This window comes from Arachis hypogaea, chromosome 8, assembly GCF_003086295.3.
Source record: "Arachis hypogaea cultivar Tifrunner chromosome 8, arahy.Tifrunner.gnm2.J5K5, whole genome shotgun sequence".
Taxonomy (NCBI): domain Eukaryota; kingdom Viridiplantae; phylum Streptophyta; class Magnoliopsida; order Fabales; family Fabaceae; genus Arachis; species Arachis hypogaea.
This window is the reverse complement of record NC_092043.1, coordinates 26,038,849-26,179,933: the sequence shown is the minus strand read 5'-3', so window position 1 is coordinate 26,179,933 and position 141,085 is coordinate 26,038,849. Positions and strand designations below refer to the sequence as shown.

Sequence of the window (141,085 nt, the reverse complement as noted above, 5' to 3'; positions counted from 1 at the left end):
ACTTCATACTTGCAGTGATATTTAACCTCACAATCCACTAACTACGCTACAGTACAGAGTTCTTACCTTCGGTGACGAAGCCAGCAACTCAGACAACAATGGACGCCGCTTCGACAGCCACTCCACACGGCGAACGTCTCAGCTCTAGGTTGTGATCTTTTTGGAGGGAGAAACAGAGTATGATGAACGTTGGTATTCCTTAGGGTTAATTGTAATTCAGAAGGGGAGATGTGGGTGTAAAAGGTATTGTAACAGACTTTGTATTGTAAGGGTAGAGTGGCAAAACGACGTAGTTTAGTGGTGGAGGGACTTCATTGTCCAATTTTCGAAGGGAGCTTTCTACTCAGCAGTCCAACTGTCAACCATGCATGCCACGTCATCCTCAGGGGAGCCAGATCAGACTTATCCGATGGGTCCGACGGAGGCAAATCCACGGAGGGACTCATCCGTCCAAAATTTGCTAAGGTCGGGGATTTAAAAGTATTTTCAAATGCTCAGGGACGAAAATGTCCACGGGCTAAAAGTTCAGGGACCTATTTGTCCTTTTGTCTATATTTAAATATAAATGGATAAGACTAAGGCTTCGGTCGCTGGATGCAATGTATCCAACGCCACTTATATTGTTATAATTTATAAAAGGGGAGTTCTATGGTGTGGATGGTCCATACCTGTCGATATTATGTGGATATCTTGTTTGATGAATACGTTTTGGTTTTGGTTGTCCATGCTCACAAGTTCAGCTGATGGGACAGCATGTCAGGGAGAAGTAGTGGTTTTGCATATGTACTGCACAATGTAAAAAAATTAATAAGTATAATGAGATGCTAATTATTTTTGGTAAGTTGGGACTATTGGATAAATTGTATTTTTTTGTGTGTATGTGGCCATAACTGGATTTTGGGTTTGGGTCACCATTTTTTATGCAACGGTGCAGAAACAAGTTTTTTTGTGGATAAAAAAAAAGAGTCAAAGATAGCATTAAAAAGGAAATGGGCCAATGTGTTTTCGGATTTGTCTGGATAATCTGGTTTTTTAATTTTCAGAGAATGTAGCTAAGTTTCTCTAACTTTTTTTTTTGTGATGGTGTTTTCATAAAATGAAAGGGATTATATATTGTTAAATGGATAAAGAAAACAAAAGGATATAGTGCATTGTTTTGATATTTAATCTAAATAAATAAATAAATAAATATGTGATGTATGTTACTAATAAAACAGAAAAATAATATTTTTATGATTTTTTGAATGTTATCCTTTATTGTGTTGTTATTAGTAATTATTTATATAGCATAAATTTGCATAAGAAAGAGATTAAAACTAGAAATGATAACATTAAAAAATTTGTGCAAATTTTTCTAGTTTTAATAAGAGGTTATTTGTGCAAATTTTTGAATGTTATCCTTTCTAGTTTTAATCATGGTTCTAAAAATCGAATCGGACCGGTCGGTTCAACCGGAATAATCGGGAACTGGTCACCTAGCCGATCCGGTAACGTCGAAAACCGACTGACAAAAAATCGGTAAAAAAAACCGGTCGAACCGGTGATTATCCTTTCAGTTTTTTGGCAGTTTTTTGGTTTGAAAACTGAGATGCTAAACGGCATCGTTTTGGGTTTTTTAAAAAAAAAAGAAAAAGGAGAAAACGCGTAACCCTAATCACAATAAGTTTCCAGGAACCATTCACCCACCAAGCTCCAGAAATCACCCAAGCAAGTAGTTCACCACCGAGCCACCCACAGCCATCAGTGAAGCCCACCGCCATCGCCATCGCCACCGCATCCCGCAGCCAGCCATCCACAGCAGCAACGACGTTGAGGGCCGCAACCACCACCGCGTCTTGCTTCTTGTCGGGCCCGCCTCCTCATTCGCCGTCGTCGAACGTCACCGAGCTCGCCGAGTCCGCCTCCTCATTCTCCGTCGTCGAACGTCGCCAAGCTTGCCTACTCGTTGGGGCGTCGCCGACACCACGTCCTCACTCGCCGCCGGTAAGACTCTGTTCTTGATTTATTTGTTGCCTTCTGATTATGATTTATGAGCTCGCCTGCTTCTGAGGTTCTGTGCTTGAATTTGTTTGCGATTTTGTTGCCTTCTGATTTTTGTTTTTTTTACTGATTTCGATTTATTTACTGCCTTCTTGATTTTGATTTTCTGATCTTGCCTCCTTCTGAATTAGAGGTTCTGTACTTGATTTTTTACTGATGAGAAACCTTCTCTAGGTATCGTGTATGAGGGCATGCAAAGAGCCAAAATTGCTATCAAGACAATGTTTAGAAATAAGAAATCTGCATACACACCTTTATACAAGTATCTTGAAAATGCGGTGGGATAAACATTTGAAGCGTGACCTCTATGCAGCAGCATACTTTTTGAATCCAGATTTCTTCTATAGTGAGGGGTTTGTTGAGAAGGCAAATATCTTGAGGTCTTTGCTTGATTTATTTGATATTGAAACTCTTTGCGATGACTCAGTTGCCGCAATGCAAGAGATACAGTTGTATCGAGATCGAAAAGGAAGTTTTGGAAGGGAAAGTGCGTTCAAAGCAATTAAGAGACTTGAACCTGGTAAGTTATTATATTTCTATGTTTAATTTACTTTGAAGATTTTTTAAATATTGAATGAGAATTGATGGTTGACTTTCATATCCTGGTAGGTGAATGGTGGAGGCTACACGGTGGGAGTGCTCCTAACTTGCAAAAAATGACAATTCGTCTTTTTCATCAAACATCTTCATCATTCGACTGTGAGAGGAATTAGAGCCTCTTTGAACAAATCCATTCAAAGAGGAGGAACCGAATAGAGCATCAAAAGCTAAGTGAAATTGTTTATGTCACTTATAATATACGCCTTCAATCTAAAATGCATCGCAAGAAGAAGAATTATGATCCAATTGACATTCAAAGCATTGACACAGTAGATTTTTGGGTAATGCCGGATGAAGATGATCCTAAATTTACTAATGGAGACATCAAATGCATTGAAAATTTAATTTACACGGATAATGCTATGCCTTCATATCCTAAAGGTGATTGAAATAGCAAAACTTGTTTCATTTACTAAAGATATCTGATGTAAAATTATAACTTTAATTTTTTCTTGGTTTTCTATTTTATTTTATTAGATGGAGGAGACGTGGAAGTTGATGTGGATTTGCTTAATGTTGCTGAATCTTCAAATACAGCTTCTTTTGGTGGTACTTCTAATGATGGTGACTTTGGACTACCTGTTTATGATGGAGACGTTGGAATACTTAATGATAATTATGATTTTTGATGAGTTGCACCTTTGATTAGTTGAAAACTTGCTAGTAATTGTTTCTTTTGAATGTAGAACATTATGGGTCTGTCATTATATGCATTCTTTTGTTTAGTTATAAATTTTGATGTTGAATAAATGACCAAATGTACCCATGAAAGATGAAAACGCTGACAATTGTACCCATAGAAGACCGAAACTAACTTCGTACCCATTGAAGATGTGGTCCGTGTGATAGAAATACCCTGCCTTGGTTTGACACCAGCTTCGTGCTTATACGAACCTAGGTGGCCCTCCAAACCCCTATCTACGTGGATTTGAACGTTATTATAAGGATTAACCCATGAAGTGGAAACCCTAGGGAGTCATCTTCCCCAATTTGAACCACACCCCAGTAAATGCAATTGACTTCAACCTCATCCAGTTTGAAGTGCACATAAGGAGAGAAGGAATTTTCTCGTGAGCCCTAGCATGTCGTTGCGAAGATATAACTCTCCTGCAAGTGATGGAACTTGCAGCAGTTCATCGAGTTCGAAGAGGATGAAGGGAAAGATGCTCGACGGGAAATGCTTGTGTGGGAGGGATGTTGTGTTGATAGAGTCTGGCACCATGACAAACCCTAATAGATGGTTCATCAGATGTCCTGGGTGGGCGGTAATGTACACGCTGTGTTCTTGTTCAGGTTAGAAATCTATTTTTGACATTGTAGTTGACACTTCGGTTGGTTTATTTTTTCCAGACAAGAGATTGCAAATACTTTGTGTGGGTGGATGAAATTGAAGAAGGATGGGAGGGCCTAGCAAGAGCTTTAGCAAAAAGAAATTCCGATCAGTCTTATTCAAGGCATGAGGATGGCGTGACTGTAACGACTGGTCTGGAAAATCAGCCAGCATCGTCGATGATGTCCAGGAAATTGAAAAAATTTAGGGGTGAAGTTAGGGGGGAACTTAGGGGAATGAGACTGTTGCTCTCAACCATTGCGTTGGGGGTTGCCTTCTGTTTAATTTTTGAGTTGTATTTGGTTATGAAAGTGTAAGATGTGTATGAGTTGGGAACTTTGGTATGACATGCTGCTTAAGTGATTGTATAACTTTGATCTGGTTTTTATTAATTCTGATGCATTAACATAAGCACGAAGATTTCGATCTCTGGTAGTGTTATGTTTAGTTGTAGTTGATGCACGCATGTAAATTGACACAAAGTTTATGTTGACACAATGCCATTGTAAACTGATCTGAATCTGTCTATTCCTCTTAAAGAAGCAAGTATTAGTAGAACAAGAAACATAGCATCAATATGCTTTCGGTTTCTATTCCAAGGACTCATCCAAAATAAAAAAAAGGTGCTGTCAAAAGACTGATAAAATAACCATTGTAAATAGTGGATTCTGATTCACAAAATAATAACAGTTATGTCATAAGCAGAACCAAACCATGTTTAGTTTCACAAAAAACACACTGAAATCAAGTTTAACTACCTTATCCTAAACCAGACCATGATAATTACACAATACAAGAGTCTTGAGTTGCTCTTTATAACAAAACATAACATTAATGAACCATGAAATTCCTATGTTGATTGAGTCTCCAAACCCATGAGTTTCTATCAAAGTGGAGTTGAGTTACTGCTCCCACTTGAAACACCTGTTTTTGATCCACTGAATGCGCCTTTCCTTCCACGTCCCCTGCTATGAAGTCCACCCCGAGCAGCTGTTCCTCGGCCTGTAGCACCCGTAGTCACTCCCGGCGTTGGCATGAATTGCACAAACCGTCTGGATGTCCCAGCACTTGCACCTTGCAGTGGATGCGCTGTAGTTTCAGAGTTGTGTGTGGATGGGGTCGTAGTTGGTTTGTTGGCAGATGGGGTATGTGTTTGATGTGTTTTTGCAGTTGGAGGGGGCCGCTTAACACTTCTCCTTTTAACCTGTTTCCTGATTGTTGCATTGTTGGTTGGAGGTTGGTGTTGTGTGGTTGTTGGCGGCGGTATTCCCTGTGGTGTGCCATGTTGCAGATAAGAAACAGATCTTAGAACAATTTGTATTATTGCAGCAATAACAATAGAATTATAACTAATGTAATGCACTTACTTGAGCAGGGTGTGGTGTTGTGGAATCATTTCCATCCTCAGTGGCTGCTGCTTCAGCCTCTACAGCCTCTACTGTCTCCTCCCAGAACATTTCAGCCATCATGTCATCATCATTATCCCCTTCAGGCACTTGCGAAGGTGCACTCCCTTCACCCATTGCCACTTTTCTCTTTTTATAGGTCCTTTTATTATGACCAGCCTAAAGCAAAGAATAGTTAATGTAAGTTGAACATACATCATAATTACATAGTTATTGCATCCTGAACTGATATGAATAAATAACACATATGAGCAATACTACCTGGAGGCAGAATTTGCAGACAATAGTTCCAATCCTCCTCTTTGTTTTATGAGGGTCACTTTTATCGGCAGAGGTATCATTTCTCTTGTCTCTCTTGTATGAAGGTCTCCCAATTGGTTTTCTGTACCGTGGTGGCAGAATAGGTAGGGTGTCTAGGTGCTCCCAAAACTCCTGGCTTGGAACTGGACGCATAGAACACTGATAGGCCACATTATATGCACCCATGGTCAGCCAGTTATGGGCATACTCTTCTGGTCGCCTGTTTTGGTAAGCTAACGCAGCACATGCATGTCTACACGGGAGTCCAGTTAGTTGCCAAAGCCTACAACTGCAGGTAGCCTTGCCCAAATCCACACTGACCTTCACGGGCAAACATTGGACTTCGTAAATATTGCCCGCATCATCTCCGGTTGGTAGAGGCCTCCACTTGTTGCTCTCTCTCTTCTCCCTTTCTAACCTGCTCTGCTGGGTTGGGGCCAACCTTTCACTATACCCAACCAAGGCCTTCTTATTCCTAGCCATAATCCTCATTACATAGCACCTCACTTCCTCTAACATTGTAATTATTGGTTTGCCTCTCATTTTCTTCACCTTGGCATTAAACACCTCGCAATTATTGTTTTTGTAATTGTCTGCTTTCGGATATTCACTAAAATGTGCCCTGCTCGATTGTTTTGGACTGATCTTATCCAAGTATTCCCATGCTCCAACATTGATCTTCTTTAACTTATCCATGGCAGCATTGAAGTCCTGTGTTGTGGTTGACTTAGCACATGACCACAAACACATTTTCAACTCTAAATCACTCCATCTCTTGCGAAAGTTTTGCCATATATGCATGGCACAGAATCTATGGTTTGCATTTGGATAAATTTCCTGCACCGCAGGTATTAACCCCTGCATGCAGACATAAAAATCAATGAGACACCAACACAACAATTATAGGAGGGGATAATATTAGTGAACACACCTCACACTAATTTAGAAATAGGCTGAATTTAACCAGGTCTAAAATAATTAACACTTTCAGCAAGCATGCATACATTTAACATATTCAGCAAGTAACATATCAGCCATGAACATATTCAACAAGTAACACATCAGCAAGTAACATATGTTCAGAATTACTAACAATTTGGCCACTTAACTATATACATAAGCAATTAACTCTAATTCGCACCATACATCAACTGTATACATCAACTACACTAAACAGGCATAATGAAAAAGAAGAAGATTCTCTACAGAATACACCAGAATTCATTGCACTAAATTAGTCAAAAAAAGGTACCTTCTGCATATCTGACATAAAATTAAAGCCATTCGCATGAAAATCTCCGACGTCCTCTTGTAGTATCTCTAGGAACCACTTCCAACTTTCTTTATTTTCTGACTCCACAATTGTATAGACAATAGGATATATATGATTATTTGTATCCTGTCCTATTGCTGTCAATAACTGCCCCCCATAGTACCCTCTAAGAAAGGTTCCATCCAAACCTATTAAAAGTCTACAACCTCCCACAAATCCCTTCTTGCATGCATCAAAGCATACATATATCCTCAGAAACAAAGGATTCGAATCAGGTATAGGATTCGTATGTATCCTTACTGTCGAGCCAGGGTTAGTCTTTAGTATTTCATTACCATAATCACGAAGTCTTGCATACTGTGCAATCTTTGAACCCTCAATCCTCTCCTTCGCCTTCTTCATAGATCTGTAAATTTTCCTCTCATTGATGAGTACATCATATTCAGACCTGAAGTATTGGTCAGCCTCCCTCACTGTCAAGTTTGGTTGAACTCTAATCCTCTCCTCTAGCTTATCTATTACCCATTTCCCATCTGCTGACTTACAGTGATTATCTCTGCTACAAGTGTGTTCATTGACAAATGTCTTTACCTGATAACTTGCGGGAAACGTTCTCTTGGCACAGTAGATTTGCCAAGGACATTCCTCATCGTAGCATATAGCCTTGGATCTTGTTGAGTCACAACGAGCAAAGAATATGCTCCTGCCAATGTGGATATTAAACTTTCGGACAGCCTTCCTGAACTGGTTGAGAGTCTCAAACTCCATCCCCAATTCCAACCTCACCTGGCTAACCGGGGCATCAGCATTGCTCTGAGGAAAAACTGGAGTCTTAGTATCATCGTCACTTGCTATGCTATGCAAGTCCTCTGAAGAATATCAATGATGTCCAGGGTTTTCATCAGAAAATTCATCCTCCTCAACTGGCACATAAAAGGTTGGTGGCTTCTCCGGATCGGGGTTCGGGATAAAGGATTGTCCTGTAGGGGGAGGCCTCCTGGTTGATCTCCTCTTGTTCCCCTTTTGCCCTCCATCAACCTCAAATGAAGGATTGCTTTGATTAGTTTGGGGGATCCTATTGGAATCAGAGGATCGGCCTGAATCAGGGATCGATTGGGAAAGTGGATTCCTACACGGCTGTGGGGTGTATTGGGTAAGTTGTTCGGGTTCAGCAGGTTCAGAAACATTGGCTTCAGGCTGCTGGGAGGGTTGTGACTGACTTGATGGTGGCTGATCTGGTAGGACAGGGGTTGGAGGAGGCTAAGAAAAATGTCCTGCTTCATGGGATGATGCTGGTGGTGGATTTGCTGTCTCCTGAGACATACTGTGACTGTCCTCTTTTTGGGCCACAACTTCAGCCTGTTTATTTTCTTCATGGGCCTCTACCATGTTCTGGGCCTCACCCCTTCTTTGGTCCTCTTTCACAACTTGCACATTACCTACAATTTCAGCATCATCATGATATTCCACTACTACCAATCTTCTCTTTGGATTCTTCGTTGGTGTTGGCGTCCATTTGGCACATGTCTTTACTCTCCTCTTTGACAGAGTCATATTGTTCTCCTCAACAATCACAGCCTGGTCCACCGGATGCTCTGTATACACATTGATTTTGTTCCCATTCTTTACGGCTGCCTCATACATTCTAACTACATCCATATCAACCCTTAGGTCCCTCAACCCATCATCAAGCTCCATCCCCGATTCTTGCCAGTAAAAATTAGAAACGGACGTATATCCAATGTCCTTCAACAAATCAGTTATAAAAAAACCGTTCAGTGTATCAACGTTCACCCTATTGATTTCTGTGACTTCACCACCAGTATAACTAATTGTCCCACCAGGCCCTCTCTTAAACCGTCCTCTATGATTAATACACAGTGTTATATGGATGGTGGCCATTCCTGGAAATGAAAATACCCAACACAAGCTAAGAAAACATTGTATCTAACCACAGGTAACACAAACCCTAACCCAACTTTTCTACCAATCTTCAGCAATCACATGATTTCTAACTAATGGGAATGACATGAAATTAATCAAAAATGGCTATGAGATACCTCTGTTCGCTAAGCAGCAAAGGTAGTGACCTCTGCGCCGTCCACCACGACACCCTTAGGCTACGTATTGGCTTCGTACTAGCTTCTTCGACTTGGGGACGACGATGACGAAACCCCTTGATTCACCTTCTTCGCGTGGGAGTTATTCACAACACGTCTCCGATTGGGAAAGCATTCGATCGCGACCAAAATTCCTCTGCTAGGGCACACCTTTCCTCTCCCGCGCAATGTTCCTCAAAAACCAAACAGTTAGCAACAAAAAAAGGTTTAATCCACGTAGATAGGGGTTTGGGGGGTTTGGAGTGTCACGTAAGTTCGTATAAGCACGAAGCTGGTGTCAAACCAAGGCAGGGTATTTCTGTCACACGGACCACATCTTCAATGGGTACAAAGTTAGTTTCGGTCTTCTATGGGTACAATTGTCAGCGTTTTTATCTTTATGGGTACATTTGGTCATTTATTCTTTTGATGTTTGAAGTTGTTTGTGAACCTCTAATATTAAGTAATGGATAATTTATTATGTGAAATTTTAAATTTTATTAACTTAGAAATTATTGAATTTATATACTTAAGATTATTTTAGGTTTTTTAATAATTTTATTTAATATTTAATTAAACTGGTTGAACTCCGGTTGAACTCCGGTCGAACCAATAAACTATTAAACCAGTAACCTCATTGGTTTATTGACCGATTTAGTTCTCGCAACCTTAGTTTTAATCTCTTCTTATGCAAATTTATGCTATATAAATAATTATTAATAACACCATAAAGGATAACATTTAAAAAATCATAAAAATATTATTTTTCTATCTTAAATATTATTTTTCTGTCTTATTAGTAACATACATCACATATTTATTTATTTATTTATTTAATTTTTTAGGTTAAATATCAAACAATCCAGCATCCTTTTGTTTTCTTTATCCGTTTAACAATATATAACCCCTTTCATTTTATGAGAACACCATCACAAAAAAAGCTTAGTCACATTCCTTGAAAATTAAAAAATCAGATACCCGAACAAATCCGAAAACACATTAGTCCGTTTCCTTTTTAATGTTATCTTTGACTTGTTTTTATCCACAAGAAAACTTATTTTTGCACAGTTGCATAAAAAATGGTGACTCAAGTCTAAAACCCAGTCATGATTACATACACAAAAATATTTGTCCAATAGTTCCAACTTGTCAAAAATAATTAACATCTCATTACACTTATTAATTTTTTTAGATTGTGCACTACATCTGCAAAATTACTGTTTCTCCCTGACATGTTGTCCCATCAGCTGAACTTGTAAGCATGAACAACCAAAATATGTTCATCGAACAAAATATTCACATAATATCCATAAGTGTAAATGCTTACTACCATCCACACCATAGAACTTCTCTTTATAAAAATGAGAAATGAAGTTTGGAATATACTTGATGAATAATCAGAAAATGGCCGAACCTGGTAAAGCTAATACTAATAGTACCAAAACCGAATCACTAATTGTTGCCAATGGTTATGATTAGGCAGCCTAACCAATCAATCACAAATTCTCTATTATTCATTTTGTGACATTGCTGAGAGCTCAACTGGGCCGAATCAGACCCATCCGAAAATGTGTATCGAGTCCGAATAGTTTGAAGCCCAAATAGAGCCCAAACGCAAAAACGAAAAAAAAAAAAAGTGAACATGATTACTTGATTAGCATTTAGCAGAAAAAGCGAGCTAAGGCAAGTGAAGAAGATTCGAGGGTAATGGCTTCTGGATCGAGCGAAGTGGAAGAGGAGGAGCAGGAGCGCGTGATGCTGAGGGACAGGCCGGAGTGGGCTGACGTCACTCCGGTGCCGCAGGACGACGGTCCCTGCCCGGTGGTTCCGATCAATTACACGGAGGAGTTCGCCGAAGTCATGGACTACTTCCGCGCCGTTTACCTTGCCGACGAGCGCTCACCACGCGCCCTTTCCCTCACCGCCGAAGCCATCCACTTCAACGCCGGAAACTACACCGTATTTAAATCATTCTCGCTGCATTATTTCTTTAATTTCTAATTTTGATTTCTACGGAACGGAGTAACTTAATTTTTGTTAATATTTTTGCAGGTGTGGCATTTTCGGCGGTTGTTGCTGGAGTTGCTGAAGGTTGACTTGCATGAAGAACTGGAATTCATTGAGCGTATAGCCGCCAAAAACTCCAAAAACTATCAGATATGGTGAGCTTCAGCTTCTACTCTCCAATTTTCCATTTGCACTCGAGATGCTTGCATAAATGTGTGTGTGCTCCATGAGCATGAACAACTACGTATTCTTGATTTTATATATATAGCTTCTAGATTCTAGGTTGATAATATAAGAATGGTTTGAATGTGTCTGGATCTCTCATTGCTCCAAGGATCTCTCATTGCTCCAAGGATATACAAGAATTGATGTTGATGGCAGATGTTTGTAGGCATCATAGACGAAGGGTTGCTGAGAAACTAGGGCCTGATGCTAGAAACGCTGAACTTCAATTCACCAAGAAGGTACTCTCTGTTGACGCCAAGCACTATCACGCATGGTCTCATCGCCAGGTTTTGCATCTCTCTCCCTCACTCTGTCAAATGTGTTAAGTTGAGAACTATATTTACTGTAATTCATTACTCAAATGTGAAATGAAAATTTAGCTTATGTTTGTTTTGTGTGGACAGTGGGCTCTCCAGGCACTAGGAGGATGGGAAGATGAACTCGATTATTGTAGCGAACTTCTTGAACAAGACATTTTCAACAACTCTGCCTGGAATCAGGTATGTCCCTTGCATTGACACATTTTGAAATGAATATAGGTTGTGTCTTGCTTAGATAATTAAATAATTTGATATCTTTACAGGTATGCTTCTTATGTTTTGAGTTCCATGGTAATTAGATTGATTTGTTGTTCATTCAGTGTAGTTTGATGAGCTGAATCAGCTTGAATTTTTGCGAACTTACTTGCTTCCAAATATTGTGACATGAGAGAGAAAACGGGGAAAAAGGATTTTTTTTTTTTTGGGGGGGGGGGGGGGGTGGTGGTGGTGTTGGAATCCACTAGATATGGCTTGATTCGCATTTTCTTATAGAAGTTTACTTTGTTTGGAATAATTTTATATGTTTCTTTTCTTAATATTTTCATTTCTTCTCTTTACAAATTTAGATGGTATTATTAACATGCATTTTTTAACAGAGATATTTTGTCATAACAAGGTCTCCCTTCGTGGGTGGCCTTAAGGCCATGAGAGAGTCTGAAGTGCTCTACACTATCAAAGCCATCGAAGCTTACCCTGAAAACGAAAGCTCATGGAAATATCTTCGAGGACTTTACAAAGGTGAAACCACATCATGGGTAAACGACCCTCAAGTTTCATCGATTTGTTTAAAGATTTTGAGTTCCAAGAGTAACTATTTGTTTGCTCTTAGCACTCTTTTGGATCTTATCTGTCATGGTTATCAACCAAATCAAGACTTCAGAGATGCCATTGAAGCTTTGAAGATTCCAGATTTAGATTCACAAGATCTAGATATAGCAAGCATGATTTGTTCGATTCTGGAAAAGATTGATCCGATTAGAGTTAACTATTGGATCTGGCGTAAGAGTAGGCTTCCTCATGTAGCCCAGTGAATAGAAAACTCGCAAGGAGAAGGACAGCTTATATGCCTTCTGTGTAATTTTCCCATAAACCGTAGAAATTAGATATTTGGTCATTGCTTCAATGTGGTGTTTATATTTCTGTGTGCATGAAACTGCATTTTTTCCCAACAAAATTACAGGCATTCGAGTTCAATCAAAGTATTGCCAGCACAGAACTAGCTTAACTCTTGCAAAGCAATTCCTAAACAACTGTTAGTGACATGGCAAAACCTACTTAAGGCGACTAAACAAATACCAATTTGATTGCTTATCTGCTTTTTAAAAGCATATATCTCTAGATACATATATATTGTGTTGGTTATGTGAACCTTGAAATGATTTTATCAAACCTTATTCTCAACGACCATGTATGATATTCAAGATATTGATTCAACATTTCAAATTGGTGAGCTTTCACATGTTCATGTGAAGATAATAATTGAAAACCGTTAAGACACTAATTTAGTCAAATCATATCAAATCATCTAACTGTTTTCACTTGTCTGTTTTCACTTGTCGTCTTCATATGAAGTCTACTTCGTTTGAGTGATCACCTTTCAAACTTGAAATGCAAGAATCAGTTTTTGATTAAAGCCTCTTTTTCAGTTCGGACTTATTGGATTTGGAAGATGGCTTTGAAGTCTCTGTGAATGCTGATGGGCACAGACTACTTATGCAACACTTTCCACAATGAGGTCGTAAAGGAGTGCAAATTGTTCGACCAAAATCTACCTGTTCATATTCAAGCCATACATAGCAAACACTAGTTAAATCTGATACCTAAAGAGCCTTTAGTAGTGCAGCAATAACACCTGCATATTTCTTGTTACTCATTCAAAAGGAAATGTGCTGGGCATACCATAAGGGGATTTATTGGAACCCATTCTTCTCTTGGGAGCCAACGCTGCAACGCCTTTCTTGTTTCTTCCGGTGTTGATGTTTTCTGCAGTGGGAAGAGAATTTAGCAACTTCCAATTGTGACATTAGTTGGATACATAGGATATGATGCGACCAAACTCAAAAGAAACCTGCTTTGTGCCTGCTCTGGAAACCCATCCAAGGCGATTGCAAATGCGGTGGACATGAGTATCGACGCATATCCCTTGAACGTTGTTCCATCCAAGAATCATAACCTGGATTATCACTAACAAAATGAACTAAAATACTAACAAACCACGGTTTGAATTAGAAAAGCTATTATTGCACATACCAAATAAGCTATCTTAGGACCTACACCTGGAAGTAAGAGCAGTTCCTCAACTGAATTAGGTATGTCTCCATCATATTTCATGAGACAAATATCTGCAATCTTTTTCAAGTTGCTGGCTTTTCTCTTATAAAATCCAACCTGGGCAAACAAAAAGTGTATATATGCTCAATGAATAATGAGAATGATAAAAGCAAAACTATGAACTTCAGAAGTAGCATCCGTAATTTACAACCAAATCCAAATCTTTTGAATCTCAAAAACTACCAAGTAGGAAAGTAGCATACAGGGTAAATCAACTTTCTGATGGTTTCTTCATCAGCTTTGTTGATTGTATCAGCAGTAAGCAGACCATTTAGCCGAAGACGTTTAGTTGCTCCTATTCTTGAGAAAAAACACATTTTTAAGTAGTGTTCACATAAACCAAGAGAAATTATGAGCAAACTTGTGGACCAAAGTTGAATGAGTCTACAAGTAAAAATATTTAACTTTTTATGTGCTTACCTTGAGAAACATGCCCCTTAGTTTGGCTTGATAAAACAGTAGATGCCAAGACAGCAAATCTTCTTTCCTAGTTGTATATGTAAGATTAAGATAAGGGTTACATTCATCCATATCATGCTTCACATAATGTCGAACCGAAAAGTTGCTATAACATCCAATCAATTCAAGATTCGAAGCAAAAGATATAAAAGTTACATCTCTAAAAATCTTTGTATTTTTGTCTTGAGAACAGAATCATATTAGTCCAATTTTTTGACGATACAAACAAATAGTTAAGTCAGCACTAGTCACTACACCTTAGGAGGTACAGTATCAGCAGCTTCTTCAGATTCCATTGAGTCAACTGGTCCATCTTTAGAAAAACTCATCATTTTGCGAATCCCTTCAAGCACCTTTTCCCAATGGGGTGGTGGTTCACCTATATCATATATGAACTTCACAATTTGAGCTTCCTAAGATAATCACGTTGCAATGGTATCAGCTGAAATCAGCACAATGAAGCAAAAATAGAAACTTACTGCGTTGAACCAATTCATTTGCTCCTTTGTACGGATATCCATCAATATCAGTTATTCCAAACTTCTGTATAGTGAATTAAAAGATTCTTACAACAATTGTTCACTAATTTTTGTCTCAAAGTGGAAAATAGCAACGTTAACAAAAAAAAAAAAAATCTGAAGTTCTCACCGTGCGTTGTTCAATTTTAACTGAACGTTGCACAGTTTTTTTGGCTGTTGATGAGGTAGGTATGCTGGTTTTTGAGGAAAAGGGGGATCTTGAAGTTGTTGAAGCCGTAAAGTTGAAGATTTTGGTTCGGCCAAAAGAGAAGCATGAAATCACCGACATGTTTGTGGGAGTTTCAATTTGGAGGGAGGAACCAACTACTATACCTAACTCCAAATTATATTTTATTAGTTGATTTGATTTTATTTCACTAATCCGTCCAAAGTATAATAGATTAATTTTGATAAGCACATGAAATTTTAAGTTGTTACCAACTTTTATCAAGGAATAGGATAATTTTTATTTGAGTAAAATTTTTCTCTCGTTTCTAACTATTTATGAAAAGGGTCTAGTGTTCTCTAACAACGTAATTCTTATTCATTTTCTGCGTGTGGTCGAAAAAATTTTCTTGTCGATTTTCGAGTAAAAAGTAACCGAAAGAGCCTATCTATACCGGTCACTATTATACATGGACTGACTATTGTTAATAGAACAAAAATTCTGTACACAGTCATAAAAAACATTGCAGTTTTGATTCCAATTCTTAATAAGAACAATCCCAAATATTAATGTGAACCCTAGATATCAAATCTCACCTTACCTTTAGTGATGAACACATAAAAACATTCATCAGGTTCAATTCTTCGTTCATAGAAAGAGAAGTCAATGAGCTGTTCAAACAATAACTCTGGCAATGTTGGCATGACAAGAAAGACATTCACACATCCAAGCTGCTATTGTGGAGCTTATGCAATTCTTTTTAAATCCACTATATCAAATAACCCAAATAAATTGTTCTTTGGTTGCAGTTATTTCAAGGTACATTAAGGATTACTCTGTCTTACAATCTTCTCTGTAATTAGGTTGATTAAAAAATAATTGTTCATAATTGTAGACTCCTTTAACACATTGCAAATATTTTAAGTGGCTAAATGAGCTCATAACTGAGTCTGGCTATACGGTGGTGGAAGTCAAGAAGATGAAAGTTCATAGTAGTTTGAAGGAGTTGGAGGACAAAATTAAAGAAATTGAGATTAAGCTATATGATGAAGTCCAAGAAAGAAGTTACACAAGACAAAATAGATGTATCATCATGGCATTTTTCATTGCCGTTGTTGTTGGATTTTTCTTTACTGCACTTCAACCTAATAGGATGTAAAAAATTGTAACTTATTTTGGATGTTAATGTTATGAACTAGATGCATATTAAGGATGGTGAGTGAAATATAAAATTGTTAGATTTTAATAATGGAAAGATTGTTGTGAGTTAAATTGTAAGTAACTTTGTGATATATGGTCTTGTAGTATTTTTTATTGTTTTGAGTTGAAATGACAATTTTTCAGTGTTTTGTTATTTGAAGTATATTTTCATACAATTTCATTGAATCAAAAATAAACCAAATTCAGTAAACAATGAAACTCTTTAGCCAGAAACACAAAATATTATAATATATAAAAAGTTACAAAACACCTACATGCCATTACATACCATGCCTTAGTAACTAAACAAAACAGATAATCTAAAGTGTTCAAGTACTAGAAGTTCCAAAATACTAAACTAATGCTAGGAATAGTTTGCATCTAAATATAAGTTACAAAATACTACCCAAAATACTAGTCATAACTATCTAGTCCTCATTTTTTTCGTAGAGCTTTAAAAGGTAGTGCAGTAGAGCCAAATTCTTTAAAGTTTGGTAGTGCGCCGAAGCTTGTGTCTTGATTCCTTGTTAGAGTCCTGGTGTTGGGATGAATTGGAACATCCTAGCTGCTGTGCCAGCACTAGTTGCTACCTGTGTCTCGAGAGAAATGCCAATAGACTTAGTTGATCTTGTAGCCATCTTTGGTTGGGTTAATGAGACTTGGTTTGTGGGCACAGTGGGTGGAAGTAACGGCCTATGAACTCGAGGTATCAATGGCTTACGAATTGGCTGCTTCTTCCTTAATGGTGCAGAAATCTATGGACCGTTGATCATATTTTACAAGACATAGTTAGTTGCAGTTGTGGTTGGGCCTAGGGCAGTTGGACTAGGTACGACTGGGTTTGGTGCAAGTCATTCATTACCATTTTCACCACTTTGTCCATTGATGTCTTGAGCCTGCTTTTTCGACCAAAGATAATGTAAATCAGAATCTGAACATGACACTAAAATTTCGATCACAATGTTATATTTTTCACTACTATTACCTCATTCGTTAGAGCAAACTGTGACACTGGAATTTCTTCTCCTATTTGTGGAAGTGTCGCTGGAGTAACATTTCTTGGTAACTTCTTCTTATGCTTCTTTGCTTTGGCCTATAATTTTTGCACAATGTTAGGTATCCTATTTTAAGTTACACCATAATTTGATAACATAAATTAGTCATAAACTTACCACAGGATCTAAAACCGCAGAGGGAGCAACACCAGATTTAGGTGCGACATTAGCTTGGTTATCACCCTATAATCAATAGTAAGACATTTATAAGACATATAAACCTCTCATTATTAAATCATTTCTAAGACACATAAACTTCTCATTAAACCATTTGTAAGACACATAAATCCCTTCGATACTCACATTATGAGACAATTAAATTCATGTAACTTCTAATACTAGTCTAAATATTGTACCTTTGGTTGTCTTGCCTTCTTCTTTGGTTGTCAATTGGGATCCCTTGGAGTTCCCTTACATGTCCTATAATAGTGACCCTTTTCCCCGTATTTGCTATATGTCACCTCGAAGGCCTTCTTTACCTTGTTCCCTGTTAGTTGGCTCTCAGACACAGAATCAGTAGTTCTTCTCTTCCTAGGACGACTAAGGGGTCTCTTAATGGAAGGTGCCACTGGCCTAAGAGCATCTGATGTCTCCCAAAATTTCTCACTATTTACAGGTTGAATTGTTATACCATAAGTGGCATGCATGGCATCTATGGTAAGCCACTCATCCACAAAATCTTCAAGCTTCAAGTTAACCTTCCGCAGCCTTGAGATTGCAGCAACTGCATGTTTACATGACATGCCTGCAAAAAATTACATTATTACATGTACATAATAGAAACTACAAATTATTATTACTAGAGAATTACCAGTAAGTTGCCATAGATTATAAGTGCAGGTCTTTTTCTTTAGATTCACCCCAAGCTTGCTTTAGCGTCTTTGAACCTCAAAGATAACTCTTTCATTGTCTCCAGTCCACTAAATTGTCCACTTAGTGCTTTCATGCTTAATGAATTCACCCAATCTTTGCTGTTGCACAAGAACTAATTTTTTATGATAATTACTTAACCTCTTCTTATGTCCAGCCATTTTTCTCATTATATAACACCTCAAATTCTCACACATTGTCAAAATTAGCTTACTCCTATACTCCATAATCTTCGCATTCCAAATCTCATATATATTGTTGGTGATGTTACCAATCTTCGGATAGTGAGAGAATTGACTTTTAGTCCATATAAATTCACAAAATCTGGAGAGATACTCCCAAGCAGGCTGGTTCACTAATTTCAACTTGTCCATATTTGCACAAAATTCTAAAATTGTTGTACTCCTTACACATTGCCATACTAAACCCTTAGATTGTTTGTCTTTCCATTGCTTAATAAATTTTTTTCAAATGTGGAGGACACAGTTTCTGTGGTGTGCCCATGGCATAACTTCTTGAAGAGTAACCTCCAATCCCTTTCTCACAATAGGCACACAATCATTAGATTAATAATTCAGATGGGCATCAACTCAATAATTAACACAAAATTAAGTATCAACACAAAATTAATTAACACATTAATAATTAACATACCTTCTGCTGATCAGAAATAAAATTCCAGCCAAATTCAGTGTGTGAGCCTAGGTCCTCCTGGTGGAGAGTTAGGAACCACCTCTATGTTTCAGGACATTCACTATCAACCACAACGTAAGCAATAACGAAGAAGTGGTTGTTAGTGTCTTCAGCAACCTCCACCAAAATAACCCTTCAGGCGACAGCCATCTAGCTTGATTAAAGGATGACATCCTACCTTGAATCCACGCTTGCATGCATCCAATGATATGTTGGTGCGGTATTTTACAACCCACACTACTTATCGGCAAGTGCACCGGGTCGTACCAAGTAATACCTTATGTGAGTAAGGGTCGATCCCACGAGGATTGATGGATCAAGCAACAATGATTGATTGATTGGCTTAGTTAGGCAAGCAGAAATTGGTTTTGAGATATTCAAAAGGCTTAAGTTCGAATTCAAAATATCAATAGTATAGACAATTAATAAATTGGGAATAAAATATGGAAAAACAGTTAAGGCTTCAGAGTTATTTATTTTTCCAGATTAACTTTTCTTATTAACTATTTTAATTATGTAGGATTTAATTTATGGCAAACTATATGTGACTAGACCCTAATTCCTTAGACCTTTCTAGTCTCCTCTAAAATTCATCAACTGCCAATTTCTTTGTCAATTAATTCCAATTAGAGGGCAAAAATCAATTTTCAGTTTATATACCACAAAAATTCTAATTACCCAAAAATAAGGGGATTAAATGTCACGTATCCCATTAAATCCAAATAATTAAAATTTAGGAGAATATGTTTTCAAGCTGTTGTTCAAGTAAAGAGTTTTTCCAAGTTTTACAAGAACTCAAATAGAAAGAGAGTCATACTTCCGTTCCACCCAAATTCATAAGATAAAGAGCAAAAATAATTCTTAAATATAAATCCAAAACATAAATTAAAATAGAAAAAGTAATAAAATCAATCCATACAAATAGACAGAACTCCTAACCTTAACAATGGATGATTAGTTGCTCATGGAATGTGAGATGTAAAATTTTTATAGAATTCCGTAATGGAATCCCCCTAATGCAATCTGATGTCTCTAATAGAAGAGAAGTCTCCCCTTTTATAACTAATCCTAATTAATTTAAAATCTAATTATCTAATAATATCTTTTCCCAAAAGATAATATTTGAATTTAAATTCGAATTAATTAACAGATTTTCAGTTGATGGGTGGGGACCACTTGCTTTGTCCATTCTGCAGCTTCTAATCTGTGTTTTTTGGGCTGGAAACTGGGTCAAAAACAGCCCAGAAATCGTAACCAGCGTTTTTTGAATTATTGCAGATCACATATGTGACGCGTCCGCGTCGTGCAGATTCCAGTCCACGCGTTCGCGTCAGGCACGCGATCGCGTCATTGTGATTTCTCCATTTCACGCGGTCACGTGAGCCATGCGTCCGCGTCGGTCTTTTGCTGGTCATCCCTTTGGTTTCTTCTTTTTCTTTGCAGAAACTTCATCAAATCCCTCTGAATGCTACCTAAAATAAATAAAATTGCACAAAACTCAAAATAGCATCCATAGTGGCTAAAATATAATTAATTCTAAATTAAACTCAACAATTTAGATGCAAATTTACTAGGAAAAGATAGATAAGATGCTCACGCATCACAACACCAAATTTAAACTGTTGCTTGTCCTCAAGCAACCAAAACTAATATAGGGTTAGGATGTGAATTTGCATGAGAATGAGAGTTTGATTAAGCTCATGTCTCTTTTTTTAGTGGGGTTTATAACTGTAATCCTGAATAAGTTTGGCATCTCACTCTCCTTTGGATCAAGAATGTTATTGGCATTCAGAATTAGAATCCGGATGATATTATGAATTCTCTGATCTTTACATTTCAGTTTAATCCTTGAACACAACAACATTTACTTTAATTTATTTTTCTTTGGTGTTTTGCACCTTGAGCCTAGCCGTGACTTTAAATGTTTTGTCTCAAGCTTTACTTGTCACAGAAACACCACAAGCACTTAACTGGGGAACTCTTTGAGTTCTGATTTTTCTTTCAATTACTTCTAGACAGTGGTGCTCAAAGCCTTTGGCATACTCTGTTAAACGCACTTGGTCTCGACTCTAAGTGTTCTGTCTCAAGGATTACTTGACACAATCACACCACAAGCATATGACTAGGGAAACAACTCTTTGAGCTTTTAATCATGTCTGACCTCCCTAGTCATTGATGCTCAGAGCCTTGGACCTTGCTTTTATTATTTTATTTTTTTCACTGTTTCTTTTGCTTCAAGGATTAAATTTTTATTTATTTCAGAGAAGGCATAATAATTCTCTAAATTCCTGTTCCTTATACATCAACATCCCTTGATTCAAGTTCAAATATGCACTGTTCATATCATGCATTCAAAAATCACAGAAAATACCACCACATTTAAGTAAATAAGACTATTCTTAGAATTAAACTCAATTTCTCATGCAATACATCACTTCTTTTTCTTTTCTTTTTATATTCAAATTCAGTGAGTGGTACATGAAACATCTTTTCAGAATTAAAGCAATTAAAAGAAAACTAATCCTATGATTCTAACTAATAAAAGATCATGCAACAAACAAAATAAAATAGCAGAAAACCGGAACATAACAGAAAAAGAAGGGAGGAATAAAAAATATGAAAGGAACTCAACCACCTTAGTTATCCTAGTGGTCGTTTTATTCTTCAGGTTGTGCTCCTCATTGAAGATGATTCACCTCCCTCTTTGGTGCCATAGGAATAAATAGAAAAACCCTTAAGCGAAGCGTCAACACCAAACTTAAAGGTTTGCTTGTCCTTAAGCAAAGAAGTACTGAAAATAGAAAGAGATAAATATTATGAGGAAAGAAAAAGAATAAAAGGATAAAAGAACAAGAGAGGATTAGGATTGGGAGAGAGGAGAAAGAAAACTGGGCGGCGAACTAGTGTGGCGCAAGCGATGCGAACGCGTGCAGCACGCGTTCGCGTGGGTCGCGAAATTTCCATAATGACGCGTAAGCGTCAAGCACGCGTCCGCGTGCCCTGGGCTTTGTGCGATTCGCGCGAAGCCAGCCGCGCGCTCACGCGACTCTCTGTTCACATGGCTTGGGAGCCAATTATTCATACGACGCGTTCGCGTCATGCACGCGAACGTGTGGATGGCCATATGTGCAATTGACGCGGCCGCGTCAGGGACGCGGCCGCGTCAGGGACGCGGCCACGTGACCAAATTTGTGCTTTTAGCACACTTCCTGCCCCAAGCCAGCACAACTCTCTGACCAAACACTCTTTTACGTCGAATTTGCAGATCACTCGTCCGCGTCAGTGACGCGTCCGCTGAATGGCGAAAATCACAAACGACGCGAACGCGTGGGGTACGCGATCGCGTGGGCTTGTTTGTACGAAAGGCTCCATTCTTGCGCCACTCCCGCGCAACTTTCTTTTAAATTTATTTTTTCACTCACACATGCTCGACGCGTTCGCGTCAGTGACGCGTCCGTGTCGTATGCGCTTCCTCTTTTTTTTTATAGCTTGAGGTGTTCGGTTCCTGAGATAAAATAGCTGCATAATTAGAAAATTAGTAAGAACTCAATAAAAACCAAATAAGTAAGAAAATTACTACTACAAAAAATAACTAAAAATGAAAAGAAATGATCATACCACAGTGGGTTGTCTCCCACCAAGCACTTTTAGTTAAAGTCCTTAAGTTGGACATGTGGTGATTTCCTTGTCATGGTGGCTTATGCTTGTACTGATCTAGGAATCTCCACCAATATTTGTAATTTCAATGGCTACCGGGATCCCAAACCAGGCGTATAACGCCTTTGAACAAATTAAAGCAAGTGACAAGGCCCCAAGAGAGTTGATTGTGGGAATGAATTCCAGGGTCCCAAATCTTGCTTTTACGTCCGTCTTCTTGTGGATCACCATTATTTTCACCTGGTGGCAAGCAATCTGAATTCTCACAGAGACATCCAAACAACCTTCTAGACCCTTTTAAGTGAGCTCTACACCAACCCTTGCACTTTGATTTGGAGCATGCAACTATATTGGACCTTGTTTGACAACTCTTGCCACTAACCATCTTCCTCTTACTCTCAATGCCACAAAGAGCTCTAAGTTGACCATCCGTCTCTAGTAGCCCATATTCAAGTGGGAAAGTACATGTTAAGGATAGGAATTTTACCCATTTGAATGTTGTATTGGATGGTGATGGCTTTGGGAGAGGTCTTGCAAGTTCCACTCCCTTGTCTTCTTCCTTGAATTCTTCTATCTCTTTGCAAGCTTCCTCAATTTCAACCTCTTCCTCTTGGTAGCTTTCTTCTAATGCAATCTATTCTTTATTACTTACCAAGGGCATTGGAGGTTGTGCATCTTCCTCTTCTTCTAATTGCTTGCTTATTTGGCTCATTTGCACTTCCAAGTTTCTAATGGAGGCTCTGGTTTCTTGCATAAAACTTGCCAAGATTACTTCCAAATCATTATTCTGTTGGGGCTGAGAAGACTGAAACTGGTGGTTATTAGAATTAATCTGTTGAAAAACACCCTGAGAACTATGATTAAAATTTTGTGGTCTCTGAGGTTGCTCTCCCCACCCAAAATTTGGGTGATTTCTCCACCCTTGATTGTAGGTGTTAGAATAGGGATTATTATTGAAATTTCTAGGAGCACTCCCCATGTAATTGACCTCTTGAAAAGGGTTTTGGGTGTTGATAGTTGGTACTTGCATGCCACCCATCTGTTGAGTAAGTAGACTTAATTGCTGAGTCATAAGCTTGTTCTGGGTAAGAATAACATTAAGAGTTTCTATTTCTATAATACTCTTCTTCTGAGAAGTCTCAATATCTGATGGTGGCTCTTGACATGGGTAGAAAGATGATGGTTCTTGGTAGTTGGAACATGGAGCATTGAAGTTTCTTTGGTTTTGTCTTTGCCAACCAAAATTTTGATAGTTCTTCCATCCACCATAGTATGAATCACTACTTGGGTGTAAGTAGTAACCCACGTGATCTTTCTCTATTATTTTTTTCTCAGCACAAAACACCAAATAGGATTAAACGCACCATGTGGTAACCAAGAAAGTAAAGAAAAAAGAACAAAAATATTTTTTTTGGAAAAGAAATAAAAATAAAAGAAGAATTTAAAAATAAATAAAAAGAGATCAACTAAAAATTAAAAAGTTAAAAAAAATACTAGTATTTAAAAAAAATTAATTTTTTTAAGAAAATTTACTATGAAGATACCAAACTTAATTTCAGAAATAAAAAATATTAGTATTAATTTTTTTTTATTTTTTTTTAATTTTATTTTACTTTATTTTTACGAAAACTAAATAATAAAAGAAAAAAAAATTCAAACGAAACAGGAGGGAGGGGGACGAACGAAAAGGAAAATAACGTAAAGGAAAAAAAAAGAAAAAAATTAACGTAAAAAAAAGGAAAAAATTGAAAGAAAAAATAATAAAAAAATGAAAGAAAAACGAAACAAGGAGGGCTTGCTAACGAAAAAAAAAAGGAAAACAAGGAAAAAATTTTTAAATTTTTTTTTTGAAAAATAATAAAACAATATTTAAATAAAATTAAAATTAAAACGCCTAATCTAAACAATCAAACAATTAATATTTGTTAATCACAATCAATTCCCGGCAACGGCGCCAAAAATTTGGTACGGTATTTTACAACCCACATTACTTACCGGCAAGTGCACCGGGTCGTACCAAGTAATACCTTACGTGAATAAGGGTCGATCCCACGAGAATTGATGGATCAAGCAACAATAATTGATTGATTGGCTTAGTTAGGTAAGCAGAAATTGGTTTTGAAATGTTCAAAAGGTTTAAGTTCGAATTCAAAATATCAAAAGTATAGACAATTAATAAATTGGGAATAAAATATGGAAAAATAGTTAAGGCTTCAGATTTATCTATTTTTCCAAATTAACTTTTCTTATTAACTATTTTAATTATGTAGGATTTAATTTATGGCAAACTATATGTGACTAAACCCTAATTCCTTAGACTTTTCTAGTCTCCTCTAAAATTCATCAACCGCCAATTCCTTGGTCAATTAATTCCAATTAGAGGGTGAAAATCAATTTTCAGTTTATATGCCACAAAAGTTCTAATTACCCAAAAATAAGGGATTATATGTCACGTATCCCACTAAATCCAAATAATTAAAATTTAGGAGAATATGTTTTCAAACTGTTGTTCAAGTAAAGAGTTTTTCCAAGTTTTACAAGAACTCAAATAGAAAGAGGGTCATACTTTCGTTCCACCCAAATTCATAAGATAAAGAGCGAAAACAATTCTTAAATATAAATCCAAAACATAAATTAAAATAGAAAAAGTAATAAAATCAATCCATACAAATAGACAGAGCTCCTAACCTTAACAATGGAGGATTAGTTGCTCATGGAATGTGAGATGTAAATTTTTTATAGAATTCCCTAATGGAATCCCCCTAATGCAATCTGATGTCTCTAATAGAAGAGAAGTCTCCCCTTTTATAACTAATCATAATTAATTTAAAATCTAATTATCTAATAATATCTTTTCCCAAAAGATAATATTTGAATTCAAATTCGAATTAATTAACAGATTTTCAGTTGATGGGTGGGGACCACTTGCTTTGTCCATTCTGCAGCTTCTAATTTGTGTTTTTTGGGTTGGAAACTGGGTCAAAAACAGCCCAGAAATCGTAACAAGCGTTTTTTGAATTATTGCAGATCGCGTATGTGACGCGTCCGCGTCATCCACGCGCTCGCGTCATTTGTGCAGATTCCAGTCCACGCGTTCGTGTCAGGCACGCGATCGCATCATTGTGATTTCTCCATTTTGCACGGTCGCGTGAGCCATGCATCCGCATCGGTCTTTCGCTGGTCATCCCTTTGTTTTCTTCTTTTTCTCTGCAGAAACTTCATCAAATCCCTCCGAATGCTACCTAAAATAAATAAAATTGCACAAAACTCAAAATAGCATCCATAGTGGCTAAAATATAATTAATTCTAAATTAAACTCAACAATTTAGATGCAAATTCACTAGGAAAAGATAGATAAGATGCTCACGCATCATATGTATAGCTTATCAAACACAGGTGGTAATTCAAATTGGGGGATCACATCCATTATAGCTGTTGAGCCTGGATTACTCCTATGAAGCTCAGACAAGTAATCTCTAACCTTCCTAAATTGCTCCTTTTTATTTTCTATAACCTCCTCTCTAGCTGTCTTCAAAGCTCTGCTGATTATTTTATAGTGGATATGCACATTATAGTCCTCTTTCACGTGCTTTAAAGCTTTCTTAGGTGATAGTTGCAGCTGCGTGACCAACCTCTTCACTAGCTTGCTTGTAATCCATGATCTACTTGCCATGTTACTTGTAAGATTTCTACCACAAGTGTGCTCCTTAACATATGTTTTGACTTGAAAACACAGTTCTTGGATGTTCCAGCAAGTTAGGATTAGCCAAGGACAGCCCTCTTACGTACACTTTGCTCTCACTCTATGCTTTTCATTTTTTATATACTCTAACTCTTTCCTTTCAAAAACGAATATGCCCTTCAATGCTTGCTTGAATTGTACCATAGTGTCAAATATTTCTCTAATTTAGAAATCCACCTCACCATAAGTAGTGTCATCATCAAATTCATGAAATTTAGGCTTTCTGCCTTCATCATCAGAAGAAATTGGAAAGTTGAATGCTTTTGACTCATACTGATATGGCTTAGCAATATCAGAATCTACCTCCTCTACAATGGGCTCATCATTGGCCCCTGCTCTAGGCACTTCATTTGGGTTTTCATTCTCACCCATAGTGTTACAATTCGGACCCTTGTCTCCAGCATGTTGTCCTTGCTTTGGCCCATTTATAGTCTCATCCCTATCCAAGATATGCCTTTTTGTCCTTCCCACATATCTCTTATTTTTCTTCTTGATTTTAGGAGATAGGCCATCATCATCATTAACTTTTTTCTTCACAGGTGTCACAGTTTTCTTCTTAGGTGTTGCTCTCTTCTTCTTAAGTGTCATTGTCTTCTTTTTAGGTGTGTCCTTCTTACTCTTATTTCTAGGCATGTTTCTTGACCTTAACTCCTTACTACTACTGCTACTTAGTGTCTCATAACCAGGTGGAGAAGGCTTATAAGCCTCATCTTCAATGTTCTCATAGCCATCATCAGTGGAAGAATCATTCAACTTTACAGGAACATCTCCTGCTTCATTCACAACTGGCTGGCTCACAAGATGATCAAAATACACATGCAACTCATCAGTTCCAAATTTGGCATCTTGTTATCACACATCTGGTTAATTTCTTTGTCACCTTTCAAAATGTGAAGGCTAGCCTCTAGGTAAGGGACAGTGGGGTCTTGCCAATACATAGTCTTGTACTCGGCATACCCTAAACCTTTGAACATCTCCTCTAAATCCTTAAAATTAACAAAGTCAATGTCTAACTTGGAAAATCTCTCCACCTTACCATCAAGGTAGTAGATCATTCCATTTTTGTCTCTTTCAAACCACCCCCCATGGTGAAATACTGGTATAATCTCAACAGACATCTGCAATATATAAACTTTACTCAGTAAGCCACAAATAAATTATAATTAACAGACATTAATATACCTAAAATAGACAAAAAAGTTTTACTTGAAGTAATAATCCAATCCTAGTGAAAGTGACTCTTCTTCACAAATGTAAAACAATACAAATATCATACTTTATGGTGGTCTATGGAAAGAATACTTGCTTCAAATATACAAATGAAGGACCACAATGATGTGGTTTACAAACGGTTGAAGAAACTAACCTCTAAAAACGAAAGTGCGGCTCCGTCAACAACACGTCACCACCTCCGTCAGCAAATGCCACGTTACTGCGTAGTTACCTCGCCCTCGCCGGCTCTTCTTCGTGTCGTTTTTGGCGGAAAGTTTGCTAGTCTCTAGGGTTATGATAATTCTATGTGTGAGATGAGGGCAAAGAGTGAGAGTGTGTGATATGTCAGGAAGAGAATGAGGAATGTATGTTAGAATCTGATTCCATCGTGCATCAAAACGGCAACGTTTTTTATGATTGTGCAAGGACCTAGTTGTCTCATCAAATCGTTTGAATCCACGTCAGAGAGTTACCATTACACGTAGCATTTTTCGGTTACATTTCACGAAAAAATTGTTATAGGGTCTTTTCGGTCACACGGAGAGAATGGATAAGGGTCGCATTATTATTTTTTAATGGTCAGGAAATACCAAATCCTTTTTATAAATGGTTAGGAATCGGGGAGAGATTTTACTTTTCTAATTTTAAAAATTAACATATATATTAAAATTAGTTATTAAATTTAACATTCGTATTTAGTATATATTATAATATAAATACATAACGTGTGATTTAGTAGCTGATTTGTTACGTGAACAGTATATCTAATTAAGACAAAATATCTAAAATATGATATTAAAAATTAAATTTTAACACAAAATTGGTAAACAATTATTTAAATGGATCATGATATTTGTCAGAAAATTAGTAAACATTTGTCATATATGGTAGAGTATCTGATATATTATTAGATTTCGTTTAGTATTGAATCATGTATATACTATAAAAGATGGGTCCATCTCCATCAGATGTAATAACAGCATTCCTTGAATAATTGGTTGATCCATTGCTGCCAACAATTTTACCTTTGCTCTAAAACAATTTTATATTTACATTATAAACAATAACATGGTAGTTATTTTTAATTACTTTGTTTTACCCTGTGCTTAGAAGATTAAGAGATGTCAGCTGAATTAAAGAATTATGGTACATGCTGTTAAAACTTTTATTATGTAATCTATGAATTGCAAGTATCAGAACTTTTCTAGTATGCCTAAGCTTCAACCGAGGTATAGCTTGTCAATTTGCTTGAGTACTATGCAATTCCTCGGATTTCCTTCAACACAATATAGTGTGGGTACTTGTCAAATATACTTCATTGTTCAAGTCATTGTTTATTCGAATATTGGTTACGAGTTTTGTAAGAGATTCTCCTTTCGTTGTCTTTTTCATGTGATCTTATAACAATTTGGATGAATGTTTATTTCTACTATGTAATTATTACATTATAACTTGACTTTAAGGAGCATATAATGTTTTGTCGAGTAACCGAGCTAGAAAATAATAACCATGTTATAACTTATTTTTAAATGTTAGTTTGAACTATAAGAGACGGACAAAAAACTATATATCATATCATATAAGAAAATATATTTGATGGTATTCCTAATTAATAATAAAATATATGATTATCCGATACATTCTGCAGTGTTGCTATATAACTACTATTACAGAAGAGATAATAAAGAGGTTGAATTTTTGGACTATGATAAATTCTGTAAGGTTCTTGTAGTCCTAAGGCCAAGTCTCTTAACACATGGAATTCAAACCCACTATAGCTAAAGAAAACATTATTAAGTTAAGAAATTAACTAATATAATTAATAATGATAAATATTATTTTATTGAGCTAATCACCCAATCAGATTTGATCACTTTTGTTTGAAGTGACGCAGGCAAAAAAAAAAAAAAATATTGTAACAACCCAATAGAATGGAGATCAAACCAAAAACAAAAATGGGCTATATCACTTAAAGTCCAAAATTGATTGAGCAAAGAAATCAAATGAGCTGAACTAGAAAAGAACCAACCCAAACTCGAATTCATCTCTCAAGCTAATACCTCCAAATTGCTTCCAGTAAAGCAACATTCACCCTTTTCTTCTTCGATCAGAATTCAGAAAAATGAGAGAGAGTTTCATTCCTAAGTCTTTCATCAAAGAAGAAAAGAAAGAGAAAAGTTAAGCAAAAGGTTGAGGTCTAATCACCAAAATTAACCCATCTTAGGCTAAGACAGAGGTTAAAGGTAACTTATTTCCTCTTGCATGCATATTGCTTTCTTCTTCTCTTTTCTAACTCTCTGCCACTCCAAATTGGGATAAATGAAGAAAGTGATCTCTGTTAAGCTCTGCTGTAAATCTATGGTCAAATTTGTGTCTTGGGGATCATGTAGTATCTCAAGGGTTTATATTTGAGTTTACCATTGGAAATAATTTTTTCTTGCTGCTCTGTTCGGTCAAGAAAAAGGGATTTGTTTCAGTATTCCAATTTGAGGATTAATGGAAGAAAGTGAATGGCTAAGATGGTAGTACACAACTCGAGAAGTTGACTTGGAAGAGGAGCAACTCAGTAACATGCAAAGATATACAAAACAAAGTTCTTCAACTTCAGGAGACAAGGAGAGAGAACAACGTATTGAGGTTTATGTTCTGAGAAGAGTTCTCTGAAAAAGTTTATCAACTTGGACAATGCTTCCTAGTCAAAGGAGCATTCCGTCAGAATGAGAAACTAAATCAGAGGAAAGCAAATCTGGTTCATCACATAGCAAAGAGGCTGTTGAAGTATCAATCTTCTTCATGTTTTACAGATTGTAATTTTCTTTTTAATGTTTATCTCTCTGTAATTTTTTGAGGTAAAAGGCAGAATGAAAGAGCTTAAGTAAAAGCCTAAGAGTGAATAGAGGCTAGGTGATACACTTGAGAAAAAAGGCTAGAGTGATTTCAATTTTCTTTAGGTTGATTTTGTGTTTTGTATCTTGTACCTGTGAGGTACCCCTTTCTTAGTAGGGTTAGCACTAAGAGTGAAGTATTAGCATAGCCAAGTCAAATTAGGTTAGAACTTGAGAGTGAAAGGATTGGGTCAATCTTGTGGAATTGGTGTATGTAATACTTTAACTATAGTGAAAATTTCACCACTGTTGTGGTGGAGACTGGATATAGGTTGCATTGCACAAGGCAACTGAACCAGGATACATGATGGTGTCAGCTTCTCTCTTTCCATCTCTGTTCTGTTTTCTGATAGACAAAATAAAATGGTCTCATAAATTCTCCGCTGCTGAGTTCAAACAGATTCAGACAGAAAGTGTGTTTTAAAAGAGTTATTTAATTATAGTAAAAGGTCATATATTCAACCCCCTTCTCTAAGCCTTCTACAACCTTAAAACATCATGGATGCTTGTCACATATGCACATCCTTATTATGTTCCGAGGGAGGATGGCCAATTTCAAAAGTTGGTGTTCTTCTAATTGACAATGATACAGAGAATTGTTTCTTCTTGTTTGGTGTCGTCACTAGAGAAAAGAGTGTCACGCATTAGCAATTTCATTTTTTAGGATGGCAAAATCGACACAATATTTTAGTTTTTATCTTGTGTAATTACAACTAAAAAGGTACTTTTATTTTTTCGTGTTGTATCGTCAATCTTAACTAAAGACTTATAATGTCGAAACGCTCTAATACCTGGATTAAAATTTCAGAATATCCAATGCAATATCCTTACATTCTTCACCTCTTTGGTCCCGTTATATAGGGGTCGTATTTTTATTTGGACAACTGAGTCCGACATCTACTGAACATTACAGTGCACCACATTGGCAGAGTTTGGTAAGATTCGTCTCAATCATTGAAATTTTTTTCAATGGAATTTTTCTTAGCTTACCAACTCTCACGATAAATAATAGTGTAGTTGAACCTAAATTGAACTTTGCAATTATAAATTTCATCTTTAGAGATGTGTCAGATTCAAACAATGACTTTATAGCCTCCACAACTATATTTAGTCCAACTTGAAATGATCTTGTGAAATCGTTCCCATGGTGCACGTGTGCCTCCTATTATATATATCTTTTTTATCTCCCAACAACCTTTTTCTAAATCAAGCTAATTCGAATAAAGCAATCATACCCACGACCATACGTCTTGCATTTTGCATAGAACGTCTATGTCTCGGACTCATACACAATGTAATCTACTCCTCTAGAGATATTATAACTCCTAATTGTCGTGACCACTAACTGTCTAGAACTGTATTCCATCCCAATCATGAATTCACTGTCCTAAAAAGCAACATCTACAGAAAAAACAAATGGTCACTCATCAATCCATCCAAACTATAAACTAAGAAAATACATTACTCACTCGTGTTCACATATTTAGGGAATTCCGGTGCATGTATGACGTTAATATCCAAACTATGCATAAAAGGTGGAACATCGATGGGTTGACTGACTGTACGTGAAACTACTACATTTTACACCACTGCCTCACCTACCTCGTGACCATCTTCGTTGTCGTCACTGATTTCGTAGTTGATGGTTTCAGTGGCTAAGAGAAGGGGGGTTGAATCTTAGCCCCTTTTTCGCTTGATTACACTTTCTGGTCTTTGAGGAGACTTTTCTGTTTTTGTCTCGTCCCTAGCCACGAGACTTTTATTTTTGTCTCGTCACTTGGCACGAGATATTTTTGGTTTTAGCTCCTGTGCAGTAGAAATAGAAATGGAGTAGTAGAGAGAGAAAATTACACCCAGATATATCCTGGTTTAGCTGCTAAGTGCAATGCAGCCTACATCCAGTCTCTATCACAACAATGATGGAATTTCACTATAATCATCCAGATTACAAAATGTAAAGTGCTAACCCAACTTACAAGGAAATTCCCACAGAATCATGAAACACAACATAGATGAACAAAGGAACTTTAAGGACATCTATGTCTTTTTCTTTTAATTTTGCACTCTCTGCCTTTTTTCGCTCTATGCCTTTTTCATACAAACCTCACTGTTTGTCTTTTTCCATGAGACTCAAGACATGACAAAATTAAACAGAAAATACAAAACAGAATATATTGAAGGAGAAGAAAATCTGTAAGGTTAGGTAGCTATGAGACTTCTGTGCTCACTCTCACTACTTACTTCTAACTCCTTGAATCAAACCGTGACTGTTCACCCTTTTTATAGAAGAGGAGAAGCCTTCACAGTTGAAACAAAAACCAAGCTTAACTTCTTTTACTTCACACAAAACTGGTTCGGCCAAAGAGAGAGAGGAGGTAACCCATGCAAAACTCAACATGCAAATACCTCTAGTTCTTCCTTGGTCATCACTCTTCATCAATCCGAGCTCTCCATTCTTGGCTTGCTCTCCAAGATAGATTTCTGGCCCTTGATGCTTCATGATGATGATGACTTCATCTGCTCCAATCTCTGCCTCTTCCATCACTTCGCCACTCTAGCTACTTCCTGTGGTGGTTGAGCAGAATCAGAGACAAGTCATGCCTCCAAGGATCTCTTCCTTGCTGGCCGAATCTTCTTCTTTCTTTTTGGGTATGAAGAGCTCGAGATTACCTCACCAAATCTTACCATTTTTTGTGAAAATATCAGCCACATCATACTTTTATTTTGTTATGTTTTCTTGCCATCATCATGATGGTCTTGAGACGTGCTTTTCTTTCCTTTTGGTAGCTTAAAGTAGCTTCCATGGCTTCCTGGATATTGACCGAAGGAAAGAAAGAAATGAGAGAGAAGAAAGAAGATATTCAATGGATATGATTAATAATTAATGTAGCAAAGTGAAAGAATAAAAGTATACTCAAGTTTCCTACTTTCTTTTACTGAGTGGCGTGTAGGGTCATTAAAGCAATCAAATCAATTTCTCTCTCTCACTTATGTTTCCAATGCTTAGCAAATTAAAATTTGAAATCCATCCCAAAGTGAGAAATGGAATCTGTTGGAGGCATGCAGCAATTTTGCTTCCTTTTTCAAATGGTTTTCAGACCAAGCATTGGATCTTTAGCAATAATTTTAAATTGGGCTTGTAGCAATGATAGAGTAAACTGGCCCAAGTGACATATCAACCAATTCAGCCATATGGATAAAAGGATATATTAATGTTGAATGTCAACTTTAGTTTGGGCTTGCATCAACTTTCCTTTTTATTTTCGGCCCAGTAAAAAACACCTACATAGCAAAATTATTAATCAACACATGTTATATGAAAATCATAATTAATAATTTTGCAATCAATCATTTCAATAATGTTTGTTCATCATCAAAATAAATCTGAGTTTTTCAAACTCATCAGTAGTTAGCTTCGAAATCCTCTTCACTCTTACTATTCATTCTTTCGTACATTTCAACTCTATAATTTTTCATATCTAAGTCATGTTGAATCTTCTCCGCAACTATATGTTCAAACTTAACATGCAACTCAATCTTTGACTCTTGCACATGAGTTTGCTTATGAATATGAAACATATGCTACATACTTGTTTCGTCAATAATGAGCATAGTATCAAATTGTATTAGTCCGCCAAATATGATAACGGGAGTCTTGTACTTGCTCACTCTCTTTAAGATATCACTTTCTATACTTTGACATAAATTATACTTTAGTTATGCAAATGTCACGATGCATGGAATAATAATAATAAAAAAACAGATTCTCACATGTAAAGTATACACACCCTCACATATATTTCGTATAATTTCACCATTGTAATATATTGGTGTATTTACACTACTCTCTATTAAACTATTAATACACTAAAATAGCTCCCTCGTAAGGAAATAAAATGATAACAAATTTCATATTTATAAATAGAATTTTCAAATAACATAAAAAGTATTCAATACGCAGATTATGTGTTGCATTAACATCCAACTCCACGTGACATGGGGCCAACATGCAACCTACATGTTACAACACGCCTCTTATTTGCTAAAACACGTGTCCTCCATGCCGGTGGCAGGCCTCTTTGCAGTGTCTACTCATGTGCAATTACACATTATTAGTTAATTTTAAACAAAAATACACCATCTTTTCCATTTTTAGACAAAAGAGCCAAATTAATGTTTCTCGAAAATAATGCGCATAAACATTTTGGTTCAAATTTTATTTAAATATAATAAAAAATTAAAATAATAAAATGACTAGATTCTATGTAATGATGTAATAGGAGATAAAATTCCTTTTTATCTGCCGCATATTTTGTTTTTATTGATTGTGTAGATTTCAGACTTATCTGTAAGCTTTTATATATAGAGGCATCCATTCTTGTAATAGATCAACTCAGTTTTCAATAAAAATTTCATGGTGAAATATTCATCATGAATACTTGTCAAAATTCTCTCCCTCTCTAAAAACTTGATTCTTTAATATGTCTATCTTTTCTTTTTAGTTTTATGTATGCTTTAGACTTGCCTCTTATCTGAAGATCATGCCTATCAGAAATAAAATTGATCAGATCCATGAGATTTTCTAGTGTTGAAAAGAAAAAAGAGTATCAGATCTCCAGATTGTTTTGTTCCATTGACGACCTTTGTATTAAGATTATTATAGGTATGTCGGAAAATAGTTACAAAACTTCCTTTGAATCTTACTCGCCTTTTTTGAATAAATTTTATTTAAATATAATAAAAAATTAAAATAATAAAATGACTAAATTATTTTATAATAATTAATTAATGATTTAACATAGAAAAAGAATAATTTTTAATCTGCAGTATATATAGAAATATTAATATTTTTTTAAGTAGTAGTCTTATTAATTCATTTAAGAAAATCGTAAATTAAAAAAAAAAACAAAGATTTAAAAAACATATATAAAAAACCTTCACTTGTGTTATCTTTTCTTTTTTTGAGCCAAAATAACTGTTCCGGAAAAAGCTGACAGAGTGAGAGTGTGTCAATTGCTATTTCAAGTGTTTTGCTGTCACACTCTTCACTCTTCATTCTTCACACAACATTTCAGAGTTTCTCTTGCACATTTCACAAACAGAATTCAGAATTGAGATTTGAGAACTGATAACTGAGAACCTTAAACAGTGAGTCTGTGAGTAATAGTGAGTAATGCTTCTACTGTCTGCATTTCAATTTTCAAGTTCTCTCCTTTCTCTAACTCTTCTTCTATTAAATCTTTATTTGTGTATTCCGGGTAAAAAGGCGTAATCTTAATTTCTAAACGGTTTGTTTGGGTACTTTTTTTCATGGGATAGGTAAAGGGGTCAAGTTTCTATTCGGAATATTCAAATACTTTATGTGTGGTGAACTTGGGATTTTGAGAGTGTATAGCATGCATGTCCAGCCAAATATTCTCTGTTATCCCGAGTTGTTGCAAAAATGTGATTTTTCTTTTAGTTTGTTGAGATTAAAAATGTTGCCTTTTAGAAATGGTGACAATTTGTTTTGTTCTCTTTGCAGTCATACTTATTTTTGTGACAGCTGAAATCTTTGGGTGATTGGAAGGATATATCAGTGGATTGAAGATGGAACCATCAAATGTAGTTTCGGTGTTGCTTGAATTATTGGTTGACCCAGTTCTTGCTGCAAATGCTTCTAGCCAAGATAGTCCTCCACTATCTCAACAGCAATCAATAGCAAAACAGGTATTCTTTTTTTCATCTCTATAATCTATGCACAATAATCATAGCAATCCAAAGATTAACCTATGTGACTTGTTTTGACCATCGTTGAAGTGTGTGACATAGAACAAGGTATAATAGTCTTCTTTTGAAACAGGGTTTCTCAATAATACTTTTCCAGTTTAGTCAATTACAATTAGGAAATGCAAGCATCAAAGGTTCACAAGTATGCTTTTTATTGAAATGTATGCAGAAATGATTGTCTTCCTAGTTATTTATTAATGACTCTGGTTGTTGGCATTAGGTGCATTCTGTTGTGCTGCTGTATAACTATTACTACAGAAAGCAGCACCCGGAGCTAGATTTTCTACCATTTGATGAATTTTGCAAGTTGGCCGTGTCTCTGAGGCCAAGTCTGTTAGCACATATGAAATGGACACGTAAGTCTGATGAAACTGAGCTTGTCGATGCGGTGAATCAGCTATCATTAACAGAAGAAAAGATCATGGAGGCTTGTAATATAAGTAGATCTCTTGATCCATCGAAAAGTGTTCCTAATGTAGAGGGATGGCCTATTTCAAAAGTTGCTGTTCTTTTAGTTGACTGTAAGATGGAAAATTGCTTCTTGTTGTCTAGTTCCATCACTAAGGGGGTGTGGTCACTGATTGAAAAAGATGTGGATGCCTCCAGCTTAAGCTCTATTGTTTCAAGCGAAAGTGGAAATAGGTGCTACAAAAAGCGAAAAGTCATTGATGAACTTCAAAATACAAAGTTTATGCAAATTGGGTACTCTGCTGTAAAGGAAGCTGCAGGTAATTATCCTTGTACAAAAATGATTGCCATGTCTATTGTGAGCCGCCGTTGCACTTAGTTGTAAATTAGCATACTATTTTTCCATATCCAATCTATATAACGTAGTGAAGTTCTCGATGCAGCTGGTTACAACATTTTGCGGCATGTTTTTGTTTATGCTTTCCATCTATTCTGAGGCTGTTATTGAATCATATATTGTTCTCTCTTTTACTTTTTTTGTAATGGAAAGTTGAATATGATTTTTGTATGCAATACAGGTGTCAATGAGACTGATATTACAGTTTTGGGAAGCTACACTGTTTATTCTGAGAGCAAAGAGAAAGAAGCTTCACGCTTTTTTATAATGAAGTGCTCCCAGTTGATCAATCAAGAGGCTAACCGAGTTCATATCCGAGATTTAATTCAAAGGTTTGCTTCACTTGCCCTTTTTTGGCTGTTGGCTAATGAATTAGTCCTAAGGGTGAATGACATCACTTTCACCAGCTTTTCCATTGATAGTGTACTGGTGTCTGCAACAGGCTGACCTGAATCTTCTCATTGTACTTGAAGTGGTACTTGTGTTCAGGATTTATAATGCTTGAATATTTGTTGCAGACTTCGTTTTGATAAAGAATTCTGACTTGAGACAAACTTTGTTTATTTTTCTGCATAATGATTTGTCTTCTCTTGGGTATAGGTTGCAGGGTCCTCTGGTCAAAATGAGTTCTAGCAGTTGGAGTATCACTCCAGTTGTTGAGTTCTTCCATTTGCTTCCTTATTCTGAAGTAATATCAGAATGGTTTTCTAGGTTGGTGAAGTTCTCCTTTCCCATTTTGTAGCTCATGATTTAGGTTGATTTTACAATATTTTCAACTTTTTACATCCTCTTTCTGTATTTGATGCCAGTTCATGCTTTATCGAGTTTACCTCTTGAACTTGTGTGAATATGTCAGGCAGTAAAAGTTCTTCACGCTTATGACATTTACAACCAATATAGTTGGATGATTAGAATATCGCAGAAATAGATTCTGTGCACATCATCAGAAGTCCCAGAGCCTTGATGTTCCTCTGATCATCAATCATTGCCATTTATGTTTCCTTTTGACATATTTTTTGGTGCAATATATTTGTGTTTGTAGAGAAACCGACTCCAACAGTTTGCAAGAACCAACCCTAGGAGAGAAAAATGCAAATGCAGACGGTGCCGAGGGGACAGAATCACATATAAGCAAGGGCATGAATGTTGGCCTTGCTAGCAAGCCAAGCAGTGATAATATAGAATCACTGCAGCAAAAAGAGAACAACAAAAGATGTACCATTGCAGAGTGTGGTTCTGTCAAGGAGGCCCAGGATATGGATTTGAACAACTCTTCTGTTGTTCCATCTCAAAATAAGGAATGCCAGCTTAATGTCAATACTTTACATGTTAGTGAAGATCAGAATATGGAAAATAAGTCCACGCAACACGACTCCAATGGATTTACACACCCTATTAAGGTTTCAAATGTTACTTTCTCACTAACTCTTTTTTTAATTATCATTTTGACTCAGTTGGTGTACTACCTTGGAACTAAGAATTGAGCTAGCAGGGATTAAATTCAATTCTTTTATGTAGTTTAGTTTTGTTACCCCTTGTCTGTTTAGTAATGACAGAATGTGCAGATATTGGCATCCACAATGAATGATTATTAGTTCACCAGTCTGTGTTCACTTTTTAAGTTTTGTTTTAAGATAATATTTTTCTATTGAAAGTTTGTAATGTGCCTTGGTGTTTGAGGTTAGTAAGTTAACCAATTTTACACCTATATTCTCCAAATTACAAAGAAGTATTTTTGTTCCCCTACTTAGTAGTTTTCCTCCATAAGAAGATTTTTCAAAGATGTATTTCAATATTTGTTATTTCTCTCATCCATCTGCATGGTAATGGTGTCTGGCAGGTTGTGAAGGTTGATCCAACAATGAGTCCTATTACTGAGGGCGGGACTAACAATCAACCTGCTTGTAATAAGATTTGGGGCTCTAAAGATTCTGAAAAAGGCATCCATGAAGAATCTGCTCCAGTTGCAAATAATTCTCATTCAAATATTGAGAAGCTCCAAAATCTTTTATTAGATTCAAAAGGGGAGACACTGTCACAAACATCTCTCGCTGTTCTTAATCGAGAGAAGAATGAGCTGGTAAAAACCTTTTTACTGCTTTCCTTAGTGACATTAATGTTTAATTCACTCTAAGTAGCTGGCTATGGACACCTACACATGGTTATTTATCATTAACCTGATAAAATAGTGAAAGAAACTTTTTTGCTTGTTACTGCCATTTATTGGCTTACTTGAGATCAACTTTCATATAATTCGAATGGTGAAAAGCCCTGCATTTGCACTCATCTTATACTTGGTTTTTGTTTGCAGACTCTTCAGCGTCGAATGATAGAAGAGGATATTGCTCTATGTGATGAAAAAATTAAGAGAATTTTAGCTGGTATGTTCCTATAATGTTGCTTGTCCCTTTTTTTTTTGTGTCTGCTTCTCTCAGTATTTATTTTAAAGGAAAAACATTCTTTCAGTTACTACCCTTTTATAATTAATTTTCTCAAATATCAAGCAAATTCTCAAAAAAGATGCCTGTTATTTCCTTATTGGCATTTTCCCTATTTCATGACCACATCAAATTTTGTTTGCATTAGAGGCATGGTATTTGAGAGCATAATTGACTTAAGCAAACTGATATTTTCACCTATCATTTAAACTTTGTCAATGTGTGGGTTGAAAAGATGTTAATTGGTTTTGCTTGCTTGACAGATGTGGAAGATAGTTTGGAAACAAAGATAGATGCCATTATAGAGGGTTGTAATTATTCATGGGAAGGAAATCATGGAGGGATAAGAAAAAATCTCGAGGATCCATGCTTTGCTCCATCCAATGAGACGAAAAGTTGGAGAGAGTCTGTACTCATTGCACAAAGTCCTTGCCAGGCAAGACAATTACCAACCTAATACTAAAATATGCATGTTGTCATTGGTGTTTGTGGTGCATTCACATGCTTAAGTTATGAGTTTGAGTAAAACAAGAGGAACCGGTTTAACGAATCTATGATGCCTTGTTAAATCTGTTTCTGCAGAGGGTCCCATGATCCATGAATGTTGCTTTGTCTGTGGGAGACTGTTAGATAATACTGATAATAATGCTTATGTTCATGACCTGTTAGTTAGCAGTCAATGGCAACTGTTCCTTTGATCTCCATACAAGTACTCAGATCTCTGTTTAATCTTGCAGGAACTAGACAGTATATGTAATGAAAATATTTGGACCATACCGATGTATCGAGTATCTCCATCAGACAGTAAGTTGTCCAATTTAGGTTTAGAAGCCAAGATTCTTGTGATACACAGTTCTGTTGCTTGTATACCTATGTTGAAGAATTATCATGTATTTGACATGCACTATATATATACATTGCTTAATGAAGGTGGATTCCGAGCTTTGGTGACCTTTAAAGGACCCGACTTTGAGTGTTCATTGGGGGGTGACACTTGTTCCAATCCTCGCGAAGCAAGAGAGTCGGTTGCTGCAAGGGTGTTGGCTAACTTAAGAAGCAAGCAAAAATGGGCTACTGATTTTGACTCCAAGGCATAGAATCAACAAACTTTCTAGATTTTTCTCTACCTTTAATTTCTGTTTAGTGTAAGGAAAACAAAAGTTTTTATTTTACTGATTTGACAATCGATGTGTGTTATATTAAGTATAGCAGCTGAGTTTGTTGCTTAGTCCCCAGTTCTTCTGTTATCTCGGTTTACTTTTATCTTTAGTTATGATCATTAATGTTTTGGTGAACAGAAATGTTTTCTTTTTGAAAGTGAATTTCCAATAACTGTTGCATGGATGGATAATATTGTTTTTGTGAAACGGCCATGAACATATATGAGGTTTTCTTCGTTGTTTTTGCCTGTTCTTGAAAAACTTAGAATTTAAAATTAGTTGTAAAGATATATATAGGTTTTTGTGATATAAATTCCAAAACAGCTTAATCATTTTCAAAATGTTTTTATTTTTCTTTTTTTAGAAAAAGCTGTTTGGTATCTACCAAATTATCAAATAAAGGAGTACTTAATCATTATATTTTTTTTTAAATTTCAATCATGCTAGATGTACATTAAAATTAGCCACTAATATAAAATATATATTGAAATACAAATACACATTAAAAATAAATTAAACAACACATGTATTTATATATAAATATATTAGTGACCAATTTTGATGGCTGATTTTGGTATACAAATAGTATTTTTAGACTCTAAATATAAATATTTTACCATGTAAATGAAACACAATCCAAATAAAGAATTATCTTAAAACTACTTTTCAACAAAAAATATCTAAACATCAATTTCAATATCTAAACAACAAAAATATCTTAAAAAATGCCAACTTGTAAAATTTATCCATGCCAGCAGAGTTTGGTATGTGATTACCATAGACATTTAATCCTGGCTTCTTCCTATAGCTATGCTACTTTGGATTTGAGGAAAAGAATGCCTGTAAATAAATTTATTTAGTTTGATTTGTGTATACGATCTTCGACTTAGAACCTTTCCCTTCTTCACAGTAATTTAAAAATTTGCACCATCCTCAACAAAGTTTAATAAAAAACTCACAGCTGAGGTCTTGCAATCAAGTTTGGTTTGGGAAACCCTCTTCATGATTCTTGAGTAGAGCTGTTCGAGCTGTGGAATGCTGTAACCGTCGCTGCGCTCGACAAAAATCTGCTTAATAGACTGCAATCTTGTTGAAAGTTCAGTATCTGATATCGTGGCGTCTTCAAGACTGCTACCATGAACACTTTCATTTGTACCCGTTCCATGCAAATTCTCATCAGTTGATTGGGTTTGACTCTTGGATGGTAAAGGCTCTTGTCCTGACTTATCTTTTGCTATTTAAACCCAATTTTGAAAACTTCATATAATCAGTATTTGATTAAAGGAAAACAGTGAACAATCAATTGATAATTTGCAACCAAGCAACACGGAACCCAGCGTATTTATACGCATGCATACAGAAGTGGTAACCAAATACTAAAAGGGAGTAAATGGAATCCAGAAGTTCTACAGATTCGTCACTGATGTAACATTCATGATTATCATGCCTCAGGTCCACTCATGATAGCTAAAACACCATTAATATTAGGTACAATTCGAATGAGTTCCAAATATTATAATTTATTAATTTTACATTGGAACATAAATAACAAGCATATTGTAAATGAATCTATCCATACCTCCACGTGCAACATCAGAACTCTTCTTAGTGTGCTTCAATGCTTCATAGCTCTGATCCACACTAACCTCTGGTTCGACATTATGAAGTCGAGCACTCAATCTAGTGGCAGTTCCCAGTTGTACAACGGGAGTAGCAGGGAATGTAGACCCCCTTAATTCATTAGACAAATGAACCGGGCCACCTTGGGCAGCAATCTTGTCACAGTATGCAACTAATGCTGGATCCATCTGTGAGATCATCCCATGCACCTGACAAATGTAAAGAGAAGAAAAAAAGAAGCAAGGTGAGTGCACAACTTAACATTTATAGACACTAGTCGTCAGCACAAAAGCTCCAGATCAAAACTAATCATAAAAGGAAGTTCATTTATACCACATCACGGAGCTGACAAGCTCTACTCACAATCCGAGCACCGTTGTAATCCTCTCCATTGTAAACCTGTGGGAAAAATAAAAAGGATCAAATTCAGATAATAAAGCACTCTCAATCATTTTCAACTATGTCACATCACAAGAATGGACAGTGGATAGGACCCAGCCAAGTTAAAGGCCACAGGATGCATACCTTTGCATTGGAAACAATAAGATCGATGTCCTGCAGGAATGCAGAACGTGTAATATACCAGCCATTATCAACACGCTGTAACATGGTTACCATGTCCATCGGGTTCTGGATAATTGAGTGATAATTAGGAGAATCTTTGTCTGAGACTGGATAATGGAAGAGATTATATCGCTTGTCATATAATATCCTGCCACAGGAACAGAAGAGACAAAATCAGAGAACCAGAGAGAGAAGCTTTATGTGTTCAATTAAAGATGACAATGTCCCAAGTGAAGCCAAGAAATCATGAATTTAGAACATATTAGTTGCACTTGTCTTACTTGCAATGCTTATTCGTCACATACTCACATCAGTTATATCAATTTAAAACAATTTATAGATATTTTGGTTGGTGTATTTTAGATAGCATTCAGAGCTTGGTTAATAAAACAAAACCCATTAAGGACTTTAGGATCATTCTGCAACAATGTCATTAGAAGTTTCAGACATCAATCAGACCAAGAATAGGCCAAAAGGTTAAGAAAAAAATGTTTTGAGAATTGCATAGACCTAGTAACAAATCTGGCATACTGAAGCATCCACAAGTATGTTAACCTAAGAATCGTTTAGGAGTCATGTAATTTGTTTAGCCAAGGAATCACACAAGCTCTACATATCCATCCGGATAAATGTTTGGCAATAACATATTATGCAACCATCATTTCAAACGGCAGAAATCACACTAAATAGATCTCCCAAGCTGTTGACATACTTGTTACAAACATCTCTAAGGCACATCCGCAATCTGCGGAGTGCATGTTGCTCAGCTTCCACCTTTGCTTTAAGTTCGGATGCCTTTGGACCACTTGCTAGTTTAGGTGCCTTGGGAAGTTCAGAAAAGCATCCTGTGTCCAGGGGTTTCTTGTTCATTATCCCAGAAAAGACCGACAAAACAGCTTCCACTAAATCATTAAAAAACAGCATCCTATCTTCGGCTGATGGTATGTTCAGTTGATAACTGTTCACAAGGGTAAAATACCATAAGTATACCAGAAATAAAATTCCAGCGAGGAGGAATATTACTAAAACAGCCAATGTGTTGATCAAAAGAAAAAAACACCCACTTCAGAACTCAAATTGATGTTGGCTGTAAAATAGAATTCACTTTTAACATACACTGAATCATGAGGGAAAACTGAAATAGGCACTTCTTTAACTTCAGCAAGCTGGACTGATGATGTTCCAAACAGTAATATAGGCAAGTCAGATGGCAATTCTTCTAGTAAGGTTCGGAGAACAGCCCGGAGCTGTTCATGTGCCTGAAAGATTATTGAATCAGTCAATTAAGGCAGCACTAAAGCAGCTATACAATTAGAAAACCTGTCCAAATGAGATTAAATTTGGAAATGCAGATTCTGTTCCTTAAGCATACATAATTACAGAACTAGGATATATATACTCACAGTTTCCCACCACACATCAAACTGTGGTAAATAGAGAATTGATGGTATTGTTCGTCTAGCTTCATTAAATATATGAATCAATGCCTCCTCTGGTGTTATTGCACTTGAATCTGATACAAGAACTGAAATACCTAATGAAAAAACAGGAAACTTTTCCAGTTCATGTAAAACTGCAGGCCCAAGATGATCCTGTTATAGTAAATAGTACGTATATTCAGTCTTTGACTACTGCAACAACAAACTTTTAATTAACATTAAAAGGTTACAGGATAATTACCAGCCCAGTACCTTCACTTCCACAAAGTAGAAGTCTAGGTCGATACACAAGTGGAATTGCGCGCCCAAAGGAATGCGTTGATTGTTTAATAAATTCTGATGCAACTGAAACTGGAAGGAAAATATCAGATACAATACCCATGGCTGCCTCTAGATGCCTGCGAAGACATGGTCGAACAACTAGAGACAATGGCCTAGAGTGCACAATTGCACCCCTATGAGCAGCAGGAGTAATTGTTGACATAGCTTCAGTAAAGTGATACTTTTCAACCTTGACTGAATCAACATCTATGAGAAATTGGTCATCACTAGTATAGACTTGTGGATATTTTTCACGAAATGCACAAATAGCAGCTTCAGTACAGAGGGTCTTTAGGTCGGCACCACAATATCCTACACAACTAGATGCAAGTTCCATTCTCAGTTCATTTGAAGGAGCATGTTTCCACTTGCGTGTGTGGATGTCTAATATTTCAGAACGTGCCTTACAACCAGGCAATGGAAACTTAAATTCCCGATCAAATCTACCAGGGCGCCGCAAGGCTCCATCAACGGCATCAATCCTGTTGGTGGCTCCAATCAGAACAACTTGTCCACGAGAATCAAGACCGTCCATCAAAGCTAGCAAGGTGGAAACAATGGAATTATGAATCTGCTCTTGCTTGCTAGACCTCACAGGTGCAAGTCCATCTATTTCATCAAAGAATATGATAGAAGGTTGGTTCTTTTGAGCTTCTTCAAAAAGTAGTTTCAGTTGTCTTTCAGCCTCACCAACCCATTTGCTTAGCACATCTGCTCCTTTGCGCATGTAAAAGCTGACCTTCTGGCCAGCTTTTGAAGCAGCACAAGCCAGAGCTCTTGCAATCAAAGTTTTGCCTGTGCCAGGGGGGCCACATAACAACACCCCCCTAGGTGGTGTGATATGATAACTTGCAAAGAATTCGGGATACAACAAGGGAAAGAAAATCATTTCCTTCAAAGCATCAATGTACTCAGAGAGCCCCCCTATGTCATCAAAACTGGCACTATCGACGACCTGCAAAGGTTGGATATCTGCCCCACCCTTAGAGCTTGGTCCAGCAGTTTGAACCCCAGTTACCGAGGTGGAAAAAGCATCTTCTTCATGAACCCAACCTGAGGCAGCAACATTTAATCCCCAAGTTGTTATCCCATGCATGTCTAATCCTCCAAAAAGCCATGGTTGGCAAGGTCTGCTGTCCCCATGACCCCATGGAATAGCAGGATATTGGTTCAGCTCATCCACAATACGGGAATCATCAGAATATGCAGGCCTTAACCAACAACGCTTCTGCACTCGTGATCCACCCTTCTTTACACCCTTTTTAACCTTAGTGCCCATGCCTTGATGTAGCACTCTTTGTGGAGATCTTGGTTGGATCTTACATTCTGCCATGGAGGACCTGCGGACATCTGGACGATTCCGAAGATCGTAACGTCTTCTCCCAACCTGCTCTTCTTTGCCACCTTCATCATCACCATCTTCATTTCCTACATCCTCAACATCTTCATCAATCTCATTCTCACCATCAACATTTCCATTTTCTGTTTCATCTTTCCCAATCTTCTTCTCTTCTGCAAGTTCCTGTTTATCATCTGATTCCGAAATCAATTGTTGCCCTACAGTAGCCCTTGTCAAATGGCTAGGTCTTAGACCTTCACGTCCAGGGGTCGATGTAGTCTTCAGAGCTCTTTTGCGCTTATAACACATCATCTTGTGCTGATTGAAACTATTGTTCATCTGGTTTCTCTATGATTTATATGCAGGTCTCTGAAACAAAACCACAAATCTTCAGCTCCAATAACATTGAACCACAGCTTAGCACCCAGAATTTTACACTAGATAGAGTACAAAACCTCACCACTATGGCTTTGACCTTGGCCTCAGAACTATCAATGTAATCTACACAATTCACAGTCCTTCTCTCCCTTGTTGAACATCGAAGACTGGCAAAGCCAGACTGTGAATAAAGAAAAGATGGCACAGAGCCGGAATTTAAAACATCTCGTTTCATAATCGAGGAATGAATACAATTATTCGACCAAACATTAAATGGCAGGTTATAATAAATGATTAAATGAAATAAGTATACAAGATTACAAAATAATATCTTCTTTCCAGTGTAAGCACATATTAATTTAGGTCTCTGCTGCCTTTCAATTATTACATCAATTCATCAAAGACAATCAGTTGCTTCCAGCGAAAACGTCATTCAAGGACAAAGATTCAATCAAAAGGGGAACACAAAAGTTTTCATAAAAGCACATCCACTGAATCAGATGTTGATGATTGTCCTGCATATATCAAACAACATTCACAGCTAAAGCAATAAAAGTAGGTGCAATATACACAAATAACTATTATATACAAACCATACTTTCAAGCAGACTACTTAGGCCTTCTTATACACAAGAATCAATGGCTTCATGTGTTGGTGTTCGGAAAGAGCAGATATACGCAGCCTTACTCTTGCACGCGGAGAGGTCGTTTCCAGAATTTTAAACCAAGAGTCTCCAAGTCGATGTAGAATATTTACGATTGCGCCGATACTCACCCTAACACAACAATACTATACAACAACTAAATAATATTATTCAATGCCATGGTTTCCTTTAAAAAGAGTAAAATTAAACAATGAAGCCTAAAAAGGAAAGATATTTCTCTTTAGATGTAATTTGACCTATTAAAAAAAGTACAAGAAAGGAAAGAGGTATAAAGAAGGATACTATTTCGGCGCAGCATTTCCTAGCAATGCCACAACTCACAAATGAAAGAAAATATGTTATTTGTATCAAAGCATCATAAGAAAGAAACTTGTGAGTTGACAAATCTAGCAGACTATTTTGGTTAATTCTATTAAGTATCACATTCCAAACAAAAGACCCCTCAATAGAGTTGTGGGGAAGCTTTCAAATTCCCAAAACAAGAGGATAGAGAAAATTTGTTCAACCGGAGGGCTGCAAATGTTGAGCTGGGTCCTGGGTGAAGGATTCACAAATATATGTACATCAGAACCAAATGGACATAAGGATCAAATACAGTGTCAGGAAAAGAAGAATAATTTTCAGTCCAACAGTCCAAAATAATAAAGCGATTTCAGCAGTTCTATCATTAGGGTTCCAAAGAGCTAATGTAGTAAGCAATACACAGACCTAACAAAATATAACAATCAGATTTTGAATGTCACTGCAAAACAAAAAGACAGTAAAGAAACAGGAAAAGATCAGCAATAAATACACCTTAATTTATACTCTAATCATAAATGGCTTAACCTGCCAGGTATCTTTTACTTCATAACTTCACTTGGAGTCAAGAACCAAGTTTTGACAAATAATGATTTCCATGAGTCATTGCAATGATATAATTTACATAATTCAAGAATTGACACACAATAAAAATTTCATGTGGCACCCACTTTTCATCAGAATGATTATGATACAGAACCTTGAAACTTATATGACTGTAAAGCCTTCCCAATAACATCGATGATTCTCAACCCTATTTAGATTGCGGATACATACGTTAGAATCCAAATCTTGCAGGTGCCGATTCCCAGGACACAAGATTTTGGTAATTCGCAAAGCTGTCGTCCTTCTCCTGTTCTTGCTTTTCTTGTTGCCCATAAGATTTGAGCTGCAATCCAATCTTGGTCGTACACAAAGTTTAGTCCTTGACTTGATCCTATCGCTTGTTCGGGTCATTCCCTTGTCTCGATCGTGTTGGATACATCAGAAGAACACTAACTCCAGTAATACATCTATCTCAGTAAGCTGCACCTGCAAATCCCTATTCAGCATGACGCATTCCTCTATCTGATTTACAAATTCTAGAGAGAGAGACCTATGCAGCATGAAAACAAATTACGACCCAAAAATAGAAAGAAATTTGTTTTTCTTTCTAATTTTACATTACAAAGCGTTTGCATGTATCAAAACACATTATTGATGCTTATAATAAAGGCGAGGAATCAAAGAGCAACGTAGAAAAAAAAAACGGAAAAATTAAAAACGAACAGAGCAAAAAGAGGTTGCATGAGTACTATTCACATGGATCATAAAAGAAATATAATTTTTTTATTTAAAAAAAAAAAGAAAAATAGGAAGTGCATGAGTGCAAAACAAGCGAAGTATAGCATCCCGCAGAATCAAAAGAAAAAAAAGGAAGGAACCTGATCGATGCTGCATGAATAGAGAGAGAGAGAGAAAGAGAATTGAGTTGCCTCTGTTTCTGTTTCTAGGCCAAGCAGAGTACAGAAGAATCCAAACCCAAATCACATTCAGAAATACGGGTCCCCTTTACTATATTTACCTTTTCGATTTTATTTTTTAAGAAAAGTATAAATAAAATGATTATTTCTTTGATTCGACTTACTCATTGATATTTAATTCACTAGATATGATATGATGTTAAGGTTTAGGAAGTAATTTGGAATGGAATATTTTTTTATTTAAGTTAATTTCAAAATCTATTATTCACATTATTTACAAAAATTATTGTGTACCTAACAAAACCGTATTTTTTAATTTCGCCAAAATCAAGTATATTTTTTACTCTACTCTTATAGAACTAAAATAAAAACATGTGAAAATTTGAATTGATGTTAAATTCACTTATAGAAAATTCAAATCTTGTTTTAAATAATTCCAAACTCTTAAATATATATCACTTAGTGATCACTAATCACTAGAGAAGAGAAGGAAAACGATATTCTTCCGGTTTGACTAAAATTTCAGTTTTCTTACCCACCAAAGGCTTTATAATAGTAAAAGATAAATGGGAAATACACAAAGCTTAAACAGTAATAAAAGTGGCAACCTATAACCATAACCATTTTTATTCCTAAAAATCTCTTTAAATATTGACAATTATAATGAAATTTATCGACATAATTATACATTTGCTGGAAAGAAACACCCCCCTCCCCTCTCTCCCCACCCATCTCAACATAAAGATAAAAAAAAAGGCAGTATATCTTTTAAATTTCCCACACTTTGGGCAAGAATGGTAAAAACCATCTCAATAATCAGCATTTAGTTTATCATCGATGCAAATAATGAAAAAATGGCTTCTATGTTTTGCAACATAGTTTGCATTAGCATCCCGCAGCTCTCAGGAATTTATCATAAGGGCTTGAAGGTGGTAGTCTCAGAGAATTTTGCTGCACTAGAACTTGATCCTGTGAAATAGATTGCTCCTGGCTCACTAACTTCAAATCATCTTGTAAAAGTTTCTGCACCTGCAGAATTGCACGGTACAAACATATAATTTCTCAGTAATTAACTTCATTTGTTTAAATCCTATCTAGAACCTAGATACTGTAGAAAAAAATTCATCCATAACTTTTGTTTACAGAAAAATCAACTCCTTTTTGTAAACACACTAACCTTAGTTGGTAGAGGGGGAACTTCTACTCCCCGTTCACTTGGAAGAACTATGGCCTTGACATCTGATCGATGCTTGAAACTCTGAAGAACAGACATCTTCTCTTGTTTCCCATTTACAAGCGCTTCGCACTGGTCCTTCATTTGGTCATAGGGTAAAGGATTTGAGGAAATGGAAAAACTGGCAACTTGCCGTGCGGTTTCGGTAACCTGTCCATGCAAAATAATCCACGTGTTTGAGAGAAGAAGAAGAAACACAGTCCCCAATCAACTATAGTGTGAATGTTTACCGATTCTAATAGTTGGTTAACACTTAGAACATCAGTAGTATTGGTTGAGAGTGATGTTCTGCGATCAGACTGACTTCCGCTTGGTTCAGGCCCAGACTCTTCACCAATCGAAAACTTTGAAGTCTCTATCTGGAAAATGACCCAAACAATATTAGGCACACAACTTTTCAAAAGCCAATAAACAGAAGCAATTTTGGATAAATTATTAAATTTACCTCGTCAAAATCGGGGAACTCAATCTGATCACGTGGAGAAAATTGCCCTGGTGTCTCCATAAACAGTGAAGGTCCTGAAGGATATGCCTCATCAACGGAAAATCCCTGTAGAATTTGTGTCTTTATGTTGGACAACTCATCCTGTTAAACAAAAATAAAAATCATATTTCAGCAAATGTGCTTATAAAACATCCTCAACAAGCCACTAGACTGCAACTTTAGCTTATCAGCACATATTGTGAACATACCTTGCATAAGATGTGCATAAATTCATAATACCAATGGGTTAATTAGGCCTAAGTAACACTTATTACGAATGTGTTTGTAAAAACTAAAAGAAATTGATCAATTTTAAGATAATGTCAGCCCAAGCATATTACTCATATTACCTTGGACAATTTTGAGAATTTAATCATAAAGTATGATATCACAGTCTCTTTCAACTGCTCGTCATCCGATTCTACAGCTGAAAGTGAGTTTATAGCGGCAATTTCATCTTCTTGTGACCCATAAATGGTCTTTTCTGATTCTATACAAACAGCTTGCAGTCTGATATCATCAACCAATTTGAGAAAAGGATCTACCTGTTGATTTATGACTTAACTTGTTAACCTCATTATTTAAAAAAAAATACAAATATATTGAAAGGAAGCTGAAGAACAAGGCCATAGAATGAGGATAAGTCAAGAGATTCGGAGAAGAAATTTACTGTAGCCTCTGTCAGGGATGATTTAACTTTCGGAATTAAATCAGGGAAATTGCCTGCCCTGGCAGAGAACATAAGCATGTATGAAGCCAAGGTAAAAAGGGACCTCCTGCGAGTTGGTTGCAAGCCTCCTTTAACAGACATGCAAGGAAGGAATCAGAATTTTCACCAGAGAAATTATTATTCTCAGGGTCAGTTAGGAATGAGAGTAAAAACAGTATAGAATTTTATGCAGGGGTTTATGGGTTAAATTACATGAAAATTTGATCCTTATAGTTTTACCTCCTTTTTTCACTCTCATACCAAACTCACCCTCAATAGGACAATTCATCTAAAGGTAAACATTTGAAAACACTGAAATTGTGATTCCATTATTGCCTCTGTTCCAAAGGAAATAATAACATTTATCTCTTTTGTATAAAAATAAGTCATTCAACGATGACTCTGTTCCCAGCCCTGAATCCATGGAGACGGAAGTACTCTTATGTCATTCCTTCCTACAGATAAGAAAATCACCCGTACATCCAACTTACCTTCTTGGTCCAAAGAGATGCTTCGAAGGGAGAACGCTAATTGGAAACATCTAGCCAAAACCCTGTAATTGGATGCCTGACAAAGCAATTCATATCACCATTAAATTATAAAAATTAATTAAAATATGAAAACAGATTTGGATAAATAAATTTTAAAGCTAACGGGATTAGTTAAAAGGCTATGAATAGCTTTTTTTTTTTTTTTCATTTCTGTAAAGATAAAGTTTGCTGTCAAAATTATTGCCACTGCCACTAAATGCAGGCTCCATTCTGACACCAACTTGAAATATTCTTTTTAAGTTGCTGAAATAGCTAATTGCATTTCATAATAAATTGGAACTTGGAGGCTTTTATGGTAACCAATGTATCTGCAAAATAAATTAAAAAAAAAAAGCAACCCAGCTACTAGAAAACATATAATTCAAAATTTAGACAATATATGAATGATGAACAAAATGGCAAAGTCATTTTTTTGTTGTTTTCACAGATCACAGATATTTAAAAACAATCATGACACTTGATATACATCAATCTCACCTTAGAACGAGTAAACAATAAAGAGATGCTAAAAGTGTGTGCCATTGCCTCAAAATTTGCAGGGCCATTTTCTACAGAGGTTGCCTGAACCCAGATGGAAGAAAGCAACAGACTCACTTGGTGACTGCTCAATCTAAGAGAACCTAAATCCTGAAAAGAATAACCCATGGTTAGGAACAACCAAGGGTCTCCATTGTTGGACAAGAAAAAATAAATGACCAAACCAACTGATAGATGTATGTAATAAAATTGAATCCAAGAAGAATCATTAAAATTTAAATAGGATCGACACAAACTCCATCATATCATGCGCTCCCGCTATGGCACTATTAAGATAATACAATTAATACTGATAAGTAGAAAATGTCATACCTCTTTTCCATCAGTTAGTGCACGAGTAAAGCTATAACCACGATATGGATGAACAGCATTTTTATCCCCAGTAACTCCTGCAACCGTGTTTCCTTCTAGCAGTTTCCCATTTAAGTGTTCTGCTTCAGAGAAACTATCATGCTGAATGTGGAAGCTATTACTCTGTACCTTCATAGCCATCTTTGTTTTCTGGTCCAACCAAGGAGAAACCATTGATGGCATAAGCACCATAGAGAAGACACTATGTGCTCCAATTTGTGTTTCACGGTCCGGATGAGCCATGGCCACAAGCAATTGATGGAACAAGGCATCAGGGAAAGCCTGGAATAAGTCCAGGAAACACCCTATGTCTTTAGATAAATGAATAAAGCTGAATAGGTAGAAATGTTATTTCCAGTCTAAGTAGGAATGCTTGCCTTCTTCTGATATGACACATTAGGGACAGAACTGATTAATTTTGCGGTTTGATAGACAGCAGAGATTGTTGTTCTGGCTATGAGGGTAGAAGTAGAAATATTCTCTAAAACCACAGCCATCAAATCAAGAATGGGTCCTACATCCCCAACCTGTTAAAAGGAGAAGCATTCTGATAAGACTGCTACAACAAAGTCAATTTCAATAATCTAATAATTATATCAACACTCATTCTAACAATCCCCAAGACCATTTTAATGGTATAATAAGATGCAAGTAGAGGAGGAGCCAAGAACTTCTCTCCCCCCCCCCCCCCCCCCTTCTTTTCCTTTTATCTTCTAGAAAAGAGGTTACTGGTAGCTTTTTAACGTTTACATTAACAAACAACAGAAAGGATCTGTACACATCTAGAGTCCAAGAAACTTCACTCAATAAAACCATAGCCCTAGAATAATGCCAGGTGTCATATAACAAATATAAAAAGAAAAACAAGTTTTCATACATACCTTGTTTGAAAGTTGTAATATACACCTTTCTATAGCAGACTGAAGTTCAATATTTAACTTATATGCATCACTCCCAACGCTCGAAGACTCAGCTGAACTTTGCAGGCATTTCCTTAAATGTTTAATGAGGTCAGATATTGCACCAATGATTGCAACTGAGGACTGCGGCTTCACATTTTGTGCGAGGTGAGTGGTGGTGTTAATTATATCAATTTGTAGGATAGGTTGCTTGGCAACATTCTTATGATCCAAGTGCTTGACCAAGATGGACAACAAAAGATGAGAGTTATCGCCTGATATTCAAAATGCAATAATTAATTACATGAAAAAAGAAAGTATCAAAATCAGAGAACATCATGTATAACTCGGCCTATGTTTACATAGCCGGTTCATGAGAAGGGTTGTGTTAGGTTTGCAACAGCCGGCGTAAAACTTTGCCACATCCCTATGCATGACCACGACGCAATGACGTCTTTGGATCCATCTAGCCAACCCCATCTAGCGGGAAAAGGCTTTGTTAAGTAAGTCGAGACAATATATAGCACTGAATGTTCCAAGGCTACCTGATTCTGCTAGAAGGGTTTGTAAATACGTCAAAACAGAAGATGCAACACCCTTTTGGGAAGACCAGTGATTTTCAATATCAAAATTATGAAAAAGTGGTTCAAGGACACGCCGCACAGTTGTAGCTTCCTTTGCCAATTTGGCCATATTATACAAGCAAAGCTTTGACCAATACGTAGGATCCTTAGTGGTGTCCCTGTAAAAGTGGTGAGGCTCTCAGGTGTCAACAGTGTCAGCTTCATAATAAAGTGGGGACAAAAATAACAATAAGACATACAACTTAGACTCCATCTCAGTTCTTGTCAACGAGGAAGAATTCTTTGTAGAGATATCTGGTAAAGAATGTCCACCATCTGCTTCTTTAGGAAATCCTTGAGCCAACTGATTCTGAGATTGTAAATCAAGTTTCTCTACGGCAGCAACATTGGACGTAGATTGGAGATCCATGTAATTCTCCAAAACCACTGATATAATCTATCTCAGAATCCAAATAATGAACAAGAAATAAAAAAAGAAAAACAATGAGATTACCAAAAAAATAGTTTTGGTTCAAGTGCAAACTAACCACAAAATTCACCCAAGTTTCAGTGCAAAAGTTAGAGGACAAAAAAAAAAAACCAGACACACTAAAATAATCCAACCCAGCTATATGTCACTGCTTGCATGAATCAACAATAATTGAAAAAATAGTGTAAAATAATACTCACTTTGTCAAGATCCATGGAAAGATGTGAGTGCTCACCCATGAACTGCACCTGGTGAAGAAAAGAAAAAGGGGTGAGAACAAAAGGCATCAGTAGAAGGAAAGAATGACCTTTAAAGGAAACTAACAGAAGAATAGTGTGGTAGGAACAACTGAACAAGGAAGCCACTAGCTCATTTAAATGATTTAAAAGTACTATTCTTAAAACTTTGTGCGAACAAAGCTTCTAGCCTTCTTCAGCTCTAATTACTGGGTTTTACCAGTTTGTACTCTATCTCCTCCAGCACATACCCTTTTCACTGTTTAAAAACTATAAAGCAGACAAATTGAAACTTCTAATGACCATGTTTTCAATTGTCTATGTATACCCACGGCACTCCTTTTTGTAGAGAAAATAGGACACGTAGATCCTTGTGTATATTCATCAATAAAGTAAAGTAAAACCCTTTCTTACATGAACACAGAAATGCATAAGCATATTCTGCAGGAGGTAACAAATGAACCAGACCAGAAGCATTACCATGCAGGATAGAGCTTGCAATCCAGCAGAGCGTAGAAGCAGAGCTCGATCATCATCTCCCACTTCTTGAGCCATTTGACATAGTTTTGGGATAAAACCTTCTAAGTTGAACATATATGTACCATCTGTCTACTTTTAACTCAGAAGTGTCAGTACCTCTACACTAAAGCCATTCAAAGAATATGAATATAAGATTACTCTACATTTTCTACAAAGGCAACAGGATCAAGTAGCAAGACTCGGAATGTTGGACTGATATAGATAGAAATAGAAGTTGAAATCAGTGAATATGCCTTAAAGTGGCGGCAAAACTCTTGCATCATAACCTTACTGAATTCAATGCTCAGAAGTCAGAAAGGTTGCCAAATACCTGGCAATCTATAAACCCAACAAGAGTATTGCAGCCTAAGATCCGCAGTTCATCTGCCTGAGTTTGCTCTAGAAGAGTCCGAATGATCCCTAATAAACTATTAGCAAAAAGTGGCCTGCAATGTTAAGAACCATAGTTTGAATATTATTAGTTAATAAAATGAAGTAGCACAGTAGAAAGTTAAATGAACCAAAACCGACACTACTCGACCCACTTCCTAATAGAAAAGAAAATAACATAAAAAAAAAAGTGTTCTTTAACTCTTCTTGGAATCATAATTTAGATAAGGGATTATCATCATATTCTACATCCAGGAGTAACCCCCTCCCCCCCCCCCCCCCCCAAAAAAAAATCTTTTCTCTCTCTCTCTCTCTCTTCCAAAAAAGAAAAACTAACTAAATAAAAAGAACCCCTCATACCAATTAATCGACGGAACGTATGAATTAAAATTACATAAAAAACTTACGTCTGCTCCTTACACGATGATAACAATTTCTTATATATACACAAGACAACGTTCACTGAAGCCAAGTTTTCATTACGTAAATCCTTGTAAAATCTTTGCTCCAAGTTATCAGTAATCTGCCAAGGAAAATACAACAAAAAATTAGTAATGACAATTCAATATTAAAAATAATAACAAAAAAAATCAGAACCTAAATTGATTCATCAGTATTTGTTTATATATAAGATATGCCAAGACTGAAATTAGGTGAGACTGTGCACGTCACTAAATGCAATGAGTAACAACTCTTTCCTGAGTTTAAAATATTAAACGACAAATGTTTCTTTTACCGTGTTCTCATTCAAAATATTAATCTTCTATTTCCAACTGAAAGTGGTGATCACAATGTCCTCAACCACGTCATGATTTTATTGGTTACATGAAACAAATGGACTAAAAAAATAAAAGAAAGGCTTCGAAGAATAATACTAATACCTTGGGAATTCTCAACGGGTTCCTAGAAATATAATCACACAGCTTCCCAATTTTTCTATCATTCGGTTCAGGAACCTGCAAAATATAGGAGTGCATGAGAGAATAATTCTCTTATCTTCAAGTTCAGCCAGAGGAGGGGAGAGGTGAAAAGGTGAAAGCGGCGTCTGAAAGCATTTTAAATCCTTTGTCAACTATTATACTAGTAAGTTTAACATATAACACCCTCCAATGGCACTACCTCTCTTCATAAAACCAAAAATCTCATTACTTATAACATTCCCCAATAAGAGTTTGCTAAGAAAACTATGTGAAAAGTATACCTGTTATGGAGAATAAACACACCAACCCAGAATTGATACTTAGATAAGCATGTTTTAAACAATTCATACCACCATTCTCCCAGAAACTAAACCATCTCATGCATAGTGTCTACATAAGAATATATACATAGAAACATAAGCTGAAATGTTGACCTGATTCCGTGGGAAGATATCAGCAATCAACTTCTTGTAACGCTTGACCGGTTGTCTTGATCTTGGGCGTAGTGAAGGGCAAAAGACACAGAGGTTACCACAGACGGGTAAAACCCGTCTGGACATAACCCCCATCTTCCTAGGAATTCACAAACCCCCTCTGAAAACAAAACACATTCAAATAAGCCTCAAACTTTGCCTCCACCAGTCATGTTCCACTACTCACAAGTCAAAATTCCACACAATTCAGCATAATTGTGTTCATCAACGGTTCCAAATTCAGCTCAATGTATAGCTCATAAAGAGTTTAACGAATTCCAAAACCCAAAAAACAAAAATGTTGCAGGATCAAGTTTTCAGAATCAAAACTAAACTACTATATCAACTTATCATCATTCTTCAAAGTGAGAAATAGGAACCTATCAATTCCAATTACCGAAATTCCAACTCCTTTGCAAAATCAACCTTCTCCGATCGCGATCCAAACCATATACTGAAACCAAAATTTCCACGAACAAAAGAAAAAAATACAAATTACGCTCGGAAAAGAAAACTGAAAGAAGAATAAGCGCACAACAATGACAAAACCACGCTAATAACTAACTGCAGATGGAATCAAATCATAAAAAGAAAAATCCAGCGAATGAAAAAAAAAACAGAACAAAATAGTAAAATTATTTAATTAAAAATAAAAATAAGAAAATAAAGGAAGGAACCTTAGAAAGATGGCAATGGGGGGTCAGAGTCAGAGGGTGCAACTCGCCCCCGCCTATTGACGTTAATACGACGGAATTGGAAATTGGAAATTCGGCGAAGAAATCTGTATCATATTGAATTAAATGGAAAATACTTCAAAAATATTTTGCTAATTAGGACAAAAAATAAATATTGAGAATTTGGTATATTAAATAAAATAAAAAATAAAATGCAGAGGGTGGAAGGTTTGTGCCTTATGGGGGAGTAGTTGACTGATGACCATGTCGCACGTGGGAAATTGGGCTGTCGTGGCAGTAACTGTCAAAGCCACGTGAGTTTCAGATCGTTTTTTCGTTTTTCTTTTCTTTCTTCTGATTTAGTTTTTATAACTGGTGAAACTGTTATCGGTGAATTTACTAAAAATGAATGTAGGATGGTCCAGTACAATTGGAAAAACAGTAACAGTGATGATAATAAGCAATAACTGGTAAGGATTAAGGAACAAATTAAAGCTGCAAGGTTGCAAAACGGTCCCGAAATTTATGATATGGTTTGGTATTGGTGTTGGTGTTGCCTTTTGATTATTCCCAAAGGAAGAAAATGTCCCGCCACTCCCTTCCCTTCTTTTCTTTTCCATTGCTTTTATACATTTGCACGCCATATAATTGAATATGCTTTTCACCAAAAATAGAATTTTATCTTTTTGAATTAGCTTCACATGTGATTTACTCATTGGGTTTACCCCTAAAGCTTTGTATGCATATATTATTGTTACTTATTTGATTTATGACTTCCAAAATAACGAGTGATTAGATCAAATTATTCATGAGGTTCATAGAGTAGCCTAATCTAACTTATCCAACAAGCATTTTTTGAGGAATCAAGATTTTCTAAAGTGAAAAAATTAGTAAAATAATAAAGTGAAAAATTAATTATCTTTAAATTAAGATAGTGGGACATATATTTCATATAAGTTACAAAATCAATAGTAATTAACTTTATTTATCATTTTACCAACTTCTCCATTTTAGATGATCAAAATTTTTTGAGTGAATTGGTTTTTTTTGTGACTTTATGTTGATTATACGATGCCTTGCCCCCCTTGACTGAGTCTAGACCAGTTAGATCGTCTAAATTCGGATCCCTTAACTTGATAACTGACCTGATTTGAAAAGCAAGTCAATTCTTCCAACCAAGATGGAGTAACTTTTTGCATTGCGAGGATAATAACCTCCTATTATCATCTGAAATTATTTCTAAAAGATGGCTAAGTCCTACTCTATACTCTACAAATACTCACACTAGCTATTTTTTTCATTCAACTTATACATAACCTGTTAAAACTCTTACTAACTTGAGGATTTGGAGTTTCTTGCAGGTACCATCAATACCACCATCCAAGCGAGAATGTGGAAGCACTTTGGATTGTGACATTTAGGCCCATTCTTACCTTATCGGTTTCAGATCAACACCTCATACCAGTGATAGTACATTGTCCATGACTGGTTTGTGTATGACCCATTGTCAATAGACAACTAGACATTGTTATATTACTTGGTAACCCTACCTGTTAATTGTCAACAAAATTGAATCACCAACCATTTAAAATAATAATAGTAATAGAAAAAAACCTAGTTGAAAGGAGATACTGCGCCTCCATAAACACACTCATATAGAGACGAATATTTTATATGAAGATGATAATTAAAATATATATATATATATGTATTATGTTAAGTAATTTAAACAAACATACCAAATGGTTTAATGATTTTTAATTATTATCTTCCTATAAAATATAAATAATAATATTTTTTAGTACAATTTAAAAAAAAAAAAAAAAAAAAAAACTTGATTGGATATCTCATATTTCAATGATACTATGAATAAATACTCAATTGGTGGTAAAAAATGTTAAGAGGCCAACACATTTTATCAATATTAATTATTGAGTTAACACCTTATTTTTATATCATTAAAATTTAATATTTAAAATTTAGAATTAATTTAAAATTTAATTTTTAGTATTTAAAATTGACTAAATATTAACAAAAATAATACATTTTATTAGTCATGTAATATTATTTGTGACAATTATTAGGTGTTGACCCTTCTTAAGAAATAATAATAGCGATTTGGTTATCAATTCGAGTTGACGAAGTGATACCATAATGATAAGATTGATGGGTGATTGATAATGGACGAGTGATTACTAATCATGAAAACACTTAGGTAGTTGTTTAGATATAATTAGATGGGAGTTAGGAGGTGGATATTGATTAATGATTTTATTAGAACATGGGTGACCGACAACAGAGGCAGTGGTTCTGGTTCCCACGTGCAGAATCACAGATTAGTTAAGTTATTGGCAAATTAGGCCCCAATGCTCAATGATACACTGAACATGGAGGTAAATTGCATAAACTCCTTTATTAATAGAGTTTGTATTATAGAGAATAGTAACTGTAATGTGTATGTGTATTGAACTAACTCAGTGAAGGTCATTGTATACATTTAGCTATATAAAGAAGAAGAAAGCAACTAACTAGTCTGCCTAGTGATTCTGTTATAACAGAATACAGAATTAGGAAAACAGAATGCGTGTGACTTGAACTCTATGTAACTGCACTACACTTACCTGTATTATCCTCTACTGCCTGATTACTATTATTCTGTGTATATACTCTTGTGAAAGATTAAAAAAAAAAAAAAAAAAAAAAAAAAAAAAAAATAAAAAAAAAGATTTAACTGTTTTTTTTTAGATTAAATTTAATATTATGTTATATAATATCTTGTGAAAGATTTAAGAAGATATAAGAACATGGCTAGCAAACCGATCGTAATCGCCACTGCTATGATTTAGCAGGGAGACTATACATGTAATCGAACTAATTTGTCATATTAGCATTGCAAATTAGTAATTAATAACACCCTTGCTTGGTAAAATTGTGAGAACTGTTTAAATTAAGTTACCATTGAAAATTGAAATGCAATGCTGTTTAAATACTCATCAACTCTTTTACAACTAAGCTATAATAAATATAGTCCAAAAAAAATATCGCCACTTGAACGGGCACAACTTTTATTCTCACTACACAAGGCATGTTTTCGGAATCAATTTGAAATGATAACAACAACAACAACAACTTGGACTCAGATTTTAATTCAATTCGAAGAAATATTGGGGAACAAGAAAAAAATATTAATTCCTCAATCATCACGCTCGAAAATTGAAACTCACCGGTCCACGCAGGAGGAAGGAGGAGGAGGAGGCACCTGGCTGAATTGGTCAACGCCGGAGACCTCGACGCCGGCGCGTTTGATTGAATCGAACAAGGGAGAAACCATGATCCGATAATGGACGGGGCGTGAGTACTCCTCACAGGGATCGATTTGGACGCCAGTGACGCCGATTTCTCGGAGGCGGAGCCCTAGCTTCTCGCCAACGCGGGAAGCCACCTTGCCGTCCCAGAAACGATGCGATCTCGGGTAGCGGTTGAGGTTCGCGCGGTAACGAGCCACGAATTCCTGCTCGGAAGAAGAAGCCATGGCTATGATGGAAGAGGTGGAGGTGTTTTTCACCTGCGCCGTGATGTTCCGGCACGACAGCACCAGCTGCAGCAGGTGGCGGTGGTTGTTACCGTACGTACTCGCCATCTCACACTCACGTATGGATCCTCCTATAATGCTATTTTCTTTATTATGTCTTAGCATTTTTGGGTAACTTTATTGGGCCGGCCCAATTAAGCCCAATAACTATTGGTCAAATTGACTGCCGTTTTAGTGAAAAGACAAGTTTGACCGTAAGGACCTGCAGTGCAGTGCATCGCACCGTAGCTTTGCCCCACCGGGGGTGTGTCCGTACAACAAAGTGAAAGGTGTTCTTGTCGGAGGAACGAACCCTCGTTTCGAATTTCAGCTAAAGAAAGAAGGGGGAATCCGAAAGCTTATAAACCCGACGCGATTCAACTTCTCGATTTTCATCATCGTGTGGGTGAATTAATTATTCACTTTGAATTTGTAATGCAATATGATATAACTAGATGAGGATTACATTGAGTTTACTTGCAATTTTTGTTGTTGCAGGGTTGATCATCACTGTTTTGCTTAGGTTTTGGAATTTGAAGTGCAGATGCATAGTTCTTAAGCTTAACCATTCTCTTTCTTCTTCTTCTTCTTCTTCTTACTTTTTCAAAAATTAAACTATTGCTCAAAAGTCTGAAGTTCAATCAATAATAATAATAGTATATTCTTAAATTTCGTTGCCACTGTATCCTGTTGCTTCATCTTCTCAATTATTTTATTGTCTAGGTTTTTGGAGCTTTGATTTTACCTGCTAGTGTGCTCTCGCTTTGGGGAAGTCATGCTACTTGGTTCAGCATTATTGTGATCTTAGTTGGTACTACAATGATACTTTATCTCATTTTTATGCATTGTTTCCTTTTTCAGCCAATAATGTTGGACTCCTATGATGGTTGATATCCCTGTCCAGCCTATGTATTACTCACTGGAAATGGAAGAATTATTTTACTTTTTTTTTGTTGGATGAACTTTAGTTATCAATACTTGTTGGTATATGTTCCAAACAAGAAGAACAAGAATATAAAATAATGAAGAGAAGAATGAGAAAATTTATTGCCACATGTTTGAGTTGTTTATAATTACTGCTTTTATCAATGTATCAGATTTTCCTCATGTGTTCTGAACTGTGAAGGATAACTCAATCATTTCTACCACTGGAGGGTGATGGATCACCAATCTGGCCAGGGATTTGATTCAGATGATAGTGACCTTGATATACAAGTAGAAATTAGCAGAAGACTTGGTAAAGTGGAAGATGGATTCCCAAAGACATGGAACTTTGTGCAGGTGAAGAGGAGAAGTTTATTGAACAATCTGTAGCAGATATTTCAGCAGATGGAGAAGCTTTAGAACCATTCATAGGCATGGAGTTCAATTCAAGAGAAGAGGCCAGAGAACTATACATTGCCTACGGTAGGCGGATAGGATTTACAGTACGAATACACCATAACCGTCGTTCACGAGTAAATAACCAGGTTATTGGTCAAGATTTTGTCTGCTCAAAAGAAGGCTTTCGTGCAAAAAAGTATGTGCACAGAAAAGACAGAGTGCTTCCTCCTCCACCAGCCACCCGAGAAGGCTGTCAGGCCATGATAAGGTTGGCTTTGCGGGATGGAGGGAAGTGGGTTGTCACAAAATTTGTTAAGGAGCATACTCATAAGCTAATGAGTCCTAGTAAAGTTCCATGGCGAGGATCTGGGAAGCACTTGGTGAGTGAGGTATGCATGTCTCTCGGTAGATATCTGTGTTCCTGCCTTGTAGGAAACAAGTCACAGTCTCATGCCTGCTTTGTTTTACTACCTCAAACTTTTATTGATGGATTCAATGTATCTGTCACAGGATGAGAAAGATAAGAGGATCCGTGAACTATCGCTTGAGTTGTACAACGAAAGGCAAAAATACAAACGACGTTGCGCTGCATATGAAGAACAGTTAAATAATATCCTGAACTATTTGGAAAAGCACACAGAACACATGTCTGAAAAAGTTGCAGATATAGTCCGAAGTATAAGAGAGATTGAGGAGGAAAAAGCAGATTCAGATATCTGATAATTTGTGTCATTTATAGCATGTTCGACAATACTCATACACGCAGGTTGAGCTTGTAAGCCTATTTGCCATTTGAAGGTTTCTAACATAATGCTGTTAACATTTAGATTCTAGACAGTATTTAGCTTGGGGTTGTGTAACATTCAATTTGAACTTCAAGCAGCATATTAGAACAGTAGCCACTTGTTTCAATTATCTTGTTATTTTTATTCTTTTTTTTTTTTTTTTTTTTTCTGTTTTTACTGTATTCTCCAACCTAACAAGTCTGCCGTAGATCTGAACTCTATTGAAAGGTTGGTCACTGGCCAATAGGTTGCTGCATTCATATGGCAGGATTCGAAAACTAAGACAATAACAAGTAAGCTAACTACTCGACTATGGTTTAATTATCTTGTTATTATTCATGCTGAAAAGCTTTAGAACTGAGAACAGTAGCCCATAAAACTCAGAACAGTCACATGGGACTCTAGTCTCTGGCAGACCCAGGAATTTCAATATTCATAACAAAACATGGTCCACATTTCAAATTGTTGCTAATATTCCATTGTTATTTTTGGTTGTTGAATTAGGTAATGTAACCAATTAACCCCGCATCAATCTCTTTTTCTTTCACATATGCGGGGCACTTATATAAATAATTAAGAAAAGCAAAAAATAAATGGAACAGGGTAGGAATATGAGCAAATTCAACTGAAATCACCAAACAAGAGTATTACAAGTTAAAACAGAATCAGGCCTTCTGCCCCTAAAAATGAAAGAAAGAAAACACACTGTCACAATAGCAGTAGCCCACCGTTCCCTTTCCCTCCTTAGAAAAAAAGAAAGTAAGAAATCATTAGTATGTCCATCAATGTGGCATGTCAAGTTCTAAGTGCTAACCACCCAACATTCTGGGATTGGCAAAAAAAGAACAAAAAAGAAGAAACACCAACAACAACAACAAAACAACAGCAACAAGAAGCTTCAACAAGTTCATGTTGGTGGTGGTGATGATCTGCATCCTCCTATGATAATCCACGAACACTTAACTTATTTACAACGTGGGAATCATAGCATACATTAACCTTAAACCGATCAAAAACCGCCACCCCTTTTTTGTTTCTTCCTTTTTATGACTCTCACATATCTGTATACGTGCAATAATGTTGATGAAAGATGATTAACTGAGAGCACTGAATCCACCACCCTTCATCATTTGCTTGAATTCTCCATAGTTAACCATGCCATCACCATCAGCGTCCACCTTCATTATCATCTTCTTGCAATCTTCATCGGTTCTACCTTGCTTGAGCCCCAAGGAAGACAAGACCGCCCTCAACTCCTCCACGCTGATGAACCCATCTCCATTCTGGTCAAACACGTTGAAAGCTTCCTTCATGTCTTCCTCCTCATCACCACGTTCCACCATTATAGACTCGTACAGCTCCCCAAACTCTTCAACATCCACAAATCCATCCCCATTGGCATCAATCTTGTCGATCATCTGAGCTAGTTCCTTGTCCGGAATGAAGATCCCGAGATTCTCCAGGGAGACTGTCAACTCGCTCCTGGAGATTCTCCCGTCTCCATTCCGGTCGAACATCTGGAAGACTCGCCTGAGCTCATTTGGGTCCATTATTCTTGTCTTGGTGATGATAATGGCCCTGCTGGCCCTTCTTGGTGATGAAGAGGAGGAAGAAGAAGAAGAAGAAGTGTTGTTTGTTTGGTGGGGGAACCAAGAGAAGGGAAAGAAGGGTCTTAGCTTCTTTGGAATGAGAGAAATAAGGAATGAATTTAGAATGTTGTATAGAAGCAAAATAGCTGGCATTATATATCTCTGGTTCTTATTGCTTTGTTTTTCGTTCTGTTTTGCTATGCTGTGAAGGAAACTAAATAAGGAAAAAAAGTTTGAAAGGTTAAGAAAAAAGGTTTCAAGTCAAGTAATAAGTAGCTAGATACTCTCTTGTATGGTTTTTACTATGTTTTCTTTTTCTTTTTGTTGGTTTGGTTTGGTTTCATTGCAGTGCGGTTGGTGAAGCTTTTAAGCTGTGTGGTGACTTTGAAGGCATCGTACTGCTTTAACTTTAAACGCGTATTTGGATGGTTAATTATTAATTAATAATCAATTATCATTATTATTGCTATATATATGTTAGGACTTGGTTGTTCAAAGACGCGTTCATGTTAAATAATTGATTGATCTATCTTGCGTTATGCTTTTAATTAACATTTTCGTCTCAATTGGACCAATCCTTATTATATTTATTGTTTAATTAACTAACCAATGATCTAATCCAACACTCGAATAATGTAATATGGTTATGGTAGACACTATTAGTTTATACAATTAATTAAGTCCATAGTGTCTGGCGTAGTGTGGTTGATTTTAGTTTACGAAGGGTTTACTTGTATATTTCTTATGATTAATAAAACATTTTTATATATTCTTATAAAATTTATATCATTTTTTATAAAGATTTTTAATTAATAACTTTATTATGTCTTTAAAAGCACATTAAATAAATAAAAATTTAAATTTAATTATTTTATTAAATAAATAAAAATTAATACAATTTAATTAAATCTATTAATTTATTTAATATTTTTATCTATTAATTTACATAAAATTAACTAACTGAATTTTCCGGTAATTAAACCCATTAAATAAAAGAAAGGGAGTGAGGGCGTTGATGACGGATCTGAAATAAGAGAGAGACGTTGGAGAATGGAGCCCGCCAAAAAGTAAAAGCCGGCAACGACATTATAGTATGGATTAATAATGTTTAATTGTTTGATGTGTTCATGCTACTCACTCTTCCTTTCACTGTCATTGTGATAAACGGTTGGATTTCATCAACGGCCGTTTGCTTAATTGCTCTGCTTGCCTTCTTCCACGTGGCATCACTCTTATGTTGTTCACTTGTTTGTCTCTTCAATCACAATAACTTCTTCCCATTCTTATGTTGTCTCTTCTAATATCTAATAGAAAAAAATTTTGTTAACTATTATTATTTGATTTACAGATTTAGTGTAACATTTTTTTAAATATATTTAGATATAATGTGTTAAATTTAGGCTTATACAATATAAATAACAAAAATATTATATACACACTAAAAATTAATTATCAAATTAGTTACTTCTAAGTTCTAACGTATTAGTAAAAAGAAGATTTGATAAACTTGTGTATGTATATCCTTATATATCCTTAGGAACTTATTAAAAATACTATAGCACTTTCAGCTGGTGTAAGTTGAAATTATATTAAAGAATGAATAGGAGAGTATATATGATTCGTGAACATCATAAATAATCTAGCTAATTTCCAATAACTGAGTCAACTTTAAGGAGTCAAACTTCACTATGAAAAAACTTCCATACGTCATCTACTTTTATTTCCTTATTCATTGACATTTTTTCGGTCCAATTATTACAATAAGTTAGTAAGTTACCACAAGTCCTTTGAACTGGTATTTTCTTTTAAACATTCAACTTAAGAAATTGTATTTTAGTTCACTGAATGTTTGAAGCCTTCTTGATTAGGTATTTGATATTAAAAATGGATCATTTTTAACTATAAATATATACTTAATTAAAAACTGTCATTTTGTCTCATTCAAAAGAGAACATTACATAGACTACTATTCTGCAGAGTAATTTCTTAATTAAGGAGGAGTTGGTGGAAGTAAATTATTCATGATATTAATTAATTTGACAAGAAGGTGGTTGTTTCAGATGTAAGAGACAATAATGGGCATTTTGTAAGTTGTAATAAGGTAATTAAATTATCAAAAAAATATAATAACAAAAAAAACCAAAAATAATTTAAATAAAATTAATAAATATTAAATAAAATAAATTTAAATATTTTCTTTTTTGGTCTCTCTAACCGTTAAATTATAATAAGAGACGCGTCCAGGGAACATAACATTATGTTTATATGTCATGGTGAGTTGCCAGTTCTGTATGTGTAACTGTATATGTGTATCCCATGATGGTTAATAGTTAATACACGTGCATGCAGAATCTTTTATTGTGTTTAAGAGTCTATTATTATCATTATCAGTGTATAAAAAGACATTATTATAAAGAAAATGCATAATGTATTTTAGTTGCATGCATAATGAGATTGAAAATATATGTATAATGTACCAACTATCAAATATATAACTATGAAAAGTGCTCATTTGTTAAGAGTTTTTGTGGCAGCCTTGAGTTACAGTGAAAATGATCAAAAAGTGGGACAAAGTATGATTGTTGACTTTTCTATCTGAAGAAGTCTTTGGTCCTTGTAGGCTGTAGCAAAGAGTTGAAAAAGCAAAACAAAATGATCGTCGCCTGAGAGATTCGAACTCTCGCGGGGAAACCCCATGTACTTAGCAGGCACACGCCTTAACCACTCGGCCAAAGCGACAACCTGGTATTATTCACTTCAAGTTTAATTATTGGATACATTCAGAAATAAAATAAAGAAAAGTTGGGCTCACAAGGTCCAAAGATTGTTTATGGATTTTTCCTTAAGGCCCACGCGCTTTGAAACAAAATGCTTTATTCTATCTTTTGGGTTTTGAGTTTTGACATAATTCTGTTGTATTGAAATTGAAGGCACTTGGAAATGTAGAAAGGAAAGTGTTTGGCATATTGAAAGAACTTCAATTTCTGTGATTGGAACATGTCATGCATAAACATTATTGTTTACCTTGTATATTTGCCTTAACATGTCATGCAATTTAGGAGTAGATGTATGCACATATTAATTGACTGGGATAATATGGACAGTAAATTGCTTACCTTCCACTTACATTACACCTGCTACCAAACATTTATGCACACCAGGTTGATGACAAATGGATACTAAATATTCCATCATTGGTTGATTTTTTCATTTTTTAATTTGTTAGTGGTTGTTAGTGCTGTTGCAAGAAGCAATGCTGAAATTTCCCTTTACCAATGCAAATTCATTTTGGACTTGCTTAAAGAATTTGGTCTAGTTGATTCCAAACTGTCTTCTACTCAATTGACTATTTCAGGAACTTCCTTAATTGATCTCACACCATATCGAAGACTAATATGTCATTAATTTATCTCACCAATACCAGATCCGATATTTGCTTTGCAATAAGCAACTTAGCCAATATCTTGATTGCGCCACTGATTCTCACTTTCAAGCTGGTCTTATGCGACAAATTCCATTATAATATCATATAGATTTAATTAGATGATAAATCATTTAAGTTGAAATGTTTATAGAAGATAATCTTGTTTCGAGAGTGTTCTTTTTTTTTTTGGTATAGTTTGAGAGAGTGTTTTACACAAGAAAAAATGCCTTTTTATGGAATCCAAGTTCTGGACTAATTGATTATCATAATGGACTGGCCAAATCTTCTTTAAACTTGAAGTTGCAGTCCTTTGATATGTGATTCATCAACTCTATGCAGCATCTATAATTCAGATGCAATTGATACTCCATTTATCAAGTCACTATGTTGTTTTATTGGCAGCTCAACATCAGCTAAGTACTTCTTGCTGTATTGGTTCAATTAATCTGCAAATTTCAGAAGTTGCAAGTTGTTATAATAGAATGCATCACTTTCATGGATTCCTTGATACAACTATGCTTCTTTTAGGATGCTTCCATTGGATGAACCACTTAAAGAAGTCCAATCATTTTGTTTATTGAATTTCATTGCAGCATTCAGTGTATCAATGATTTAAAGAAATTAATTAATGAGTAGAAGTGGAAGAATAAGATTTCTTCTAGGTGACTAGGTACATATGAACCATAATTACACCTACATCTGATCATATAAATTCAGTCTATTTAGAAGTGATATAATTTGAAGTAAGATTTAAGACATTTTCTATGATGATTGATTATTTATCATTGAATTTATGTTAACTCTTGTGGCAACACCTATCCTAGCTTTGCTTTCATTTGGATTTTGTTTGGCTGATAAAGTAACTTATGTTGGTTCAATTTAATTCTTTCTCTTGCATTAACATTTTACATAAAAATTCACATAAATGATTACATTGATCATGAAACTTTCTATCCTTATACATTTAGAAGTGATCATTCTTCTTTAACAAGCTAGAGTTATCAATCATCATATTTGTGTGTGCCTGTGCCTCTGTGGCATCATAATCAATTATTCAAGTTGCATTGTTCTTGACCTTGAAAGTAATAGGTTTGTGGGCTCTAGGCAGAAAGGGTAGGGTATAGGGGGGACTATTTTAATTCATGCTTATATAGAGGCCCAAAACAATTAGTCATATAATGATATTTGTTACTTTCTTTGTGGTTATAATTAATAGTGACAAAGGTGCACGTGATATTGGGGATTAGCACGTGAAAGTCACAAGGTTTAAGTACCATATCTCACTACTCACCAGTCACTAGGGACTAGGCTTAGGACTGAGCATTGACCATTGAAGAGAAGAACCTAGAAGCCACTTTTCTATTTCCTATAATCTAGTAGTAAGTTATTAACCAACCCTCAACACATCCTAATTTGTTTATTTATTTATTGACTGCATTGATTTATATAGAAAGTTTGTGTTGAAAAACAGTTACTAATAGAGTAGCATGTTCTCTTCATACTAATGGTGCATGTTGTTACTGCATTACAAATCTTAGTTGACTCACTGTACACACCAACCCAGGTGCAAATACAAACAAATCAATTGGATGAGGACTTTGCATTTGATGCTCTTTAACTATATTTAATGTGCGTTTGGTATTTGCATACTCTTATGTTGTGCATGAAAGTATAAAACTGAAGTCAGCAGTAATAATCAAAGGCAAAACTAAATGGATGAAAATGCAATAAGTTTCTCATTTAATGCTTTCACCTAAACTTCCCCTATTTTCAGAACTAGCAGTTCTGTCTCATTTAATGCTTACCTTTAACTCCTCCTTCTCCTTTTTTATTTCCTCTCTCTCTCTCTTTCTGTTCTAGCTTGCACTGTAACAACACCACTACCTTGCTGACACCTTCAACAATTCATATTTCTCTCTCTTCATTCTTTCTTTTTGAAAATTTTCAAACAGTTCACACTTCAAAGCTCTATATCATCATCAAATCCATACATCAAAATAGTAATGCTGTTTTGAGTAAGAGTTTCTGTCACCTTCTACAACAAGGTAAATGCACCATGGCTTTTGTTCTTGTTAGGTCTAACTCTCTAATCAAACCATCAAACAAGCATTGAATTTTCGTTCCAATCATTGAAAAAAAAAAAATATGGACAAGAGATCCATCTAGCAAAGCTCCTGCATGTCTTCTTTGGCCACCAGAAATATTATGATTTTAAAAACCATATTGCAATGCTAGTTATCCATTAGAATTGTGGAAAAATATTCATGGGGTAATGGTGTTCTTCCAAGGCTATTTCAGCTGGGTTTCTTGCTGTGCAGTCAATAGCTATTTATATTAGTGCAAAAAGATTCCACCTTTATTTTCTGTATAAGATAACTAGTGTCTGGGTTTCATGGGGTTCTCTTCATCACAATTCTTCATTGGATTTCTTCTTGAGTTGTGGTTTTGGCATGCCTATGGTTGCAAGTTTCAAGCTTTGGCTCCATGTCTTCTGTGGCAGCCTCCTTGGTGACAAACATGTTGTTTGTGGACTGAAACCAGATGGGTCTCATACTGTGACCTGTAATGGAACAAACTCAGCCATAATTCATGAAACACCAGCTCAATTCAGTTCCTTGGTCTAACTGGTGGCGATGGCTTTGTGTGTGGGATTCTAATGAGTTCTAAGCAACCTTATTGTTGGGGTAGAAATCTTTTATTACAAAAAAATTGATGTGTCACAACTTTGGTTAAAGGAGCTCAGTACCTAGAAATCAGTGCTGGGGATAACCATCTTTGTGGATTGAGGAAACCGTTGATTTGGGGGAAAACAGAAAGGAAAAATTCAATTGTTGATTGTTGGGGCTTCAACATGAGCCGTACCTATGTGTTTGATGGAATATTCAATCAATCTCAGCTGGCTCTGGTTTCAACTGTGGCTTGTTTTCTCAAAACAGGACTGCATTCTGTTGGGCTATCATTATGCTAATATCTAGCAATTCTTGCGGTTCCTCGTGGCAAAAGATTCCGGAAGCTTGCTGCTGGTGGGAATCATGTGTGTGGAATCCTAGAAGGGGTGAATTCTAGGACTGTTTGTTGGGGAAGGAGCTTGGACGAAATGCCGGTGAAAATGGCGAAAATCACATCGATACATGCAGATGCAGGACAAGGCCTAGGTAATGTTTTATTGCCTCCAAATGAGTCCATGATCTCTATAGTAGGAGGAAGGTTCCATGCCTGCGGCATTAAGACCAATGATCTTGGAGTCATTTGCTGGGGCTATACCGATGGCCAAGGAACACCGCCAAGTGGGACTAAAATAACTGATATTGTTGCTGGTGACTATTTCAATTGTGCAAATCTTGCTGAGAAATCTAATCAGATTCTTTGTTGGGGTGTTGGATTCTCTAACTCTCTTCCAAAGCCAGCTGTGTTGCCAGGGAAGTGCAATTCCAATTCATGTCCTCCAGGTTCCTATGAAATGGAGCAGCATAAGGATAAGGGTGTTTGCAATTCATCAAATGCTCACTTTTGTGTTCCTTGCAGTGGTGCTTGTCCTTACGAAATGTATCAGACAAGTCCTTGCAATTTGACATCTGATAGGATATGTGAATATAACTGCTCTGCTTGTGTCTCACCTCAGTGCTTCTCCAATTGCTCCCCTTCTTCTCTCAGTTCTCCTCCCACCAGGAGTAGCAAAGATGAAAGATTCTGGTCTCTCCAGGTGCCGGTTGTTGTTGCGGAGATAGCTTTCGCAATTTTCATGGTTAGTGTTCTATCTACAACTGCAGTTTTGTATGTAAGGTACAAGCTTAGAGATTGTCAGTGTTCAGCAACAAGGTCATCAAAGGTGAAGAAACATAATGTGAGTTCTTCTTCACTTCAAAAGGAGAATAGTAAGACTCGTCCGGAGATTCGGAAGGCTAAGAAGTTTAACTATGAAGAACTTGAAAGGGCAACTAGTGGATTCAAAGAAGAATATATAGTGGGGAAGGGAAGCTTTTCATGTGTGTTCAAGGGTGTTCTGAAAGATGGAACAGTTGTTGCTGTCAAAAGAGCCATAAGGCACAGAAGAGTTCCAATGAGCTACAAACAGAACTTGACTTGCTCTCAAGGTTGAACCATGCACATTTGCTCAGTCTCCTAGGATATTGTGAAGAAGGAGGAGAGATAATTCTTGTTTATGAGTTATGGCTCATGGTTCTTTGCACCAACACCTCCATGGCCAAAACAAGGAGTTAAAAGAACAGCTTGATTGGATCAGAAGGGTAACAATTGCGGTCCAAGCAGCACGAGGAATAGAGTATCTCCATGGCTATGCTTGCCCTCCTGTGATTCATAGGGACATCAAGTCTTCAAACATTCTCATTGATGAAGAACACAATGCAAGAGTGGCTGATTTTGGTTTATCATTACTTGGCCCTGCAGATAGCAGCACCCCACTTGCTGAGCTACCTGCCGGAACACTCGGCTATCTTGATCCCGAGTACTATAGGCTTCATTATCTCACAACAAAATCAGATGTCTACAGCTTCGGTGTCCTACTTTTGGAACTCCTAAGTGGTAGAAAAGCCATTGACATGCAGTATGATGAAGGGAACATAGTTCAATGGGCAAAGCCTCTAATCAAATCAGGGGATATTGCTGCAATCCTTGACCCGGTTCTGAAACCTCCTCCTGATCTTGCAGCCTTGAAGAAGGTTGCCATTGTGGCTTGCAAGAGTGTGAGAATGAGAGGGAGGGATAGGCCTTCAATGGACAAAATAACAACAACTTTGGAGCATTCTCTTGCAAGGTTAATGGGTAGCCCTTGTACTGAACAACCAATTTTGCCAACTGAGGTGGTTTTGGGAAGTAGCAGATTGCACATGAAATCATCTCAGAGGTCTTCAAACAGGTCAGAAATCGATGTTGGAGAGAACGAGGATCAGAGGTATGAGTTTAGAGCACCTTCATGGATAACATTCCCAAGTGTGACTTCTTCTCAGAGGATAAAGTCATCAAGCTCAGAGGCTGAGGTTGATGTGAAGAATAATAACGGTAATGTTTGTGAAGGGAAGATCATAAACATTGGTAATAACAATGTTGGAAGTGGTGGTGATGTTTTGAAGAGTCTTGAGGAAGAGATTGGTCCTGCTTCTCCCCAAGAAAAGTTGTTCTTGCAGCATAACTTCTAACGTTGATAACATGGGAACTTTTGTGTTTTTAGTTGAGTTTTCATGATATGAATGCAACTCTTAACTTGAGTATTGACATTTTTTTTCTATTTATGGATAGTTGTGGTTCAGAATTTTAGTAGGGATATCATTTTCTTTTCATGGAACTATATTTGGGATGTAGTAGTAGACTAGTACTATCGTGTTAATGCAACTATCATCATAATTTATTTATTGTAAAGGTTGTCATCCGTGTTTAATGAATGACAATTTAACATTTTTGGCGTCATTTCATTTCTTCTATGAAAAACAATTGATAAAATTGAGGTTGCCTTAAATGCAGGTTGACAATCTCTGCATGCTTGAATAATGAAAATATAAAAAAAATGCCCCCACGCAGGATCGAACTACGGACCTTCAGTTTACAAGACTGACGCTCTACCACTGAGCTATAGGGGCAGTTTTGCTTAGCTTTTGGATTCTTTAATATATAAATAAAATTAATACTGAGGAACCACACAAATCAAACACGAGAAAATGCTGAGAAGACAGAAATAATAAGACCCGAAGTAGGTAACGAAACCCAATTGATGAAGGCTTGGCTACAAAAGAAACCATGGATATTTGGTCAGGGCATTCTGTACAGAATAAGCTTATTATTTAAATGCTATACAAAGAAGGTAGGCTTGAATCAAAATTTACAAAATCAACAATGGAGTAAATTCTATCAAGGCATTTGAATGCCTGTTATGGGTCATAATATTGTTAGAACAACTACACAAGAATGGACTCAAAAGGACCTGTACATTGACTGAACTGGTTTCTTCTACCAACTTAAGTATCACACCATATAAAGTTGTCCAATGAATTCCATTGAACTTGAAAAACTAATCTACCAAATGAACCTAATGCTAAATGGAGCATATGCCTTGGTCAGCAAATATACTTCTTGCATGATTTTTCCTAGTAGCACCTTCAACACTGGTCATTGATTGTGTTTCATCCGGTGAAATACCTCAAATACTAGAAATTAATAGTTGAACCTATCTATGACGCTGTTGTTCTTCAGCTTCAATCTCCTTCACATTGCCTACTATGTGCTGTATTTTCTTTGAAAGACTATTATTATGCTCCTCAATGTGTTCAAATAACAATTCAAGTTGCCTTTTATAAGCTGCACACCGTTTTTTCTCTATAGCCAATTGCTGAGATAGTTCTCGAATTTTATCATGTTCATTCTGAAAATTGCAAAAGAAAATAACAGAGGTAAGTAAGTGGAGAAAAACCAAATACGAGTATCAGAGATTATTCAAAAGATCACTTAAGTTTCTTCATAGGACATGGTTTAACGGAGAAAAACAAATGCATAGATAAGAGCCTTTTTCCTTTTTCTTTTTAATAAAAGACAAGTTTAGCTTATTACTAATAGTACTACAAATATGACTATGACTCTGGAACATCTTAATAATTCAGGGATAAGGTGAGTATATATATTCTTAATTTTTGCATCTTTGTAAAACTATATTTTCACTCTGAAAACATGAAGTACTTCAGAAAGAATCAATCTTGTATTTGGGAACGTTCACTCAAAAGTAATTTTGGGTCAATTCTGTAAAGGCATAAGATGGGAACTTCATTAGTATTAGCTGCTGAATTCAAACTCTTGTGAGGGTTGCATAGATAGTTGATAGCACTGTTCCAGTTGCAATCTTTCTATCAGGCATAGACTAAGAACTCACATATTATCATATACATATTTCAGTAAAAGAAGAACATTAACTCACCGGATATTGTTCATAAATGCAATCCCTTCTGCCTTTTCCAGGTGTCAAAGGGTGTGTGTGCTCCTTTACAAACTTTGTGACAACCCATTTACCGGAACTAACTTTCCTCACCAAAATCATTGCCCTGCAACCAACCCTTGTCTCTGCCCTTTGCCTTACAATTTTTTCACGCTTATCGGGCATTCTGTAACCCTCTTTGTTGCAAACAAGAGCACGTCCAATTGCAGAACCATCACGCCTTGACCGTGAGAGCTTACTTACACGTATGACAAATCCAACACGCGTGGCATATGCATTATAAAATGCATGCGCTGTTGCTTCCGAATCAAACTCCTGACCCACGTATGGCTCATCAGCTGACACAACCGATACAGCAGGAATTGCTGAGGGGATTGTGTCCCCTCCAGAAGAATCTTGTGTTATATTACCATCTTGATCTTGTTTGTAAGCTGGATCAAAGGAACAGCTAGCAATTTTATCTTCATCAACAAAGCTACTGCTAACTTCTCCTATGGTAGCATGTGCTATTGTCTCACCATTAATGGAGCCATCAATCCCGAGCTCCACTGCAGCACAAACAAATATGTTATAAGTTGTAGTTCATGCAAAACAGCCATTAATGAAGCTTTGTACCAGAAAATAGTATTGTCCTCAAAACAATGTAGTTCATGCAAAGGGGTTCTAACATATTCTCAGCTCAGGCCACAATCAAGCAAAGCCCAATATCACTAAACACAAGTTAGGCCATTGCGTTAATAATAATTAAATAGTAATTAAAAAATAATCATTACTCGTTCAGCAAAAAATACCACTAACCAGTAACCACAAGTTCAAACGGAATCCAAAACTCTCAGCTTAAGTCAAACGACTCATTAATTGCATAAAACTCAAATGAGAAAAGTATATCGATCACAAATTCATAGATGTACATACTGCAATTCAACACAAAAAAGAAACAAGGATCCAGGTTTCAGCTATTTAGCTCATTCCCAAAAGAACTCTATGATGAGATGGAAAGTAAGGGTGCATGCTACATCGCTTGTAATTCAAAGCCAAATGAACTAGGAAGACAGTTATTTAACGAACCAGAAGAAAGAGGAAAACCCTAAAATTGAAGAATCGAATTGTTCAATTGAGTTGAAGGAGCTGAAAGAGGGAAAAATGGAAATGGAGTTAAGCTTACTGAAAATTGAGAACGACGCGAATTCGATTGTCGTAGGAAGCGTCCTTGATTGTGAGAATTATGCTCTGTGTGTGAGCGCGCGCGTGTGTTCCGTGCAGTTGCAGAGAGAGAGAAAGAGAGAGAGAAGATTCAGAACGGAACAGAAGGGAGGAGAGGGATTCGGTATGGAAAGGCGCATGGAGGTTCAAGCGCACCTCACATGTCATCACCCCATTGGCTACGTTTCTTGCTATGCCAAAAATAAAAGTCAACTTTTCCCTTTGTTAAATTTTAAATTTTATTTTCACCAAAAAAAGAAATTCTTAAATTTTATGATATTTTTTAGATTATTATTATTGGTCTATGGTGATATTTTCGTTGCTATTAGTATATATTAAAATTAATTATTAATATAAAATATAAAATATACATTAAACAACACATATAAATAAACAATTTAGTAGTTAATTTTGTTGTATAATATTTATATTTACACTTTTCTAACCATTTACTTTTCAAATTTTTTGTCATTTACTTGTTTAATTTTTTTTTTTTTGGTACAAAACTTGTTTAATTATTTATCCGAGTCTTTTTAAGTTTTTATTTTAAGTTTTGGTCAATTGTTTTTAACTTTTTGTCCAATCCATTTGACTTGGTCCTCTTCTTTAGAGGCTTTTACAATTGCAATGTTTTTTGGGTCAGACAATTGGAATGTTGGACCATCACAATAATCTTACCAGTGAATTGGGCTTATGTTGTGGCCTAGGTGGGATATTTTTCTACGGTAGACATTTCTATTGGGCCACCAGTGTCTTTGCGCTCTTCACTTTGGAACTGCAATATTAAATACAACTATTGGGCCTGTGACCCTCTGTTAACCCAAAAAAATGCCCTATTCACCTCCAGTTATATATCTAGTCATTTGTTTAGGCAATAAATTTTAACCTGCTTCTTTATTTTTTTTGTTTTTTTTTTTTGGACGCTACTCCAGACAAACCAAACAGACAAATCCGATCTTTAATAAATTTCTAAAAAAGACAACTTAAAAGGAAAACTTCATACATACCGGGTAATATTGAGGAAGCGGACCAGCTCCATCGGAGCAAGAAGAAATTATGAAACGATGAAGGTGAATACGGAGGGGAGACAGCAAAGACAGCTAGAGAGGAGGATTGGATGGTGGAGAAGACCGCTTTGGTTGGAGCCAACGGAAGGACTAGGATTTACGCCGACCTGGTCATGCATGGAAGTGCTGTACCAGACTTCGATTCTGAGGATTCCAGCGAGGATGGAGATTCTTCAGAGAGTGATTCCAATGAAGGGAACCAGGAGGACAGGGTGGAGGAGCTAGAGATGAGTCAGTTTCAAAAGGAGGCTCTAAGGAGATGCAGGAAGGAAGAGAGAGCTATTTTGTCTATATCTGCAAGGGGGCTACAAAATGGCATTATAAGCATCCTTGTCAACAAGGCGAAGAAGAAGAGATTGAAGGGACCTTGGAAGCATGCCCTCATTGTTAAGTTGCAGGGACGCAAAATTTCATATGCAGTGATGAAAACGCAAACTAGACAAAATTTGGGCTAAGATGGGAGGTATGGATCTGATCGACCTAGGGAATGAGTCTTTCGTGGTCAGATTATACAACCAGGAAGATTTCAACCATGTATAGAAGGGGGCCGTGGTTAATGATCATTCACTAGCTCCGATCAAGAGATGGTGCCGTAACACCCAAATTTTTTAGAAGTCGTATTTCGAATGAATCTCAAATTTTATATATATATATATATATATATTTTTAATTTCAGAAATTACTTTTAGTGAAAATAATTAAAGGTAATTAATTAGATTTGAAATAAATTAAAGTTTTTATCCAAACTTTATATTTATAGATTATTTTTCTATTTATGATTAAAGTTTTAGAAATTTGCAAAATAATGAGGTTTGGCTTTTTAAATTAGAATTTTGTCTGATTCTATAGTTATTAAATTATCTTCAATATTTAAATTATAAAATTGGTAGTTATAAAATAAACTGAAATTTTATATAATTTGATTTTAGATAATTTAATTTATATCATTTAATACTTTAAGTTAAAGATAAAAAAAATTAATTATATTACCATGAATTTTCAATTAGAATAATTTATTGAGAATCAATTAGTATTTTTATACTACGAATAATATTTTAAAATAATTTTAGAGATTTAATTAGATTTCAAAATTTATACTTCATGCCTCAATTTTATTAAAATTACTCTACTATAATTAAATCCAAAATCTTAATTTTATACACAAATCCTAATCCCAATTAAATTACAATTTTTCCCCTTACTCCTAATGAAACCCTAGCCGCCATTAGCCTTCACCAACACCTACAGCAACTGAAACCCCCTTTTGTTCAACCAAAATACACACCCGTCAGGAAAAGAAAAAAAAAAGAAAGAAGGGGAAGAAGGATGGGGAACCGAGGAAGGAAGGAGAGGGGGGAGAAGAGTGAGGCGGCGCAGTGGGTGTCACTGTCACCGTCGCCGCCGCTGCTAACAGATGAGAGAAGAGATATGAGAGAGAAGGAGAGTGTCGCAAGGAAGCCGTCGCGTCGCGTCGCGTCGCCGTTTGCACCAGCGCCAAGGAGGACCGCGCGAGAAGGAGGCGCCACCATCGCTGTTTTCATCACGTGTGGAGTCGCCGTTGCTGACAAGCCCAGCCGCCGCCTAGTTGTGTCGCCGCCATGAAGACCTCGCCGACGTCTTTTCCTTAGCAGATCGTCACCGTCTTTGGAGCAGAGAGCGAAAGAGATCTCACGGTGGTGGAAGCAGGGAGGCACCGCCGTACAGCAAGAAACTACCACCGCCGTTGCGCGCTCCGTCACCGCTACTGCTGGAGCTGCGCCGCCGTGACCGAGCTTCTGCCGCTTGAAACTCGCTGCCATTGCCACCAGAAACCGCCACTAAGGCCTAAGTCAGTTTGGTAAGCTCTAATCTTACCTCAGATCTTCTTTTCTGTTAAGTTGCTTCTACCGTGAGTTGTTACTGAGGGTGTTTGCATCGGATTATACAGTCACCGCTGCTGCAGGACCATCAGAGCTTCCGGCCATTATTAGAGCTGTTGTCCGGTCAATTTAGAAGCTGCTACTATGTCGTTCTATTCTGTTTATCATGGTAAGATTATTTGGTTCCATTCTTGTTTATTGCAATACTCTATTATCAATCATGTTCTAATATCGCTCAATATCCGTCCCACGTTAACTCTAAATTATGTCAAATATGTGGTTGTTGCTGTAATCCCTACGGTTGATTGGGAATTTCTGCAGTTGCTGCCTATTAACATGAGAATAAGGATTTAATGGGTTTAATTATGCAACTTACGACCAATTGAGGTAGGAGTTTTTCTTAAAATCTATTTTATATTACAGATTTGTTATAAATAGATATTAACGTGAGAAACATATGTCTGTGATTATGATTGTTTTATAAATGTGATTGTTTGCTGGACTGAATGGCTGATTGCTTGATTGCTTGGGTGGTTTGTGATTGCTGAACAGAAATTAGTTTGAAAGGTTATTTAGTTGATTATTATGAAAAATGGCTTTTTTGGTTTTGAAGCTATTTTTGATAATGTAAACGACTCGGCTTTGGAGATGATTTGGAATATGAAACTAAATTAATTTTGGAAATAGCTTAATTTTGAGTTAGTCTGACTTTATAAATGACTTTATAAATGATTTAGTATTTGAGCTGGTTTGATTTTAAAAAGAGATTTATTATTGGCACTGATTCGTTTTGAAAACAATTTGTTATTGGAACTGGTTGAATTTTGGAAATGAATGAGATTTGAGAAAGGTTTGGATGGGACCCGAAAAGGGTGGCAGTGTCCGAGTTTTAGAGGAGATGCTGTCGAAATTTTATAAAATTGGAAGTTTTATTTGAAGTAATTAATTAAAAAGATTTGTTTTTAAACATTATATGTTTTAAGATGGATTTATTTATCAAAGAAAGAATTATGTTTTGAATTGGAATTGTTAATGGACGAAATGGAAAGAAGGATGATGATGATTCTCTTTGAAATATGGTTTTTGAATGAATTTGGAAATGAGATTTGGATTGGAGAATGATTATGATGTTGAGAATATTGAGAATGTTGAGATATTGATTGAGAATGTTGAGCTATGATCTTTGAATTATTCAAATAGCTTATGAATTTGAATTATCTGAGATACGAGGTTCCTTGGATAAAGTACCATGGCTTGCCACCACGTGTACCAGGTTGAAAACTCGATACTCTTTTGACCCTATGATGTAAGTGTGACCGGGAACTATATAAATTTCTGGGAATGTTACCCGCATTGAGCAATATTGATTATTTAAGAAAAAGCTATGCATAGACTCTTGGGGATGCACGTCGGGGGACAGTCTAAGGACAATTCAGACTTGTCGGGTTGGCTGGATAACCAACAGATGAGCCTCATCAGCCATAGGACAGGCATGCATTATATGCATTTGAATGTTTTGCTTGGGTTTGAACTTGTTTTGGTTTGTCTAATTGCTAAACTGTTCTTAATTGGTACTTGAACTATTTGCTGTAACTGCTACCTACTTGTGCTTTCCTTGTCTGTCTTGCCTGTGTTTGTCCTGGTGTACTACATTTGAGAATGAACTTTGGTGCTGAATTAATGATTGTGTTGTTTGATTGCATGGTTGTTTCTAATTGAGATTTTCTTATGAGAAAGGAAAGGTTTCAGATTTCTGAAAGATTAAACATTGTTTCTTTGAAAAGGTTTTAAACGATTACCTATTGGTCTTTAAAAGATTCATGAGGCAATGATAATCACTGGGCTTGAAAACAGTTTTCTTATTAAATATCTTCCTATGACAACTTTGAAACTCCGTGGTGAGACCATATGGTTAGGTTCTCACCCTCCTACAGCTTTACCTTTTCAGGAACCGGATGAAGGAGCATTAAGAAGCATTAAACTGCGTTTGATATTATATGTTGTTGTATTAATTAGATTATTTTCTTTTCTCGTCTTTGTTATTACAATTTTGTAAGAGGGATAGGAGTTGTATGTTTTATATATATAACATATTACAAGATATTAAGTAAGAAGTTTTGTATATGAATTTATGCCTGCTTGTTTTTTTTTTAGATTTAGTATTTATTTCCGGTTTTTCAAAGAAATTAGTGATACAGTGTTGTGTCATACGCTCCTATTTTAATATTATGTATATAAAGTAGTCGTAATACTTCTTTCTATTAGAGTGGCGCAGCCGGAAGCGTGACATTTTTGTAGTGAGGGTGTTACATTATGGTATCAGAGTGATCGTTCCTATAGAGCCTGAGGAATGGACCGATTATGCTTCAATTGCACACTCTAAGTGTCTGTCATGTTATAGGTCTTGTCCGAATGACGAGAATTGGAGCTTTATGCACATGATTGTCTTTTGATTAACGCTGTTAGCTTACCATTGCATATCTGTTGATATTAAGTCTGGCCAGCTTAATGTTGATGGTTTATCTGTATGGTAAAATTAATGGGTTATCATGGACAAAGTATAATTAATATGCGATGCGGTTCATGGGTTCTGGGAGCGTTAGGAATTAATTTTTGAAATTTGTTCCGTTTCGACGTATAATCTTGTTCGTGTCGTGTAGTTTAGTACACCATTTTCTCTGAATTCCTTGTTTTAGATTTTTCCTTTTAGGATATGGTTCAACTCTGTTCCTAGCGATACTTATTCATTCCTATATATATATATATATATATATATATATATGCTTGATTATAATCCTGATTATTCACATAAAATCATTTGGAACCTTTATGCTTGATGTTTCACATATTACTCTCTACGAATCATGAGTTTTTCTTTTGAGTTAATTTTGATGGTCCTTAATTCTTTAAAAAATGTCAGATGTTATTCCTTGATTAGTTTACACCGAAGGTAGGTGCTTTAATCATGCCACATGATGCGCGTGTTGCTTATTCTTCGATTTATCATCTTTTTCGCTCCTTGTTTCAGTTCTTTTTGTAACCAGATTTGATTATCCATCATTGTTATTATTTATGCATTTCTTCATAAATTCTGTATCCTTTTATTCGATCTTAAATATGTTCTAGCATAACACATAATTCTTAATACTTGAGTAATTTGAAACCGTGAGAGTTACGATTCGTAACAAGTTAATTGTGTGATTTGGTTCTTCTACTTCGCCTTCTACAACTTATGTGTATTTTGCCCAGGTTACAATTTTTGATCCTATTTTCCTCTAAATGAATAAAGTACTCCCCTTAGTAAAAATTTCGAGTTTGTCTTGGTATGAGATAACAATTCTAGTAATATTCTTTCGAAGTTTTTGCTTCGAAATCTTCGTTGAGAAGAGTTTTGATCTTTTTATTTTATTTGATCTTGTCTGTAACCATTCTTTGAATTCTAGATATGACTATCTCTGATCTTACATGTACTTTTCTACAAGAAATAAATAAATCCTTTATGTAGCTAAAAACATACTTGTTTTTAAAGGTACTATCTATACACTTATTAACTATATAGGAACACTTTACATTAAATTTTTTTCTTTGAACATAATTTAATTCTCCTCCAATATCTACTCAAATTTTTATATATGTCTTTACTTGATTATGTATTCTAAGATTCTTGATAAGAAATTTTTGCTTCTATTCTAGTTAATCTCTAATTGACAAACTTCATATAATTTATTTTAAATTGGATTGTTTTGACGCAATATCTTATCAAAACTTCTAGTAATTATTTTGGGAAAGTGAATTCATTCCTTCATAGGGTTAAAACTTGATTTTCCCTTTCGATACATCTTCTTGTTTTTGTACATTCTTGTTTACTTATAATTTCAAATGTTTCTCCAAGTTTTTGTGGAACACCATTTTGGTTGCTTATTCTTTTTTATCAAAATTTGTATTCCTTTGAGTGAACTTCAAAATTATTTTGGTACAACATACTACTTTTTATAATCTTGTTCTAAGGTTTTTGTTTCGGATCCCATTGAAAAAAAACTTCAATTAAGTTCTTTTGCTAGATTCTATCCGTAGCCCTACTTTCAATTTCAATGAAATCGTTTTGGAACTTAGCATATATTCACTGATATGAAGCTCTAAAACTTTCTTATGTAATCAAAACCCATTTGTTTGTAACGTACCAAGTATTCTTTTATTGACTAATTTATCTCGGACTTTCTCTTCTGAATAGAATTTAGTTCTACCTCTAAGTTTGATATAAATTTTTATGCAAATTCTTGTTTGACTACGATCTTTTAAGATTTTTTGACATTTTTGACTCAATTAATTTTCATTATTTTAAGTTTTGCACAAATCTAATTTAACTTGAATTTGTTTTAACATAACCCAATATTTACGCTTCTATTACCTCTCTTGAAGGATATTGTTCATACCCTGGGTCGAGCTGTTCGACCCGGGATGTTCTACAGACAAAGCGACCGACCTCTTCAGGTCAGGACAACCCGACCTCTTTTCAAAGAGCTCGGCCAAGTCACAAGAAAGCCCAAACAAAGGGCCCAAATAGAGGAACACGTCCCAAATCCAAGGGCAGCCCAAGCCCATAGAGATAAAGGCGGTTCCCTTAAAGATGACCTCGCTTAAAGATAAGATAAAGATAAGATAAGATAACTAACTTATCTTATCCGCAGAAGGCCACATCTCACCATTATAAATACATTGGAGCACCCAGGTATAACTCATACTCTGATTCTACTCAATACCTGCTTAATACCCTTGCTAACTTAAGCATCGGAGTCCCTTGCAGGTACCCCCACCCTCCGGGGACGAAGGATCAACACCACTTTCAGATATCACAAGTCGGACACACAAGCTCCGGCGACCACATACCCGCCAGACACATCGGCTCCGACCAACGCAGGAGATCTCGACCGAGATCGACCTATAGTTTCAGGTAACCCTCGGAACATTGGCGCCATTGCCGGGGAGCCTGGAAGTCATCCCAACACCATAGCGGACAACCATGACAACGACCACTACTCGAGTTTGGAAGATAGAACGCCACACAAGAACACGGATGCTGTATTTAAGAATACTCCGGAATCCAATGGAGACAAAAATTCATCAAATCCAGGGGCGATAGAAGCGCTTCAAAATCAATTGGAGCAACTTGAGAAAGAAGCCCAACATCAACGTGAAAAAAAAGAAGATCTGCGTCGGGAGATAAGGCGGCGCCGAGAATTAGAAGATAAGCTTATGAAACTCGAAGCCGATCTCAAAACTAAAGCTACTCGACCATCCATAGAGGATAGCTCTCAGAAAGATCAAGATCCCTTCACCAGGGAAATTATGAAGACCAAAATCCCAAAAGATTTCAAACTTCTGGATATGATTCTATATGACGGCACCTCGGATCCCAAACACCATCGCAGCAACTTCAGAAGTAGAATGTACCTCACTGATGTCTCAGATGCAGTTCGCTGCAAAGCCTTTCCAACAACTCTCACCAAGACAGCCATTAAATGGTTCGACAATCTACCTCCAAAATCCATCTCGAGTTTCGACGACTGGCCAAAAAGTTCCTGGCCCGATTTTCCATACAAAAGGACAAAGTCAAACACGCACCCAGCCTACTAGGGATCAAGCAAGGAGATCGGGAGAGTCTTCGCAGCTACATGGAAAGATTCAACAAAACATGCATGGACATACAAAGTCTACCAACAGAAGTCGCTATCATGGGCCTCATAAACGGCCTACGAGAAGGACCATTCAGACAATCTATATCAAAGAGGTACCCGACATCCCTAGACGAAGTACAAGAACGGGCACAGAAGTACATCAACATGGAGGAAAATTCTCGACTTGGCAAAGCCACGAGGTTCGGTTCTGCCTACCGAGATAAAGAATCCAAGAAAGAGGAAGATTGCTCCGGAGAGAAAATAAAAAAATATCATAACTATACCCTCCTTAGGGTATCCCTGGTAGATGTTTACAAAGAAGTCTGCCATACAGAAAAAATACCCCCAGCTCGGCCACTTAAAGGCAAAAGGGGAGGAGGAAATCGGAATGAATACTGTGAGTATCATCGAGTCCGAGGACATTCCACCAACGAATGCTTTGACTTGAAAAATGTCATAGAGAAATTAGTTAGGGAAGGAAAACTAGATCGGTTCCTGGCTAATCGGGACGAAGAACCAAGGAAAAGAAGAAGGGATGAAGATGTCGGACGATCTGAACGATCACCCCGCACACCGGAAAGACATGTCCATGTGATACACGGCGGATTCGCTGGAGGAGGAATCTCCAAGTCATCTCGCAAGCGACACCTCAAAGAAGTATACCACGTCGAAGGCAAGAAAGAAGTGCCAGACATCCCAGCAATCACGTTTACCAAAGAAGATGCATCTGGAATCATTTCAGAACACGACGACCCCATGGTCATCACAATTATATTGGCAAACGCCAACCTCCACCGTACATTAATTGATCAAGGAAGCTCCGCCGACATTCTATTCAAAACTGCCTTCGACAAGCTTGGCTCAGAAGAGAAAGAGCTAAAAGCATATCCGAACAGCCTGTTCGGACTTGGGGACACCCCAGTACAGCCACTAGGATACGTATTGTTACACACAACCTTTGGAACGGGGAACCAATCCCGAACACTTAAGATAGACTATATCGTGGTCGACGTAAGCTCAGCCTACAATACCTTAATAGGTCGGACGACGTTAAATCAACTCGGAGCAATAGTTTCAACTCCACATCTATGTATGAAATTTCCAACTACAAAAGGGATAGCTACAATAAAAGCAGATCAAAGGATGGCGCGTCACTGTTATAACGAAAGTCTAAATCTCCAAGGCGAAGGAGGAGAGTTCCACACAATCGAACTCGGCGGAGATCAGAGACGAGAAGAACTCCGTCTACGACCCGAAGGAGAAATAGAAAGAGTTCAGATCGGAGATACCTCGGACAAAACAACTAATATTGGCACGGTCTTGAAAGGAGACGCAAAAGAATCACTAATACGGTTTCTACGAGATAATGTTGATCTCTTCGCATGGAAAGCTGCCGACATGCCGGGCATAGATACCGAACTAATGAGCCACAAGCTGGCAGTTTACCCGGGATCTCGGCCGGTACAACAAAGACGAAGAAAACTTGGGCCAGAACGGTCTCAGGCTGTACAAGAACAAGTACAAACACTACTGGAGGCAGGATTCATAAGAGAAGTTAAATGCCCACTATGGCTAGCAAATGTCGTCTTGGTGAAAAAATCAAATGTGAAGTGGCGAATGTGCACTGACTATACCGACCTCAACAAAGCCTGCCCAAAAGACCGTTATCCACTCCCAAGCATCGACGCTCTAGTAGATGCCTCATCAGGATATAAGTATCTCTCGTTCATGGACGCATACTCAGGATACAACCAGATCCCAATGTATCCACCAGATCAAGAAAAAACCTCATTTCTCACACCAAAAGTGAATTATTGCTACATCGTAATGCCTTTCAGCCTTAAAAATGTGGGAGCCACTTATCAAAGGCTAATGAATAAAGTCTTCTCAAACCACATCGGAAAAATCATCGAGGTCTATGTGGACGACATGTTGATAAAGACACAAAGTGAGGAAACATTACTAACCGACTTGGTTCAAGTGTTCGACACCATACGGAAGCACAACATGCGACTCAACCCGGCTAAATGCACCTTCGCAGTAGAGGCAGGAAAATTCCTGGGCTTCATGCTCACCCAAAGAGAAATCGAGGCAAATCCAGATAAATGCCAGGCCATACTCAACATGAAAAGCCCGACCTGCGTAAAAGAAGTCCAACAACTCAATGGGAGACTGGTAGCCCTGTCCAAATTCCTAGCAGGGTCAACAATAAGATCCCTCCTCTTCTACACCACCTTAAGGAAGGGGAAAAACTTCGAGTGGACAACGGAATGTGAACAAGCCTTCCGAGACTTTAAAGAATTTCTGGGACAACCCCTCATTCTATCTCAACCACGAGAGGGAGAACCACTCATATTATACCTGGCCGTAGGAAGTCGGGCAATAGCCTCAGCATTAATTAGAGAAGAGGAAGGGGGACAACAACCCATCTACTTCATTAGTAAAGCACTACAGGGGTCAGAGCTAAACTACCACCAGAAAATAGAGAAGTTCGCCTACGCTTTAATACTCACATCCCGACGACTTCGCCCATACTTCCAAGCGCACACCATCAGAGTTCGGACCAACCAGCCCATAAAAGGGATACTGCAGAAAACATATCTAGCAGAAAGAATCCTACAGTGGGCAATCAAGTTGTCCGAGTTCGACCTTCAATATGAGGCGCGGACAGCCATCAAATCACAATACCTAGCCGACTTCATTGCAGAATTCACAGACACCACAGAAATCCCCATAGAGTGGAACATATACGTGGACGGCTCCTCAAATAAAGCCGGAAGCGGTGCAGGTGTGATAATCGAAAGCAACCAGGGAACCCAACTTGAGCTTTCCCTGAAATTCAGATTCCCGGCTTCAAACAACCAAGCGGAATATGAAGCGTTATTAGCTGGTTTGAAGATGGCTAGGGAGGTTGGAGCTCAGAAACTCAACATCTACAGTGACTCACAAGTTATTACCTCACAAATAACGGAAAGCTACCAAGCCAAAGATCCTACCATGAAAAAATATTTGGATAAAACCAAAGAACAGCTCGGACAACTTGGAGAATATAGGATCTGCCACATACCCCGCGAGCAAAATACCCGAGCTGACGCGCTCTCAAAGCTAGCCAGCACCAAACCAGGGGGCAACAATAGAAGTCTCATCCAAGAAATACTACAAAACCCATCGATATCAGAAGAAGAAAAAATCCTAGCCATAACAGGCCGGGATCAAGGATGGATGACCCCCATAATTAACTACCTCAAAACAGAAGCGCTCCCCACAGATGAAAAGGAGGCAAAGAAGTTAAAAAGGGAGGCACAGTACTACACTATCATAAATAACATTCTATACAAAAGAGGGATCTCAACACCACTGTTAAAATGCGTACCGACCTCCAACACAAAAGAAGTCTTGGAGGAAGTACACAGTGGCATTTGTGGTAATCATCTTGGAGCGCAAGCTCTCACAAAAAAGGTACTCCGAGCAGGATTCTATTGGCCAACTCCACGAAAGGAAGCTACATAATTTGTAAAGACATGTCCACCGTGTCAGAAGCATGCCAACTTTCACATCGCCCCGCCAGAAAAACTCATTAGCATGACCTCACCTTGGCCATTTGCAAAATGGGGACTCGATTTTCTCGGACCCTTCCCACAGGGATCGGGACAAGTAAAATTCCTTATAGTATGGGTAGACTATTTCACAAAATGAATCGAAGCAGAACCCCTAGCCAACGCCACTGCTCAAAGAAGCCAAAAATTCCTATATAGGAACATTGTTACAAGATTTGGGGTTCCATACTTCATCACCACAGATAACGGCACCCAATTCACAGATGCAGGCTTCAAAAAGTTAGTGGCCAACTTGAATATAAAACACCAGTTCACTTCCGTCGAACACCCCCAAGCCAATGGACAGGCCGAAGCAGCCAACAAAGTCATATTGGCCGGACTGAAACGGAGGTTACAAGAAGCAAAGGGAGCTTGGGCCGAGGAACTCCCACAGGTCCTATGGGCGTATCGAACAACTCCACATTCCACTACAAACGAATCCCCATTTCGACTAGCATACGGAGTGGAGGCAATGATTCTAATAGAAGTTGAAGAAGGGTCTCCCCGACTAGTCCACTACAATGAACAAACCAACTCTCAACTTCAAAGAGAAGAGCTCGACCTACTTCCGAAAATCCAAGAAAGAGCTCGGATCAGAGAAGAAGCACTAAAGCGGTGAATGGCTTCCAGGTATAATCAAAAGGTAGTGCCAAGAGACTTCATGGAGAACGATCTCATCTTAATTCGAAATGATATTGGAACAACTCGACCTGGAGAAGGAAAACTGGCAGCTAACTGGAAAGGACCCTACCGAGTCACAAAAGTACTTGGGAAGGGCTACTACAGACTGTCCGAACTCGAGGGACGAGAACTCCCCAGATCATGGCACGCCTGTAACCTGAGAAGGTACTATAGCTAGGAAAGGTAAAAGATCTCAAGATGCACTCTTTTTCCTGAAAAGGTTTTTTAATGAGGTGTCAAAGATTGAGATTTAATCCGACTTAAGGGTATGAAAAATTTCCGCCTGTATATATTTGCACTTTCTTTAAATAAAAATACATTTCAGATATTCTACAAAGTGCTCAAGACGCATTAATCTGAAGTATTCATCGTCCGATTATAAAGCAACGGATCAAACAAGAAGTGAAAAACAGATTCACTATACGATCTTGATAGGAATAATCGACCGACAAAGGTGAAAACGCGATTCACCTAAAGGTCGATTAAACCAGGACAGAAATCACAATCTATAAATCGGCAAAAGATGAACACAGAATAATGCAAGAAGTTATCGAAAGTGATCCCAAAAAAGAACCTGACGAGGTCTTATGGATTGCTATATAATAACTTAAAAAGACTGGTCGACACCCAAAAAGTCAGACCAAGTCAACCCAAGTTATCAGCAAATCCCTGGAAAGAGGTCTGGCCAACCCTATTAAAGAGGAATTGCTATAACTTAGAAGAGATCGACCTAACGAAGTCGGTCTCCTACAAAAACAAGTTGTAAAAGTAATCCCTGAAAGAGACCTGACAAAGGTCCAAGAAAGAGGATTACAAAAACAACTTAGAAGAGATCGACCTAACGAAGTCGGTCTCCTACAAAGACAAGTTGTAAAAGTAATCCCTGAAAGAGACCTGACGAAGGTCCAAGAAAGAGGATTACAAAAACAACCTAGAAGAGATCGACCTAACGAAGTCGGTCTCCTACAAAAACAAGTTGTAAAAGTAATCCCTGAAAGAGACCTGACAAAGGTCCAAGAAAGAGGATTACAAAAACAACTTAGAAGAGATTGACCTAACGAAGTCGGTCTCCTACAAAGACAAGTTGTAAAAGTAATCCCTGAAAGAGACCTGACGAAGGTCCAAGAAAGAGGATTACAAAAACAACTTAAAAGAGATCGATCTAACGAAGTCGGTCTCCTACAAAAGTAATCCCTAAAAGAAGACCTAACAATGGTCCAAAAAGAAGATTACAGAAATAACTTAGAAGGGGACCAACATAAAGAAATCGGTTATGAAGCAAAAAGCGAAGAAACCGAGAAACAAGTCGGGCCCCCCACAGTCACGGCCTCAAAAGGATCCAAGCTACAAACAATAAATACGAAAGCAATTTAAAGAGGCTAAAGCAGCAAGATCTCAACAGATACCATAATAAAAACATAGTATGATAAAGCTCCAAGGGGCCACCACAAACCAACCTCGGAAGCTACTTTTGTTTTTCAAAAAGTTACAAGGCAGACAATTAGGAGCGTCAGCAGTTAAGAAGAACAAATAAAACAAGTTCAAAAGCCCACAAACCGGGCTATTTACACAAAATATTCAGAAAAAGATCAGCTAAAGATCGGGAGCCTTCCCGGCAGCATCAGTACGGGGAGAAGGAGGGCGATTCTAAAGGGGCACCGCATCTACAGTTCCATCATCCCGGTTCAGGATCTGGCAATCCGGATCAGACGTAACGGGAGGAACCGAGGAGGTCGACACCTTAAGAGAAGGCACTGGAGGAGGGTCAGCATCATCATCATCCTGGTCATCAGGGACAATTTTACCATCCCTCACAACATTGTCCAGGCTGACAAGAGTGAAGTCGGCATCAGGGGCAACAATTTGGAACTGCTCCATTAGCTTATCGGAGGCAGCAGTTACGCTGCCCACAAGGTGACCCTGAAGCTCGCCATAATTAGCCCGAGCAGTTTTCAACTCATCCCGGAGATGCATTAATTCCCTATAGGTGGAGACATAGCTATCCTTATGCTTCAGGGCCATGTCCTCAGCCAGCTTCAAAGAAGCAGCAAGGGCAATAGAGCTGGCCTTCTCACCCTCCAGCTCCTTCTCCACCTTTGCCAGCTTCACCTCCAACTCCTCCTTCAGACCCTTGATCCGATCAAATTCCGACTTGGCCTCCTCCATAAAAGATTTGGTGGCATGAATCGGAATCCCTTGAACTGTTCGGAAAATAGCCGCACTCATATGAGCCATCTTTACACTATTTTTAGTGATAAAATCCAAATGCTGAAGAAGAGACACGTCATCCATGGAAAGCCCACCATAAGGGGCAATTTGCTGGTCAACAAATTCGATGGCATCAAATTCCGGGGCATCCAAGTTAAAAGGCTCGGATGTTTTTTGCTTTTTCAAGGGAGGGACACCAGAAGCAGTGGCAGAAGTCTGAGGAGGATCGACCTGATGAAACCGAGGAGTAGGAATTACTTTCCTCGGCCCAAGGGAACTCGGCACAGGAGGCTTCACGGGGACCTGCGAAGATCCCTCGCCGGCCACCTTGGCCAAGATGTTCAGAGCAGCAGTTGCCTTCTTTGCCCTTTTGAAGGCCTTCATGGAGTCGTTGTTCTTTGACATCTCTACAAACAGCCACAACAAAAAGTTACAACAGAGAAAGAAAAAGGAAATAAGTATAGAAACAAATCAGGTAAATAGACAAACAAATACCCAAAGCAGTCCGAACCAAGGATGGATCATTCAAAAATCTTTTTGTATCAAGATGGGTGGTTTCCCCCAGAGCGCGTTCGACATCATCAAGCATCTCCCAAGTGTAGCGAGACACTCTTACATCCTTCTGCCACTCTAGAAGGAAGGAGGGCTCGTCATTTTCATCAAGAAAAAAGGGGCGGGCCCCCTCAACAGCTCGAACTTTAAAGAAGTAGTTCTTGAAGTCCTTAAAGGACTCATCATACATCGCAAACACTTTATGACCCTGGGCGGACCAGAAAGAAACCCAAGAAGCTTTCTTTTTCGAAGAACCACCAGGCTTGGCGGAAACAAACAAGTAAAGAAACAGAGTCTGGGAAGGTGTTACATCTAGTTCACAGCAGAGAAGTTGAAAAATTTTAATAAAACCCCAGGAATTGGGGTGGAGCTGGGATGGAGCAATATTACACGACCACAACAGGTCGGTCTCAAAAGCAGTAAAAGGAAAAGAAATGTTCAACTGACTGAAAAAGTATTCGTAAGCATAAAAGAAGGGACGCTCTCCCTCAACAAAAGTCGGAAAGCAAACTCTCTCATCAGAATCAGGGGCAACAAGCTCGTAATCCTCCTCACGGGCATTGTTACCACAAATCTTATGGCGCTTCCTCAGTTCTGTGCAAAATTCAGCATCCACAACGGAAACACACAACAAAACAAGGGAGTCCAGCCAATCGGACATCCCCTCGGGAACTCTGGAAGACATCTCTACAATGTTATTGCGAGAAGACATGAGGCCAACTAAATCCTACAAGTAAGAAAAGAAGATAGGGGTTACTACAAACATCTTGGACAAAGGAGAAAACAACTCGGTCAATACTTCTCAGGCAATGAAAAGCAAGAAAAGGAAAACCCCAAGACTCAAACCAAAGTCCTGGGGAATCCTTTGGAGGCAGTAACAAAACAAGGTTTCCAGAAATACTCTACAGATTATATCCCAGCATTTCTCAAAAAGGATTCAAAACAACAAGTGCTTTTTATCAAAGAAAAACACAGCAAATCATTACAAGCCTATCGAACAAAAAACAAGCACGAGACCATTAAAGATGCAACCTTTTTTCAAAGACCAGACAGGAAGTAATCCCTAAAAGTGAGAAACAGATGCAGATTTTCTACTAGTATCAAAAGCAACTAGAAGCAACAGTAAAACCCCAGAAAGACTCAACAGAAATTCCAAGAAAAAACCACAAGAAGGAAGATAGGAAAAGCATATCACAGCAACAAGCGAATATAAGATCGCAAAAAGATCCAAACTTTCAAACATGCAAAACCAGAACTTCACCAAAATTAAAGACGAAAGCTACGAAAAAAGCAAGAAAAGCTAGTACCAACCTGGAAAGAGCAGCGAGCTTCAACAAAGAAGGAAGACGAAATCTAGGAATGCCTTCTCATGAAGAATGCGGATAAGATTAATGCTGCAGGAAGAAAGGCAAGATCCCAAGCTCCAGAAACACCAAATGACACCGCAAACGCAAGGAAAGCAGAAGTGCAAACGAAAAACAGAGAATAGAGAGAACTGGAAAAGAAGTTACGAAAGAGCAAAAGGAGAGAAACCGTTTTCAGGTTTTTTAAAATCCAAAGTAAAAAGCCTAGGGGAAACGGGGCAATTAATGCTCAAAATTAAAAAGCATTAAACCCTCGCACGTTCCCAAAAAAGTGCCGGTGTAAAAGCGCGCGTCTTTTAGAGGAAACGTTCTGCATTCAAAGCTGATACAAAGGAATCGACAAAAATGCTTGAGTTTGGCTTCATCAAAGAAGGACCGAAGTCAAGGACTCGGCCTCAAAAAGAAGACCGAGCTCAAGCAGGGGCACTGTTCATACCCTGGGTCGAGCTGTCCGACTCGGGATGTTCTACAGACAAAGCGACCGACCTCTTCAGGTCAGGACAACCCGACCTCTTTTCAAAGAGCTCGGCCAAGTCACAGGAAAGCCCAAACAAAGGGCCCAAATAGAGGAACACGTCCCAAATCCAAGGGCATCCCAAGCCCATAGAGATAAAGGCGGTTCCCTTAAAGATGATCTCGCTTAAAGATAAGATAAAGATAAGATAAGATAACTAACTTATCTTATCCGCAGGAGGCCACATCTCACCATTATAAATACACTGGAGTACCCAGGTATAACTCATACTCTGATTCTACTCAATACCTGCTTAATACCCTTGCTAACTTAAGCATCGGAGTCCCTTGCAGGTACCCCCCACCCTCCGGGGATGAAGGATCAGCACCACTTTCAGATATCACAAGTCGGACACACAAGCTCCAGCGACCACATACCCGCCAGACACATCGGCTCCGACCAACGCAGGAGATCTCGACCGAGATCGACCTATAGTTTCAGGTAACCCTCGGAACAGATATCTATTTCATATCTTTTCTTTTTAGAATGAGAAATCACACTTTCTTAAATTTTTCCATGCTTTTGAGTTTTGCAAACGATGTCGTTAGTTCAGTTATTCCTCTCTTGTGAACTTAGTGTTTCTCTTTTCTGGCTTGAACTTATTTCAATTTAAATCATCACTACTTTTCTTATTTCTTATGGAGTTCATGGATTCAAATTTTCTATCTAGATGCAAAACGATTTTCTTTCCAGAACATTTTCTCATGCCTGTAAATCGTTATTTAGTTGCAATCTTACGCATCCTCCTGAATTTATACAAATTTTATCCTCGTCATCATAATCTTTAATTATTCCTTTTCTATGAAATCTCATATTTCTTCGACTTAGCTTAGATGTGTTTTAAACTAATGTGCTAATTTTCTTCTTATTGGTCCTGTTGAATTTCTTTGATCCAAAGGTTATCCTTGAAGTTGTCAATTGATTTCTTTCTAGCAAACTCCATTGCTTGAGCATCCTTGTTTACCTGCAATTGTATCTATTCTTCCAAATTCTCGCGAACGCGGTCCTTATCGCCTTTCTGAGTATACTCGAGTTTAGTTTTGGCATCTTATGCGACCGTTAAACTTAGTGAACGACATGTTAGTCCTTTAGGACACTTTTGATAAATGCAAAAGATGAAACTCGTAAGTGTATGACGTCATAGAAAGTTATGAAACCTTATTTTACGTGAAAGAGTTCTGTTGAGGTGAAATTTATGACCAGTAGTAAAGTTTGTAAAGTGTTTAACAAAGTTGAAAACCTTCAGATGAGTTGCCTAATAAAGTACGGTTGAGAATAGTGGAGATAAGTTATGTTGAAGTTTGAATAGTTGAATCTTTGAAGTTGGTATGAGATCAGTAAACGGACATTAAGCACATCGTTTTAACCCCGGCTTGTTTTATAAATTTTTTCTACCTTACTTTACCATCACATTTTTGAAACATATCATCTTGTACATCAAGTCTATCTTGTAACTTCTATTTCACATCATACTTATACCCGTTAAGTTTTTATGCCATATGAAAATTCTGGTATTTGAAGTAATATGAAAATCTCTTTAATTTTGTATCAATTTTCGAGAACGAAAATTTTTATAAGGTAAGTAGGATGTAAGACCCAAGACTTTTGAAAAGTTCTATTTTGAATCAATCTCAAATTATATATATATATATATATATATATATATATATATATATATATATATATTAAAGTTTTTATCCAAACTTTATACTTATGGATTATTTTCCTATTCATGGTTAAAGTTCTAAAAATTTACAAAATAATGAGGTTTGTCTATTTAAATTAGAATTTTGTCTAATTTTATAGTTATTGAATTATCTTTTATATTTAAATTATAAAATTGGCAGTTATGAAATAAACAAAAATTTTATATGATTTGATTTTAGAAAATTTAATTTATATTATTTAATACTTTAAGTTAAAGATAAAGAAAATTAATTATATTACCATGAATTTTCAATTAGAATAATTTATTGAGAATCAATTAGTATTTTTATACCACGAATAATATTTTAAAAGAATTTTAGAGATTTAATTAGATTTCAAAATTTATACTCCATGCCTCAATTTTATTAAAATTACTCTATTATAATTAAATCCAAAATCTTAATTTTATACACAAACCCTAATCTCAATTAAATTACAATTTTCCCCTTACTCCTAATGAAACCCTAGCCGCCATTAGCCTTCACCAACACCTACAGCAGCTGAAACCCCTTTTGTTCAACCAAAATACACACCTATCAAGAAAAGAAAAAAAAGAAAGAAGGGGAAGAAAGATGGGGAACCGAGGAAGGAAGGAGATGGGGGAGAAGAGTAAGGCAGTGCGGTGGGTGTCACTGCCACCGTCGCCGCCGCTGCTGACAAAGGAGAGAGGAGATCTGAGAGAGAAGGAGAGGGTCGCGAGGGAACCGCCGCATCGCGTCGCCGTTTGCACCAGCGCCAAGGAGGACCGCGCGAGAAGGAGGCGCCACCGTCGCTGTTTTCATCGCGTGTGGAGTTGCCGTTGCCGACAAGCCCAGCCGCCGCCTAGTTGTGTCGCCGCCATGAAGACCTTGCCGACGTCTTTCCCTTCGCAGATCATCGCCATCTTTGGAGCAGAGAGCGAAAGAGATCTCACGGTGGAGGAAGCAGGGAGGCACCGCCATGCAGCGAGAAGCTACCTCCGCCACGAAGCTATCGCTGCTGTTGCGCGCTCCGTCACCGCTACTGCTGGAGCTGCGCCGCTGTGACCGAGCTTCTGCCGCCTAAAACTCGCTGCCACTGCTACTAGAAACTGCCACTAAGGCCTTAGTCAGTTTGGTAAGCTCTAATCTTACCTCGGATCTTCTTTTCTGTTAAGTTGCTTCTACCGTGAGTTGTTACTGAGGCTATTTGCATCGGCTTATACAGTCACCGCTGTTGCAGGACCATCAGAGCTTTCGACCGTTATTAGAGCTGCTGTCCGGTCAATTTAGAAGCTACTACTGTGTCGTTCTATTCTGTTTATCATAGTAAGATTATTCGGTTCCGTTCTTGTTTATCGCAATACTCTATTATCATTCATGTTCTAATATCGCTCAACATCCGTCCGCGTTAATTCTAAATTATGTCAGATATGTGGTTGTTGCTGTGATCCCTGCGGTTGATTGGGAATTTCTGCGGTTGCTGCCGATTAACATGAGAATAAGGATTTAATGGGTTTAATTATGCAACTTACGACTAATTGAGGTAGGGTTTTTCTTAAAATCTATTTTACATTATAAAGTTGTTATAAATAGATATTAACGTGAGAAACATATGTCTGTGATTATGATTATTTTATAAATGTGGTTGTTTGCTGGACTGAATGGCTGATTGCTTGATTGCTTGAGTGGTTTGTGATTGCTGAACAAAAATTAGTTTGAAAGGTTATTTAGTTGATTATTATGAAAAATAGTTTTTTGGTATTGAAGCTATTTTTGATAATGTAAATGAATCGACTTTGGAGATGATTTGGAATATGAAACTGAATTAATTTTGGAAACGGCTTAATGTTGAGTTTATAAATGACATTATAAATGATTTAGCATTTGAGCTGGTTTGATTTTAACAAGAGATTTATTATTGGCACTGATTCGCTTGTAAAATAATTTGTTATTGGAACTGGTTGAATTTTGGAAATGAATGAGATTTGAGAAAAGTTTGGATGGGACCCAAAAAGGGTGGCAGTGTCCGAGTTTTAGAGGAGATGCTGCCAAAATTATATAAAATTGGAAGTTTTATTTGAAGTAATTAATTAAAAAGATTTGTTTTTAAACATTATGTGTTTTAAGATAGATTTATTTATCAAAGAAAGAATTATATTTTGAATTGGGATTGTTAATGGACGGAATGAAAAGAAGGATGATGAGGATTCTCTTTAAAATATGGTTTTTGAATGAATTTGGAAATGAGATTTGGATTGGAGAATGATTATGATGTTGAGAATGTTGAGAACGTTGAGAATGTTGAGATATTGATTGAGAATGTTGAGCTATGATCTTTGAATTTTTCAAATGGCTTATGAATTTGAATTATCTGAGATACAAGATTCCCTGGATAAAGTACCATAGCTTGCCACCACGTGTACCAGGTTGAAAACTCGATACTCTGTTGACCCTAAGACATAAGTGTGACCGGGCACTATATGAATTCCTGGGAATGTTACCCCATTGAGCAATATTGATTATTTGAGAAAAAGTTATGCATAGACTCTTGGGGATGCACGTCGGGGGACAATATAAGGACAATTCAGACTTATCGGGTTGGCTGGATAACCAACAGATGAGCCTCATCAGCCATAGGACAGGCATGCATCATATGCATTTGAATGTTTTGCTTGGGTTTGAACTTGTTTTGGTTTGTCTAATTGCTAAACTGTTCTTAATTACTACTTGAACTATTTGCTGTAACTGCTACCTACTTGTGCTTTCCTTGTCTGTCTTGCCTGTGTTTGTCCTGGTGTACTACATTTGAGAATGAACTTTGGTGCTGAATTAATAATTGTGTTGTTTGATTGCATGGTTGGTTTCTGATTGAGATTTTCTTATAAGAAAGGAAAGGTTTCGGATTTCTAAAAGATTAAACATTATTTCTTTGAAAAGGTTTTAAACGATTATCTATTGGTTTTTAAAAGATTCATAAGGCAATGATAATCACTGGGCTTGAAAACAGTTTTCTTATTAAATATCTTCTTATGACAACTTTGAAACTCTGTGGTGAGACCATGTGGTTAGGTTCTCACCCCCTACAGCTTTACCTTTTCAGAAACCGGATGAAGGAGCATTAAGAAGAATTAAACTGCGTTTGATATTATATGTTGTTGTATTAATTAGATTATTTTCTTCCCTCGTCTTTGTTATTACAATTTTGTAAGAGGGATAGGAGTTGTATGTTTTATATATATAACATATTACAGGATATTAAGTAAGAAGTTTTGTATATGAATTTATGCCTGCTTGTTTTTTTGAGATTTAGTATTTATTTCTGGTTTTTAAAGAAATCAGTGATACGGTGTTGTGTCATACACTCCTATTTTAATATTATGTATATAAAGTAGTCGTAATACTTCTTTCAATCAGAGTGGCGCAGCCGGAAGCATGATATTCTGGTAGTGAGGGTGTTACAGGTACCAAACTTTAATCTATTTGAAACAAAAATTAATAAGATAGCGGCATGGGTAAGACTCTGATATTCCTATTGAGTATTATGATAAGAGGTTCTTTGGTACTATTGGGGATCATATTGGAAAGACTCTTAAGGTGGATATTAATACTGCGAATCAGTCAAGAGGTAACTTTGTGCATCTATGCGTGGAGCTGGACCTATGCAGGCCTCTAGATGCCAAATACATGGTGAATGGGAAGAGTTATCATGTAGAATATGAAGGATTACATATTATTTATTTCTCGTGTGGAAGGTTCGGGCATATCAAGGACGAATGCATGGAAAAGAAGAGTGTAGAACATAATAATGGGGAAGGAAGCACGAGGATTAATCCAACCATGGAGGGTCGAGGAGAAGGGAACCAGCAACAACGGAGTGACCAGAGCAAGGGGAGTGGAAGAGACAAGGATAAAAAAGTCTTTTCGACCCAACAAGAGTTTTGTGAATGGATGGTAGTTCAAAAACAAAGGAAGTCGAAAAAGCAATCAGCAGTGAAGGACATAACAGAAAAGGAAGATAATGGTGCTAAGCGCAAGGCAGACAAAATCGTGGTAGAGAATGTAGATGAAAGGACAAGATACGAAGTTCTGGCCGATCATGGAAATAATGAGCGTAACGTTGGAAATCATCAAGGCAACATTAACGTACAAACACAGGAACCCAAGGAGATCCCTCATAATCAAGCCAAAAATTTTTTGTCTGGTAGTGACCTGAGGAAAGCTAAAGTCGTGGCAGCCCAAACCTAGAACCCTCATACAGCCCAATTCATGAGGAACACCCCATAGATCCTTAAGAATAACTCAGCTCTCCAATAGCCCCTCGTCATAGCCCCCATACAAGCTACCTATCATGTTCTGACCCACACTGCACAAAAGTCACCCATGAATCAAGATAAACCCCAGTCATACACAAGTGAATCAAACTCTCTGACACATCTTGAATTAGCACCATACAATCCCAGCCTCTATCCTTCCATTTCCGAAAATAATTTCCCTGATGAGTGGATGGAAGAGACCATGGTCATGGAAACAGAACCACCGGACCCAGGTGAGCCGATATTCTCAGAATCTAAGATTGATGACATATTGGCACAAGGAACAGCTGTAGTGGTAGTCTGGAAAGATAGGAAGTCCTTGGAGGGGAAGATGTTCACCTGGACTGATCAAGTCCATATGCATTGAAATATATCGTTTTCTTGCTAATCCCAAAAGCGATAGCTTCAACTTTTTACTTTTATCATATTATGATCATACTCTCATGGAATGCTAGGGGGTAGCAAGCCCAAAGTTTGCTTGTACTATTAGAGAATACTATAGATAATACAATCCTTAAGTTGTAGCGATCTAAGAGGCTCATTGCGGTGGACAGGTGGCGGACAAGTCTATTAGGAGTTATGGGTTTCAGTTCTCCTTAATCATTGATGCTAATGGTTTTTTGGGAAGGATTTGGCTCTTATGGAATAACACTAAATTAAGAATTCGGGAGATAGGCTTACATGATCGGGCACTTCATGTCTCCATTGAGGATGAGAGAGATAGATGGCTTCTTACAGTAGTTTATATCCATCCCTAAGAGTCTATTTGAAAAGAAGTTATGAGGTTCATAAATGATATCTCCAAGCATATTCATATGCCTTGGCTGCTTTGTGGCGATTTTTATGATATTATGGAAGTAAACGAGAAAAAAGGGGGAGCATCCCCCGATTTGGCACAAATAAGGAGGTTTAGAGACTGGATGGAGACATGTGAACTTATAGATTTGGGTTTCTGTGGCACGAGGTTTACCTGGAGGAAACCTATTTGGCAGGGGAATAAACGTATTTTCAAAAGGTTAGACAGAGCTATCTATAACCAGCAATGGAGACTTAAGTTTCACAATACAGTGGTGGAAACGTTGCCGCGTATCAAATCTGACCACCACCCTATTCTCATCAAGTGTAATGGTGTGCAGCAGGCTATAAAATCTAAATCCTTCAGGTTTGAATTCATATGGATGTCATAGCAATTTTCAACCATTCCTAACCTAACATTGGTCGAAGCATATACCGTTATCTCAAGTCATTCCTTCTTTTGTTGAGAAATTGAAAGGTTGGAATCATAAGGTCTTTGTACATCTTTTTAAGCAGAAAAAGATCACCCTCAATAGACTCAAAGGCATCTAACAGTCTCCGAGATAAAAATTTCTTAACAATTTGGAGAGTAATCTAAATAGAGAGTTGGAGGAGATTCTTGATAGAGAATAACTCTTTTGGTTATAGAAATCAAGATAAAATTGGCTTGTTCAGGGTGACCGTAACACCCGATACTTTTACACTAAAGCCATCATTAGGAGAAGGCGGAACAAAATTCCAAAACTTAGGAGTGCTGATGAAATATGGATAGAGGATCATAATGCTCTGAAGGCCCATGTGTGCAGTTATTTTAAGAAGCTTTTTAAAGACCTAATAACTAACTGGAATTGTCAACTAAACACCATCAATTTCTATCCTGAATTGGATAATAACACAGCCAATAACCTCTTTCAAGTGGTGAATAAAGATGATGTAGAGAATACCATATTTTTTATGAGTTCGTTGAAAACTCCTGGTGAAGATGGATTACTTGCTGGTTTCTATAAGAAAAATTAGCAGGTTATTAGAGAATCTATGATTAGCTTTGTGAAAACAATCTAGAGTAACCATGAGGGTATAAAGGATGTAAATAATACTCTTTTAATTCTTATTCTTAAAATTGAACACCCATAATTCGTGACCCAATTTAGACTCATAGCCTTGTGTAATGTGACATACAAAGTGGTAAAAAAAATCTTTGCCAACAAAATTAAATCTTTTCTTGATGAAAGAATATCTCCTAATCAATTTAGCTTTGTGTCCGGTAGATGGATTCATGATAACATTATTATTGCACAGGAAGAAATACATTTCATGAAAAGGATCAAAACTAGAAAAGGGTTCATGGCAATGAAGAACGACTTGAAAAAGGCGTATGACCACCATAGCTGGGCCTTTGTAGAGAAAAGCCTAAAAGAATTCTCTCTCTCTCCTAACATTGTGGAGATTATTATGCATTGTGTTAAATCTCCTAGTTTACAAGTTCTCTATAATGGAGAAATCATCGAGAAGTTCTGGCCTACGTGTGGCATCAGGCAAAAGGACCCCTTGTCCCCTTATATCTTTATCACCTGTATGGATAGACTATCTCATATTATAGATGATTTGGTTAAAGGTGGTGAATGGGTTCCTTTTAGAATTGATAGGGATAGACCAAGAATCTCACATTTAATGTTTGCTGACGATTTGTTACTTTTAACAGAGGCCATTATGAAGCAAATAGAGGTTATTCGCGACTACCTTGACAGATTCTATAGAGCCTCTGGTCAAATAGTCAATCTCGGGAAGACAACTATCTTTTTCTCAAAAGGGTTTGTGGAAAAAAGTAGAATAGTCATTACAGCGAGAGCGGATTTTCAAGTAACTAAAGAAGTGAGAAGATTGATGAGCGGATAATTTATACGCTTTTTGACATTGTTTTTAGGTAGTTTTTAGTAAGTTGAAGTTACTTTTAGGGATGTTTTCATTAGTTTTTATGTAAAATTTACATTTCTGGACTTTACTATGAATTTGTGTGTTTTTCTGTGATTTCAGGTAATTTCTGGCTGAAATTGAGGGACTTGAGCAAAACTCTGAAAAAAGGACTGCTGATGCTGTTGGAATCTGACCTCCCTGCACTCAAAATGGATTTTCTGGAGCTACAGAACTCCAAATGGCGCGCTTTTAACGGAGTTGGAAAGTAGACATCCAGAGCTTTCCAGCAATATATAATAGTCCATACTTTATTCGAAAATTGACAACATAAAGTGGTGCTCAACGCCAAGTATATGCTGCTGTCTGGAGTCAAACGCCAGAAACACGTCACAACCCGGAGTTGAACGCCAGAAACATGCTATAACTCGGCGTTCAACTCCAAGAAAAGCCTCAGCTCGTGGATAGATCAAGCTCAGTCCAAGCATACACCAAGTGGGCCCCAGAAGTGGAATTATGCATCAATTACTTACTCATGTAAACCCTAGTAGCTAGTTTATTATAAATAGAACTTTTTACTAGTGTAATAGACATCTTGGGACGATTTGTTCTCAGATCATGGGGGCTGGCCATTCGGCCATACCTGAACCTTTCACTTATATATTTTCAACGGTGGAGTTTCTACACACCATAGATTAACGGTGTGGAGCTCTGCTGTACCTCAAGTTTCAATACAATTACTATTATTTTCTATTCAATTCTCTTTTATTCTTATTCCAAGATATATGTTGCACTTCAACTTGATGAATGTGATGATCCGTGACACTCATCATCATTCTCACCTATGAACGCGCGTGACTGACAACCACTTCCGTTCTACTTTAGGCCGGGCGCATATCTCTTAGATTCCCCAACAGAATTTTCGTGGTATAAGCTAGATAGATGGCGGCATTCATGGAAATCCGGAAAGTCTAACCTTGTCTGTGGTATTCCGAGTAGGATTCCGGGAATCTGGAAAGTCTAACCTTGTCTGTGGTATTCCGAGTAGGATTCTGGGATTGAATGACTGTGACGAGCTTCAAACTCCTGAAGGCTGGGCGTTAGTGACAGACGCAAAAGAATCAAAGGATTCTATTCCAACCTGATTGAGAACCGACAAATGATTAGCCGTGCTGTGACAGAGCATAGGACCATTTTCACTGAGAGGATGGGATGTAGCCATTGACAAGGTGATGCCCTACATACAGCTTGCCATGGAAAGGAGTAAGAATGATTGGATGAATGTAATAAGAAAGTAGAGATTCGAGAGGAGCACAGCATCTTCACATGCCTATCTGAAATTCCCACCATGGAATTATATGAGTAACTATTTACTATTTTATTTTCTGTTTATTATTTATTTTCGAACTTATCATAAACCATTTAATCTGCCTAACTAAGATTTACAAGGTAACCATAGCTTGCTTCATACCAACAATCTCTGTGGGATCGACCCTTACTCACGTAAGATATTACTTGGATGACCCAGTACACTTGCTGGTTAAGTTGAACGGAGTTGTGATCACACGTGCCATTACCAGGGATTATTAAGATCCCATTTCATCATACCATGATCTCTTTGGGGTATTTTTGATAGAGCCAATATTTAAATTTCATACAAGTACAAAGAGACCAACTTTAAGGATCACATTTTCGTCCACCAAAGATATTTGAGAGTCTACTTTTTAAAAGGAAGAGACCGAATTAAAAGGTATAAACATATTCTTGACAAGGCTAAAAATAAGTTTAGTGGCTGGAAGTAAAAGAGTTTATCTATGGCTGGAAGAGTTGTCCTATCCCAGAAAAATATTACACCCATGACTAATTTTGCTATGCAGCACAGTAAAGTTCCCAAAATCATATGCAGCAGCATCGAAAGTGTCCAACGCAAGTTCATATGGAGATCAGATGAAACAAAACATCTGAAGAGCCAATCTCGTTAAGTGGGACATTTTTTGTTTTTTCAAGGAGGTTGGGGGATTGGGAATGAAGAAGTTGGAGGTGATGAACACAACGTTTCTTACCAAAATTAGTTGGGATTTGATTATTAGGCCTCACATCCTTTGGACCGATATTATGTGGCACAAATATGGTAACAAAACTCCTAGCAATATGAATCATTCTCTGTCAAGATGTTTTGATCTGTGGAGAGCACATGCTCAAGTGTGGGATACTTTAGAAGATGGTATTATACAGAGTGTTGACAATGACAGACTAATAAAATTTTAAAAAGATGAATGGCTTAATCTGAGAGGACCTCTAATCGAATACGTTAGGCCTAATTACTCCATTATTGATAAATATATTGTAGTTGCAAGTTTAATATAAATGACAATAACTGAAATGTGGAGGAGCTTAGAAGATTTTTTTTAAAGGAGGTTCTTCATCATATCACACCGGTCTCGGTTCTTAGATGGACAGATCCTGATGATTGTATAATTTGAAAATAGTCTCTAGATGATAGATTCATTGTTAAATCTACTTATTGTTCTCTTATTAGGTCGCGACAATGAATAATAATGTTTGGAAAAAGAATTTGGAGTTGGAAAGAACTCCAACACATTAAAATTTTGGGGTATATAAAAAAATAGTCACCAAATTAATTATTTGTATAAAATATATATTAAAATATAAAAATTACACGTTTAAAATAAATTAAATAATATATATATTTATACACAAAAATATAATGACTGATGAATAATGATTAATTTTTAGTGTATAAATAATATTTTTTATTTTTAATTTTAGGTTAATAAAAAAGTATGAATTTTAATAAAGCGAAAATATATTATGCATCGAAAGTAGGGTACGCAACACTATACTGATTGAGTTAATTTGGGGGATTCTTAATTTGAGTAATTATTATTGTTGCTGAAAAGGAATCAATGGTCAAAACAAACAGCCGTGATCCAAATGCCTTTATTATAATTTATAATCAATGGATGGTGGAAATTAAATTACGGATTTGGAAAAGAAAAAATGAGGGAATAAAAGGGAGCAACGTGCATGCAATGGAATGAATCCATAACGTAAGTAGCAAAAACTTGTATATACCAATTTGAGTGGTGATCACACATTCACAAATCACAATTTCACACTACTTATCCATTTTCAATATATCATTACGGAAGCTGATTCCACGGATATATTATAGCAAAAATCGAAGATGACTACTTCAAACTTGTGTCAATCAATGAATCAGATTCTGAAGACTACAAGTTCCAAGTATAATGTGCTAATGATGAAGCAGAAAAAAGGGATACTATTATTTTCCTAAAACATCACACACTCTTTGACTCCATCCACCTTATGTTCATTATTATTTAATAAGAAAAAGTCTCAAAAACTAGTACTTTTATTAAATATAATCAGTATTTAATTATAAAAAAAGTATAATAATTTTATATTATTAAAAATATTAATAATTATTAATTAATGACTATAAATCATAAAATATGCTGATTCTTTAATACTACTTATTCAACAATATCCAACGACGTGGTGGAGACGGCGCAAAATGTTACATGTGTGTGTATGTCACATGTCTTAAAATAGAACACTAACGAAAACCTTAACCAACGTTAAAATGCCCGATATTGGGTTCTTTGTTTTGTATATCTCTTTGGGTCATCATCGCTCGTCTGATTACCTGAGCCGTTTTTTTTATGCCTAGCAATGCAATTTCAATGAACAAACTCATATATGGTGGAAACTCACCTGCAGTCGACTGCAGGTGAAGTTGTTTCTAGATCGTTTGACATGTGTCACTGTATGGTTTAAAAAAAATTAATTTATTTTATACAAATGATTTATTTAAAAAATCGGTTTGAATAGACCAAATAACTACTTTTAAAATAATTTAAATTTTTTCTACGTATTATTCCTAAATTCTTAACGGATGAATTTGATATGTTCTTTTTCTTCATTTATATTGACCAATTTTTCTTTAAATTTATCTGAACTTTTTTTTATTTAATTTTTGTCAAATATATATATACAAATTGTTTGAAAAAGTAAAATTTAGTATTCTGAAAAAGAAACAAAATTCACGGTTTTTTTTATAGGAATGGTATAAATAATATTATCTGTCCTTTTTTTTGTGTCTCTGTTTCTATTTTCTTGATGAGTTTTGTTTTGTTTTCCATAACTTACATTGTCAGTTGCTTTTAAATTAAGCTGTAAACAGATTTTAAATTAAGTTGTAAAAATATGTTCAATTGCAAATTTATCGATAAATTAAATTTTATGGTAATCAATCGAATAACTTTTATTTTACTAATAAACTATTTTCATGCAAATTATTGTTGATTTTTCAATATTATTCTATAAATAAATTATTTTTTTAAGATAATAAAACTATAATTTACTTGTCTAGAAATTATGATTTCACTATCATGCACGTTTTTGTGTTTTTACTTATCAACTAAAATTTATTTTTTAATGAAATTAGAATTTATTTTCAATAAAACAAAAGTATCTAATCAAAATATTAATTTGGTCTCCTTAAATAATTGAACATAATATTATTAATTTTGTTTACAACAACAAAAGTATCTAATCAAAATATTAATTTGGTCTCCTTAAATAATTGAACATAATATTATTAATTTTGTTTACAACAAAAATTTTTAATAAATTTTTTCAAAATAAAATTGATTCAAAAATAGAGAAAAAAAAAAGAACAACTAATGAAAATATTTATTTTGACATTGCCATCAAGAATAGGATAGCCATAGAAAAAATTCAACCAAATAAAAAGGACCTAACTCATACAATTAAACTACCATCATATCATCACAATAAATTATAACATCACCAACTAAAGAGATATATAACAAATATGAAAGAGATCATGCCAAAATTTTAACAATGTTCATGCTATCAAACTAGTCTACGTTATACCATAATTCCATTTTTGTCTTCCATCACATGAAATTGCCATGAATTATCTTGGTATTTATGATCCTGAACATCAAAATGGTGTGATGACATAAATATGTACGTATTTATTAAATAATTTTCATCATTCACAGAGGAATGAATAAAAACATAAATTAAGAAATACATTTGAAATAATAAATTTGATTAAGAAATATAAATAAAAGGAACATACCTAATTGAAAGTTTCATATTAGTTCTGAAAAAGGGATTGAAAGAGAACGAATTTTAAGTGCGAAACGAAGAAGAAGAGAATAAAAGTAACTGTTTGATTCAATTTAAACCGATTTTTTTAAATAAACCATTTATATAAAATAAACCGATTTTTTTTAAACCATATAGTAACACGTGTCAGCCATCCAGAAGCAACTTCACTTGCAGTCGACTGCAGGTGAGTTTTTGCCCTCATATATACATGAGATATGCTTCAATTTTTGGAAAAATATTAGCCGTTTATAGCACCATATTTAATTTTCCCTTTTTCTATTTTCATCACCACTTTTTTTCCAATAGTTGGGTTTAGTATTACTGTAGATTTGTACTATTTGACTATAAAAAATTTGATAGAGTTTTAAAAAATAAAGATTCAAGTGTTGTGAAAATTATTAATAAGTTATTTATAAATTATGACCAGTAGAATAGTATTGAATCTTAGTTATTAATGTAAATATAAAAAATGACTACAGATTAATATTTTTTGTTGATTTTTTGAATTGTCAAATGTTGTTTTTGTTCCGTGTTTTATCTTGTTATGTTGAGCTTATTTGTTTAAAGAAAAAATTATTAGTGTAGATTTAGTTGAAGTCAATATGAGAAGTGGACCCCGTTTAAATTAATAAAATAAGGTTATTAAAATAAACAATAGAGTATATGCATGCATTTTTTTTAATTCAAGAATAGATGATACATAAGTGTATTATTTTGAAGCCAGTTGACGGGAACTAACATTATTTGTCACTCGATAGATCAAGGAGGAGAATAAATTGTTTGATTTTTGTCCTTTCCTGTCTCAGAAGTAATGATAATAAGGATTGATATTTATTTGATTATTTTTGTTGGTATGTCTCAACAATGAAAAATTTTCTTAGAAGCACTTCTTTTTTTTTTTTCCTTTTTGGAAAAAATGTTAGGGTATTCAATATAAATGAAAATATAAAATGTGTGCAAAATGGTATAAAAATAAAATGGTTAAGAAATCAACTTCCGAAATTAAAGCAATATAAATCATTAAAGTACTGATTACATTGCTTAAAATAATGATGATGCCACGTTGGCATTGAGTCATCGATGATGAAGATTGGATTAATTAAATGACACCATTCTCGCTGGTGGTAGACCCTTAGATTTGATTAGCTACCACAAATAATTAACAAATTAACGAGTAACAAGACATTATAAAAGTAATGAACACAATTTGCAACTCGTGAACCGTATTCATCAAAACCTGATGATGTGATATATCTATATATGGTGCAAATAAAACGGATGAGAATGCAAGTTTTTTATTACATTCCACTCTTTTTCTTTTAATTTATTTGCGCTAAACTGCTAATATGTTTATATTGTTGTTCAATTCAATGATTCATGATCGTATAGATGGGTCCGTTTGATGGTACCAAACATGCATGCGTAGATTTTAATACAAATTAATTTGATGCAGGTTGCTGGCCTGGCTGGTATCATGATGGGGATTATTGCTGATGCTATCATGTACTATGTAGGCCCAGTTTCCTTTTCCCTTTAAAATACCAAAACATTAAAAACATGCACTCATTCACCCATAGATGGAAATTTATAACCAATTTAGCTGAGTAATTAGCTAATTTTTTCGTTTAAATAAGTATTAAAAATTTAAATTTTATTATATATAAAATAATTTATTAGTCCGTATTTAATTTTTAAATAAAATTTAAATTTACAATAAATTAATTTTTAATTTACTAAAAAATATGGTTAGAAAACATAACAAATTTTTTTTTTTGGTGACTAAAACATAACAAATTTATGTTTTATGATTTTATACCTAGCTATCACAAATTCTTGTATGAACTAATCAACTTATGTAACGAATTACAACTTAATTAATTAATTAATTTGCATTTAGTAGTTAGTAAAAGTGTTTGCGAGTAGAATTGTCAAATAGGTCAGTTAATTTATTTAGATTCGGTCCATTTAAGTTTGTGGGTTAAATTGGTGGACTCTTTAGATTTGTTTTATTCGCAGGTCATAATATTTTTCAGTTTGGACCGTTTTATGATCAGTTTGATAGGTTAAATGAACTGATTCGTTTACCTTTTTATTTTATTTTTGAAAAAATATTTTGACAAAAAAAATTATCACTTTTAATTCAAAAATCTTAAATAAACCGTATTTTCTTAGTTGATAGGTTTGAATTTTCGGGTCGGGTCGAAAAACATGTCGTTTAAAAGTGCTATTTTTAAAAAAAATAATGTAAAAAAAAACTGGCCACCCATTTAACCCGTCATTTTTTTAGGTTAATCGGGCTCGTTTAGCCTGAAATTTAAACTGTAACAACTCTAATTTTTGCACTGGTGTGAGTTTTTCTTAAAATAATATTTTAAAGCTATTAGTTTTATTTTGACGAAACGAAGTAAAAGTCTAATCCGGTAAAAGTGTTCGTATCTTCTTCCTCTATGTCTTGGCGTTACTTTTATCCGGTGAAATTCGACGGTGACGTAGCTTCTCTACCCCTTGAGTTTGGCCAACTGGAGTTCTAGGAGGCACGAAAGATTCTGGACGTTTTTCCCTTCAGCAGCTCGATCAAAAGGCTCCTCCGAAGCTTCGCATATTTTGATTTCGTACGAAGGTAGAGTTTTGGTAAATTTTCATCGGTTAAATTGATATTTGATAAGTGAATTGATGTCGTGATTACTTGTCGGTTGAATTTATATTGATATTTGTGATAAGTTTGAGGTTTGGAGGGTTTAAGTGCAGTCAGGAACTGAGTCATTCTGATGATTGTGATTTCTGGATTACGGTAGGATAATTTGAAAATGTTAAAAGTTTTCGGTTTGATTTATTGAAAATGTTTTGAAAAAAGTGTGGAAAATAGTTTGGATGGAACCCGAGAAGGGTGGCAGAGTCCGAATTTTAGGGGAGGTGCCGCCAAAATCTTGCTATAAACCTTAAGAATTGATTTGAAATTTATTTAGAAGAAAAATATTGAATTTGAGAAATGGTATTATTTGACTTTTGATTTATTAAAAAAAAGAATTATTTTATATTTTTAAATTATTTAAAAAATATTATATTTAAGTTTGATTTGAAAATGAAAAGGGTTAAAGTTTTGAATTTGACTCAAGGATTTTATTTGGAAGAGTTTTAGTGAACTTCAAAAGTAATTGAGTTTTGCCGAAGGATTCCGTTTGGCGATATCTTGAAAAATGTTAAAAAATTTGTGTTAAAAATAAAAGGGGATTAGTTTTGGTTTTAAAAGAAAAAGAGAAGACAAACCGGCACGTGTGATTATGAAATAATTAAAAAGGTCACAAGAGGGTGACGGAGAGTAAATAGTTATAGTGTTGTTGTGAAAATGTTAAGCCGTGGGCTTGAGATGTGAGTAATTGTACGGGAATCCCGTGTATATGGAATGGCTTCTAGGAGAAAGTGGCACATGCTTCAGCTGGAGAATCAGCGCCTGCAAGTGCTTGCAGAGGTCATGTTCGGCATACTTTAGCTGGAGAATCAGCGCCTGCAAGAAGTAGAAACTTGTAGAGGTTATGCCGCTGGAATGCCTTATCTGACTTGCGAGTCGAATTGCGTCGGGCGTGGGTCGAAACCGACAAATGAGCTCATTACCTGCGATAGGACTAGACATGCATCATCCTTGTTGTGCATTTGTATTTTACTTGATATGGTAAAATTATTTGTGATTGTCTTCCTGTGTTTATGCATTCCTTACTGTTGCTCTAAATTGTGGTAATTAGATACTTCTCTGTGATTCCTGTATATTTCATTGTGAATTACTTGAACTGTGGTAACCCTGACTAAATTAACTACCCTCGACCCTACTAGGAATCTCCCAGTTCTTACCCCTTTTCTTTCTCCCATTCAGATGGAGACCGGAGTTATATTTTATGAGATGGACCCTCCCTATATATACGGGGATATTGTACAGCATAGGTTTTATATAGTAGCTGCGGAGATTAGGACTCGTATGTACATTCTGCGTGATCATCCCTTTCAGCCACCCGATTGACACTCCACAGTTTAACCCCGACATGTCCTTTGAGTTCCCACTACAGTGGCTCCACCCAGATGCTCCATTTCACCCATTTCATGATGGGCCGGTGCCTCACCAGCATCTCGATCAGCCTGCGGATCAGGCAGACCCTGAGCCTGAGCCCATGGAGGAGTATTTTCCAGAGCCTGTACCGGAGGAGGACATTCCAGTGGAGCAGATCTCAGTGTCTTCATCCGAGCCATCTTCTGAGGAGCCGCTCACCGTCTCTATTAGTGGACCAGCGAGTGCTGGTCAGACCAGTAGCACGAGTGCCAGTACCCCTCCTGAGATTATAGAAATTTTCGATAACGAGGATGAGGACTCTGAGGAGTGTTCTGATGTGGTTGTGATCTCCTCTGACGATGATGCCTGAGGCTTGGGAGCTGCGGTTGTGCCTTTTGATAGTTTTTTGTATTAGCCTAATTTTTGTGTTAATCTCTCACTTTTGGTTAAACTCACTGAGAGAGTAGGGTGTACATAGTTGACTAGACTAGTTCGGGCGCTAGTTTATGGGTTTTCTATATAAACCAGGGCCCGGAGTGTTTATTTGTACATAGTAATATTTCTAAAGGGTGGTATGCTAACTTATGATATATAAATATATATATATATATATATATATATATATATATATATATATATATATATATATATATATATATATATATATATATACACACGATAGTACCTGTATGCGTATGTATGGCCTATGCTATGTGTCGTGGGTATATATAATGCTGGCTTGTGTATTTTTAATTAGCTGTCCTCGCAAGTTTTCTTATAAAAGTCTTTCCAAAACTCGGTATTACGCTAACCTGATTACAGGCTTAATAATAAATAGTAAAAGTTTCAGGTGAACAAATTGGTGACACTTGATTTCTAGTATGATTATGACTTACTGAGGATTGGGTTGTTACAACTTGGTATCAGAGTAGTTCGTTCCTATTAAAGCTTGGGGATATGGACTGAATCATGCTTTATTGCATTCTCTGAGTTGTGTCTCATGCATATAGGATATCGTTGTGATATGAATTGCATGACTGTCGCTGTGTTTCCATTTTAGAGACTATTCACACTTTTTCTGAGATGTTAAGACTGATCACCTTAATATTGCATGTTGGGTGTGAACAGGATCTTGATGGCTGCACGGGGACGAGGATGTGGTAGGCATGGTGCGAATCCTGTAGAGGAACCGACGAGGGGTGCAGATACTTTTATAGCTGCGATGAACACCATGGCTGAGGCTGTGCGTGAAATGACAACTGCTACTACGTGAGCAATTGACCGTTTAGGGGAAAGGAATGGAGTTCGTAACGGAGGACGCAAAGGTGAGCGTGGTGGAGACGGTAATGATAATGAAGGCTCTGGAAACCATAATAACCCTATGACATTGGCAACCTTTCTAAAGGTGAATCCGACCAAGTTTAAGGGGACGCTTGTTGCAACTGAAGCTGATAATTGGTTCCGTGGTATCGAGAAGTCATTGCGAGCGCAACATGTACCAGAAAGACAGTACGTGAAATTTGCGACCTATATGCTGGAGGGAGAAGTTGAACACTGGTGGCATGGAGTGCAACGCTTGTTAAGGCAGGTGGTGGAAGAGATTGACTGGGATACTTTTAAGGAGGAATTTTACAAAAAGTATTTTCCTAGAACTGTTCATGATGCTAAAGAAATGGAATTGATGCGTTGACGCAGGGGAATATGTCAGTGGCAGAATATACTCGAAAATTTGAGTATTTGTGCCGATTTTCTAAGATCTTTCAGGGAAACCCAGATGATTTTGAAGGATGGAAGTGTTTAAAGTACGAAGGAGGATTTCGCGACGAGCTGATGCATTCATTAGTCCCGTTGGAGATACGAAATTTCGCAGAGCTTGTCAATAAGAGTTAGCTGATGGAAGATTGTGAACATAAGATGGCAGCGTCAAGGATGGGATATCCAAGCTTACCGCCAAGAAACTTTAATAATTTTCATAGGCATGCGGTACAGCGAAAAGTTGATTTTAAGGTACCAGGAGTACCTATGCGAGGGAACCAACAAGTTAGAAACTTTCCTACGCACTCTACAACTGGGAATGGAAACATGCTAAGACATGATACTAGTAAGCAACCTCAGCATCAAAGTCAGGAGGGCCCAACGTGTAGGCAATGTGGAAAGAATTACCCGGGTAGGCCTTGTTATCTTGGAATGAGAGTCTGCTATAACTATGGTGAACCAGGGCATATAGCAAGCAATTGTCCAGAAAAGTTGGTACAAGGATTAGCTAAATCCCAACAGTCAGGGAGATATTTACAATGACTGCTGAAAATGCTCGTACTCGGACTTCCTGACCCAAGGTCAGTATTGTGTTAAGACTCGTTTCTTAACTGCACTTTATGATTCTGGTGCATCGCATTCTTTTATTTCTTCAATTGCTATACGTAAGTTGAGACGAGATAAGGAAACACAACATACCTGAGAACTAGAAAATAAGATAAGGACCGGTTACTCGCACCTGTTTACAGGTAAAAAAAATTTTGAAGGCAAAATTTTCTTTTAGGAGGGTAGGATGTAACAACTCTAATTTTTGCACTGATGCGAGTTTTTCTTAAAATAATATTTTAAAGCGATTAGTTTTATTTTGACGAGTCGACTTCGAACCCCAAAATAAAATAAATAGTAATATAATTTTATTATTATGTTATTTATTTATTTTACTTGCTCTAATTATAACGAAGCCTAGATAATAATATTGATATTATTATTATCAAGTCTGACGTTTACCGAGAAAAACTTAATTATTGTTATTTCTTGATGAGTTTAGAGTTATTAAAGCTCCATCAAATATCTTTTAATTTCTAAGTTACTTTCTAAGTTACTAATGTCATTTGTGTTAGTAACTTATACATATTTAACTTATTATTATTATTATTATTATTATTATTATTATTATTATTAATGACCGGAAAAAAAAAAGGAAAGAAAAGAAGGAATAGAAACGTGAATTACACTAAGCAATGTTATCCCATTAATGATTAACATGCCTTTCTTCTAATTCAATATGTCCGAATCGGAGAAAGAAAGAAAAGTGAGATTTCTATCCAAAACCACCTAGTAATATAACATTGACACATAATCCTTCAATTGACAACTCACTCTTCCATTAAGATCAAAAACACTTCCCTTAATTTGTTAAACATATTGCATGAAGAAAGGGTAAAGTGACCGAGAGCTTTCATCAAAGAAACCGTAGACCTCCACCATTTTCTTCCTTTGATTTCACTTAATCTATAATCCCAATAAAAAATCTAATTCGGTAAAAGTGTTCGTATCTTCATCCTCTACGCGTTGGCGTTACTTTTGTTCGGTGGAAGTCGACGATGACGTAGCTTTTCTACCCCTTGAATTTGGCCAACTAGAATTCTAGGAGGCACGGAGGATTCTGGACGTTTTTTCCTTCAGCAGCTCGGTCAGAAGGCTCCTCCAAAGCTTCGCATATTTTGATTTCATACGAAGGTAGGACTTTGGTAAATTTTCATCGGTTAAATTGATATTTGATAAGTGAATTGATGTCGTGATTACTTGTCGGTTGAATTTATATTGATATTTATGATAAGTTTGAGGTTTGGAGGATTTAAGTGCAGCCAAGAACTGAGTTATTCTGATGATTGTGATTTCTGGATTATGGTAGGATAATTTGAAAATGTTAAAAGTTGCCGGTTTGATTTATTGGAAATGATTTAAAAAGAGTGTGAAAAATGGTTTGGATGGAACCCGAGAAGGGTGGCAGAGTCCGGATTTTAGGGAGGTGCCACCGAAATCTTGCTATAAACCTTAAGAATTGATTTGAAATTTATTTAGAAGAAAAAGATTGGATTTGAGAAATGGTATTATTTGACTTTTTTATTTATTAAAAAAAAAAGAATTATTTTATATTTTTAAATTATTTAAGAAAAGTACTATATTTAAGTTTGATTTGAAAATGAAAAGGGGCTGAAGTTTTGAATTTGACTCAAGGATTTTATTTGGAAGAGTTTTAATAAACTTCAAAAGTAATTGAGTTTTGCCAAAGAATTCTGTTTGGCAACATCTTGAAAAATGTTAAAGAATTTGTGTTAAAAATAAAAAGGGGATTAGTTTTGGTTTTAAAATTAAAAGAGAAGACAAACTGGCACGTGTGATTATGAAATAATTAAAAAGGTCACAAGAGGGTGACGGAGAGTAAATAGTTATAGTGTTGTGGTGAAAATGGTAAGCCGTGGACTTGAGGTGTGAGTAATTGTACGTGAATCCCGTGTATATGGAATGGCTTCGAGGAGAAAGTGGCACATGCTTCAGCTGGAGAATTAGCGCCTGCAAGAAGTAGAAACTTGCAGAGGTTATGCCGCTGGAATGCCTTATCTGACTTGCGAGTCGGATTACGTCGGGCGTGGGTCGAAATCGACAAATGAGCTCATTACCTGCGATAGGACTAGACATGCATCATCCTTGATGTGCATTTGCATTTTACTTGATATGGTGAAATTATTTGTGATTGTCTTCCTGTGTTTATGCATTCCTTACTGTTACTCTGAATTGTGGTAATTAGATACTTCTCTGTGATTCTTGTATATTTCATTGTGAATTACTTGAACTGTGGTAACCCTGACTAAACTAACTACCCTCGACCCTACTAAGAACCCCCAAATTCTTACCCCTTTTCTTTCTCCCCTTCAGATGGAGACTGGAGTTATATTTTACGAGATGGACCCTCCCTATATATACGAGGATATTGTACATAATAGGTTTTATGTAGTAGCTGCGGAGATTAGGACTCGTATGTACATTCTGCGTGATCATCCCTTTCAGCCACCCGATTGACACTCCACAGTTTAACCCCGACATGCCCTATGAGTTCCCACTGCAGTGGCTTCACCCAGATACTCCATTTCACCGATTTTATGATGGGCCAGTGCCTCACCAGCATCCCGATCAGCCTGCGAATCAGGCGGACCCTGAGCCTGAGCCCATGAAGAAGCATTTTTCAGAGCCTGTATCGGAGGAGGATATTCCAGTGGAGCAGATCTCAGCATCTTCATCCGAGCCATCTTCTGAAGAGCCGCTCACCGCCTCTATTAGTGGACCGGCGAGTGCTGGTCAGACCAGTAGCACGAGTGCCAGTGCCCGTCCTGATATTATAGAAATTTTCGATGACGAGGACAAGGACCCTGAGGAGTGTTCTGATGTGGTTGTGATCTCCTCTGACGATGATACCTGAGTCCTGGGAGCTGCGGTTGTGCCTTTTGATAGTTTTTTTGTATTAGCCTAGCTTTTGTGTTAATCTCTCACTTTTGGTTAGACTCACTGAGAGTGTAGGGTGTATATAGTTGACTAGGCTAGTTCGAGCGCCAGTTTAGAGATTTTCTGTATGAAGCAGGACCGAGAGTGTTGATTTGTACATAGTAATATTTCTAAAGGGTGGTAAGCTAACTTATGATATATATATATATACACGATAGTACCTGTATGCGTATGTATGGCCTATGCTATGTGTCGTGGGTATATATAATGCTGGCTTGTGTATTTTTAATTAGCTATCCTCGCAAGTTTTCTTATAAAAGTCTTTCCAAAACTCGGTATCACGTTAACCTGATTACATGCTTAATAATAAATAGTAAAAGTTTCAGGTGAACAAGTTGGTGACACTTGATTTCTAGTATGATCATGACTTACTGGGAATTGGGTCGTTACATAAACGAACTTAATTTTAAAAGCAAAATCTGCCTATTTAAATAGATAAATGAACTGACCCGATAAATTTGACCCATTATGACGGTCCTATTTGCTAGCGGTTGCGGTTTGGATTGATTTTGAAAAGTATATGATATGTTGCGATTTGAATTGAATTAGTTTGAATTTATTTTTAAATCTGATCTTATCCGATATAAACTATTACGGTTTGGATTGGTTTAGTTTAAAAGAAATGTTTTATTATTAAAAAATAAAAACTTTAAGTTGATAAAATAAATAAATAAATAAATTTTATTTTATATTCACAAAATATTTTTTAATAAATAATATATATAAATAAGATAAAAATACGTAAAATTAAAATATTATGTATAAAATTTAAATTTAATAATAAAATAATAATATTATATTATATTTTATAATTTAAATTAGATTTATTCGAGTTTAAGAAGTGAATTTAAAATTTGAATAAATTAAATTAAATGAACAATTTTGAATTTGAATACTCTTACTACCTACCTAGTGATGTTTTGATATTAAGTAGTAGTAACTAGTAAGCATGTTTCTTGTTATCTCACAATCTCACCCAACATATCTATGCTTAACAAGAGTTATCCTTATTTGATATTTGGTAAATTTTATAATGTTTATATATTGATATCTAACTTTTGTCTAATTTAATTTTTATAATAAAATTTAAATATTTAATAATTATTTATTTTTATATTTTTAAAATTAAATTTTAATTTTTAATTTTTTTAATAAATTAGACAAATATCTTTAAATACCGTAACAATTAAGTTGATATTTTGCCCTACCTCACATATCATGGTGTAGTTGGTCTTCACTTGTCAGTTAATTTCCACCAGACACTCGGTGCAAAAGCAGAAAATGAATTCGTGACAAATTAAAATTATTTATTGGTGTTATATCCTTGTTTTTAATTAGTCTTTCTAGCATGGTTGATTTATCTACTGTTTGTTTACTTTTGTAGAATTTAAATCCTCTAAAGTTTGAATTTTATTTTAAAAAATAAAGTGTAATTTTTTATTTTTAAATAATTTTTTTATATTTATTTTTAGTTTCATTTATAAAATAAATTATGAGAGATCATATTTTATTTTTTAAAATAAAATTCAAACTTTAGAAAATTTAAATGTATTTTGAGGATTCAAATCTATTTTGATAAACTCCAGCCAAAGGTCCAAAAGAAAACATGGTTACACAAAAACTGAGAGAGATTCCTCTATTAATATCCTTATTTCTACAAAGTTATTGATACCCCTTTAATAATTTAATAACATTTAATCGCAAGTTTCATAAATTCAACATTTCTGATAAAACTTTAAAAATGAGTTTGTACAATAAAAATTATTTAATTTTAACAAACTATTTTAAATTCGTACTTAAATTTAAATGTTTGAATTATTTGTTAATAATAACAATATTTGTTTTTTTATGTTTTAAAAGATATTAACCGTTAAATATACTAACTAATTTTAGTATATTTTTTAGTTATCTCATTAATAATAATGAATAAAAAAATAATGAAACAAATAAAAACACTACTAGCAGAGATATCGCTTTCCCTTTAGGAAAAAAGAGTTAATCACATATTAAATGATAGATACTTTGGTGCAAAAATTCATTTACTCATAATTTTCATATTTTAAATTTTTAAGATTTGTTTGAACGTTATTCTAAAAAAAAAAATTTAAATGATATTTTTTTAAAAGATTTTTTATAAAATAAAGTGATTTTATGTTTAGATATCTTATCTAAAAAGATATTTTTATCTATTAATTATATTTAGATAAAATAAGATAAAGATATTTTTTATTCATTTATGATGTAAAAAATATTTTTTTTTTAAAAAGAATCTTTTAAAAAAAATATAAATTATAACTTTTTAATTTTTTTTATTTTTTAGTATTTTTATTTTTACTATTAAAAGTTTGTCAAACATAATAAAAAATTAAAAAAAATATTTTTTCATCAATTTTTTTTTTTGTTTATCAATTTAATAACGTTGAAACAAACACTTAATCTACGTACCCAGTATCCAATATCCAAAATGGTAAAAAATCTGGATGAACCAAAAAGAAAAGAAAAAAAAAAGGAAAAGAAAAGATAATACCAATTAAAAATTTAAAATTCAATTATGGTCTTGAGAATTTCAAAATCTAACAAAACCTCAAACAAAAGAGAGCGTTCAAATCCAACCTTCAAGAGTCCACAAAGTCCCAACCGCAACCAATGACCTATTACCAAAATTTCAACAAAAGATAGCAAATTGCACCTATCTATATTATTAATTATTAATTATTTTAAAATTAAATTAATTCAAAATTAGCTCAAAATTATTATCGAATTAAAATCCATTGACCACTTTATCTCTCTCTCTCTCATTATATAAACTCCATCAGCAGCACTCTTCAACCCTCTCTCATTCTCATTCTTCTTCTTCTTTTTCTTATTATTATTATTATTGTCATTAACAAGCTTTGATCTGTGTTGTTTAAATGGCTTCAAGCAATGGCCTCCCCGCCACCGGAAGCGGTCTCATCGTCAGCTTCGGCGAGATGCTCATCGACTTCGTTCCCACCGTCTCCGGCGTCTCCCTCGCTGAGGCTCCTGGATTCCTCAAGGCTCCCGGCGGCGCCCCCGCTAACGTGGCCATCGCCGTCGCCAGACTCGGCGGCAAGGCCGCTTTCGTCGGCAAGCTCGGCGATGACGAGTTCGGTCACATGCTTGCCGGGATCTTGAAGGAAAACGGCGTCGTCGCCGACGGGATCACCTTTGACCAGGGCGCACGTACGGCGTTGGCGTTCGTAACCCTACGCGCCGACGGGGAGCGTGAATTCATGTTCTACAGAAACCCCAGCGCCGACATGCTCCTCAAGCCCGAAGAACTCAACCTCGAACTCATCAGATCTGTAAGCATCTCCTTCTTTCTCTCCGTCTTTCAACTTTCAAACTTAGGCTTGTCGATTTTTTTCTTTGTTTGGGGAGAACGATGTTATTGTTTTCGTGTTTCATGTTGTGTTGTTGGATTGGACTGTGAATGCGATGTTTGGAAGAAACGCGTGGTGTTACGCGCGTATGGGATGGTGTGGGCGTGGAAATGATGACGCTGCCGCGTCAGATTTAGCTTAGTGGGGCCCACTGGTAGATCTAAGAGAGCTGCATTAAACTCGCAAAATTTTCTAATTTTTCGTAATTAATTTTTATAACATAGTTGATGTTATTATTAATATGACGCGAAAATAATATAGGTAAGTTTTATTCAAGAATAAAAATGTGCATGAATTGGATGTAGGACATAGAAGAAAATAGCAAAGATAGTAATATTATTTTTAATAAATTGAAATATGTTGAAATCGGATGAACTTGTTGTTTTGTCCGAAATAGGGCCTGATAATGGGGTGGAAAAAGTGGGTGGGTGGGGTTGGTGTGGTGTGTTGTGTTGTCACGAGGCGTGACTCACGTGCTGATCCATGGATATGGACTATTGAATTTGAGGGTGGTTGTGTAGCTAAGCAAAAAGTTGTTCTTGTGTGGGGATGGTGGATCTAGTATCAAGATGTGTCCAGATTCGGTGTTGTTCCCTTTTACTCAAACAAATTGCTTCAAATTAAAGTGATCACAAGAACAAAGAACAAGAGCATGCAAACAAAAACTAGAGAACTATAACTACCGTTTATCTAATTTATCATGGTATTTTTCTCTCTTTGCCGCTCGTGCTTGTCACGCGCTGCCGTTAGCTTGGGAGTATTTACTTTTCCTCTTCACATCACTGTGACTACTAATCTTTTTCTTTGTTTTTTTATTTCAAAATGATAATAATGTTGTGTCATTCTGGATTGTCTTTGGCCAACGCCCCAACTTGATTGTACCTTTCAACTCTATTGAATTATTATTATCACAAGTTGCTTAATTTAATCTAATTATGTATATTACTAATCAACGATGCGGATTTACTTAATTTTTTGGAAACAAAAATCGAATGACTAGTAGTCGGTGGTGGAGGTGGTTGGCTAATTTAATTATTTTTATATCCTTGGCTAAAGGTCGCAAGCATGTGCATAATAATAATAATATAACAAGATATCTGGCGACCTTTTTCATGTATGGTGCGATAAAATCGATTATATATTGATAGCCAATAAGATAAAAAACCTTCCAAAAAGAAAAAAAATGTTTACTGAAATTACCTTTTTTTTTCCAGCAAATCACACAGGGTTTTGTTCTTAATTAATCGTTATATCGTTGATGAAGTTACTTCATCTTTGTTACATTTTTGTGATGTTAACGTATTAACCTTATGGAAGTGATTTTTATTTTTCTTTAAATAAATTGACCACGATGAAATTTGACCTTAAATTTCATGTATACTATTCAATCATCCATTGAAACTTGACCTGTATGTGCAGGCAAAGGTGTTCCATTATGGTTCAATAAGCTTGATTGTGGAGCCATGCAGATCAGCACACCTGAAGGCAATGGAAGTAGCCAAGGATGCCGGGTGCCTTCTCTCCTACGATCCAAACCTGAGGCTGCCATTGTGGCCTTCGGCCGAGGAAGCTCGCAAGCAAATCCTCAGCATATGGGAGAAGGCTGATTTGATCAAGGTCAGCGATGTTGAGCTCGAGTTCCTCACTGGAAGTGACAAGATTGATGACGAGTCTGCCATGTCCTTGTGGCACCCCAACTTGAAGTTGCTCCTTGTCACCCTTGGTGAACATGGTTCTAGGTACTACACCAAGGTAACAACAATTTCATTGTCAAAACATTTTGACAGTTACCTATGACTGGTTTTTGTATTGTATGACAACCTTTTTTGTTCTTTTTCTCAGCTAACTTTTCCTCTGTTTTGTTTCATGCAATACTGATGAGTTGTTCTTTGGCTGTGCAAAACCAGAATTTCCATGGATCAGTAGATGCTTTCCATGTAAATACAGTTGATACAACTGGCGCTGGCGATTCCTTTGTCGGTTCTCTTTTGGCCAAGATTGTTGACGACCAATCCATTCTTGAGGTTAGTACTTAGTACACATCCTAATAAATCCTCAATACTAGCTTCTGTTTTTTCTAATCCACCTCATCTCAAGTTGTAACTTTATTTTCCAATTGCAGGATGAAGCAAGGCTAAGATCAGTTCTCACTTATTCAAATGCATGTGGAGCAATCACCACCACCAAAAAGGGAGCAATCCCTGCCCTTCCCAAGGATGAAGATGTGTTGGCCCTCATCAGGGGAGCATAGAATCTTAGTGCCATCATTTCGTTTTTGTTTTCCTTCTAATTTCGTTCTTTTTTAATTTTTCTGTTGGACTTGCTGGTTGGTCTCGTCAATTCAAGAGGGGAGAGTTTTTCTCTCGGTTTTCTCTTTTAATTTTTTGCTGCTTCTCTGCATTGACGCCAAATAATTTTCTCTTTTTAAGTTTTGAGATTAGTGATTGAATAAAAATGGATTCAAAGATTCAGTGACTAAATATTTAAATTCCTTTCTGACTAATGTCATCATCTTAAAGCATCTTTAAAAAGAAAAGAAAAAAGCGTTGATTGCGAGATGATCATTGGTTGATACCACATAGCACATGGTATACTTAACCAAACAAAAACAAAAAATCCGACTAAAATAGAAAGTAAATGCAAGTAAAGTGATCATTCTGTATTCTTGCATTTCAAGGCATATCGTGAGGAAGTTGTCATCATCATATCATATCTAGGTTGCATCAAAAGTAATCTACACGATTCGAAGTCTACATAAGAGACCCTTTCCTTCTTTTTATTATTCTAAGTTTGTGCCATGTGCTGCCAAGTAGGGGTGGCGACAGGGTGGGTAGGAGTGGATTTTTTCTCTACTTGATCCCGCTATGTTATACAACAACCTGCATAGAATCTGCCTCACTTCTACCCGCAGGTAGAGGTGGCAAGCGGGGAAACCCGCCCCGCCCCACCTCGCCAGAAGCCTGCCCCGCCCCGCCTAGTGAGGCGGTCCTAGAATCCTAGCCCCCCTGCCTAACTGCGGGCTGACGGGCTGGCGGGCTAAGCCCGCCAAAGCTCCTCTTTTTTTTTATTATTAACTACTAAATAATATATATAATTTCACAACCATATTAATAAATTTATAATTTCTAATAGCATAAAAAATTATATTTTTTATATTCACAAACATTAAAGTTTTTGTAAATTATAAATATCTAATAAATATAATTATAAACCAAATTTTCATTCAAAATATAAGTATAAATATTCTCTCCAAAGCAAAATAAACATAATCTAAAACATAATTATAAATATTGTCTCCAAAATAACATAAACATAATTCAAAACACTCAATTTTTATCTTCATACTCTTGTAAATTAGGTTGGGGGAAGTTACGTTTTGGCAAAAAATTGCAAAAATACCCCCTCACTAAAAAAAACCTTAGCCCGGCGGGGAAACCCGCCCCGCCAAAGCCCGCGGTTTAAGCGGTGCGGATTAGACGGGCTTTTGCTATTTGGCGGTCCCGATTTTCCAGCCCAGGCCGCCTTTTTTGGCAGGTTACGCGGGCCGGCCCGGCGAGTTTAGGCCCATTTGCCACCCTACCCGCAGGTAGTAAAACGTTGAACTCTAATCCGTTCCTGCCCTACTCACCCTTATGATTACTAAAATCTAATAAATAAAATTAAATTTCAAAATTTATATAACCATCATCACATGCATAAAATAAATTAAAGTAAAAATTTAAATATGATACAATATTATTAATCCTTTACTAATTATTTTATATATATTATATATCTACCAGGGCGGGTATTACCTAAACCCGACCCCGCCCCTCCCAAGAACTTGCCCCGATGCGGGGTGGGTGATTACCCGTCCCAAGCGAGTAGCGACGGAGTGGGTACTCGCGGATTCGGGTGGTATTGCCATCCCTACTACCAAGAATTGTTAGTGTCCGATAATCATCGCTCCTGTGTGATGATATTCTTACAAAATTATGTATTTATAGCCAGAAATTGACGTGGTCATTTACCACAAAGGAAATGTTAAGTGACCAACAGTTTTTTAATATATTTGCCTTATATTTAAGTCGACACTAATCAATTTTTCTTTTTCTACTAGAAATGCTAGCTCCCTAGCATTTCCCTTTGCATAATATACATTGTTCAACGGTAGAGGAGGATTAGATGAGGTGAGTGGTGACAACTATAGCACGATAGCTTGAGGATTGCACTCACTAACCTCCATCTTTAACGATTTCCAAGCATTTGCACATCTTTCAAACTTGGTCTGCATGTTAGCCATGAAGGCCTCTGCCCATTGTTCATTGCTACCTCTAATGCTTAGATCATAAGGCACTGAAAAACTGTTTAAAACATGCTTACAAGTGTCAGTTATCTGCCCATTGACTTCATAATGTTGGTAATTCACAAATAAAAATCAGTATTTACCTTAACAGTTCTTCTGCTTGTGTTCCTTTCTTGAGAGTATTATTCCTGCAATACAATATATCTTTTATGTACTCAAATTGAGCGAAAAGTGTTTGACAAGGGAAAAACAAATGCAAAGATTGTGACCTTTAGGGAATCCAATCAGGCAATCTAGCCAACTACTCAAATGATATCATTCCAAATTAGGTTCATTAAGCTTATATTACACCTGTTCCATTCTTAACAAACCATCTAAACCAGAAGAATACCAGTTTATGCTTGTACGTTCCTACAGTCCCCTCTTTTTGGCCTTACTTTATCCTTTTGCTTTCTTTTAGTTTTGGAAAACAAAGTTTTTGGGACAAGCTATTTTCTGGGGAATTTAATGCAATTTCTACATTAGACAGATTATGGAAGTTTCATAGTTCGAATCATTGGCAAAAAAGCCTAGGAAAACAAACCTGCAGATGAACACTTGGAAAATATTAAGATATTTGGTCGAAAGATTATAAATAGCATCAGCAATATGCTCCTTGCCAAATAAATACACCACTGGATATCCTAGAAGCCATCTGAAGCATAGAAATACACCAAAGTCAAATTTTCTCAACACGTTATGTGTTCCGTACATGGCAAAGAAGCAGATAGCAGTTTATTTTATGGAATCACACTTCAGGGGGCACGAATTGAGATTGAAATGTTTGAAGTTTTCAACCAAGACTCTGTCATAAATTGACTACCATTTAGCATAAAAAAGTACAAGATGTAACATTCTTCTCTATTTGCTACATCCTCTGCTATATAAACATGGACCAAATGATTTGTGAAGAGAAAGAAAATGAAAATTTTCGTAGTCCTTTGTGTTAACAAGATCTGTCAGTACAAGGTTCTTCCTTTGATGAACAGGAATGAAGCAAATCAAATATCAACTTTTCTCCTGTCCTATAAATTTGCAACTTTCACTTACATCATAGTGAAATCAAGGCAGAAAACAGCAAACAAACTGCTAAATTTCCAGAGATATAAATAATAGCATAGCCCCAAGGAAGCAAGGAAGGCCTATACATACCCATTCAAGGTTGGCACAGTGACATCAGTGTTGTCCATGCAGCTACTGAGATCAATACACTCAGCAGCAGAATGAGAGTGAACACGCTTACTAGCCAAATCTGCATCATCATCCACACATTTCGAATCATTGGTCGGTGCAGGATCATTGTTGCTGGTTCCTTCTTGAGGAGTAGTAGGAAACAATGTCAAGAACAGCTTCTGAATTGAAACCAGCTGCATTGCTAATGGACTCTCCTCAATGTTTGTTACCATCTGAATATCAATACAACACGATTCAAATAAACACAGTATAATGATGATCATAAAATTAACAGATAACAAAAGAAAAGAGTACTCAAATGAAGACCTTTGGAGGTTCGTGTTGAAGATCAACAAAGAGCAACGGAATTTCATTGTTGAAGCTTGATTTAACATATTCAGCAAGTTCAAGTAGATGAATCAAGTATATCATGTCTTGTATAACCATCAATCTGATATGCTCGAAAATTGGGGATTCTTTGTGAATGAATTGGAGGAGGTGAGAGAGATGGTGCTGAAGCTGAGGCATGATTCCACCGTAGTCCACCATTACTACGGGTCTCAATCTTGTGGAGAGTGCCATCATATCTGCACGTAAATTGAATTCACAAATTGGAAGAGTAATAAATTAATCGAAGCAGAAGAGAAGAGAAGAGAGTGACCTAATTGAAGACGACGCTTTGAAGAAGGTTTGAGGCGCCAATTGATGAGAGACAAAGCGGAATCCAACACCTCCATACCTTCTTCTTCATCCATTCTTTCTCTCTCTTTCGCAGAAGAACGACGCATCCCAGCAGAAGCTAAGCTTTTCCGCGACTGCGAAACACTGACACACTGACACTGTCAAGATGGGCTCAGCTCAAATGGGCCCAATATTTTTCGTTACTGGTATAAAGAGAAAACTGGGCTGGGCCCAAGTTGGATTCCACAAAATTCTTAATAGGTCACTTGGTTAAGGCCAACAGTGGATAAAAATTCTTAATTGAGTGTGTGAGGTGTAAGTATTATGATGTTATAATATTTAGAGTTGGGATATGTCTGAAGCTAATTTTTTTTATATACGGGTAATTTTAATGTGAAAATATGAGAATATTTCATTATTTTAGTGTTTTAAATTGTTATGGTAGCAATAGCAGCACAAAATATAATTGATGTTTTGTAATAAAAATATTTTATAATTATAAAAGAAAAAATAATATTTTTTAATTACAAAAAGATAAAATATTATTGACGTTTTATAAAAAAATATATTTTTAATTATAAAAAAATAAAATATCATTAATGTTTTATAAAAATACACAACCGTGTATAACACATAATTTAGGTTATTTTTAAAAAATTCACTCTTAATAATCCAATATTAAAACAAAAAATTCGTTCTCCAACTCAACCCCACTAAAAAAAAAGAAAATAATTTAAAGAGAAAATGTAAAAATTTAATTTTTAATTAGTTAACATTAGCCAATTTTAATGTCAACATTTATAATTAAAAATTTAAAATTTAAGATAAACAAAATAATTTTAAAAATATTAACCGATGTTGAAAAAAAAAATAGTTTGATAGTATTACTCTGTCTTAAAACTAGACACGGTTTAACAATAGCACAATTCATTCAAGTATAAAAATGAGCATGGCAAGATTGGTAATGGTAGGTAGCTCTTATAACAAAAGAATAATAGGTATATATTCTCTCTCACAAAAATAGTATATTCTGTCATTAGGATATATAATTTAATTTTCTGAGCCTAACAATGTGGACTTGCTTATTGTTGAATGAATCAAAAGCTTAAGGAGTTATGTGAATGATGACAACAATGTCATAGATTCTGTTCACCCATACATTCAGTAACAGGTCTCTGTGCTCCTCGGCAAATAGCAACACTGGTTGGACAAACAAGGCAGTTATTTGAAATCCCAACTGTCACTTTTGTATTATTGTGGCGAAACTCCAATGGAAGCTTCCCTGAAAGAAAATTGAGATCCAACAACAACCTTCTCCATTGTCCCTGCAACATTGGTCCATATTCCTCTGGAATTGGACCATGGAATTGGTTGTTTGCAAAGTTGATTGAAGTCAAGTTCCTATAAGTCACCAAATTCAGAGGCAGATGACCCTTCAATTGGTTTCCTTGCGCCTCAAGCACTTGAAGCATTGGTCCATCCCCTGAATACTTAACAGGATCAATCATGGTGAATCTGTTATAGGAGACATTGAGATGAACAACCCCATGTAAGTAAAATATGTCCTTTGTAATGCCGCCGGAGAGGCGATTGTCACTGATATCTACCCATTTTAGGTGCATGAGTCCTTTGAGTGGTGTTAATCTTCCTGAGAATATGTTATGGCTTAAGTACAATCTTCGCAGCCGGATGGGAAGGATAGGAAGATTGCCATAGAACTGGTTGAAGCTAAGGTCTAATGTGCCGAGTTGCCAGAGTCCGGTGAGGTCTGGTGTTCTTCCAGCAAATTCATTCCTTGAAAGGCTCAGGTATGTTAAGCTTCTCAACCCTGTTATCTCCTCTGGGATTTTGCCCGAAAGCCGGTTCCTGGATAGGTCTAGATGCTCAAGATTCTTGAGTTGAGTGATCCCTTGAGGGATTGTGCCTGTGAAGAAGTTTGATGACATTGTGATCCTTATTAGTTTCCTTAGATTTCCAAGTGATTCTGGTAATGGCCCTCTGAATTTGTTGTTGTTGAGGTTGAGAACTGTTAGTTCTGTTAAGTTCCCAATGGCTGGAGTTAAGAATCCTTCATAACCAATTGTGTCAAGATCAAGTGCTGTTACTCTACTTGAGGTGTTGTCTAAGGGCAAAGTGCACAATATTCCTAGAAACACTGATCCTGTGCATTCACATGGATCCAGAGTGAAGTTCCAGCTATAAAGGTATGAACTTTGGGACACTGAGTTTGGGTCAATGGCTCTTTTTATTTCCATGAGGGCATTGGTATCATCTTCATGGGTTTTTGAATGGCTTTGTGATATAAGGCATAGGATTATTGTTATGGTGGAATAGAGAAGAGACAAGAGTTTTGTGTGCATTGTTTTTGACCCAATTTTCTGAGCTTGTTTGTTGATATGAAATTCCAAATCCATTTTTATAACACCCTCTTTAGGCATTACCAATTGAAAAAAAAATGTTTTGTATTTCTTTCTTAACTTATTGCCTAGGAACACGCCAAGAACTTGTGCTACCTATATACAACTAATAAAAGATTAAGCAGCTAAACCTACTTGGCTTGACAAAATTCATGCAAGGTTGCAGTAAAAATTAATGCCTATTCCATACATATAATTAAATAATCAAGACTAAACTCATACATGGAAAACTGATTATGAATTAACATGTCTAAATCTTGAGTATGGTACACATAGGTAGTGAACATACCTTTAAATCTTATACTAATATTATTGTCCTTAGAGAAGTATATGAATAGTTGAATTTGAATATACAATTCATCAACCTACATATTCATGCAACAGCATCCATTTGGAGGCTGTTTCATTATCAAATTATTCAACCAAGATCTGGCACTGTGAAGAACTCATCATCATCATCTTCAATTCTAGGTTTCTTGTGAGACATGTAGGACTTAGAGGTTGTTCTGAATGAAGCAGCATTGTTGCTAGTAAGCTGAGGAACTTCAGCAGCAGCCAATGCTTCATGTGGAAATTGTTCACCAAAAAGACCAACATCTTCAATCCATTCTAATTCTCCAAACTGCATAGATTCCTTCTGAACCACACCCTAAAACATACAAAAAGATAATTACTCATAATCAGAATTATTATCATTATGATTATTATTAGTAAGCAAAAAATAACATGAGAGAAATTAAAGGGTATCTTACTTTTTCAGGTGATTCAAAGGCTGATAGTTCCAATAAGTCATCAACACCCCAAGAAGAAGATGAGAAGTTAGGAACTTGCTGAGGAGGAACTTCCATAGAAACTTGTTGTGCATTGTTCCTATTAGGTGGCTCCAAGTGACTCTTTTCATTGCCTTTGTTGCAATTAGAAGAAGAACTCAAGGCCACTTGGATGCCGGTAGCAAGGAATCTCTGGTGGTTCGCCGAGAGGCTTCCGGCCGAGTGAATCGGTTCGTCGCAGTCCTGACAGAAGAGTGCTCTGTCTTCAACACAGAATATGAAAGCTGGCTTGTCCTGTTGGAAGAACATACAAGAATAAAATTGATGGAATAGCATCATCAATAAAAAAATAAATTATGGCTAACTTACTATAAGAATTCATCATCATTGACACTGTTTAGTAAATCATACATTATCCTAAATATCAATTGGAGCAGAGATAATCAGAGGAATAATTTGGAGAATAAATTACTTCTCCATGAAGAAACAAATTACTTCATTCGCATTGGTCTTTTTTTTTTTTTTATCACAGTATCTTTTGACCCGACAAACTAAGGACTAATCTACAGCAGATCTAAGCTATATTTCAGAAATTTTCAGACAATAACAGTTGTAAATGTTACATACATACATATATGGAATCAAATTCATATTATGAAGAACAAGCTAATTGAGTTACTTGGCATATGTCACATCTGGGAAGCTTGTTAGAGAGGCATTGAAGGAGAAGCCTCTGGTGCTTTCTAGCAAGCTTATTGGCAGCATGAACCTCGACATCACATTTGGCACACAAAGCTGCCTCATCTGCACAACAAATCACAGTTGCTTGAGCCTTCTCACAAACATCACACTGAATCTTCATTCTGTTTTACTATTCTGTGCTGCAAAATGGGAAGAAATCAATCAAATCTTCTTCAGCAGCAGTAACATGAAGAGGAGCCAAAAAGGGAGATAGATAGAGAGAAAACGTAAGAACATAGAATACAAGTGATGATATTAACTAATAATGGATGGATCACAGAGAAAGAGAAGTGAATGGATGAGATTTCAAAGGTTGGAAGATAATGCTTTTGATTTTGGGGATCAATATATGCAAAGGTGATGGAAACAGCACAGCTTAGGTGGGACCAACCATTGCCATGCATGTGTGGCTGTAGAGCTACCAACAGCAACCATGCACGTTTGAGTGGACTCTGTGTTTTTGGTCATTTTAATAGATATTTATTTTCCTTTTTTTCTTTATGCTTAGATTGCAAAAAATATTGGATATTAATTAATGCTTCTTCAATTATTTACCTACATTTGACTTTTCTGTCATCTTAATTAGTTGGCTCATCTACTCCGATGCTTAAGTTTCTAGATGGTTATATATGGTTGGATGAATTCTTCAAAGTCCATGATACTATTTAATCATCAATCACATGGTCATGTTTTTATACAAAAATTCACTTTTCTTTTAATCATCAAAATGATTGATTGGTTGAGTACTATATAGTAGCTGTTATAACTTCTTTTTTTGGGCTTCTCACGATATCTCTCAATCTGGTAGGTAAATAATTAATTCGTCGCGAATTAGAGTTTCATTTAAAAGTTTGTAGTTGGGTTGCTGCATAAGGCAGGATTTAAACCTCGACATTTACTTAAACGGGAGTGGATCCTCTCCAGTGAAAAAAAACTGAATGGTATCCAGTGGAAGATCTCACCCTTCATTGCATTTTCTCTCATTTATTTCTGGTTTCACTTGTAGAATTAAAGGTGGGAGATTACACTTTATTCTCTCCAGTAACAAAAAAATGGAGAGGATCCATTTCCTACTTAAACAGACTAATAAACTAACCACTAAACCAATCCAACTTAATTACTACTATAACTATTCTATTTGTTAGAAATTTGTTGCATATCGTTGTGGAAAAAGTTCTCACCCAAAATATAATTATGGAAATTCCATGAAATCTATATGATGAACATAATTTAAGGCCGTCAAAATGGGTTAAACTCATCGGGTCAGTCCGTTTATCTATTTAAATGAGCGGGTTTTGCCTTTAAAATTAAACCCGTTTAAATTTCGGGTTAAACGGACTGAGTTTGATTAATCCAAAAAAAAAATAACGGGTTAAACGGGCTAGCTCGCGGGCTAAATGGGTGGCCTGTTTATTTTTTTACATTTTTTTTAAAAAGTAGCACTTTTAACCGATATTTCTCCCGATCCGACCCGAAAATCCGACGGATCAACTAAAAAATATTGTTTTTTTAAAGATTTTTTTACCTAAAATGATCATTTTTATCAAAATATCTTTCAAAAAATAAAATAAAAAAATAAATAGACTAATCCGTTTAACCCATTGGACTGACCATAAATAGTCTAGGCTGAAAAATTATGACCCGCGAATGAAACGGGTTTAAACAGTCCAACCCATTTAACCCACGGGCTCTTGACTAAATAGTCGGGTTAGTCCATTTGACAACCCTAACATAATTTAAAATTAAATACCTCTGCCAATGAGATTCATACGGCATTTCGCCCTCTTCCCATCTCAAAAGTAAGTATGTGAGAAATTGTGTGAGTGTGTATTGTTTACCTAAGATTAGAAATTGTCCAATCCATTGGAATACCTAAAATTTGGGATCGTCTAATTTAGTGACAAAAAAAATTAAATACCTCCTGTTAATAAAGGCAAGATTTTGATCGAAGCATTCCATTATACAACATCTATTTACATCAATATAAATCAATCAGATTTCAAATCTTATAGATGATTTCATGATTATGATAGGAAACATTAACCGTCAATTCTAACATTTCTCTATGAATGATAGTACTTTTTTTTTTCGATGTATGATTTAATAGTAAAATATTGCTCACACAAATGGGATTATTAGTTTCAGACTTTCAGTGTATGAGAAAGAAGATCCACGACCACCAATTTGAATATCTAAAATAAGCCATGCACATTCTTTTTCCCATGACTTTTTTTTTTTTTTGAGGTACCTAATTGACTTTCTCGGATTTTCTTTTTATTTTGGTCTTCCCTCCATTTTGGACTGTATAAAATAATAGCTACTTATTTTTCTATTGAAGATTGATACGTAAAATGCTTGGGACTAAATTGTTGATTTATATATTTATTTACTTTAAATTATTTTTATAACATCTGATATAGGATGTTTGCTAAATTGATACAATTATGAGTAAATTAAGTTGAATCCTATTACGAGTAAAATAATATGTCATGCATTTGCGGTTTAAGATTTAGGGGTTTGTGTTCTATAATTTTAAGATAAGTTTAAGTTTTGAGAAAAAAATTATAAACGGTCTTTTATATAATTATTTTGAAAGATAACGAGATTTTTAACAAAAAATTTATCATTTTCCATTTCTGATTTTTATTTTTATGAGACTGGTTAGTCTCTTTGTCAATATTTTTTATCGGTATTAATGGAATAAACTTATATGATATGTTAAACTATTGATTTATCCATTAAGAATAAACTAGCATTAACAAATTTTTTTTATTAGGAGTTTCGTTGTCTTTTAAGCATAATTATTAAGGCCGTTTAATTTTTATTTTTATTTTTTATTTTTTTATTATTTTTTTAAAATACATTAGCTAAATTTATTGTGTAAAACTAAGAAATATTAGTGATTTTTAAATTATTTTTACTTATAAAAATTAAATAGCGAAGAATATTATTGATGATTAATGTGTCACGTAAGTATGTTTTGAATAAAAATCATTGACACTAAAACTAACTAGTTTCTCAAAATTAAATATAAAAGGCCAGAAAAAAAAATTTTGTTTAAGGGTCATGTAGCCTCTTTAAAAAAATTATCAAAGGGACGGGCCGGATTATGTATTCAGTATATTTTGTTGAGCTACATTTATAGGAATCCTCTCTTAGTCTCTTGTTTAGAATTTCTGAAGAATGGTTTGAAAGAATGTCTAACCAAGATATTCCTACTCATTGATTTATTTAATTTTACGGATAGACATCCGTTGGTACAGTTAGATTTTATTTATTGTAAAACATAATTTGTTGATGAAAAAATTTCCTTCATTAAATTTTTACATTTTCATAAGTAGCCTTGATATCAGTTAAAAGAAATCAAGTAATTATTATGCAGTAAATAACAAGTTCTATTTTATTTTTATGTAAAATTTCTATATAATAATTATTAGGCCAATTTTAGTATGATTATAAAGGAATATAAGCTTGAGTAGAGAGAGCAGAAAGAAAAGAGAAAAATGAAAATTGATATGATTGTTTTGAATGATTATTGAAAATGTATATATTATTTTTTTATACTGAGATTGCCAAATATATATCCTACATTTGTATACAAGACTTTTCATAACAGATTGTTGATAACTAATTTTTACATATGACACTCTAATATCTCCCTACAAACTCAGGGAGGCTTAGTGGACAACCTGAGTTTGCTTCGAAACTTCTCAAACAAGTAATTGGAGAGAAGTTTAGTGAAGATATCTGCTATTTGCTCACTGAAAGGGATGTGAGTGACTGCTACTTGACCTTTGATGATTCTGTCTCTAACAAAGTAAAGATTGAGTTCAAAGTGCTTAGTGTGATCATGGAGGATTGGATTATACGCCAACAGCATAGCGGACATGTTATCACAAAACACAGTAGATGATGTACGACACGATTGCTGAATTTCGATTAGTAGATTCTGAATCCAGATCAATTCTGCAAATACAGCTGTTAGTGCGCAGAATTTCGCCTCTGTAGAGCTGCAGCTAACAGTAGGTTGTTTGCTGCACTTCTAAGAGATAAGATTCGAACCATAATAAACACAATAACCAGAAATAGATTTGCGATCATCCATATCTGCATCCCAATCAGAATCTACAAAAGCAGTTAATCTTAAGTCAGTTGAAGGATAAAATTCTAAGCATGTGTGAAGCGTACCTGCCAAGTAACGAAGTACTCGCTTGACTGCATTCCAATGTTCTAGCATGGGATTAGCCATAAACTGGCTGAGCTTGTTTACCGAAAAGGCAATGTCAGGGCGAGTCACAGTCACATATTGTAGACCCCCAAGTATAGATAGAAAGAGAGTGGGGTCTTCAAAGGGAGTACTAGTATTTGCCGTTAATTTAGAATTGCTAAATATAGGGGTGCTCATGCGCTTGGAATCTTGCATCCCCGATTTAGATAGAAGCTCAAGAATATACTTAAATTGGTTTAAGGTGATCATGTTATCAGGAAAATGAAGGGCCTCAATTCCTAGAAAAAAATTGATATCACCAAGATCATTAAGAAGAAACGTAGAATATAATTGTTGTAGTACTTTCATTATTTTAGAATTATCATTTCCTGTTACTAACATATCATCTACATAAATTAAAACATAAATAATAGATTTGTTAGAAATTTTAGTGAAGAGAGAGGGATCAGACTTTGTACATTGAAAACCAAAGTTTCTTAATGCAGCAGTAATGGTCATATACCATGCACGAGGTGCTTGGCGTAGTCCATAGATTGCTTTATTAAGTTTACATACTAAATGAGGATTTGAGTGGGAAAAACCTGGGAGTTGTCTCATATAAACAGTTTCATATAGCATGCCATTAAGGAATGCATTATGAAAGTCATATTGTTTGAGTATCCAACCTTTAGAAAGGGCTAAGGTTAGAATCAAACGAATAGTCACACGTGGCATTGGGGGCGATTGTTGGTTCCTCAAGAACCTCTGCCACCACGAGAATTCCTGTCACCACGACCTCTTCTTCCAAAGTTATGTATGTTCCGCGAGCTGGATTAGAATATGAATTTGTCGGAGAAGTCCGTTGTTGGTGAGAGGTTGATTCTTGAGTAGTAGTAGTTTGTGACAGATGAACTTGAACCATAGATGATTCAGGTTTCTTGAATCTGTCAATTATTTCTTCTTGTGTCATCAATAATGCCTCAAGATCTGGGATAGAGTATGGAGGATCTTTGGCAGTAATCATTGTGATAAACGAATGATATTCTTCGCTGAGGCCATCGAGGATGATATTGGTGTGTTCTGCATCAGAGAGTGGTGAGCCGATCACAGCCAATGAGTTTGAGAGCTTTTTTATTTGAAGAAGATAATCTGACGTTGAGGCTTGTTTCTTGACTGATCGTAGTTGCAGGTGCAATTGTCGAGCACGAGCTTTAGTTTGGGAAGCAAAAAATGTATGAATTCTGCTCCATATCTCATGAGCAAAGTGACACCCGATTACTCTATGTTTGAACGAGTCGTCCATTGAAGCAAATAGCTAAGAGGTGACATTATAATCATCAATTCTCCATGTTTTGTATTTCTTGGATTCTTTTTTATTGGCTTCATCTGCAGGATTATCATAGCGTGGAGGAATTTTACCTTGATCCAGGTGATCTTCAAGTTCCTGCCCGCAGATTGAAAGGGTTGCAAGATGTCTCCAGGTTAAGAAGTTGGTTTCACTCAATTTTTCAGCTAGTAAAATGTTGAATGGTTTATCCTTGGAATTTGATGAGGGAAAAGCTGCTGGTGTTGATTTAGCAGCATCATCATCATTGGTTTGAATATTTTCAAAGTGAGTCATGGATCTTGTGTGCTCTTGATACCATAAATAAGGAATATAAGCTTGAGGAGAGAGCAAAAAGAAGAGAGAAAAATGAAAACTGATACGATTGTTTTGAATGATTATTGAAAATGTATATATTGTTTTTTTACACTGAGATTACCAAATATATATCATACACTTGTATACAAGACTTTTTATAATAGATTCTTGATAACTAATTTTTACATGTGACACTCTAATAGACTATGATCTTTAAAATAACTCAAAAAATAAAATGTCAATGGTGGATAATAAATATCAGACAACAAATTTAGATAGAATTTATAGGTGCACACACCATTAGGAGCTTATGATCATGATCATGACCATGATCTACATAACAACTTATAATTCATCAAACAGGTGATAATTCTATGTCCTAAGTTATAGTAGTATTATATATATACACATTAACACATCTATCAATCTATCTAAATATATCATTGTTACATAGCTTTCCTTTTGTTCAACCATGGGATAAAACATCTTATGGTAACAAGATTCATGGATGGTATTGCCATCTTGACCTTAAATGTTTTGATTCCAAGCTTCTTCTTGGAAACCCCTTCACGCATCCTTGAAACAACTCCCATGGCAGCTTCACTCACTTCCTTCATTGACTTCTTCAACTTCTCCTTAAACCCACCATTGTTCTTTTTCTCCAAGCTCAAATGGTAGCTCTTGAGAAAGGTTCTTCTCGCATACCAAAACTCGTGTCCACGCCTCGACGACCACCCTCCATGAACAAGTTGGGGAGACTCATCATCATCAAAAGAAGATGGAGTATAGGAAGAATTAGACATGAATTTGGAACTTTGGATTAAAAAGGGATAAGTGTGAGAGTGAAGAGAGAGTGGTTGTTACACAAGGATTTATATATGAACATAATGTTTTGATCTTTCTATACACTTTAACATAGTGGTTAAACCATAGAAGAAATCAATGCGTCTAGTTTGGTAACTTGGTTGCACCCCAAGACTAATAGCCAAAGCTATAAAGTTTGATGTGGAAAAATTGTTCTTGTATTGGACATATTTTCTCTCTGATAGTCCTTGTCAGTTTATTTTTTTTTTTCTTAATCGTTGGTAATCTTAGATACAATTGAAAGGCTGTGAATACCCAAAACTATGCGGTGAGAATATTCTCTCATGATTTAACTAATGAAGATTAAATAAAAAGTGATTCGTATGATGCCTAAAAGATAATATTTAATTTAAAAAATATAAAAGTAAATAATTTTTAAATATTTAAAATTTATTGTAAAAAATAAGCTAAACAAAAAATTAAACACCAACTTATAGATACTATAGAATTGGCCTAAATAGAATTCCTTCATCATAGGTTACTTTCATTTTCCTTTTTGGAACGTAGTTTTCCTTCATTTTTTTTTAAATTGAAAAGACATACTTAATTACAACCAAATGGGTTGTAATAAATTTTAAAAGTTTGGAATAGCTAACAAATAATTTGAAGTAGAAATCCATCAAATAACTAAGAATGGACTTGATTGGTAGGTTAAGTACAAAATAATAAAAAATTTTAGGTCCCATATTTTCTTTGGGCCGTACATTTTGGAAGATGGTAGTATGGAAAAAACAAAAAGAAAACAATAGTAGAGGCTAAGCCCAATACCCCAAGGCAAATATACATCTAACATGATATAATATCAGCCCAAAAAAAGTGTAAGCAAATCTATTAAATTTCAATTGACAGAAAAATTTTTCAACAATTAAGTACATTGAAATAACTTGAAAAGATATACACAAATACAACAATATCAAGCCCAAAAATGGAGGCCATTCTGACTTTCTATAATGTCATATAATATAATAAATTAATAATAGTGTAACTTAATAGGAAAGAACAAAGCCAATCACTAAAAATGGCTAAAAGAATAACCATCGTAAATGGGACTTGTACATACCCCTTCAGCTCTTCCAATGAAACTGTTGAATGTATTCTGCCACAGAAAATAGAAGACAATTAATACATGTATGGAACCATAGTCAAGGGACAACTAACTTTTAACATTTGAAGCCTAAAATTAGTGTTTGGGAACCTGCTTTATGCATCATTCTATTAACACTTGCTGTTCCCAAAGGCTTATGATTATGATGAAAACTAGTTTTAGAGTTGGACTCAGACATGGAAAGAAAAGAATATATGGGATGAGAGAAATATGCTGTAAGTTGTAACATATCATCAGTTTGAAACACTTACGCAGAAAGCTAAACAATCTTACATTATTGCATACATAAAGGGTAAGTAATTGTGCTTGTTCTTCAATAAAATTATCATAATATTATTGCCAAGCCCAAGATACAAGGAAATAAGTAAACCAGAAAAAAATTTAGCTTTCAGGGGCGAGCTTAAATCTTCAAACTCTAATTTATATTTAGTCACATTGTCAAATTCATGCTAAAACTACATAAACTCACCATTTTGTCAAGTCATTTGGACTGTCTTTGCCATCAGTGACTTTAGCTTCTTGAGTGTTAGTAGCAATAGCGGCGCCATCTTGATGAGGACCACCTGGATGAAGAATGTGGGAAAAGCCCTGCCCAATTGACTGCCACCATCTAGTAGTAGGTACAGGTGTTTGTAAGCCATCAGCGCTCGCAACAGACGATGGTTCAACTGTTATAGCTGAAGCAGGATTGAGGTTAGAAAATCTGAAAGCGCCTAAAATCTTCTCCGGAAGCTCCGATTGCTCTTGGCTCTCAATAAGAAAAGCCAAGTCAACTGTCAAGCACGAGATGTAACCAAATGCCAAGTGGACTATAGCACTGGCAACCATGGAAGACCCTATGTCAATATCAACTTCCATGAAATTCTCTCCTGAACAATATTTACAATGAAGGGCACGGCCGATTATGCATATGGCCTGCTCTCCAACAGCTTTCCTCACAATCCAAGGACCCCTAACAATGTTGGCAATCAGCTTGAGCCTCGAGTTCCTAAACCCATTGTCACCTCTCAAGAACCTGTCCACGAGGGAGCCCTCGGCGACAGGTTCCTCGGAGGCAAAATATGCGACGGCACTGTAGTTATCCTTGGTAGGAACTTGAAGATTAAAGGCCCAGACAAAGGGCTTGTTCTCATGACATTGAGAAAACTCATCATCAATGACCTTTCTAACCCTACTTTGTGGATTGCTGAGTATATCACTAATCTTGGTAGAACTCTTAATCCAATCAAATCCAAGAGGCTTAAGAAGGTAATCACCAGCAGGAACCTTAACCCTAGATTTGAAATAATCAGGACCCCTAACCATGAAAGCATCACCAGGTGGAGTTGCCCAACCATTGGAACAATTTTCAGGGTCAAGCAGTGGAATTGCACCTTCAGATCTTATCCTATCAATCCAATCAGATTCTTTTGCCATAACAACTAATTATGTTCCCCGCTTCCCCCTAATAATACTAAGGACGATAACAACAATTAATAATGATAACAATACTAAGCTAATAGCAATTAAAATGAAAAATTGGCTAGAAAACAAGCTTAATTATGAAGTGAAAAACAGAGAAATGAGTACCTGTAGAGCGTGGAATAGAAAAGAAGTCAAAGAATGAAGTGGTTTTGAATGAATGTGGAGCTTTATGTCGCTAAGTTCCGAAGATCCCAGAAAAAGAGACACGGGTCTTTACTCTTTCTTCTTGTTTTCTCCTCAGGTTTCGTTATTTTCTTCTACTGATTATTTGTAATTATTTATTTAATATTGAAACTTACACTTTGGTCCATTTCTTTTTTCTTTATTAAGGTAAGAGCCTGGGCTAAGATGAATTTACTTTGCTGGCACGCAAGCATAAGACAGAGACAAAGAGAAAAGATGTCTAGAACTTTTAACTTTCAGTTTTGGCCCACACAATTTGAATTAGAATAATATTACGGATTTAATTTTTTTTAGTTAATTAAGTCTATCTAAATTTATTTTATAATAAAAATTAGTTATAATTAACATTATTTTAAGTCTTATTTTTTTTATTAAAGATAAAGAGAATCAAATTTATTCTTATATGAATATGAAGAAATTTTGTCATTTAAATTATAACTCATTAGCATTATTTCAAGTTTTATTGTTTAATTTGATTATTATTAATTCATAAAAAATTTAAATATATAGCATTACTCATTTTAAAATGACTACTTATTTTTTAAATATTATTTTTTATTCAATGTTTAAGTCTAATATTCTATTATTGTATTCATTATAATTCATCTTTCAATCATGCATTATTTATAAAAATTTAACAAAACAATTATAATAATCATTTTAGATATTATGTCCTAAATTTTTTCTCTCATATATTTAAAATTGGTAAAGTTTACCATACCCTCTTTAAAATAAAGTGGAAACTCAGGTATAGTTGATAGGTGAGAGTCATTAAATGATTTGATTAATTTGACTAAATTTTCATCTAACAGCTCTCAACTATCAACTTTACGTGAAATCGACTTGCACATG

General features: G+C 36.0%; 14 protein-coding genes, 2 non-coding genes and 1 pseudogene across 44 annotated transcripts; 5 read left to right on the top strand and 12 right to left on the bottom strand.

Annotated features, from left to right (window-relative positions):
- Window positions 1-10,507: 10,507 nt before the first annotated feature.
- Window positions 10,508-12,723, top strand: LOC112706610 (protein farnesyltransferase/geranylgeranyltransferase type-1 subunit alpha). 2 transcript variants are annotated; one of them, XM_025758001.3, is made up of 5 exons: window positions 10,508-11,007; window positions 11,101-11,210; window positions 11,447-11,567; window positions 11,685-11,780; window positions 12,197-12,723. In XM_025758001.3, the coding sequence occupies exons 1-5, from the start codon at window positions 10,756-10,758 to the stop codon at window positions 12,629-12,631; spliced, it is 1,014 nt and encodes a 337-aa protein (XP_025613786.1). In that variant the 5' UTR covers window positions 10,508-10,755; the 3' UTR covers window positions 12,632-12,723. The 2 variants fall into 2 exon arrangements, with proteins under 2 accessions (XP_025613786.1, XP_025613785.1); XM_025758000.3 differs by having other exon boundaries at window positions 10,714-11,007; window positions 11,390-11,567.
- A 256-nt stretch (window positions 12,724-12,979) lies between these two features.
- Window positions 12,980-15,290, bottom strand: LOC112706611 (endonuclease III homolog 2, chloroplastic). Its single transcript, XM_025758003.2, has 9 exons — window positions 15,039-15,290; window positions 14,870-14,933; window positions 14,648-14,769; window positions 14,352-14,418; window positions 14,135-14,226; window positions 13,851-13,988; window positions 13,669-13,773; window positions 13,500-13,583; window positions 12,980-13,372 (listed from the first exon to the last, which is right to left on the bottom strand). The coding sequence occupies exons 1-9, from the start codon at window positions 15,195-15,197 to the stop codon at window positions 13,229-13,231; spliced, it is 975 nt and encodes a 324-aa protein (XP_025613788.1). The 5' UTR covers window positions 15,198-15,290; the 3' UTR covers window positions 12,980-13,228.
- A 19,614-nt stretch (window positions 15,291-34,904) lies between these two features.
- Window positions 34,905-40,744, top strand: LOC112706608 (uncharacterized). Of its 5 annotated transcripts, none has more exons than XM_025757999.3 (11): window positions 34,905-35,051; window positions 35,913-36,097; window positions 36,378-36,885; window positions 37,144-37,294; window positions 37,563-37,673; window positions 38,005-38,362; window positions 38,803-39,042; window positions 39,274-39,343; window positions 39,664-39,836; window positions 40,138-40,204; window positions 40,331-40,744. In XM_025757999.3, the coding sequence occupies exons 2-11, from the start codon at window positions 35,978-35,980 to the stop codon at window positions 40,495-40,497; spliced, it is 1,965 nt and encodes a 654-aa protein (XP_025613784.1). In that variant the 5' UTR covers window positions 34,905-35,051; window positions 35,913-35,977; the 3' UTR covers window positions 40,498-40,744. The 5 variants fall into 5 exon arrangements, with proteins under 5 accessions (XP_025613784.1, XP_025613782.1, XP_025613781.1 ...); XM_025757997.3 differs by lacking the exon at window positions 34,905-35,051 and adding an exon at window positions 35,352-35,544; XM_025757996.3 differs by lacking the exon at window positions 34,905-35,051 and adding an exon at window positions 35,352-35,554.
- Window positions 40,745-41,201: 457 nt separating this feature from the next.
- LOC112706607 (ATPase family AAA domain-containing protein At1g05910) lies at window positions 41,202-48,739 on the bottom strand. 5 transcript variants are annotated; one of them, XM_072200923.1, is made up of 11 exons: window positions 48,611-48,737; window positions 46,820-48,218; window positions 46,304-46,402; window positions 44,425-46,212; window positions 44,148-44,336; window positions 43,861-44,003; window positions 43,457-43,702; window positions 42,706-42,892; window positions 42,514-42,579; window positions 42,140-42,389; window positions 41,202-41,794 (listed from the first exon to the last, which is right to left on the bottom strand). In XM_072200923.1, the coding sequence occupies exons 4-11, from the start codon at window positions 46,180-46,182 to the stop codon at window positions 41,475-41,477; spliced, it is 3,159 nt and encodes a 1,052-aa protein (XP_072057024.1). In that variant the 5' UTR covers window positions 46,183-46,212; window positions 46,304-46,402; window positions 46,820-48,218; window positions 48,611-48,737; the 3' UTR covers window positions 41,202-41,474. The 5 variants fall into 5 exon arrangements, with proteins under 5 accessions (XP_072057024.1, XP_025613779.1, XP_072057023.1 ...); XM_025757994.3 differs by having other exon boundaries at window positions 46,304-48,282; window positions 48,611-48,739; XM_072200922.1 differs by having other exon boundaries at window positions 46,304-48,218.
- Window positions 48,740-49,241: 502 nt separating this feature from the next.
- Window positions 49,242-57,902, bottom strand: LOC112706606 (protein SEMI-ROLLED LEAF 2). 2 transcript variants are annotated; one of them, XM_025757990.3, is made up of 21 exons: window positions 57,683-57,902; window positions 57,403-57,459; window positions 56,967-57,126; window positions 56,494-56,568; window positions 56,020-56,135; window positions 55,554-55,668; window positions 55,184-55,312; window positions 54,668-54,715; window positions 54,238-54,434; window positions 53,960-54,156; window positions 53,397-53,689; window positions 52,893-53,042; window positions 52,477-52,797; window positions 52,105-52,254; window positions 51,568-51,643; window positions 51,038-51,165; window positions 50,718-50,912; window positions 50,329-50,469; window positions 50,114-50,242; window positions 49,827-50,033; window positions 49,242-49,678 (listed from the first exon to the last, which is right to left on the bottom strand). In XM_025757990.3, the coding sequence occupies exons 3-21, from the start codon at window positions 57,099-57,101 to the stop codon at window positions 49,535-49,537; spliced, it is 2,946 nt and encodes a 981-aa protein (XP_025613775.1). In that variant the 5' UTR covers window positions 57,102-57,126; window positions 57,403-57,459; window positions 57,683-57,902; the 3' UTR covers window positions 49,242-49,534. The 2 variants fall into 2 exon arrangements, with proteins under 2 accessions (XP_025613775.1, XP_025613776.1); XM_025757991.3 differs by having other exon boundaries at window positions 57,386-57,459; window positions 57,683-57,892.
- Window positions 57,903-58,828: 926 nt separating this feature from the next.
- On the bottom strand, window positions 58,829-61,324 carry LOC112706605 (uncharacterized). Its single transcript, XM_025757988.3, has 2 exons — window positions 60,904-61,324; window positions 58,829-59,229 (listed from the first exon to the last, which is right to left on the bottom strand). The coding sequence occupies exons 1-2, from the start codon at window positions 61,317-61,319 to the stop codon at window positions 59,226-59,228; spliced, it is 420 nt and encodes a 139-aa protein (XP_025613773.1). The 5' UTR covers window positions 61,320-61,324; the 3' UTR covers window positions 58,829-59,225.
- On the top strand, window positions 61,191-63,485 carry LOC112706603 (protein FAR1-RELATED SEQUENCE 5). Of its 17 annotated transcripts, none has more exons than XM_072201652.1 (5): window positions 61,191-61,330; window positions 61,447-61,652; window positions 61,974-62,061; window positions 62,348-62,962; window positions 63,084-63,485. In XM_072201652.1, exons 4-5 carry the CDS (start codon window positions 62,516-62,518, stop codon window positions 63,291-63,293), a joined length of 657 nt encoding a protein of 218 aa, XP_072057753.1. In that variant the 5' UTR covers window positions 61,191-61,330; window positions 61,447-61,652; window positions 61,974-62,061; window positions 62,348-62,515; the 3' UTR covers window positions 63,294-63,485. The 17 variants fall into 17 exon arrangements, with proteins under 17 accessions (XP_072057753.1, XP_072057761.1, XP_072057752.1 ...); XM_072201660.1 differs by having other exon boundaries at window positions 61,749-62,061; window positions 62,377-62,953; XM_072201651.1 differs by having other exon boundaries at window positions 61,749-62,061; window positions 62,377-62,962.
- A 483-nt stretch (window positions 63,486-63,968) lies between these two features.
- On the bottom strand, window positions 63,969-65,304 carry LOC112706604 (calmodulin-like protein 3). Its single transcript, XM_025757987.3, has one exon. It carries the CDS (start codon window positions 65,098-65,100, stop codon window positions 64,453-64,455), a length of 648 nt encoding a protein of 215 aa, XP_025613772.1. The 5' UTR covers window positions 65,101-65,304; the 3' UTR covers window positions 63,969-64,452.
- A 2,300-nt stretch (window positions 65,305-67,604) lies between these two features.
- Window positions 67,605-67,686, bottom strand: TRNAS-GCU (transfer RNA serine (anticodon GCU)). The gene has a single exon. It is a non-coding gene; the product is annotated as a tRNA-Ser (tRNA).
- Window positions 67,687-70,643: 2,957 nt separating this feature from the next.
- LOC112705147 (serine/threonine-protein kinase-like protein ACR4) lies at window positions 70,644-73,783 on the top strand (annotated as a pseudogene).
- Window positions 73,784-73,893: 110 nt separating this feature from the next.
- TRNAT-UGU (transfer RNA threonine (anticodon UGU)) lies at window positions 73,894-73,965 on the bottom strand. Its single transcript has one exon. It is a non-coding gene; the product is annotated as a tRNA-Thr (tRNA).
- Window positions 73,966-74,203: 238 nt separating this feature from the next.
- Window positions 74,204-76,725, bottom strand: LOC112706602 (protein FAR1-RELATED SEQUENCE 6). Of its 2 annotated transcripts, none has more exons than XM_025757985.3 (3): window positions 76,474-76,725; window positions 75,291-75,856; window positions 74,204-74,744 (listed from the first exon to the last, which is right to left on the bottom strand). In XM_025757985.3, coding segments are annotated over exons 1-3 (762 nt in total). In that variant the 5' UTR covers window positions 76,475-76,725; the 3' UTR covers window positions 74,204-74,549. The 2 variants fall into 2 exon arrangements, with proteins under 2 accessions (XP_025613770.1, XP_025613771.1); XM_025757986.3 differs by having other exon boundaries at window positions 76,224-76,492.
- Window positions 76,726-119,697: 42,972 nt separating this feature from the next.
- LOC112706601 (fructokinase-2) lies at window positions 119,698-123,042 on the top strand. The gene is made up of 4 exons (XM_025757984.3): window positions 119,698-120,584; window positions 122,082-122,414; window positions 122,570-122,686; window positions 122,785-123,042. Exons 1-4 carry the CDS (start codon window positions 120,171-120,173, stop codon window positions 122,911-122,913), a joined length of 993 nt encoding a protein of 330 aa, XP_025613769.1. The 5' UTR covers window positions 119,698-120,170; the 3' UTR covers window positions 122,914-123,042.
- A 1,581-nt stretch (window positions 123,043-124,623) lies between these two features.
- LOC112706600 (uncharacterized) lies at window positions 124,624-127,024 on the bottom strand. Its single transcript, XM_025757983.2, has 6 exons — window positions 126,821-127,024; window positions 126,487-126,746; window positions 126,139-126,392; window positions 125,531-125,641; window positions 125,091-125,135; window positions 124,624-125,005 (listed from the first exon to the last, which is right to left on the bottom strand). The coding sequence occupies exons 1-6, from the start codon at window positions 126,945-126,947 to the stop codon at window positions 124,846-124,848; spliced, it is 957 nt and encodes a 318-aa protein (XP_025613768.1). The 5' UTR covers window positions 126,948-127,024; the 3' UTR covers window positions 124,624-124,845.
- Window positions 127,025-127,976: 952 nt separating this feature from the next.
- Window positions 127,977-129,254, bottom strand: LOC112706598 (uncharacterized). Its single transcript, XM_025757980.2, has one exon. The coding sequence runs from the start codon at window positions 129,252-129,254 to the stop codon at window positions 127,977-127,979; it is 1,278 nt and encodes a 425-aa protein (XP_025613765.2).
- A 222-nt stretch (window positions 129,255-129,476) lies between these two features.
- On the bottom strand, window positions 129,477-131,222 carry LOC112706599 (B-box zinc finger protein 25). Of its 2 annotated transcripts, XM_029288399.2 has the most exons (4): window positions 131,029-131,222; window positions 130,707-130,908; window positions 130,010-130,321; window positions 129,477-129,906 (listed from the first exon to the last, which is right to left on the bottom strand). In XM_029288399.2, the coding sequence occupies exons 2-4, from the start codon at window positions 130,887-130,889 to the stop codon at window positions 129,676-129,678; spliced, it is 726 nt and encodes a 241-aa protein (XP_029144232.1). In that variant the 5' UTR covers window positions 130,890-130,908; window positions 131,029-131,222; the 3' UTR covers window positions 129,477-129,675. The 2 variants fall into 2 exon arrangements, with proteins under 2 accessions (XP_029144232.1, XP_025613766.1); XM_025757981.3 differs by having other exon boundaries at window positions 130,707-131,078.
- Window positions 131,223-138,335: 7,113 nt separating this feature from the next.
- On the bottom strand, window positions 138,336-140,438 carry LOC112706597 (protein ENHANCED DISEASE RESISTANCE 2). The gene is made up of 3 exons (XM_025757979.3): window positions 140,156-140,438; window positions 139,056-140,039; window positions 138,336-138,577 (listed from the first exon to the last, which is right to left on the bottom strand). Coding segments are annotated over exons 2-3 (948 nt in total). The 5' UTR covers window positions 140,003-140,039; window positions 140,156-140,438; the 3' UTR covers window positions 138,336-138,576.
- Between the last annotated feature and the right edge of the window lie 647 nt (window positions 140,439-141,085).

What these genes read in the sequence shown, in the direction of transcription:
- LOC112706603 (XM_072201652.1), top strand. Translation starts at nt 62,516, where the DNA reads ATGGAACTTTGTGCAGGTGAAGAGGAGAAGTTTATTGAACAATCTGTA. An exon ending in GGAAGCACTTGGTGAGTGAG is followed by an intron (nt 62,963 to 63,083) that starts GTATGCATGTCT and finishes TATCTGTCACAG; the next exon opens with GATGAGAAAGATAAGAGGAT.
- LOC112706607 (XM_025757994.3), bottom strand. Translation starts at nt 46,182, where the DNA reads ATGAACAATAGTTTCAATCAGCACAAGATGATGTGTTATAAGCGCAAA. An exon ending in GAAGTGAAGGTACTGGGCTG is followed by an intron (nt 44,337 to 44,424) that starts GTAATTATCCTG and finishes TTACTATAACAG; the next exon opens with GATCATCTTGGGCCTGCAGT. An exon ending in GTTTTCCCTCATGATTCAGT is followed by an intron (nt 43,703 to 43,860) that starts GTATGTTAAAAG and finishes CCTTGTGAACAG; the next exon opens with TTATCAACTGAACATACCAT.
- LOC112706602 (XM_025757985.3), bottom strand. An exon ending in GCATTTATGAACAATATCCG is followed by an intron (nt 74,745 to 75,290) that starts GTGAGTTAATGT and finishes TGCAATTTTCAG; the next exon opens with AATGAACATGATAAAATTCG.
- LOC112706605 (XM_025757988.3), bottom strand. Translation starts at nt 61,319, where the DNA reads ATGGCGAGTACGTACGGTAACAACCACCGCCACCTGCTGCAGCTGGTG.
- LOC112706597 (XM_025757979.3), bottom strand. Translation starts at nt 140,002, where the DNA reads ATGGCAAAAGAATCTGATTGGATTGATAGGATAAGATCTGAAGGTGCA.
- LOC112706598 (XM_025757980.2), bottom strand. Translation starts at nt 129,254, where the DNA reads ATGGATTTGGAATTTCATATCAACAAACAAGCTCAGAAAATTGGGTCA.
- LOC112706606 (XM_025757990.3), bottom strand. Translation starts at nt 57,101, where the DNA reads ATGGGGGTTATGTCCAGACGGGTTTTACCCGTCTGTGGTAACCTCTGT. An exon ending in ATGTGTCATATCAGAAGAAG is followed by an intron (nt 52,798 to 52,892) that starts GCAAGCATTCCT and finishes GACTTATTCCAG; the next exon opens with GCTTTCCCTGATGCCTTGTT. An exon ending in CATCCCTGACAGAGGCTACA is followed by an intron (nt 50,913 to 51,037) that starts GTAAATTTCTTC and finishes ATAAATCAACAG; the next exon opens with GTAGATCCTTTTCTCAAATT.
- LOC112706600 (XM_025757983.2), bottom strand. Translation starts at nt 126,947, where the DNA reads ATGCGTCGTTCTTCTGCGAAAGAGAGAGAAAGAATGGATGAAGAAGAA. An exon ending in ACTGTGCCAACCTTGAATGG is followed by an intron (nt 125,642 to 126,138) that starts GTATGTATAGGC and finishes TCTATGCTTCAG; the next exon opens with ATGGCTTCTAGGATATCCAG. An exon ending in CAAGCAGAAGAACTGTTAAG is followed by an intron (nt 125,006 to 125,090) that starts GTAAATACTGAT and finishes TGTTTTAAACAG; the next exon opens with TTTTTCAGTGCCTTATGATC.
- LOC112706611 (XM_025758003.2), bottom strand. Translation starts at nt 15,197, where the DNA reads ATGTCGGTGATTTCATGCTTCTCTTTTGGCCGAACCAAAATCTTCAAC. An exon ending in GTCCTAAGATAGCTTATTTG is followed by an intron (nt 13,774 to 13,850) that starts GTATGTGCAATA and finishes GTGATAATCCAG; the next exon opens with GTTATGATTCTTGGATGGAA. An exon ending in CCAGAGCAGGCACAAAGCAG is followed by an intron (nt 13,584 to 13,668) that starts GTTTCTTTTGAG and finishes TTCCCACTGCAG; the next exon opens with AAAACATCAACACCGGAAGA.
- LOC112706601 (XM_025757984.3), top strand. Translation starts at nt 120,171, where the DNA reads ATGGCTTCAAGCAATGGCCTCCCCGCCACCGGAAGCGGTCTCATCGTC. An exon ending in GTTCTAGGTACTACACCAAG is followed by an intron (nt 122,415 to 122,569) that starts GTAACAACAATT and finishes GTGCAAAACCAG; the next exon opens with AATTTCCATGGATCAGTAGA. An exon ending in ACGACCAATCCATTCTTGAG is followed by an intron (nt 122,687 to 122,784) that starts GTTAGTACTTAG and finishes TTCCAATTGCAG; the next exon opens with GATGAAGCAAGGCTAAGATC.
- LOC112706604 (XM_025757987.3), bottom strand. Translation starts at nt 65,100, where the DNA reads ATGCCAGCTATTTTGCTTCTATACAACATTCTAAATTCATTCCTTATT.
- LOC112706610 (XM_025758000.3), top strand. Translation starts at nt 10,756, where the DNA reads ATGGCTTCTGGATCGAGCGAAGTGGAAGAGGAGGAGCAGGAGCGCGTG. An exon ending in ACGCATGGTCTCATCGCCAG is followed by an intron (nt 11,568 to 11,684) that starts GTTTTGCATCTC and finishes TTGTGTGGACAG; the next exon opens with TGGGCTCTCCAGGCACTAGG. An exon ending in ACAACTCTGCCTGGAATCAG is followed by an intron (nt 11,781 to 12,196) that starts GTATGTCCCTTG and finishes ATTTTTTAACAG; the next exon opens with AGATATTTTGTCATAACAAG.
- LOC112706608 (XM_025757999.3), top strand. Translation starts at nt 35,978, where the DNA reads ATGGAACCATCAAATGTAGTTTCGGTGTTGCTTGAATTATTGGTTGAC. An exon ending in TGCTGTAAAGGAAGCTGCAG is followed by an intron (nt 36,886 to 37,143) that starts GTAATTATCCTT and finishes TATGCAATACAG; the next exon opens with GTGTCAATGAGACTGATATT. An exon ending in ATATCAGAATGGTTTTCTAG is followed by an intron (nt 37,674 to 38,004) that starts GTTGGTGAAGTT and finishes TTGTGTTTGTAG; the next exon opens with AGAAACCGACTCCAACAGTT.
- LOC112706599 (XM_029288399.2), bottom strand. Translation starts at nt 130,889, where the DNA reads ATGAAGATTCAGTGTGATGTTTGTGAGAAGGCTCAAGCAACTGTGATT. An exon ending in CCAGATGTGACATATGCCAA is followed by an intron (nt 130,322 to 130,706) that starts GTAACTCAATTA and finishes TTCTTCCAACAG; the next exon opens with GACAAGCCAGCTTTCATATT. An exon ending in CCTTTGAATCACCTGAAAAA is followed by an intron (nt 129,907 to 130,009) that starts GTAAGATACCCT and finishes TGTATGTTTTAG; the next exon opens with GGTGTGGTTCAGAAGGAATC.